Source organism: Pelodiscus sinensis, chromosome 3, assembly GCF_049634645.1.
Source record: "Pelodiscus sinensis isolate JC-2024 chromosome 3, ASM4963464v1, whole genome shotgun sequence".
In the NCBI taxonomy this organism is placed as follows: domain Eukaryota; kingdom Metazoa; phylum Chordata; order Testudines; family Trionychidae; genus Pelodiscus; species Pelodiscus sinensis.
In genome coordinates this window covers 2408370-2549575 of record NC_134713.1, presented here as the reverse complement: position 1 = coordinate 2549575, position 141206 = coordinate 2408370, and the positions used below count along the sequence as shown (strand labels likewise).

At 52.2% G+C, this 141206-nt stretch overlaps 3 protein-coding genes and 1 long non-coding RNA gene across 8 annotated transcripts in view; 3 read left to right on the top strand and 1 right to left on the bottom strand.

Annotated features, from left to right (window-relative positions):
- Positions 1-49045: 49045 nt before the first annotated feature.
- On the bottom strand, positions 49046-52574 carry LOC142827722 (uncharacterized). Its single transcript, XR_012902428.1, has 2 exons — positions 51824-52574; positions 49046-50971 (listed from the first exon to the last, which is right to left on the bottom strand). It is a non-coding gene; the product is annotated as an uncharacterized LOC142827722 (long non-coding RNA).
- On the top strand, positions 51602-102725 carry GATA4 (GATA binding protein 4). Of its 2 annotated transcripts, XM_075923237.1 has the most exons (8): positions 51602-51800; positions 53577-53765; positions 55138-55913; positions 85862-86028; positions 89091-89216; positions 92221-92308; positions 94624-94763; positions 97374-102725. In XM_075923237.1, the coding sequence occupies exons 3-8, from the start codon at positions 55430-55432 to the stop codon at positions 97554-97556; spliced, it is 1188 nt and encodes a 395-aa protein (XP_075779352.1). In that variant the 5' UTR covers positions 51602-51800; positions 53577-53765; positions 55138-55429; the 3' UTR covers positions 97557-102725. The 2 variants fall into 2 exon arrangements, with proteins under 2 accessions (XP_075779352.1, XP_075779351.1); XM_075923236.1 differs by lacking the exon at positions 53577-53765.
- A 9412-nt stretch (positions 102726-112137) lies between these two features.
- On the top strand, positions 112138-131267 carry FDFT1 (farnesyl-diphosphate farnesyltransferase 1). The gene is made up of 9 exons (XM_075923235.1): positions 112138-112331; positions 114158-114275; positions 114848-114945; positions 120931-121114; positions 122728-122856; positions 124311-124502; positions 126331-126507; positions 126750-126902; positions 130708-131267. Exons 2-9 carry the CDS (start codon positions 114174-114176, stop codon positions 130888-130890), a joined length of 1218 nt encoding a protein of 405 aa, XP_075779350.1. The 5' UTR covers positions 112138-112331; positions 114158-114173; the 3' UTR covers positions 130891-131267.
- A 9498-nt stretch (positions 131268-140765) lies between these two features.
- The window catches only part of NEIL2 (nei like DNA glycosylase 2), a 5025-nt gene continuing 4584 nt past the window's right edge, over positions 140766-141206 (top strand). Inside the window, exons 1-2 of one of the 4 annotated variants that reach the window (XM_025181102.2) lie at positions 140766-140887; positions 141097-141168. The gene's annotated coding sequence lies outside the window, so the exon portion shown is untranslated. Of the gene's footprint in view, positions 141169-141206 lie in introns of all 4 variants that reach the window. The other 3 variants (XM_025181101.2, XM_075923234.1, XM_006115825.4) reach the window with 3 other exon arrangements.

Sequence of the window (141206 nt, the reverse complement as noted above, 5' to 3'; positions counted from 1 at the left end):
TTTCCAGGGAAAGGGGGGGGCCCACCTCGTCACACCTAGGTTTAGCAGTTTGATCACGGAGGGATCTCTCAGTGTTCAAACCACTGAGAGATCCCTCTACCCAGCCAACCGCTAGCCCGCACTTGGAAGTCCTGGAGCAGTATCACCAACTCTGCCTCCCCAAGATCTAGAAGGGAAGACAGGCGCACGAATGTCAGTGTTCAGGAAGAGGCAAAGGCCACCAGTATCAAGACAATGATCACCCGTCAGCAACTTCACTGGACTGGTCCCGTTGTTCGGAGGCCAGCCCATCGCCTCTCAAAACAGGCTCTGTTTTCTCAGCTGAGTGAAGGGCACCATCATGCAGGAGGGCAACAGAAACATTATAAGGACTTGCATTTTGCATTTGCCCGCTGACAAGCAGAGGAGGAGAAGAGGTTCAGGAGGAAGGGGAGACTGGCTTCTAACCATGGTCAGCAGCCTCCTGCTACACCTGGAAACATCTGTCCTCACTGTAATAGAACTTATGATTCAAGGCTCGGCCTTATCAGCCACCTGAGGGCCCGAAACTCCCACGAAAGATGATCCTACTCAGCAACGAGTGATTGCCATCATGGCAAGGAGGAGGGAGAAAAATTGTTCTCCTTGGCCTCTGATGGTAATACAAGAAGCAATGGGCTTAAACTGCAGCAAGGGAGGTTAGGTTGAATATTAGGAAAAACTTCCTGCCTGTCAGGGTGGTTAAACACTGGAATAAATTGCCAAGGGAGGTTGTGGAATCTCCATCCCTGGAGATATTTCAGAGCAGGTTAGACAGACACCTGTCAGGGATGATCTAAACACTGCTTGGTCCTGCAGGCAGGGGACTGGACTTGACCTCTCCCTTCCAGTTTGAGTGTTCTAGGATTCTATCATTCTATGAAATGATTCCCGGGGGGTACGTCTACACTACAGCGCTAGTTCGAACTAACTTAGTTCGAATTAGTTAATTCGAACTAAGCTAGTTCGAACTAACGCGTCTAGAACTAAAAACTAGTTCGAACTAGCGTTTTGCTAGTTCGAACTAGTAAGTCCACATTGAGTGGACTCTGAACAGGGCTTAAGGATGGCCGGAAGCAGTGCCGGCAGGGCATAAAAGGAGGACTTAGAGCATGGAGATGCTGTCTCAGGCTAGCCGAGGGCTGCGCTTAAAGGGTCCCGACCCCCACCCCGGACACACAGTTCTAAGGGGTGCCCCGCTTCCAAAGAAGTTCTGGCTTGGAGTGCCCTGAGTGCCCACACTGGGCACATCACACCACTCGGCCATCAGCCCGGCTGCACTTGCCGCAGGCTGCCATCTGGGGAGAGGGAGTAATTGGGGGGCTGCAGGAGAGCTTCCACCCCCAGAAGCCCGCAGAGCCAGCCCAGTCCTCCCCATCGGGGGCTCGTACCCCATTCCTCCCTCACCTCCTTCCACTTACCCTTCCCTAGCCCCCCTTCTTATTGATGTACAAAATAAAGATAACGTTTCTTCCAACATTGACTCTGTCTTTATTGAAAAAAACTGGGGGACACTGGGAAAAGGAGGTGGGAGAGGGGAAGAGAAAGGCTGGGAGAGGGGAGGGCAACTAACATGATCAGGGGTTGGGAACAGGTCCCAGATGAAGAAAGGCTACAGAGACTGGGGCTGTTCAGCTTAGAAAAGAGGAGACGGAGGGGGGACAGGATAGAGGTCTCTAAAAGCAGGGGTTGGGTGGAGAGGGTGCATTCAGAAAAGTTCTTCCTGAGTTCCCATAAAGAAGGACTAGAGGACACCAAAGGAAAGGAATGGGTAGCAGGCTTGAAACTAGTAAGAGAAAGTTGTTGTTCTTGACAAAGCAAATAGTTAACCTGTGGAACTCCTTGCTGCAGGAGGCTGTGAAGGCTACAACTAGAACAGAGTTTAAAGGGAAGTGAGATCAAGTCATGGAGGTTGGGTCCATGGAGTCCTATTAGCCAGAGGGTAGGAGTGGTGTCCCTGCCCAAAGTTTGTGGAAGGCTGGAGAGGGATGGCACGAGACAAATGGCTTGGTCATTGTCTTCGGTCCATCCCCTCCAGGGTCCCTAGGGTTGGCCGCTGTCGACAGACAGGCTACTGGGCTAGATGGACCTTTGGTCTGACCCAGTACGGCCATTGTCAGCTCAGGGCTCAGTGTCGGGGGTCTCAGTGGACCCCCTTGATTTTCATGCACACCTGGTCCTGGGTGGCCAGGCTGGCAGCTCTCCTGCCCTAGACGGCCACCTTCCTGTGCCTAGTGCGGAGATCGTGGACGAGGTCCACGATGTCCGCACTAGCCCAGGAAGGTGCCCGCCTCTTGCGGTCCAGGACAAGCTCCCGGGAGCCGCCAGCCTGGTCCCGGCAAGAGGGGGTGGGCTGGGGGGCATCGGGTGGGTGGCTCTGTGCCGTGCCAGGTGCAGGGTCTGCTAGCTGGGTGCTGGCAGGCTTGCACCTGGCACGGGCACCGTAGCCAGCCCGTGCCCCTTTAAGGGGTCCGGGGCCGGGAGGGGGGCATAGAGTTTCCCTGGTGTTGGCCAGAGTGGCCACCAGGGAAACCTGGGGAGGGCTAGCCTCCCACTAGTTCGAACTAAAGGGCTACACAGCCCTTAGTTCGAACTAGCTAGTTCGAACTAGGCGTTAGTCCTCGTAAAATGAGGTTTACCTAGTTCGAACTAAGCGCTCCGCTAGTTCGATTCAAATTCGAACTAGCGGAGCGCTAGTGTAGCACCTATTAAAGTTAGTTCGAACTAACGTCCGTTAGTTCGAACTAACTTTGTAGTGTAGACATACCCTAAGATTAGTAGCAGAACCAGAAATAGGGCACGCTGCCTTGATGTGCTTATCCATAGAGAGGGTTAAGATGTTGTACTAGCTGATGCATCTATTTAGAAATGTGCAAATGTTTCCATGAATAAAAGCAAAGGGTGGGCACTGTTATCCATGGAGGGAGATTATGTATGGTTTGCAAGCAGCGAGATGACCACTGGCTTGATCCAAGTGTCCACAAATTCTGGAATCCCTGTGAATTTAAAAAACAGGCATTCATGTGAACACTTCTACTGAAAGCACACCAACCCTTATTAGCCTCCAGTGCGGGTTATGGTTTTGCTTGCTTAATTGGGGAATTGTTTGTTTGTGTGTGTGTACATGTCCTTGTGAATTTTGTGATGGTCAAAGATTCTGGCTCAACATTCCCACAGACTAAAGCCTTACGTTTGACCTCAAAATATTTAGTACAGCAGTAACACAACCTTCCCACCTTGATCTACCAAGCGCTTTAGCAAGTCTTTCCACTACCAAAGCACAGGCTATGTCTACACTGCGCTGGTTTTGCGCAAGAAATATGCAAACGAGGCTCAGCGTGGAATATTGCCACGCCTCATTTGCATAATTAATGGCTTTTGCGCAAAAAGGAGTCATCTACATGGCTCCTTCTTGCGCAAAAACCCCCTCTTGCGCAAGAGCCATTCTTCCTGAAAAAAATGCGGAAGAACGGCTCTTGCGCAAGAGAGGGTTTTTGTGCAAGAATGAGCTGTGTAGACGACTCCTTTCTGCGCAGAAGACTCTTGCGCAAAAAGTGGCCGCTCGTTAATTATGCAAATGAGGCTCAGCGGTATTCCACACTTAGCCTCATGTGCACATTTCCTGCGAAAAACCAGCGCAGTGTAGACATAGTGAGGTGTCCCAATATGTTTTAGAACAGTTTTCTTCTAAGATCTACATGTCTTTACGCTTTGGTAGTAGAAAGAGTTGCTAAGGTGCTGTTTCCCTAAAGAAATGTGTCGCAAGTGTTTAAAATGGAAGCTTTCGCTGGTATTGGGGGATCCCTGTCAGGACTGATAAATCAGATAAGCTCTACCCAGAAATTGTCGCCCAAGTGCACCCTGAATAGCACTTTATCTTTGTTAGTTTCACCATTATAAGAATAGAGGCATGGGAGGTGTGTGAAGGTAGGTCTAGGAGCCCCGCCCCTAGCCACACCCCTGCCCCTAGCCACGCCCCCCAGCAGTACAGGGACGTGGGGCGACATGCAGCCTTGGCCCCCCGCCCCCAGCATCATGGGGCAGGCAGGTGGTGCACAGTCCCAGCCCCAGAGCACAAGGAGAACAGGCACTGGGAGTAGTAACCTTCTGCCCCCAATACACCTACAGTAGGAGTTCTGGGGGCGGAGTGTGGGCAGGACATGCCTGGTGGTTTGGAAAGGCAATGCCTCCCCCTGCCTCGCGTACCTGCTGCCCATGAATAGAGGTCATCAGACAAAACTGAATTGTGAATATTTGTCTTACAGTAGGACAGAGACTAGCCCAAGACCAGAGCCTTGTGCAAGGTGCTGTACATAAAAATAGGAAAAGACAGTTCATGCCTACCAGTGTTTCCAGTCCGAATAGATGAGGCAGAGGGTTTCATAGAGTAGGATGTGTAAGAAATTAACTGGCCAAAAGTCATACACAATATAACTCAGTTCACTTGAGCCCTTGTTCATTGCTTGAATAAGGCCATCCTTCTGGTTTGGATTTGCATTTCCAACACCCCTAGGCTACGTCTAGACTGGCATGATTTTCCGCAAATGCTTTTAACAGAAAATTTTTCCGTTAAAAGCATTTGCGGAAAAGAGCATCTAGATTGGCACGGACGCTTTTCTGCAGAAGTGCTTTTTGCGGAAAAGCGTCCGTGCCAATCTATACGTGCTTTTGCACAAAAAAGCCCCGATCGCCATTTTCACGATCGGAGCTTTTATGCGCAAAACAAATATGAGCTGTCTACACTGGCCCTTTTGCACAAAAGGACTTTTGCCCGAATGGGAGCAGCATAGTATTTCCGCAAGAAGCACTGATTTTTTACATGAGATCGTCAGTGTTCTTGTGGAAATTCAAGCGGCCAGTGTAGACAGCTGGCAAGTTTTTCCGTGAAAGCAGCTGCTTTTGCGGAAAAACTTGCCAGTCTAGACTCAGCCCTAAAGTGTAGGCTTTTGTTTCAGATAGATCTGGTTGCAAGACATTTTCCTGGAACTATTTTTCTTTGGAACATGCAACTCTGCCCAAATCAAAACAGTTTGCAAAATCATGTTGATTTTGCTGAAATTTCATTTGGGGGAGGGGAGATACGTTCTGATCATACAAAAGATCCCGTCGTGCCATTTTTGCAATGACATATTTCAGTTTCTCCGCTTGGAACGGCTTTTCATCTCAAAAACATTAAACAATTGTAGAGCCTGATTACAGCTTGAAATAAAGTCGACATCAAAATGAAACATTTGAGTTTGGGCCAAATGACGCCTTTTGAACAATTCAAAGCGAAAAGGTGTTCTGGATTTCCCTGGGTGGAGTATTTCAAAACTGGAAGATTTCATTCCAATTTGAAACAAAGCCAGATTTCAGAATCTCCAGTTTTGGGATGGGGAACCTTTTTTGGGTGGGAGGCCACTGACCCACAGAAAAATCAGTCGGGGCCACACACAAGAGAGAAACAAAAAAAAACCCACACCACACCAGTATGGGCTCCCCAATGTTGGGGGAACCCTGAGTCTCGGGGGCCAGATCCAGGCAAGCCAGGGGCTGTATCGGTCCCCCCAGCCCTAAGTTCCCCACCCTTGCTCAAAACTGTTGGTGAAACAGAACTGCCAGCTTGGACAGCTCTATTTCAGGCTTGCCTTTACTGTACAACTAAGTGATTTAGGTAAATATCTGTACACTTGGACCACATCCAGACTCTGGACACACACCAATACATTACTGGTCCAGACGGAATGCGACTCCAAGGGTATGTCTAGACTACATGCCTCTACCGACAGAGGCATGTAAATTAGATATACCGACATTAGTCAATGAAGCAGGGATTTCAATATCCCCCACTTCATTAAAATAAAAATGGCCGCAGCATTGTGCCAGCTCAGCTGATAGTCAGCACAACACGGCAGTCAAGACGCGAATCAGTCGACCAGGAAAGTCTTTGTCGACCGATCCCTTATGCCTCGTGAAATGAGGTTTACAGGATCAGTCGACAAAGGCTTTCATTGCCGACCGATCCCCATCTTGACTGCCGGTTCGTGCCGACAAACAGCTGAGCCAGCACAACACGGCAGCCATTTTTATTCTAATGAAGCGGGGAATATTTAAATCCCCGCTTCATTGACTATGTCGGTATGTCTAATTTACATGCCTCTGTCGGTAGAGGCATGTAGTCTAGACACACCCCAAGTATCATTTGTCTGTTTCCCTGCATGTACTGAAAAGAAGGAGTCCTTTGCTTTTTCAGTGTGGCTGCCTGATCTTTGTCGGCCCTTCCACCTTGAAAACATAATGTCCTGATGCTGTGAATAAAGAGGACCATCAGTGTTCCCTGTAAGCTGGACCGTCAGGAGAGATTCAAATGCTGCCCAGCTGATTAGAAGAACATCCACAGTGAGGTGTTTTGTTTTCACTGGTGGTGCACATCCACACATGCCTCTGTGCACATGGAAATTTATTCTGTGCATGGATGGAAAAGATTAGAAGTAACCAGAAGCTCATGTGCTTACATGCTGGCTTCCTCCTTGAGAAATCACCTGGCTTCCAACACGGAGCAGGAGACTCCTGAGACCAAGAAAACGCCGGGTTTGTAAACGCCTCATGCTGCACGGTTGCCCATGAGTTAGCCAGGGGCTTGTGAAGTTCTGGCAAAGCTCCAAGTGTGTTTACTTGTAATCTAGGGCCAGAGGACTCCCACGTGTGATATTTCCAAGTGTGCACAACTAGGCAGCCACGAAAAACAATACGTGATCATAAGACCAGGGTCAAATAGGAAAGCTGTCGGGTTCGGGCTTCGAAGAGCGTCAACAAGTCACGATTCTCAGAAATCTGGCTGCTTTCCTTAGGGTAGCGGGTTCCTCAGCAGATCATGTCAGGAGGGACATCTACGGGATGAGGGGTTGTGTGCACATCCGATGGCTTCGGCGCAGGAGGGTTACAATGTGACTTACATGACAAGGGAGATCTCGCAAGCTACAAAAAACAGCACCTCTTCTTTCCCTCAGAAAGGACCAGGGTGAATGTCTCATCCATCTAAACTCAGAATCAACAGGCTTTCTGTAGGTGAAGGATGAAATGCCCATTTTTATAATCCCTCTTCAGCACCAGCCTTATGTTCAAAAGCTCTCCTCCTATCTTTGCTACTGTGTGCACTTTGCTGCTTCCCAGGGCAGTACTAACAGAGCACCTCACAGCCGTACCCTGTAAGGCAGGCCAGTGTTATTAACTCCATTTTACAGATGGCCAGCTAAGCTACAGAGAGGCGAAGTGATTTGACCAAGGTTTCATGGGAAGCCTGTGGCAGAGCAGAGAGTCAAACACAGGGTCTACATCTAGACTGCAGGCTCCTTTCAGAAGAAGCTTTTCCAGAAGAGATCTTCTACACAGCAAAGAGAACCCCTACACAGCAAAAATGCAATGAAAAAGCGATGTGCTTTTTTGAAAGATAGTGTCCACACTGATTGGACGCTATCTCGCATTTAATTTGTGATTACTGTGGACGGAGTGGCCACCAGGGCACCTTTGCTTTTTCCTGGAGGCCTCTTCTTTCAAAAAAAACCTCCCTCTTCTGCATCCACGCGCCTTTTTCCGAAAAAGCGTTTTCAGAAAAAGGCTTCCTCCTCGTAGAAAGAGGGTTACCGCTATTGGGAAAAACCCCTCTGTTCTTTCGACTTTCTGTTGAAAGAATGCAAAAGCAGTATGCACGTAAGTATAGTTTTTCCGGGAAAATGTCTGTTTTTCCGGAAAAACTCTGCCGTGTAGGCAATACCCAGGGTCTCTCAAGTCCCTAACCACTAGCCCAGCCTTCCTTGCTCTGTTTTCTTGTATCTATCTGCAAAGCTGGAGAAACGACACTCACCTATCTCGATTAACTGAGTTGATGGGAAAATATTAGGCGTGTTCTGCGAAATGTTTCAAATGAAATGTCAAATTTTGTTTTGTTTCATCTGAACTTTTCCAGGGGATTTTCCAATCAGGGGATGGAACACAGACTGGAAAAAAATCAGTTTTCACAAACTTAAAAAAGGGGGGGAGGCTTGTTTTATGAAGGGGCTTGTTTTCCCTTTTCACCTGGAAAAAAAAGAGGAAACAGAAACAAAGGAGAGAAAACAAAAACTTTGGTGGGGTTTTTTTTTTTTTGGTCAAAGTCCCCCAAAATATTTCTGCCAAAAGGACCATTTTTATTTTGGTAAAAAAAAAATTAACTGGCAAAAAAAATTCGTGGATGGGAAAAACGCCAGTCAGCCCTGTTAATTCCTCCGTGCCTGCAGAAAGACAAGAGCTTCTTAAATGTAAGTAGCAATTCAAGAGCAATGTGTTATATTATTAGCAGCCTGTGTTTATAACCTTGGAGGGTTATTATTTCCCCTGCAGTCCATCCATACAACTGCTCGGCTGACCACACCGATATAAACACGGGCTTCATCATTCAGCAGAATGTAGCCTGGCTGCACTCCAGGTTTTGTTGCATTTTGGATTAAAAGGGGGGAAAATAAGGGATTCTCGAAATATAATTTTTCTGGCGTCAGTTCAGAACTTTGGGGTCACAGCAGAACCCTGAGTTCAAACAGTATTTAGCATGCGCCTGTTTATTCCCTGTGTCTGCCAAGGCTTTGACTCTGCACTGTTAAACACTAAATAAATACTTGTCGCACCAGCAATTTTTGTCTCCTTTGCCAAAAAATAAAACCAGAAGCCGCCTGTGCAAAGAGCAGGGGAAGAGAAGAGGAGGGTGGATCATTTTTCACGGCGCAATGGCACGTACAAGGCTGCTGAAGAGCACAGAGGAGATGAACCAAATTGGCTGCTGCAGCAGCCATTGATCGAGGAGACCCTCACGAGTTGCAAAATCGTTATTCTGGCTCCTCGTATTTGAGGGTCTCCTGTCCCGGCCTGGGGGAGTGATGAGGGTGGGGTGCCGTGAGGAACTCACTGCAGCTGCCAGGAAACCCCACCCCTTCCAGCTGAGGCCCCGCCCCTTCCACCTGGGACTCTGCCCCTTCCACACAAGGCCCCGCCCCTTTTGCAAACTCCTCCCCCTGTGGAGTCAACTATGGGCCCCACCCCAGCAAGTGGCATGACTCCATCCTTCCCGGGTGACCCTGGCCCCAGCCCTGTCGGGCAAACGTCGGAGAGCCTAACATTTTGCCTATGTTACCCACTGCCCATGATGATACTCATGGAGCGTGAGCCTGTGCACTGTTACGCTTTGGTGGCTCCTAGCCATGGCACCTCTAACACCATCCGAGCTCAAGGAAGTGTGGCCTGCAATAAAGTTAACGAAGGGGAGGGGAGGGACAGCCTGGGCTCGCAACTCATTGGCTGCCGGTGCCCTGGGACTGCGGCTGATGGTCTCACGGGCTGGCTGTCCTCACTTGTGTGAGACTTAGTTCTGTGGGAAGGGGCGGGGCCAATGTATATGTGAACAGCACCTCACGCACAGAGGTCCGGGCCCCTGACCGGGGTCACGAGGTGTCACCGTAATACAACTGAGTAATAATCACGAATCCTGCTTCAGAAGGGCTCATAGTGCCGATGTGACAAAAATAGGGGAGGCAAACTCGAGACTCCGCCCCTTCCGCCCTCAGGCCCCACCCCTTCCACCTGAGACCACGCCCCTTCCATCCCAGGCCCCTCCCCTTCTGCAACCTTCTCCCCATGTGGAGTCAAGCATGGGCCCCACCCTAGGTTACTGCTCCCAGACCCAGAAAGGGCCATGGCTCCACCCTTCCCAGAAGAGTTAGACACAATCCAGCTTGTTGAGCAGACCTGGCTCATGCCGGTGATTCTGCATCTGCAGTCGCTCGCTTATAAACTGTCTCCATTTGTCCCTAGCGGATTTGTATGTCTGCCTTTGGCTTAGAACGGAGTGGCAGATGATACTAACAAATGCATAGTACTGCACATTGAGAAACATAATCCCGACTCTGTGGCGAATAGGATGGGGAGAGATCTTGGAGTCACTGTGGGTAGTTCTCTGGAAACATCCACTCAATATGCAGCGGCCGTCAAAAAGGCAAACAGAACATTAGGAATCATTAAGAAAGGGATTGAGAGTAATATTTTATGGCTGCTACATAAATCCATGGCATGCTCACATCTGGAGGAGTGTGTGCATTATGGTCACCTCATCTCAAAAAAAAGAAGATATCTTGGAACTGGAAAAAGCTCAGAAAGTGCGGGGGAAGGAGGAGGGGTTTGAAACAGGCGCCATCAGAGGAGAGATTAACAAAACGGGGACTTTTCAGCTTGGAAAAGAGACAACGAAGGAGGGACAGGACAGAGGTCTCTACAATCATGCGGGGTGTGGAGAAAGTGAAATAAAGAAGAGTTACTGACTTCTTCCCGTAACACAAGAACTTGGGGTCACCACATGAAATGAACAGGCAGCAGGTTTAAAACAAAGCAAAGGGAACATTTCTTCACACAAGGAACAGTCCGCCTGCCGTTGAGTCCTTGCCAGAGGAGGTGGGGAAGGCCGAGACTTTCACGGGGTTCAAAAAAGAGCTAGATAAATTCATGACGCTTAGGTCCATCCATGGCTATTCGCAGGGCTCGACAAATGGCTGTTTCTACTCGCCCATGGTGAGTAGATTTCAGCCGGTCACTCCATTCGCCCCATTCACCGGCGCTGCGCGCGTGCGCAGTACCAGTCTGGCACATGCGCGGTGCAGGGCTGGTGAGTAGATCTCGCCGTGGTTTGTTGAGCCTTGGCTATTAGCCAGGATGGGTAGGAATGGTGTCATTAGTAGGGATGTAATATGTAGTCAATTACCCGATTAACCGATAAACCAAAGCTTATACATGCATCCTCCACACACACACACACACACACACACACACTAACCCCCACAACTTGCCAGTACATTTTTTAGCAGGCTGGCCAGCAGCCTGGCTCCGTCCTGGTTCACACCAGATCCGGGACCTACCCCCGCTGCGGCTCTGCATTTAAAGTGTATTAGGAGCCAGGTGGGCAGGGAGCTCAGCTCAGTTCCGGCTCGCACCAGGTCCGGGAGCTCAGACCTCATCCCCAGATATGGGCTGCTGCCACCCCTTGCTGCTGCCTCTGTATCAGAGGCAGCAGCACTGAGTGACAGGTAGCCAGTCCGTGAGGGGAGCTGGTTTCTAAACTGGCTCCCCTTATGGACCAGCTCCCGCCTGGCACCCAGTGCTGCTGCCTCTGATACAGAGGCAGCAGCGCAGAGTGGTAGAGGGCTCCTCAGGAGTGGGGCCGGAGTCCACTGGCTGCCAGCCCCACCCCTGGGGACTATGCAATAGTCAAGTAACTGATAAGAATTCATGAGGTTAATCAATTGTTCAATTAACGGATAGTTAGCATTCCTAGTCCCTAGCCTCTGTCATGGGCTGGGAATGGGCAACAGGGGAGGGATCACGTGATGTTTCCCTCTTCTGTTCCCTCCCTCTGGGGCACCTGGCATTGGCCACTGTGGTCATCTAGGACCCTGGGCTAGATGGACTCTTGGTCTGACCCACTATGGCCCTTTTTATGTTCTTATTCACAATTCCCTTTGACTCCTTTCAGGACTGAGCCCAAGTCTACACTGCAAGGTGTGGTCAACGTGGGCTATCTGGCATCAGCCTCACCGTAGAAGCGTCTTCGCAGCCACTTGGCTCCTCCCAACGTGAGTCCTCTCCCGGAGCAGCGTAGAGTCATGATCATGAGATCTATAAAATCATGACTGGTAGGGAAAACGTGAGTAAGGAAAAGTTCTTTACTTATTCCCACAATCAAAGAACTAGGGATCGCAAAATGAAATGAATAGGCAGGAGGTTTAAAACCAAGTTTTTCTTCACTCAGCGCACTGTCAACCTGTGGAACTCCTTGCCAGAGGAAGAGATGAAGGACAGGGTGATAGTGTGGTAGATTCATGGAGGTTAGGTCTATCAATGGCTATTATAGCCAGGATGGGTAGGAATGGTGTACTTAGCCTCTGTTTGTCTGGAAATGGGTGACAGGGGAGGGATCACATGAGGATTCCCTGTTGTGATCCCTCCCTCTGGGGCACCTGGCATTGGCCTCTGTTGGCAGGTAAGACCTTGAGCTGGATGGAGCTTTGGTCTGATCCAATCTGGCCGCTCTTATGTCCTTTCCAGTGTCACTAGGCTGATACAGCGCCAGTGTAGACACCAGGGCTACGTCTACACTGGCATGATTTTCCGGAAATGCTTTTAATGGAAAAGTTTTCCGTTAAAAGCATTTTCGGAAAAATCGCATCTAGATTGGCAGGACGCATTTCCGCAAAAGCATTTTTTGCGGAAAAGCCTCCGTGGCCAATCTAGACGCAGTTTTTCGCAAAAAAGCCCCGATCGCCATTTTCGCTATCGGGGCTTTTTTGCGGAAAACAGTACTGTGCTGTCTACACTGGCCCTCTGGCACAAATGAGCAGCAGAGTATTTCCGCAAGAACACACAATCTTACATGAGATCGTCAGTTGTTCTTGCAGAAATTCAAGCGGCCAGTGTAGACAGCTGGCAAGTTTTTTTGCAAAATCATATGATTTTGCAGAAAAACTTGCCAGTCTAGACACAGCCCAGGGTTGGTAGATCTAACAGACCTTCCCTGGCACTACTTCCCACCCACCGCTGGATAACTGGGCTGCAATGCCCCCGGCTTCCCCAAGAACCACACCCCTCCTTCACCACATCCCCCACCCCAAAAGGTCCCCACTGTTCTCTGTGTCCCTCCCGGGAGGGGAGGAATGAATCAGAGAGCTGAAGGAGGCTCTACCGGGCGCTGCTTCCCCCAGCAGCACAGCAGAAGCCAGGGCCTTCAGGGCGGGAAGAGCTGGCTCCCAGGGATGCTACCAGCTGGGCCCGGTACTCAGCAAGGCTGCCAGCTCAGGCCGGCCGGAGGGCCAGGTGGGTTGGCCCAGCCCTGGGGCCAGCCCAGCATGCTCCGGTGGCTGGGCCTGGGCCAGTACTCAGGAAGCAGAGAGCAGAGGCCCGGTGCTGCTGGGAGGGGGGAGGTAACAGGTCAGGGGTCCCCTGACAGCAGCTCACCCTGCTGTGACTGAGGTAGGTGAGCCGGGGCTCCTCCAGTCTATTGCTCCCCTCAGGGCTTCAGAGCTTGGGCATCCAGGGTGAGGCTTTGGGCAGTGAATGTGTCTCCCCAAAAGCGGGGAATTCACCGGCTGCTCATGGTGGAAAGCGACGGTTGCGGGCTTTGTGGGATGGCTGTCCGTACGGCGCTCCTGGCGACAACACGCCCCGCGCACCCATATGCCATTTCATGGCTGTAGCGGCCGTACGCCAGGGGAAGTCAGGATGGCTCAGACGGGAACGGGTCCCCTGGGTTGGTAAGTCTCATTCAGAGTTTTATTTACCTTCCTCAGAGGGTGCGGTCCCAATGTTACACCCAGCCTGAGCACAAAGTAAGGGTGCTATATACGTCATCTCCCCGGCCTTTCGCACCTCCCTGTTAATCAAAAGCTATATCAATAGGACACTTCGGCTATGTCTAGACTGCAAGCCTCTTTCGAAAAAGAGCGTCTAGACTACAACCAGTCCTTTCTAAAAAGGAAGCTAAAAAGTCCCAGTCGTTTTAATCTCTCCTCCTATGGGACCCATTCCAAACCCCTCCTCATTTTAGTTGCCCTTCTCTGAAGCTTTTAGCCTTGTGGTTCTATCTCTAGGTTGTCAAACTTCAAGTTTGACACAATCAACTCAGGATTAAACAAAGACTGTGAATGGCTCGCTCACTACAAAAGCAGCTTCTCCTCTCTTGGTATTCACACCTCCAGATCAGCTGCTAGAAGTGGGCCTCATCCTCCCTGATTGGATCCACCTCGTCATCTCCAGCCTGATCCTGGCCTGCATATTTATACCTGCCTCTGGAAATTTCCACTACATGCGTCTGACGAAGTGGGTCTTTGCCCACGAAAGCTTATGCTCCAACACTTCAGGTAGTCTATAAGGTGCCACAGGACTCCTCGCCACTATCTCTAGGTTGTAAAGAAACAGAATAAAATCGGACTCCGATTGTGCCATCAGTGCGCACATGTGTCCCCCTCTCCCCCGCCCCCGCTGTCCCAGCCTGTGGCACTATGGAACCCCACACAGGCCTACGGATTGGCCTGCGCAGATGCACTTGGACTAAAGCCCTGGTACGGATCAATCTATCGGGAAGATGGATTGGGTGCCCTAGGAGTTCTTTTCCATATCAGGAGTCTCTGGATATGTTTACACCAGTCTCAGACAGGGGGGAGAGAGAGGGAGGAAGGGAGGGAGTGGGGAGACCAAAATGGCAACAGAGACAAAAAGAAAAGAAAAAAGAAAAGAGGACAAAAATGCCACTGCCGCCACCCTATCAACTTGCCACCGGAGCACCGGGTGGCACCCTCCAGGCGGCTCTAAGGGCTGCAGGGGGAGGCGGTGTGGTGCACTCCAGGTGGTCCTAAGGGCTGCCTGCGCCTGACCCCGCCCCTTCCAACCAAGGCCACGCCCCTTCCAGGAAAACAGAACCAACCCCTCCACACCTTGCCTAGCGGCTTAACGTGGCTATCGGCCCCACTGATTTACACTGTAATAAAACACCACAGCTGGCCCGCATGGGCTGAATTGGGCTGACAGGGCTTCGACTGTAGGACTATAAAATTGCAGAGCAGACTTTCAGGCTCGGGTGAGCTCAGGCCTGCAAGGTAGCTGTACCCAATGAGTTTGTGACATTCACCAGTGTTACTTTGATAAATGGCTTGAAATATTAGCAATATGAACATTGCTTTTATAAACCGTCATATTTCATAAATTAGTAATACATAAATATTACTCTTATCAATTTGTGTCACAAACAAATTTCCAGAACTCCTCCTTTCGGGGCATTTTTCTACTTTCACTGAAAAACCCCACTGTAATTTTCTTTTTATAGATATATATAATCTCTAGAAATACAGACGCATAGAAAGACATTCACTTTTCAGACTATAATCTCTCTGGGTATGTCTACACTACAGCGCTAATTCGAACTAACTTAGTTCAAATAAGTTAATTCGAACTAAGCTAATTCGAATTAGCGCAGCTAGACTTAAAAACTAGTTCGAATTAGCGTTTTGCTAATTCGAACTAGCATGTCCACACAGAGTGGACCCTGAACCGAGGTTAAGGATGGCCAGAAGCAGTGCCGGCAGGGCATCAGAGGAGGACTTAGAGTGTGGAGTTGCTGTCTCAGGCTAGCCGAGGGCTGTGCTTAAAGAGACCCGACCCCCCACCCCGGACAGACAGTTCTCAGGGTTCCCCGCTTGCAAACCAGTCCTGGCTTGGAGTGCCCTGAGTGCCCACACGCGGAACATCACAGCACTCGGCCATCAGCCCGGCTGCACTTGCCGCAGGCTGCCATCCGGGGGGAGGGAGCAATCAGGGGGTTGCAGGAGAACTTCCACCCCGAGAAGCCCGCAGAGCCAGCCCAGTCCTCCCCATCGGGGGCGCGTACCCCATTCCTCCCTCACCTCCTTCCACTTACCCCTCCCTAGCCCCCCTTCCTGATGTACAAAATAAAGAAAATGTGTATTCAAAAATAGAATCTCTCTTTATTGAACAAAACTGGGGGAGACTGGGAAAAAGAGGTGGAAGAGGGGAAGAGAGAGGGTGGGAGAGGGGAGGCCAACTAAAATGATCAGGGGTTTGCAACAGGTCCCATATGAAGAGAGGCTAAAGAGACTGGGACTTTTCAGCTTAGAGAAGAGGAGACGGAGGGGGGATATGATAGAGGTCTATAAAAGCAAGAGTGGTATGGAGAGGGTGCATAAAGAAAAGTACTCCATTAGTTCCCATAATAGAAGGACTAGAGGACACCAAAGGAAAGGAATGGGTAGCAGGCTTCAAACTAGTAACAGAAAGTTGTTCTTCACAAAGCAAAGAGTCAACCTGTGGAACTCCTTGCTGCAGGAGGCTGTGAAGGCTAGAACTAGAACAGAGTTTAAAGAGAAGTTAGATCAAGTCATGGAGGTTGGGTCCATGGAGTGGTATTAGCCAGGGGGTAGAAATGGTGTCCCTGCCCAAAGTTTGTGGAAGGCTGGAGATGGACGGCACGAGACAAATGGCTTGGTCACTGTCTTTGGTCCATCCCCTCCAGGGTCCCTAGGGTTGGCTGCTGTCGGCAGACAGGCTACTGGAGTAGATGGACCTTTGGTCTGACCCAGTATGGCCATTCTAAGCTCAGGGCTCAGGGTTGGGGGTCTCAGTGGACCACCTTGATTTTCATGCACACCTGCTCCTGGGTGGCCAGGCTGGCAGCTCTCCTGCCCTAGACGGCCACTTTCCTGTGCCTAGTGCGGAGTTCGTGGACGAGGTCCACGATGTCTGCACTAGACCAGGTGGGTGCCTGTCTCTTGCGGTCCTGGCTAGGCTCCCGAGAGCCGCCAGCCTGGTCCCGGGAAGAGGCGGAGGGCTGGGGGGCATCGGGTGGCTGGCTCATGGCGTGCCAGGTGCAGGGTCTGCTGGCTGGGTGCTGGCAGGCTTGCACCTGGCATGGGCACCGTAGCTAGCCTGTGCCCCTTTAAGGGCTCCGGGGCCGGGAGGGGGGCATACGAGTTTCCCTGGTGGTGCCCAGAGTGGCCACCAGGAAAAGCTGGGGAGGGCTAGCCTCCCACTAATTCGAATTAAGGGGCTACACAGCCCTTAATTCAAACTAGTAAGTTCGAACTAGGCTTAGTCCTCGTGCAATGAGGTTTACCTAGTTCGAACTAAGCGCTCCGCTAGTTCGAATTAAATTCGAACTAGCGGAGCGCTAGTGTAGCACCTATGAAAGTTAATTCGAACTAACGTCCGTTAGTTCGAATTAACTTTGTAGTGTAGACATACCCTCTGGGTCAAGGACTCTCTCTTCCTCCGTGTTTCTATAGTGCCAAGCAAAGTGAGAACCTGAGCTCAGTTAGGGCCTCTTGAAGCTATCACAGTACACAGAATACGTAATAATAACGAGCTAGCTAGTTCACCCTGGACTGGCAATGGTGTTCAAGGACTTCAAGGTCAGCTGAGAAAGTTTTAATAAACTCCATTTAAAGGACAGTTCCAGCTGTGGGTGGTTATCTGAACCAAAGGGGAAAAAATTGCCTTGTCCCTAGTGAAATCCTCTTGGCTGGAATTATTTATTAGCGGCACTGACATTAACTAGGAATGCACTTGATAGGCAGGGAGGGTCCAAGGGGCTTTTTCTAGCTCTGAATGTCGCGCCTGTGTGAAAACGGAGCTCTACTTGCCCACTAAGTGCTCTCGGCTTGACTCTGTTTTATTAGCATCATCATCTCCTAATAAACGTGATAAGGGACTCTTATGAGCCCATGCAATGAAGCCCTGATGCTTCGTCTCGCATGCCGCTGTCTACAGCCGGCTTACCCAGCCCCAGAAGGACCTCACGAAGATTGCGCCTGTCCCCTGTAGTTTATTTTTAGGTCAGCATCGGAATTAAGACCGTGTTTGCTGCGCCTCTGTTCCTCAGCAGGCCTAGCCTAAACACGCCTCTTAAGAAAGAGCCTTTTTATTGCCAAGACAATGTGTGATAAGAAAAGCTCGCCTGTCTGCAAAAAAACCACGACTTCGGTGGGGTTCGAAAAGTGGTCCCAAGGGTTTGATTCCAGCCCAGCCTCAGCCCCGAATGAACATTAAGGAATTAGAGTTTCCTGATAAGGGACTTTCCTTTTTAGTTTTTATTCCATCGCAATAGTCACCGCTTGCAGATAAGGAGAACATGCCTTATGTTTAACTACCCTCTTTGCTCCTGGGTTGGAAGCTGAAAATGAACTGGCATCCATCGAATGCTTTTGTGATTTACATGAATACCTGATTCCTCCGATAAGGGGAAGTGTAAACCAACACAGTTGTGTTGTAATTGGGTGTTACCTGTTTAGATACTGGACTGTAATCTCAGGATCACTTCACAGGTCCTGCTGGACTTTACCTGCCCTCCCGAGGGGAAAGCACATTGCCTCCTGGTTCTGCTTTGGCCCAAAAGAATTGGAGCAAACTAAATAAAAGTGTGGAAGAAATATTTCTCTTAAAGCTGGAAGGAGGCCGTGGCAAAGAATTTCTCCAATGTTTGGAAAGAATCCTCATTTATTCCAATAAGCGTCTCTCATCCTGACCTAACTATATAGGAATACCTAGTACATTACCTACTACAATTTGTATCAATTTAATGCTTGTACAGGTTGAACCTCTCTAATTCGGCACTCTCTAAATCCAGCAACATCCGTGATCTGGCCTGATTTTGTGTTCAGTTCTGGGCACCATATTTCAAGGAAGATGTGGAGAAATTGGAAAAGGTCCAGAAAAGAGAAACAAAAATGATGGAAACATGATCTTTGAAGGAAGACTGTAAGAATTGGGCTTGTTTAGTTTGGAAAAGAGAAGACTGAGAGGGGACATGAGAGCAGTTTTCAAGTATCTAAAAGGGTGTTACAAGGAGGAGAGAGAAAATTGTTTTCTTTGGCCTCTGATGACAGGACAAGAAACAATGGGCTGAAATTGGAACAAGGGAGGTTTAGATTGGACATTAGGAAAAACTAACTAACAGGGTGGTGAAACACTGGAATAAATTGTCTGGGGAGGTTGTGGAAGCTCCATCCCTGGAGATATTTGAGAGCAGGTTAGAGAGACATCTATCAGGGATGTCTAAGTGGTTCCTAAACTTTTCGGCATCATGCCCCCCTTTTTGATTTTTGAGAAACCTTCACATCCCTCACCCCCCTTCAACCTGGCATTGGCCACTGTCAGGAGACAGGGTCCTGGGTGGCCTGAGCCAACGTGGGTGTTCCTATGTTCTTAATCGTTATTACTGTTGTTTGGTGTTACCGCAACACCTAAGACCCGCAGAATAGGTGAGGGCCTCCTCCTTGGTACATACATGTAGCAAGAGACAGCTCGTCCTCTGAAGAGTTTCTCCTTAAGGTGGGGCACGGGAGGTGGGGATGTTAAGCAGGTTGGTGACAGAGCAAGAAATTGAATCCCCGTTCTCCTTGTTCTGTGCTCTGTTCTGGCGGGGTTAGGGGCTTGCTTCTCCCGTGCTGCCGTTCATGTGTCGCTAGCCCCAGAAGAGCCATTCGCCATATTCCACTTCTTTGCAGGTGAACACGGGAGACCAAGGAGGCAAAAAAAAAAAAAAAAAAAAACAGCACTGGAAATGGAAAAAAATGAACAACCCTAACCCAGACGTCAGAGGGACCTTTGCACGCCCAGGGAGGGCAGGACCCGGCTGTCGATTGCTGGCGAAAGCGACTTTCATAGATAAGAAAAATACAGCTCTGAACCAGCTCGCTCTCCCGCGGCACGTCACTGACAACGCAGCAGGGTTCAGGGGCGTTAGAAGAGGGGCTCAGCAACCGTGCCACAAGATCCTTTCTGTCTCCATCACAAATGTTATCAGGGCCGGCCTGAGGGCCAGGTAATCTGTCCTAGCCAGAGGGTGAGAGGCAACTGGGCAACTGGGCATGGGCGTTGCTGGGGAAAGGGGGCGGAGGTGCTGGGCTGGGAGAGGCAGTATGGCAGGGCATGTTGGAAGCACGGGGCTGGGGTTGGAGGCATGGGCGGTGGGTACGCTAGGCAGGGGGAGGCGTTGCCTTCTCAAACCACCAGCCTGGCCCCGCCCACACTCCGCCCCCAGAACCCTCCTGTTGGCCTACTGGGGGCGGAGTGTTGCTGCCCCCAGGTGCCTGCTCTCCTTGTGCTTCAGGACTGGGGACGCTCGGGCCGTGTGCCGCCTGCCCTCCCCATGATGGGGGTGTGGCCTCAGCAGAAGGGGCGGGGCAGGGGCAGGTCATCTGTCCAAGCGGTGATGTCAAATGTCTCTTCAGTGCACGGCCCCGCATCCAGAGGCTAACCGCCAAGGCGTGGTCAGTACCGCCAGGGAACTCCCCGCTAGCTCTCCAACGCCGGCCCGGCCCCTCCAGCTGAGCGCAAGCGCCTCGGAGGAGTTCGGAGGGTCACACACAAGAGTCAGGGACATCGCGCCTCCTGTCACTCCTCCCCGTGGAGAGCCCCGCCGGTGACGAAGCCAGCCCCCGCCCCAGCTCCAGTGGGACCCCGTCCTTGAGACTCGGTGCTGGGGAGTTTCCCTGCAGTGTAGACGTACCCCAAGTGTCAGTCCAAGGTTGGGGGAGCCGGGTTTTTGGTACCCCCTCCTCTGGATCCAGGGGAGCCCACAGACACATTGGGCCCCTGAGTAAAGAGGGTGGCGCCACACGCCCAGAAGGGGCGGGGCCAGGGCAGCCAGCACTCAGCGCCACCTGGAATCCACCACGCTGCCCTGCCTCCCAGCCCTCAGAGCCGCCTGGAGCTTGCCATGCGGTGCTCCGGTGGTGATTTAAAGGGCCAGAGGTTCCAGACACCTTCCCCCTTGCCTCACCCTCCCAGTTGGCTGGCCTGTCTCCACCTCGTCTCCTGCCGCTGAGGGAAGCCCCTGTCTCCCCCACTCGCTTGCTGGGGCCTCAATTCACCTTGAAGCATGTGCACAAGTCTCTCTGTTCTGCAAGTGCTTCCGTCTGTCGCTTAAGCCTGGGCGGCGGCAGGTATCCCTGGCCAGGGAAGGCTGAGCCTCCCCAACAGCGGGTCATAGTCTGCCCACACTCCACCCCCCGGTTCCCTTCTGCTGGCCCGTCTTCCCCCATAACCGGGGCTGGGGCTGGAGCTAGGACAAGCCATCCTGGGACTGAGGGTTCATGGCTCTGGTCTGCCCACACTGGGGCTCCAGTCACGGGGTAGGGGAACCAGAAAAGAAGGGGCAGGACTGGGCTAGCGTCCCTGAAAGGATGGGTCACGTACCACCCATGTGCTTAAGTCCTGTTGAACTTTGCTGCGCTGGAGCCTCTCTCAAGAAGAGCTAATTGCTCTGTAGACCAGGAATGGGGAGCCAAAGGGCTGGATGTGACCCCTGGCTTGCCTGGATCCAGCTCCTGAGATTCAGGGCCACCCCCCCAGCATGGGGGAGCCCATGGGGCTAGAGACACAAAATCTACCAGCCTGGGCCCCCCAAGCTCTGGGGTGCGAGGGGAATATGGGGAGGGTCTTCTCCTTAGTTGGGGGTCACGTTGGTGGGGGTTTGGTTGGTTGGTTTTTTGCTTCTCACTTGTGTGCAGCCCCCGACGGATTTTACTGTGAGTCAGAGGCCTCCACCCCAGAAAGGTTCCCCGCCCCTCTCTGGACTCTTACATGGAGCCCCTCCACAGGGCGTCTGGGCACATCCTGTATTGCCACCGCCAACGCTTCGTACACATGGTATCGACCGCAGGCAGGAGCGGCCTGAGGCCGGCTGCCGCAGCTGGCGCCCCAGGCAGAAGGCGCGATCGGCGCCCCCGCCTGCACGGCCGTCAATGGCCATGACATAATCATCGGGCGCCCCAGACCGAAAGTGCCCTAGGCGACCGCCGAGTCTGCCTATGCTCACGGGCCACCCCTGCCCGCAGGGGGGCAGCTTTCCTGTCCATACACCCCCAGGGCGGGCAGCTCTTCAGGTCAGAAGTCTCCTGGATGGGCACAAGTGCTGATCGCCGGGACAGGTCCCACGAGTGCCTCGGGGTGGGAGAAGCCGCCCTGCCTTTGCTTGGTTTTGTGGGTTTCCCTGGGCGGACAGGCTGCCCGGCGGCAGGCCCTGGGCGGGTGACGAGACATACGTGGGAGCCGGGGGGGGGGGGGTGTACGAACTACAGGATGGCTGAGGTTCCAGAGCATCCCTCCTGGCTTAGTCTAATGCTCTGGCCAGAGAGTTTCTTCCCCCCAAAGCGCAATCCTGGCTGATTTAATGAACCACTTTCCTCTTATCTGATTTGCCTGTTATCTCCTTCCAAGGGGAAGGTTGGGAGCAAGCCAGGGCAGCTCCGCTTCCCACCGGCCGCCCCCTTCAGGGGCCAGCAGGCAGGCGGATCGCTGGTCCGGGAGCCCAGTTGCTTTTCCTGGGACCATACGGGGGGGATCAAGGGAAGATCCACGATCTTCTGCCGACGGCTCTTTGTCCCAGCACTCGACCCAGAGATGCTCATCAGATCCCTCCTGGCTTCCTGCGTTTCCCTCTCCCCCAGGCTACCTCCTCGGGGTGGGTGATGTCTGAGCCGCACAAGGACCGCCGTAGGTTCAGATTACAGCTGGTTATTAACTTCCGGGGCCAACCATCTGCCGGGAATCAGCAGAACCCCACTGCCTGAGGTCGGCCTCCGTCCAAGGATACAGGCGGAAGATTTGGGGCCCTGACTTTGGCGGGAGTTTTCCCTGGGGCGAGGTGAGCGCCGCCTGTCTCTGGACGTGGTGTTTCCAGAGCGCGACTGCTCGTGGCCTGGGGCGGGGGTTAGAGTTACCACCCATTGAATTTTCACCCGTAGAGAGGGTTGTCAGACGGTTTCAGAAAAAATACCCAACAACAAAACGCCAGGAAAAAATTTGTTGAGCAAAAAAAAAAAATGTTGTTAAGCAAACTCGCCTCCCTGCGCCGGGTCAGACAGCTCCCTGGTAAGCACTGCTTCCGTACTGAGCCGGACAGCCCGGGATTTTTGCCTCCTGGCCGGGAAAAAATCAGAAAGTTCTGGACATTTTAGGTGTCTGGTGTTTTCTGAATTTTTTTACCGGACAGGAGGCAAAAATACCAGACTGTCCGGTCCAGTGCCAGACACCTGGCAACGCTAGCCGCAGAGTCTGTGTATCCAGAGGCCATTTGACAAGCCCCGATGCCTGGGCCCTTTTTTTAGTCTAGGGCAGTGGTGGGGAAGCTACAGCCTGGGAGCCGAAACTGGCCCTAGCTTGCCTGGATCTGGCCCTTGGGCTTGCGGCTTCCTCCCCAGAATTGAGGAGCTGCCAGACCTGTGACAATCCCACCCCACTCGACTCACCCGCCATCTGGCTCCTGCACCCTCCCCACCCTCCCAGGCCCACCAACTCCCCACGCCCGCTTCCCGGCAGCCCCCTCCCACACAGAACCCCTTTGGCCCCACCCCAGAGCCTAGGGGGGGCCCACAAAATCTACGAGCTCTGGGCCCCCCTAGGCTCCGCGACGCGAGGGGAATGTGGGGACGTGCTTCTCAGTCGGGGGTCACATCAGTGAGATCTTTGGGGGGGGGGTTGCTTCTCCCTTTTGTGCACCCCCCCGAGAGATTTTTCTGTGGGTCAGCGGCTCCCCACCCCCAAAAGGCTCCCACCCCTGCTCTAGGGCAACCTTAAGTGGAAGGAAAGCAGCAGTGTGGGGCAGTCTGTGGCGTGCAGAGGCAGGGCCTGGCGGGAGAGGCGGAGAAGGGGATGGGCTCTTGAGGGAAGGGCAGAGCAGGCGGAGGGCTGAGGGGAAGGAGATGGGGCCAGGGTGGAGCTCTGAGGGAAGAGGCGGGGCAGAGGTGGGACAAAAACTGGGCCTCAGGGGTCCCATTACCAGCTATTAGAAACGTGGCAACACTAGGAATGGTTCTGCAACAACCTGTCCTCAGTTTCCCTTTCCCCCTCAATCAATCACCCAACCTAGACCTCCCCCTCTGCAACGTGAGTCCATCGCTCCTTGTTCTGCCACCTGCCCCCACTTTTCGTCAAGTCTCTTTAGCCAGGGCCCTGGTGAGCGGCGGGCCCGGTCTACCGGCCGGGAATCACTTCTCCCCAACAGCGAGGGAGAGGTCAGCAGGCAGCCCTGCCCCTCTGCTCACATGGCCCTCTTGCCCCTGGCCCCCAGCGCGTCCCACCGGGCCAGGTCGCCTACAGCACCCGCCATGGCTTTTTCGCCCTCTTTCCCCTTCCCGCCTGCTCGTTACAGAGTCCGGCGGCCCTTAGTCAGGCTCCGTCACCGGGCTGCTAATGAGGCGCAAGGAGGCAGGACCAGTGTCCCCTCCGTGGCTCTTCCAACTATGAGTTCGTTCCACATCGTTACGGAGCCAGCGTGGTCTTGGAAACCAAGGGGCAGCCTAGGCAGCGGGTTATTCGGGCCCGTAGCGCCCGTGCTCCACCGATAGAGCACAGGGGCCCGGCTCCACCACTGCTCGGGCCTGAGCCTCAGCACCGGCCCTGCCCCACAGCCCCGAGCATTGCTGCGCCCTGGGCTGCTGCTCCCCGCCCCTTCTGTCAGCCGGGGCCAACCCCTCCCCCAATCCGGAGAAGCCCCAAGTGCTCCCCCACCTGCCCGGAGCTGCTTTTGATCTGCCCCAAACAGGTCCCGGGGCGGCTGGAGGGGCATTTGCAACTCGGCTGGGTCAGCCACCCTGGAACCTATTCCCCAGAGCGGGCAGAGCCCCCGGGCCCTTTTAAATCACTTTGGCCCCTGGGCAATTGCCCTTTCCCCTGCCCCCCATGGGGGAATCTACCCCTGGCCCCACGCCCGGGGAAGTCTGCTTGCACCCCACTCCCCATCCCCACTCCAGAGCCTGCACCTCAGTCAGAACCCTTCCCCCCATCACACCCCAATGCTCTGCCTTAGCCCGGAGCCCCTTCCACAACCCAAACACCTCAGCTCCAACCAGACCCCTCACCCCTCTGCCTTAGCCCGGAGCCCCTTCCACAACCCAAACACCTCAGCTCCAACCAGACCCCTCACCCCTCTGCCTTAGCCCGGAGCCCCTTCCACAACCCAAACACCTCAGCTCCAACCAGGCCCCTCACCCCCCTGCCTTAGCCCGGAGCCCCTTCCACATCCCAAACACCTCAGCTCCAACCAGGCCCCTCACCCCTCTGCCTTAGCCCGGAGCTCCTTCCCACACGCCAAACCCCCAGCCCACACCCCCAGCCAGAGCCTTCATCTCTCTCTCTCTCACACACACACACACACACACCCCCACATTGTGCATTTGTCTATTATTTCAAAATCTATACTGGCTTATAAGGCAGGTGCAGGGAGGGGGCCTTGGGCCCATTCTGGGTGCCACCAAAAATTGTACAAACCAGGCACCCAAGGGAGTCAGGAAACCCAGTTTCTCTTCTTGCCTCTGACCTGCTGGGTCACCACAAGGAAGCCCCCCCGTGACTCCCACACACCTCCCCTCCCCGTTGCTCTGCCTGGTCTCTGTCAACGGGTGGCCAGAGGCCGTCTCGCACGCTAGGTTTGCGCAGGCCCTGGCACGATGGGGCTGCAGGCTCTGTAGGAGACTCACAGGTGGTAAGCACGACCATGCCAAGCGCCCGTCTCGTCCAGGGTCCCATCTGTACCCATGGCAGGTGCTTCAGAAGGAGCCAACAGAGCAAGGTGGGACATCCCCTGTCGGGCACCCCAGTTTCCAGCACTGAAAGTTTCAAGGGGCGGGGAACCTTTTTGGGGGTGGGAGGGCCACTGACCCACAGAAACATCACTCGGGGGTCACACACAAGTGAAAGAAAAAACACGAAACAGACCCTCACTGAAGTGGCCCCCCACTGAGAAGGGGAAAGACTCTCCCCACATTCCCCTCACACACTAGAGCCGGGGGGGGGGGGGAGCTAGGCTAGTAGATACTGTGTGCTCCAGCTACGCGGGCAGATTGTAGGGGGTTAGACTGCCAGCATGCAGGAGACTGAGGGGGGATATGATAGAGGTCTATAAAATCATGAATGGTGTGGAGAGGGCAGATAAAGAAAAGTTATTTATTAGTTCCCTAAATAGAAGAACTAGAGGACACCAAATGAAATTAAAGGGTAGCAGGTTTAAAACAGCGTGTAGTCAACCTGTGGAACTCCTTGCCAGAGGAGGCTGTGAAGGCTAGGACTATAACAGAGTTTAAAGAGAAGCTGGATAATTTCATGGAGGTTAGGTCCATAAAAGGCTATTAGCCAGGGGATAAAATGGTGTCCCTGGCCTCTGTTTGTCAGAGGCTGGAGAGGGATGGCAGGAGACAAATCGCTTGATCATTGTCTTCGGTCCACCCTCTCTGGGGCACCTGGTGCTGGCAACTGTCGCCAGACAGGATACTGGGCTAGATGGATCTTTGGTCTGACCCAGTACGGCCGTTCTTATGTTCTTATGTGCGCTCCCCAACGCTGGGAGGGGGGGAGCCCCACGCCTTGGGGGACTGATCCAGGCAAGCCAGGGGCTGCATCCGGCCCCTGAGCCTTAGGTTCCCCACCCCTGATAGGGACACTCAAAACACTCAGTTCTCTCCCTGACAATCTTGACGAATAGCCATTGACGGACTATCCACCAGGAACTAATCTAACACTTTTTTAAAACCCAGATACACTTTAGACCTTCACCACATCCCCTGAGTTCCACAGTCTGACTGTGTATCGTGAAGAAGCTCTTCCTTATGCCTGACTGTGTGTTGTGTGAAGAAACTCTATGGGGCTGTGATCGAGGTCTATAAAATCATGACTCCAGTGGAAAAAGTGAATAAGGAAAAAAGTTATTTACGTCCCACAATATAAGAACTAGGGGGGGTCACCAAATGAAATGACCAGGCAGTAGGTTTGAAACAAAAAAAAGGAAGTTTTTCTTCACTCAGCGCACAGTCAACCTGTGGAACTCCTTGCCAGAGGATGTGGTGAAGACCATGACTTTAACAGGGTTCAAAAAAAGAGCTAGATAGATTCATGGCAGTTAGGTCCATCAATGGCTATTAGCCAGGATGGGGAGGAATGTTGTCCCTAGCCTCTGTCTGTCTGGAGGTGGGTGACAGGAGAGGGATCACATGATGTTTCCCTGCTCTGTTTTCTCCCTCTGGGGCACCTGGCATTGGCCACTGTGGGCAGACAAGACACTCGGCTGAATGGACCTTTGGTCTGACCCCGTCTGGCCGCTCTTATGTTCTGTTATAAACATGCTGCCTATTAATTTGATTCACTGACCCCGCCTACTTATATTATGCAAAGGAGTAAATAACATTTCCTCTTTCACTTTCCCCACACCCGTCATGATTTTATAGCTCTGTAGCACATTCCCCCTTAGTCATCTCTTTTGTAAACGAAACAATCGCAGTCTTTGTAAGGTCACCTTAAAAAGAAGCCATTCCATAACCCTGCTCGATTTTATTACCCTTCTCTCTCCTTTTTTTTCAATTCCAGAATATCTTTTTTCAGATAGGGTGACCAGACCTGCAGGCAGTATTCAAGGAACAGGCATAGCATGGATTTATTTACCGTGGTAGCAATATAATAATTTCTGTCATATTCTCTGTCCCTTTCCTAATGCTTCTTAGCATTTTCTGTTTGCTTTTTTGACTGCTGCAGCACTCTGAGCAGATGTTTTCAGGGAGCTAGCCATGAAGACGCCACGATCCTGGGCTTGAGTGGTAACAGGTAATTTAGACACCAGCATTGTGTGTTTAGTTCAGGGGTGGGCAATAATTTTTTGCCGGGGGCCACTTCAGAAATTTTTGAAGTGGCCCTGGGTTTCATGAGAAGGGGAGGGGCCTCAAGCAGAAAGGGCGGAGCCAGAATACTTCCCTGCTTCCCCACCCACAGACCTATAGGGTGCGAGGAGACTGGCAAGATTTTGCGCATAAGCGGCTGCTTTTGTGCAAAAACTTGCCAGCTGTCTGCACTGGCCGCTTGAATTTGCGCAAGAGCACTGACTTTGTAATGTACAAAATCAGTGCTTCTTGTGCAAATACTTTCATGCTCCCGCTCAGGAAAAAGCCCTTTTGCACAAGAATACTTGCACAAGAGGGCCAGTGTAGACAGCGAAGAACTGTTTTGCACAAAAAAGCCCCGATGGCTAAAACGGCGATTGGGGCTTTCTTGAGCAAAATCGTGTCTAGACTGACCACGGATGCTTTTGTGCAAAAGCATTTTTTGCGCAAAAGCATCTGTGCCGATCTAGACGCGCTTTTGCAGAAATACTTTTAACGGAAAAACTTTTCCGTTAAAAGTATTTCCGCAAAATCATGCCTGTCTAGACGCAGCCATGGGGTTTTACTGAGGTATCCTCTACAGCAGGACTGGGGAACCTTTTTTGGCTCAGGGGCTGCTGACCAAAATTGTTGACTCGAGTCCCACGACTTAAGTCGCCTAGGTGACTCGACTTGAGACTCGACTCGGGTTCACTGTTTGTGACTTGAGCCTCGACTTGAGACGTGCTAATTTTGTTAAATCGACTTGGTGAAAAAATTGTCCGAAAATGCCGATAGTGATGGCTTGTCCAAAAGTGACTTGACATTTTTTAAATTAAGACTTGAGCCTCGACTTGGGACTTGACTCGAAAGTGACGTTAGGGACTCGAGACCCGACTTGAGACTTGAACTGTAGAGACTTGAGACTCGACTTGGACTTGACAATGACGATGTGAAGACAACAGTGCTGCTGACCCACAGAAAAATCAGTCGGGGAGTCGCACACACGTGAGAAGCAAAAAATTAAACCCCCAACTCTCTCTGAGGTGGCCCCCAACTGAGAAGTAGAGAGACTCCCCACATTCCCCTCACACACCAGAGCCTTGGACAATGCTGGAGGGAGCCCTGAACCTCAGGGGCTGGATCCAGGCAAGCCGGGGGTCACATCGGCCCCCAAGCCTGAGGTTCTCCCCCTCCCCCCGCCCCACAGGAAATGGGATTTACGATTACATCACACAGTATCACGTGATTACATCACAGGCATAGGAGCTGTATGGATGGAATCTCCCGTTGCTATTGCATCATCCTGTAACTGCCACTACTGGTTTTTTTCCCCCCTAATTTAAACCACCATTACAGTCTGTTACATTGTAGCCTTATTTCTGAAACTGAGCATCGTGTTAAGCACGTCAAACGGTCCTGGTACTGTCACCGCCCTTGTTATGTCAAATGAAGCACATTGTCCCATTTCGGAATTTAAACTCCGCTCTGCCGTTTTTCTGCAATTCTCCAGTTTAGCGCTTCGCAAGGCGTCCCGAGGCACACATTTTTCATTTATTTTCATTTATTCTTATGCTTTGTGTTCATCAATTACTGACCCATGAGGAATATGTCTCTCTTATTATCCCACAGTAACCCACACACCAAGGGTACGTCTACACTGCACACTTATTTTGAAATAAGCTATTCCGGAATAGTTATTCCAAAATAGCTTCTTTCGAAATAGCACGTCTACACGGCAGGGGAGCCTCATAATGCGTCTGAGGCAGGCTTCCCTAATATAGATGTGCTATCTAGATTGGAAGCACGGGGGAAGAATAACTTAGAATGGCGCTGGTGAGGAGCTATTTCAAAATAGCATCAGTGGAGCATCTACACACGCCTGACTTCAAAATAGCTATTTTGGATTAGGCGTTATTCCTCGGAGAATGAGGCTTAAAGATTTTGGAATAAGCCATCTGTTATTTCGAAATTATCTCAAAATAATGGAGTGTCTGTGTAGATGCTGGCATTGTTATTTCGAAATAATGCTAGTTATCTGTCCCATGCAGTGGCACTTAGACAACCTACAGCGAGAGATAAGAAAAATGGAGGCCCATGGCCTGCAGTGAGTGACAGCTGGTGTTATAGCTCAGGGTGTAGAAATGCCTACACTAAACTCCAGAGGTTGCTGGTTCAAATCCATCCACTGCTGGTTATCCATGACAGGCTTACTTTGCCTTGAGAGCCTTATGCTGAGGAATCTTCCCAAAGATTTTTGAGGATATCCAAATTCACTATAACCCCTCGATTACCCATATCCACATGCTTCCTGACACCCTCAAAGAAGCCTAATATGGGTGAGACATGATTTCCTTCTTAGCATGACTATCAGAAATGGAATCATTAGTCACCACGGTAAATGCTCAGGTAAACCTAACCTTGTTTAATAACATGCTGGCCTCTAGTTACTGATGTTTCTTTAGTCAGATTTTATAGATGGCATTAGCTAACTTGTTTTAGCAGTCCATTTTATAGCACACACACAAGTTGCTGGTTATTAGCTCTACATTCCGCGATACACAGCTAGGTGAGCTGCGCAAAGCACTGGATTTGTGGGATTTCACGCTTTAATGGAATTTTTTTTGGTCTGTCATTGTTATGCTAGCAGAAGGGAAAACTCTGATTTCAAACTGGGGCAGACAGCGCTCACTACATCTTTTTTAGGCACACCTGTCTAGGGCAGAGGTGGGCAATAACTTTTGATGGGGGCAGGCACTCCAAGAATTTGGAACGCGGTCAAAAGCTGCACTCTTCCATATTAATGGAGGAGAGGTGGGGTCTGGGAATGAGGTTGAGCGCAGAAGGGAGCTTTCAGTAAGGGAGTGGGGTGCAGGAGCAGGTGTGGGGTCTGGGTGGGAGTTTGGATGAAGGAGGCAGCTGTGACCTGGGTTATGGGACTAGGGTGCAGAGGTTTGGGTTGTGAGCTTGGGCAAAAAGGGATTGTGACCTGGGGCAGGAGACTGGGGGGCAGGATGGGGGGCAGAGGGTCTGGGTTGTGACATGGAGCAGAGGATTGGGATGCAGGATCTGGGAGGGGATATGAGAGCAGGAGGGGGCAGAGGGTTTGGATTATGTGGGGGGGGGGCAGAGGGTTGGGGTGCCAGAGACAGGCTCTGGCTGGGAGACTTACCTTCTTGACTCCCAGCCAGCAGCTTTCTCAAGCAGACTCCCGGCCTGCCCTACCCCTGCACTGGCTGCAGGGGCTGTGTGGTTTTTGACCAACTACAAGCCTGAGTGGAGGAGGTGAGGGTGCTTCGCAAGCTGCCTGTTGACAACAGGCAGCTCCCAATTGTTGGAAACCAACCAATGGGATTGGGCTGGAGGCGGGAACAGCTCGTGAAGCCACTCCCCCCTCCCCTGGGCTCACAGCTGTTCAAACAGAGCAGCGCTCAGGGGGCAGGCATGGACCTGAGGGTCCCCGCTGTGTTCGTGGACCAGATCTGGTGGCTTGGGAAGCCAGATCTGGCCCAAGGAGGGTATTTTGCCCAAGCCTAGTCTAGAAGAAGGCATGTTATGTTATGAGGATGGATGATACATGTATACTGAAGAGGGTCTTCTATGGCCAGCTTGTTCATGGAAAGCACTTTTCTGGTCAATATAAGTGTTATAAAGCTATCTTCAAGGCCAACGGGAAGTCATGTGGCATATCTCCCATTGACCTGGAAATCAGAGCTCAGGAGAGATTGTTCTGGTGGCAAACTACCGTACATCCTCTCAAACGCTTCAAGAATCAACTCATTCAGACATTACAAGAAAAGCATACAACCTGAAACGAGCACACAAACATTCGCAGATGATGAATTTTTCTGTGACATCTGTAACCGGATTTTCCAGATGAGGATTGGCTTAGTCGCTCACGAGTGGTGCCGTAGAATAGGAGATCCATAGATCGACAGACTCAATCCATACATACATACATTATTATGGTAATACCTGTTACTTCCCCAAACTAAAGAATCTGTTTGATGGAGAAATTGATCTCACTGGACGTGTAAGTGTACATTTCATAGAATCATAGAATTCTCCTTATGCTTTTTTTCTTTTTGTGTTATATCCTCTAATAAATTCTGATATCTTTTTTATGGCTGAAAAATGGCACTCAAGACTTGTCTTTATTGGACAGTTTAATTATCATGGGATATTTAAAGCAGCAAAAACCCCAGAGTGCATATGCATTAACTCCAATATATAAGAATAGCTTATTTTGATTCAAGAAGTAAAATAAAACGTACGCAGGCACTTTTATCCCAGTCTAATTGCATCCATACGAGGGGCTAAATTGGTATAATTATAAAACCCATGTTTGAAAGGATAGATTTTTATTGATAACTGTTCTTAAACATCAATTTCACCCGACATGCCCAAACTGACGAAAAAGCAAAAATAAAAATTAGAAACATGCCGCTTGAAAACTTATTACAGGTTGACGTATGGATCTGTACTTGTGTGCAGCCCCCCGACTGATTTTTCTGTGGGTCCGAGGCCCCCGACCCAAAAAAGTTTCCCCACCCCTAACCTAGAACAATGCTATTTTTCAACGGACACAATTACTTTCAGTAGAGATTTCGTTAGCGTTTTGAGCTGATTTAAACAGACAACGCAAATCTGAATTTGGAAGCAGGCCCGTTTTAGCACATCTCTGTTACGATCCAGCATAGCTAGTAAATCGTTTGTCTTTAATGAGGTGAATTAAACTGCTGGTGGAAATGTCTCTCTTGTGTCCTGAATTAAAACAAAATCCAAATGACTTTTCCGGGTTTTCATTGGAATATTGTGCCTGGCCAAAGTGGGACAATAAATAGGTACAGAAGCATCAAGAATAGTGATAGAAATGTAGCCGTGTTAGTCTGGGGTAGCTGAAGCAAAATGCAGGACAATGTAGCACTTTAAAGACTAACAAGATGGTTTATTAGATGATGAGCTTTCGTGGGCCAGACCCACTTCCTCAGATCAAAAACAATTGCTTGTCTGAAAAAGGAATTTGAGGGGACGTCTGTTGCTTTCCAGATGGTCCAATACAAAAATATTACCTCGCCCACCTGGTATCTCTGAATATTCGGTACATATTTAAGCTGTCCTCCACAGCTTGATTCAGCAGTTACTGTAGGCACATACGTAGCCCTGTTAAAATCAAGGAGGGTCTTTCCAGTAACGTCAGCAGGTGTGTATCATGCGTGCCTTACTTTCTCCAACAAGAAATTAACGAATTACAATTAGGGGGCTGCTGATTTTCCCCCTTGTATTTGTTATACACCAGGCCTGCGGGGTTGGAGTGCTTTTCCCAATTCAATCACCTTCAAGACTGTGTGGGAGAGGGGAGGTGGTTTTAGAACACTTTGATGGGAACATTTACATGTGTGAATGCTGCAGGCTAATGACACAAATGCATGGATGGCTTGAAGTGCTTTGCATTTACCAGTGTCTGTTGGACTTCATTTCCATCTAAGGCCTGAGCTAGAGACTCCATCATGCAAGGGTGTGACAAATCCTCAGCATAGACAGAAAAAGCACAACAGGAGAAAGCCATCGCTCTCTGGGAGGCGAATTGCCTACACCGAGGGGGGAAGCCCATTGTAAGTGTAGACAAACTCTGAACTGCACTGGCATAAGTCAGGAGCAAATCAGTGGCGTGTTAGGCAGAAAAGTGTGGGGAGGGGAGGAAAGCACTTGTCTACAGTCATGAGGCCATCAGCGTTTTTCCTCACTCTCCAAGGTGCCGCAAGACCATTCGTTGTTTTTTTAACTTTATTCACAACTTTGTAATTCACAACTATTGTTGGCATGGGAGCACCTATTCTAGAGGGAGTGGACTTGTTGTATGGATCTTAGCTTGTTTGATCCCTTTGATTTAAGAACATAAGAATGATCAGACTAGGTCCGACCAAAGGTCCATCTAACCCAGTATCTTGTCTGCCCACAGTGGCCCATACCAGATGCCCCAGAGGGAGACAATACAACAGGTACTCCTCACGTGTTCCCTCTCCTGTCATCCATTTCCATATAAACAGAGGCTAGGGACACCAATCCTACCCATCCTTGCCAATAGTCATTGATGGACCTAACCTCCATGAATCTATCTAGCTCTTTTTTGAACCCTGTTAAAGTCCTAGTCTTCACCACATCCTCTGGCAAGGAGTTCCACAGGTTGGCTGTGTGATGTGTGAAGAAAAACTTCTGTTTGTTTGTTTGTTTAAAACCTGCTTCCTGTTCGTTTCATTTGGTAACCCGTAGTTCTTATATTGTGGGAACAAGTAAATAACTTTTCCTTATTCACTTTTTCCACACCTGTCATGATTTTATAGATCTCTATCCTATCCCCCCCCTTAGTCTCCTCTTTTCTAAGCTGAAAAGCCCTAGTCTTTTTAATCTCTCTTCATTTGGGCCCGTTCCAAACCCCTCCTCATTTCTGTTGCCCTTCTCTGAACCTTTTCCAATGCCAAGAGATCTTTTTTGAGATGAGATTGAGTTGGGGTTGGTCCTGATTTGGGCAGGGGCTGGACTTGTTACCTCCTGAGGTCTCTGCCAGCTCTGGGATTCGATGGTTCTGTCCCTCTTCCTCACTCCTGCCCTTTCCAGCCTTTTCTGTGGGAGGAGATGACAGTGCTGGGTTGTCACAGGGTGGAGGCAGTAACTACAGGTCAGCTTCCCTGTCCCCCTTGCACAGGGCGGTAGGTGCTCCAGGAAGTAGCTTTGAAGATTGGAGATGCGGGTGGAATGCTGAAGGTGCTTAGAGGAAGGTTGGACCCCACCCAAGCAAGGATCATAAAACCAGGCGGAACCACACCCTGGGGGAGTTTTCCCTTTAGTTTTGGATTAAAGTCACTAGTTTTATGGTCAGCACTGACTCCCAGGAGGAAAAATTGCAGCCAGGGTGTGGTCTTCCTACTGAGTCACTCCACCAGCTCCCGCCTGTCAACTCTGATTGGGGTTCTGGAGCTTGTGAAAAAGAAGAAGCTATTACGAAACTTGAAGCCATCCAGAAATGTCTCTATTGTGTATTTTTTTCCCCAATGGAACCAGTGTTTGATAGGTACTGGTATGGAAATTGGTCCAGCCCTACTGCTCTGCAGCCCATACACTTTGGCAATGAGGATCTGCAATTGAAAATGACCAGACCTGGTTATGAGCATAAATGAAGCAATCACTGTTTATATTGTCTGCACTGATAGAGGACCAGAAAAGATCATAAGCAAACAGCAAGAGCCATAGAGCTGGTTGGGATCTGCATTCCCTGTTTTATGGAGAAATCCACAGTGTCTTTAAAAAAAAAAAAAGAAAGAAAGAAAACAACCCCACCACAATCACAACAACAATTAAAACAATTTTGTAAAATTTCCTGCCAGATTAATTACCCCTAAAAAAATGATTTGGGGTCCACCAAACCATTTCACTTTGATAAAATGGAACCACTTTGCTCTGATTTGACTTTTGAAAACTTTTCTTGTACATACCAATGTATAGATTAGGTCATTTTGAAACAAAAAGCAAAACATTCCATCGAGTGCTCTCTTTTTGTTTTGGGGAGGGCTGGGATTTGTTGGGGGGGGGGGTTTAAACAAAAATCAAAAGCTTTCTGCTCTGCCACTACCTAGCAATCAGCATTCTCTAGGGCTATGTCTAGACTGCAAGCCTCTTTCGAAAGAGAGCGTCTAGACTGCACGCAGAACTTTCGAAAGAGCAAGCCGCTTTTTCGAAAGAAAGCATCCAGTGAGTCTGGATGCTCTCTCTCGAAGAAGCCCTATTTACATTCAAGAACGCCTTCTTTCGAAAGAAGCACTTTCGAAAGAAGGCGTTCTTCCTCGTGAAGTGAGGTTTACCGCCGTCGAAAGAAAAGCCGCGTTCTTTCGATTTAATTTCGAAAGAACGCGGCTGCAGTCTAGACGCAGGTGAAGTTTTTTCGGAAAAAGGCTACTTTTCCCGAAAAAACCCCTGAGTCTGGACACAGCCCAACAGAGAAACATTTGGTTGGAAAATGTCTGACAAGCTGGAGACAGCAATGAACAAAGTTCAGATCAAAAGAACAAAACGAAGCTCTGGAAGCAAACAACGGAAACGAACATCGACAATACAAGTATATTCATTTCTGATATGTATGTTTCGTAATAATCTAAGGGGTCAGCACACTTTTTCCAGCGCTTGCCATTTTATCACAAGTCTCATGCTAGTTCAGGGCTGGCCAACCCGTTAAAGGCAAAGAGCCACGATAGTTGGGGATAGAGCACAAAGGGCCGAGGGGAAAAAAGATGTCGAGCAAAAAGAAAAAAAGAAAAAAAAAGGACACTGCCTCTTTAAACAAAACTCCAGGTGGCTTTTTGGCCGGCTCCCATCAGCCAGCACCGTCTTGTCAGCGCCATTTTGCTTTTCTGTGCCGGACAGTGAGCCCAGGGAACTGGGAGTCAAGGGGCCGTTTTTAGGGGCACAGGGGCAGCTTCGTGAGCCACAATTTAAGGAGGGAAGAGCCGCATGCAGCTCACGAGCCGTGGGTTGGCCAGTCCTGTGCTGATTGGTGCTTCAGTTCCTCCGTGGATACCAGGAAGCAGCGCATGATTGACATGCAGGAGCATCACAGCGCAGAATGGCTCACAGCCCCGCCTTCGCCCTGTGTGGCTGCGGCAGCCCTTCTCCAAGTTCGGCTCCAGGTGTCTGCCTGGCATTGTCCTCGTGATCGGAGCATCCCTGGTCCCTCACAACGCCGGCATTGCGAGGCTGCTCCCGGCAGCGCCCTGTGTCCTAGACTGGTCCCTACCCCTGATAAATACCTTAGTCAATTTCATTATCTAATCTGTACAACAGCACCAACAACCCATTAGACCTCAGTGTTTTGCAGGAAGGGCCCTGCTGGCTAACCACTGATAGACGTATCTGTAAGCCCTGTGTATGGGGGGGCGGGGCCTCTCTGCATCAATTGCTTAATCTTTATTTGCCCTGTCTGAAATGCAAACCTCCCTCGCCCCTGCTCCTGGCCGACGAATGCAGCTGGGCTTTGCCACGCCCTGGTATTGCATTGGCCGGGACTGAGAGCCGCGCAGGGGAGGTTAACTAAGAGGAGACCGGCTTCCTGGCGTGAGATCCTTGCCCGGCTGAAGTCAGACGCAACATTCCCATGCTTGTCAGCGAGGCCTGGATTGTAACCCTGGTCCCTGGTCTTCACTTCGCCGCCGGGTGCGTCTACCCGGCAAAAGGGAACAACAGAAAAACACGTCTGTTTGTCTCAGAGCCCTGGGCTCAGGAGGCAGGGGACGAGGGGCCTAAAGAAAGCAGTGTGCATAGTCCTGTTCGGGCTCTGAAACCCAGCAAAGGGGTGAATCTGGAAGGCCAGACGTTCACACTGCTACTTTGACTTCCGTAACAGGCGCTCCCGGAAGTTAACCTGGAATCTGAGACTTGCTGCAGGCTTACTCTGGGACCAATACTGGGGGAGCTACCCACAATAGCAGGAGACTGGGGGGTTCCCTCTCATCCTGTGTCCCTAGATCATGGACTAAGCCCTCTGCCTCAGTTTCCCCATGTGTAAACAAGGGATAACAGTTCTCATGCAGCTCGGAGGAGTATTGTGAGTCTCGATTCATGGATACCATTTGCGAAGCACTTTGAAATCCCAGGGTCCATCCTGGAACCGATCCTATGCAACAAATTTACAAATGATCTGGAGATGGTGAAGAGCTTCAAAAGGATCTCACGTAACGAGGTGGTTGAGCAACAAAATGGCAAATGAATTTTCATGTGGCTAGTTGCAAAGTAATGGACACTGGGAAAAAAAATCCCAACTATACATACAAAATGATGGGGACTAAATGAGTGATTATGACTCAGAAGAGATCTTGGAGTCATTGTGGGTAGCTCTCTGAAAACAGCCCCTCCGTGTGCGGTCAAAAAAGCCAACAGAATGTTCAGAATCATTAAAAAGGCGATAGTGAACAAGACAGAGAATATCTTGTTACCTCTCTGTAAATCCAGGGTACGCCCACAGCTTGAATACCATGTGCAGATGTGGTTGCCTCATCTCAGAAAAGAATTCTTGGCATTCATGGACAGTCGATGAAGGCAGGGCAAGGGGAGACAAGCCCCACCCCTTCTGCCGAAGCCCCGCCCCCTACCTCCTATAGGGAGGCAGGGAAACAGCAGGCATGCGTGTACCCCAATCTCACTGACATGGTGCATGGGGCAGGCGGGGGGGGGGGGGTGCGCGGATCCAGCCTCCCTGGCCCCGGAGCACAAGGTGGGTGGGCGGTTGACGGCAGCAATACTCCACTCCCAGAATGCCGATAGTAGGTGTTCTGGGGGCGGAGTGTGGGCGGGGCCATGCCTGGCAGTTTGGGAAGACAGAGCCTTCCCCAGCCTACCAAACTGGCCAGCCATGTTGGCATTGGAAAAGGTTCAGAAAAAGGCAACAAAAATGATGACGGATTTAGGACAGGTGCCATATGAAGAGAGATTAATAAGAGTGAGACTTTTCAGCTTGGGGGGGAAAGAGACAGTTAAGGAGGGTTTAGGAGAGAGGTCTATAAAATCATGACAGGTCTGGAGAAAGTGAATAAGGAAAAGTTATTTACTTGTTCCCATAACATAAGAACCAGGGGTCACCAAATGAAATGAATAGGTAGCAGTTTTAAAACAGACCAAAGGAATTTTTTCTTCATGCAGTGCACAGTCAACCCGTGGAACTCCTTGCCAGAGGATGTTGTGAAGACCAGGAATTTAACAGAGTTTTAAAAAGAGCTGGAAACATTCATAGAGGTTAGGTCCATCAATGGCTAATAGCCAGGCTGGGTAGGAATGGTGTCCCTAGCCTCTGTTTGTCAGAAGCTAGGAATGGATGACAGGAGAGGGATCCCTGGATGATTCCCTGTTCTGTTCATTCCCTCTGGGACACCTGGCATTGGCTGCTGTGGGCAGACAGGACCCTGGGCTAGATGGACCTTTGGTCTGACCCAGTGTGGCTGCTCTTATGATCTTATAAGATCCCTGGATGACAAGTGCAATGCAAATGATCATTTCTGCTCCAGTCTAGCTATCTTAGAGCATGTCAGCTTTGCCCTGCAAACCACGGGTACTGGGACTCCACCTTCTGGACTCTGTTTCCAAGCTCAGACTCACAACACAGCGTGGAAACAGACACACACAGATAAATACTCACATATACATACGTGAAAGGAGACGAAAATAGGAGGTGAGCAGTGTTTGAAAAGAAAACACCAACTGGGAAAGGAGGAAGGAGCGGGAGGACAGACTGGAAAAGAAAGTAACAAGGAAAAACGGAAAACCGAAAATGGAAAAACATCCATCCGGTGTTTTAATTCATTTCCAATGTTAGCGAAACACGTGGAACGAATTAAAATGCTGTTGTGGAAACAATTGTTCGGAACACTGGGTCCAGCTGGACTTACCGTGGCTTCTGGGTGGTGGTGCTGGGGGCTAAGGCTGGCTCACCCTTACCCTGGCCCTGCACCACTCCCAAAAGCAGCCAGCAAACACTCCATCCTTAACCCGCTGCTCTGTGGAGATGGGGTACAGTGTGGAGGGAGGGCACCCTGACATCAGCACCCCCCTCCCTCTTCTACCCGGGCCCTGCACAGCGAGCAGTAGATGCTGATCTACTAGTAGGTGACCACAGTGGTGAGGAAACGTGGTGGTGAGGGTCAACAGAGCAGAAGCAGAAGTGCTGAAAACCGAAACCTACTGTCTGATCTCAGACTGGGAAGTAAATCCGGAGTGACGCCATTGGGGTCAATAGAATTACTTCCGTGTAAACCTAGAGAAAGGATAAGAAAAGGATAGAGAATAAGACAGGGAATATCTTATTGCCTCTTATAAAACCACGGGACACTCACATCTGGAATACTGCATACAGATGTGGTTGCCTCATCTCCAAAAAAAGATATTTGGGCCTTGGAAAAGGATCAGAGAAGGACAACAAAAATGAGGAGGGGTTTGGAATGGGTCCCATAGGCAGAGAGATTAAAAAGACTAGGACTTTTCAGCTTAGAAAAGAGGAAACTAAGGGGGGATGTGATAGAGGTCTATAAAATCATGACTGGTGTGGAAAAAATGAATAAGGAAAAGTTATTTACTTATTCCCACAATATAAGAACTGGAGAATCACCAAGTGAAATGAATAGGCAGCAGGTTCAAGACAACCAAAAGGAAGTTTTTCTTCACTCAGTGCACAGTCAACCTGTGGAACTCCTTGCCAGAGGATGTGGTGAAGATGAAAAAAAGAGCTAGATAGATTCATGGAGGTTAGGACCATCAATGGTTATTAGCCAGGATGGGTAGGAATGGAATCCTTAGCCTCTGTTTCTCTGAAGGTGGGTGACAGGAGAGAAGATTCCCAGTTCTGTTCCCTCCCTCTGATGCATCTGGTATTGGCCACTGTGGGCAGACAGGACACTGGACTAGATAGATCTTTGGCCTGACCCAGCATGGCCATTCTTATGTAAGGAGAGAAGAAATCTAGTCCATTATCCAGGGCCTGACTCTGATCTTGCTTACGCCAGCCTCTGTCCACTGACTTGAGCTGAGCTTCCTGCGATTGACGTCTGTGTGAGAGCAGAATCGGGCTCCTGTTTTCTCGGTCCCTGGAAGGAGTTTGCACAGCCGATGAGAGGGGGAGGAGAGGAATCTGTCCTGCAACACTATAAATAACCTCCACGTTTTGCTGGTAGCCTTGGATGTTTCAGAAACCAAATGATAACGGGTCGGGCTCTTGTCACATGCCCCCGCCTTTCCCCGCACCTGGAATAGACTGATAGCAGAAGACTGTGGCATGCCGCACCAAGGGCTTGTGGGTACGGTGACAGCGGGTGGCTCGCGAGGGCGTGAATTGACCACACTCCAGCATGCCACACGGCTAGGTACGTCAGCACTGCAATTGGACATCGGGGTCTAGATCTGATGCCTACATCTGATGGACAGAGACTGCAGTGTAGATTCTCACCTCAGCTTGATGCGATCGGAAGTGCCATGTAGCCATGCCTGGACAAAGGATGATGTCGTGACACACAGGGCATGGCTCCCTGAAAGACCCAACGCACTGGTTCATCTCGTCTCAGACCCTGACATCCTACCATGAAGGGGGCCAGATGCTTCAAAGAGACTAAACAAAACAGGGCACATTTCGAGTGATCCATCCCATCGTCAGCTTCTAGTTGTCGGTGGCTTAGGGACATTCAGATCATCCCTGGCCAGCTTGGCTACCAGCCAGTGATAAGAACATAAGATCGGCCGTACTGGGTCAGACCAAAGGTCCATCTAGCCCGGTAGCCTGTCTGCCGACAGTGGCCAGTACCAGGTCCCCCAGAGAGGGTGGACCAAAGACAATGATCAAGTGATTTGTCTCCTGCCATCCCTCTCCAGCCTCTGACAAACAGAGGCCAAGGACACCAATTCTATCCCCATGGAGGTTAGGTCCATAAAAGGCTATTAGCCAAGGGATAGAAATAGTGTCCTTGGCCTCTGTCTGTCAGAGGCTGGAGAGGGATGGAAGGAGACAAATCGCTTGATCACTGTCTTCGGTCCACCCTCTCTGGGGCACCTGGTGCTGGCCACTGTCGGCAGACAGGCTACTGGGCTAGATGGACCTTTGGTCTGACCCAGTACGGCCGTTCTTATGTTCTTATGTTCTTATGACACCTTAGTTAGAAAATACCCAACATTTCTATTTTCTCCAGAGTGAAATGAAAGGTATATATTTTCTCCAGTGGCTTGGCCATGTGAGGAGAATGTGTGATATCCGCCTTCCCAAAGAAATACTCTTTGGTGAACTAACAAGTGGAGCAAGGGCAAGAGGAAGGCCAAAGTTAAGATTCAAGGATACATGCAAAAACACTATGAAAAGGTTTAACGTCAATCCAAGCTCTTGGGAATCTATGTCATCAGATCGCAACACCTGGCGACAATTATTACAACAGGGCACGTCATTTTTCAATAGGACCTGTGCAAAAGAACTCCGCTTCAGAAGGAAAAATTCTCAGATTCATGAATACGGAAGTAGACTGGCATGAAGCTATTGTAATCGACTGTGCAAACCAATATTGGACGCAGAAGCCATGAAAGACGTTGCAGATCCAGGCACAAGTCCTAGATTGTCACTGCAGTGGCTTACCACCGTCTCGCGAGGCGAATGGGCCATATAATAGTTTCTCAATTTGGTTCCCGAACAGAAAGCTCAAATACTGGACTGTCCGGTTCAAAACTGGGCACCTGGCTACCCCACCCTGAATCTGTTTTGCTGATTTGTGTTGGCTGCCCCGGGGGCTGTAAATGGTGCTCAGTGCTCCGTGTAGACAGGCCAAGTCCACACGTGGAGGAGGCACTAGATAGCAAGGCCTGGCGTTAGGCAGAGCGCACCCTGAGGTGTAAGCTCCAGGCTGGGGACACTGCGGGGAATCCTAAAACCTGGGAGCTGCAGCAGTTCAGACCTCTAGGACCCAAGGGTGCCTGCAGCTGTGGGCAGGCCAGCTGTGCCAGAGCCAGAGGGAAGGGACTCTGGGGAAGCCCAGGGCAGACCAGTAAGAGCTCCATACCCAGTACCCGGCCGGGGGGAGGGTCCATGGAAGCCAGGCTGGCTGGGCAGGTCCCCTCCTTACGGCAGGGGGCGGAGGAGGAGCTGTGGGCTCTGAGCCTGGAGCCTGGAAGAGGCTGGCTCCTCTTTCCTCCCTGCCTGTGTCCCACGGCTGCGCCCAAGTCCTGCAGGGGGGTAGGAAGGGAGCGGGTCTGACCCAGTACCTGGAAGTCAGCGAGTGGAGACACTGCGCCCACAGCCCTTGCCCCCTCGGCCCCTCTGCACTCAGCTGTCAGTGCGCACCTCATTGATATGGGGCTGGCAGGTGGCGGGAGGGGGGCTCGGGCCTGGCCCGGTGCATTGGGGATGGCTGCACCCTGCAGGGAAGCAGGGAGGGGCCCCATGCCAGACCCCTCTGCCCGGGGGTCCCATGCTAGGCACAGGAGGACGGGGGTAGCAATGTTCAACACCAGGCTTGGGGGCCGCTGCTGGGCACCCAAACACCCCCAGCCTTGGCCTCTTTCTGCAGGGGGAGCCCTGCTTTCCTCCTGCAACTGCAGGGTAAAAGCAGACCCCCCCCCCACACACACACACATACTGATCATGGCGAAACCACATGTGTTCCGCCCCTCGATCCCGGCACCCCGGCGGGCATTCTAAACACGTGTGTGCCCAGGACAGGACATGTGCAAATACACTGAGCAATGAATCACATAGATTGCGTCTTTGTGATTCTAGGGGTGCCATGACGTAAGCCTGGAAGTGTGTGATCACTCATATGGGGGGGGTGTGTGCAGGGGTCTAACACGTGCCTAAATCCACCTTTTAACTGTAGCCCAGATACACACTGTATGTGTAATATACAGGTGTGTATGGACTCCATGAATCTGACAAGTGCTTTTTACCCTCCAAAGCTTCTGCCCAAATAAATCTATTGGACTTTACGGGGCCACAGGACTCCCCCTTATTTTACTTGCATGTATTCCAGCGATCATAGAATCACAGAACCCCACGGCAGGCGGAGACCTCAGGAGTCACCGAGTCCAGCCCCCTGCCCAAAGCAGGACCAACCCAACTCAATCATCCCAGCCAGGGCTTTCTCCAGCCGAGTCTTAAACACCCCTAGGGATGGAGATTCCACCCCCTGCCTAGGGAACCCATCCCAGGGCTTCCCCATCTGCCTAGGGAAATAGTTTTTCCTAATCTCCAACCTAGACCTTCCCCGCTGCAACTTGAGCCCATTGCTCCTTGTTCTGCCACCTGCCCCCACTGAGACCAGCCTCTCTCCATCCTCTTTGGATCCCCCTGCAGGGAGTTGCAGGCTGCTCTCAAATCCCCCCTCGCTCTTCTCTTCTGCAGACTAAACAAGCCCAAATCCCTCAGCCTCCCCTCAGAGATCATGTGTGCCCCAAATCATTTTGGTTGCCCTCCGCTGGACCCTCTCCAATGCATCCACATCCTTTCTGTAGTTGGGGCCCAGAACTGGATGCAAAACTCCAGATGTGGCCTCACCAGTGCAGAATAAAGGGGAGTAATCACTTCTCTAGATCTGCTAGCCATGCTCCTCCTAATGCACCCTAATATTCCATTAGCCTTCTTGGCTACAAGGGTGCCCTGTTGACTCATCTCCAGCTTCTCATCCACTGTAATCAGAAGGGCTTTTTTCTGCAGAACTGCTGCTTAGCCAGTCAGTCCCCAGCCTGTACCAATGCTTGGGATTCTTCCATCCCAAAGGCAGGACTCTACACTTGTCCTTGTTGAACTTCATCCGATTTCTTTTAGCTCAATCCTCCCATTTGTCCAGGATACCTTGTTTGATATCCAGGACACACGTGGAACCGCTCCCGTTAAAGCTGTGTGGTGTGAGGGTTGTGGTTTGCTTCCTTATATTTCACTAGGGCTATTGGCAGACTTCTGGCGGGAGTCTGTGAATGGTTTGAATTTACGAGCCTGTTACACATGCCGAGGACGTGTGGGTGTGGCCCAGTGGTCATCAATGGCTTTCCTCGAAATACAGGCCACGCAGTTTTGCTCGTATACTGAAATACACCAAATATTTGCAGTGTGGAAAAGCCCCCTGGTTTATTTCATGCCTTTCTGGTTGTAAACTCCTTGGAGTGATTACAAAATTGAGGGTGTTTGGGAGTCTCTTTGTTAAACAAACGTCAAAACACAGATTAAACCAGCTCGTCGTTTATGGGGGATAATTTGCCTTTTAAAATGGTTTGTGTGTGTGTCTGAGAAAGAGAGAGAGAGAGAGCAAGAGAGCATGCACCTAATCCCATGTTCTCTGTGCTAGGATCCAAACACCCTAGGCCAAAAATCTAAGGCAGGAAAAACAGCAGATGGGGAAACACTCACTCCCCAAGGAAGAGCAAACCAAGTTTTGGCAGTGGGGGTGGAATCCTTTACCCTACTGACCCTATCTATGACTGAGCCACGTGCATCACTATGTCGTGCTCGTGTGTGAACCCGGGGACCCCTCTACACACGTGGGACAGTGTGACAGTCCCCAGCCCCTTTTAGGGTTCCCTTTAGTCACTGCTCTGGTAATGAAGACCCCGGGAGTTGGAAGCCCCTGCTGTCTCCTCCCCAGGAGAACGCAAGTTTAGACAGACCCGGCCCAAAGTCAAATCCCCCGTCACCCCCGGGCTGCCCGGCAGAGTTCTGGGGCGACGCCGAGGGATTGGTAGGCAGCGTGCGGTTCCGCTACCCCTGCGAAAAGCAAACTCTAGTCTCGGACCACGCGACATCATCAATCTTGGGAAACACTGCACAGACGCAGGGCCCCCCCCCGTTGTTCCGCTCAGCAGCTGGGCAAATACACCACGGCAGTTAGCAGCACGGGCAGTGCTGGCCTGCCTGAGAGCAGGAGGCTCAAAGACACTGCACAATCGCACAAGGCCGGGCACTTTTATCCACTAAGCAATAACTCATCTCCCCCCTTAGAAGGTCACTCGCTAGCCGCACGTGCAGAATGCTGAAAGAGTTGAAATAAATTCAGAGATAGATTGTACATGGATATCCATGCGTCAATCCATGTTTTCTTTAGGTGGAAAATCCTTCCTTCCTTTCTTCCTCCATATACCCAAATCAGCCGCTTTTCCGGAAAAACTTGCCAGCTGTCTACACTGGCCGCTTGAATTTCTGCAAAAGCACTGACGATCTCATGTAAGTTTGTCAGTGTTCTTGCGGAAATACTATGCTGCTCCTGTTCGGGCAAAGTCCTTTTGTGCAAAACTTTTGCACAAAAGGGCCAGTGTAGACAGCTCAGATTTGTTTTCCACAAAAAAGCCCCGATCGCGAAAATGGCGACCGGGGCTTTTTTGCGGAAAAGTGCGTCTAGATTGGCACGGACGGTTTTCCGCAAAAAGTGGTTTTGCGGAAAAGTGTCCGTGCCAATCTAGACGCTCTGTTCCGAAAATGCTTTTAACGGAACACTTTTCCGTGAAAAGCATTTCTGGAAAATCATGCCAGTCTAGACGTAGCCTTTCTATGTATGTATGTATGTATGTATATACATATACACAGATTTACAGACTTCCATATGGACATCTATGTATCTGCCTATGAATATCTGTGTAACTGCTGATATAAAAATATATAGATTATCTATCTAGTTACCCACACACACTCATCTATCTATCCCCACACATCCTATCTATCTATCCATCCCCTCCACACCCTCTATCTATCTATCTATCTATCTATCTATCTATCTATCCCCACACACACCCTCTAGCTAGCTAGCTATCCCCACACACACCAACTATCTATCCATCTTTCTATCCCCAACCCTATCTATCTATCCCCCCACACCCACTCTATCTACCTAGCTATCCCCACACACCCCTCTATCTATCTATCGATCTCTCTATCTCCCCACACCCATCTATCTATCTATCTATCTATCTATCTATCTATCTATCGATCGATCGATCGATCGATCTATCCCCACACCCACTCCCACACCGCTCTCTAGTTACACACGAGTGTCCCGCGGGAGAACAGCTGGACTCCATGCTGGGCGGGCTAGTGTGCGGCAGCCAGCCGAACCCCTGCGAGCCTGGACCGTGGCTGCAGAAGCGGGGACCGCGGGCCCTGCCCCTCCTCCCCGTCTCGGTGCCTGCGGGAGCCGGTGTAGCAGCCTCCAGCCCCTACCCCCATGAGTGCGCCCTGCTCTGGTTCCCTCGGTGCTCCCGGGCCCGCCCTGTCGTACGTGGGTGCGTGGCGTGGGCAGAGACACGAGCAGCGGAAAGTCGCCCTCGTGCCTAGGCCACCAGGGGGCCTTTCCAGATCCCGGCCTGCCTGGCAAGTGAGGCCGTCCACCCCCGTGCGTGGGACCCTTTGCCCACCCGCCCTCATGGGAGTCGTGGGGTGAGAGGCGGATCTGGCGGGACCGCGACAAGCCCGTGGAAACGCACAGGAGGAAACCGGCGCCCCGAATCCAGCATCTTGGCCCTTGCTGAAGCCCTCTCGCCCGCCTGACCACCCCGCAAAACATCGGTGCCAAGACCCGCGAATCCGCGCTCAGCTCCTCTGCTGGCTGCGGAAGTCACTCGCTTTACAGAGGGCGCCCGAGGAGTTTCCCTTTTTTCCCCTCACTCCCCCACCCCAAAAAATATTTTAATACAGCAGAGCCTCCCAGCCCCCGTGGGAAGCGGTTTCCTCTAGATTCAGGGCTGCCAGTCCGGATTTAGCTCCCGCCGCGGTGCGCAGACATTCCCACGTGGGGAGAAAGTTCGGGCGAGGTGGGGCACACAATTAAACCCACAAGCTCGATCCGTCATTAGGGTGTGGCGCTCAGAAGCTCCCCAGCCGGAAAGCAGAGACGGGGATCCTGTCTATTGCCCTCTGAGAAAAGCCCCCTTTAACTGGGTTTTTCTTCCCACGGTTTTCTCTCTCTCATGGTGGGGGGAAGGGATTCCATATTTCCCAGTGAAATGCTGCGGTATGATACGGCGAGGCATGTATGTGTCACATATCACACACACATCGATAGCATAGATGGCTGGGCCACGCCAGAGAAAACCTATGCATGTTATGTTCATGTGTACACGTCAGGATACACGCTACAGGCATGTAGCGCACAGATGCCGATACACAATCTGGAAGATGCTTGTGGCTAGTTTGTATTGGGTGTGGAACTTCTTTATGACTTGATCTAAACGTCCAGAGCAGTGTTTCTCAACCTTTTTAAATAAAGTACCTTAAAAAAAAAGTAGAAGTACTCCCTTTAAAAAAAATAATCAAAATTATAAGTGCCCCCAAACACACACACACACAAAATTCGACCACTGCAACATACTTGTTTAAACTAATCATAGCCCGGGGTGATGTAATTTTTGGGTGTAAAAAGTACATAAATAATAAAGGGCTGTAAAACTTAAAACAAAAATTCAGTTTTCTCCAAATTTCAGTTGTGTTGACATACTCCCCCGAGCAGTACCTCTAAAAAAGGGTACTCATACAGCTGATTGAGAAACACGGATCTAGTGTGTGGTGCTTATCAATGAATGGGCGTGTCTACACAGGGGAGCTACTTCGAAATAACATGATCGTGTAGACACGCAGTTTAAATCATCTTTTTTCCATTCAGCCTGGGCGGAGAAGTGATGTTCAGTGTTCCCTGCACGCCTGAAGCTGGATCTCCAAGAGGCATTGCTGTGTTTATTCGGGGCTTCTTTGGGTCCTTTCCAAAACAAGAATGCAAAGGCAGTGACATATTTTCCCCCCTCACAACAGAACAGGAGCGGCAGACGTAGGAAATCTCTCGGCCATCAGCTTCGCTCTCAATTCAAATGGTCATTGAGACGCGGGAGCCGAGAGAAATGGAGAACAGTCTTTTCGGTGTCGCTCCGCTACACAGATCGCTGCTAACGACTCGCATTTGGCCTCGCTTGACAGCAACCTGAAAGGCAACACTAGAGCTGTATGCGCTAAAATACTAACTCTCTCCAAGATCACCCATAGCAAACAGCCCGCCCGAGCGGCGTGGATGGATTCCTCTTACTGGTCAGTTTCAGCGTCTCCAGGCTGTAAAGTGGGCGCTATGGGATAAGGACTTCTTCGATCGAGGGTTCGACCCCAGCGCCCGCCGACTTCAGTTTTGTTCCTCTTCCTGAAAACTCCCGAGCCCGCGAAAGTCCTGAAACAAGCCGTGAGATAAACTGAAGGCAGTCAAGTCCTTGAAATTTCCCCTGCTCCTGGCAACCGCGGCAAACGCGTGTGTTTAAAAAAGAAAGCATTGGTAGTACACAGAATCTCAATCAACCTTAATAGCGCGGGTCCCATTCAGAGAAAGAAAATGATCGAGTTACCGAGAGCTGGGGGAAAATACATCCAAAAGGCAAATAAGTCTTTAGAAATCGCTCACCTCTGGACACACAGCTGCTTAGAGAAATACACACATGTACACATTGTCGCTGTGTGTGTGTAGGTACAGAACATAGTATAAATATTGTATAGATCTGTGGATATTTATTTAGATTTTATATATACACGCACATATAAACCCTGTCAGTCTGTAACTTTAAAAAAACAAGTAGTCCCATAGCACCTTATCCGAGACTATATATATGTTTATATTTGTGTGTGTGTATATATATATAAAATAGGTAGATAGATATTTTTATATATAAAAATAATGAGCTGTTCTGGGCAAAATCTACTTCCTCAGATGAATGGTGAGTGTAGATATGCACATATATAGTAGGCATAGATACACCTACATATTCAAACGCATATGCATCTATAGTATTTATATATAATGCGTGTCTGTGTGCATAATTATATTCTATGCATGTCTGTATTATATATTACTATAGTATGGAATAATAGTATTATATATTAGATATATAAAACAGAGTTGAGTATAGATTATACAGCTCTAGATCTAGCTATCTATTACTATTATACAGTGCAGAGAAGAATAGAATATTATTATATGTTAGATATAGCTATTATTATTATTATTATATGTTAGATATAGATACTGATATAGATATATAGCTATAGCTATACAGATATAGACAAAAACAGATTAGAATGTAGATTATACAACTCCAGGTCTATAAACTATTAGGTACTTATTATGTGGAGTATAATTTCTTAAGTGTGTATTTATAAAATAGGAGGAAGATTGTGTATGCGAATGGATCACACACACACACACACACACACACACACACACACACACACACACTCTTAAGAAATTAAAACAAGACAGCGTTGCCGCAAACGGCAGAGCTAATAATTGCTTCCAATAGCAGCTGCCGGCGCAGTGCGACAGAGAAATGAATTTCACCGCAAAACTCTTTTTATTTTTCGACCAACGAACCCAGTCCCAAACTGCCCCCGAATAAGCTCCGAATCCGGAGTTTTCTCCTGATCCGTTTCATGAGTCTAGTTTTTTGTTTTCATGGGAAAGGTTACCGAAGCCTTCAGCGTGAGATTTCGAGTTTCAATCCGAAATGAGATCAGCTAAAATAACAATTTGTTAGCGCGTTTCTTTGTCATTTTCAATCCGGTTCGATGCAATCGATTGTTTTTCGTTTCTTGGATTTTTTTGAAAGTGAAATTATTGCGCAGCTTTCTTGTTTATTTTCCTTAGCGTTCAAACTAAAACATGACATCAAGGAAAGCCTAGAGCTAGGTCACAGGAGAAAGTTTAAAATCGGGGTGTGTGTGTTGTGTACAGGATGCGTGCGTGCTGTTCTGCAATTTAAGAAACACTTCCCTGGTTTTTCGATTCTTCTTGCGTGTTGTCCATCCTTTATACACGAAATTGGATACAAATAAAACAGAGTTGCCAATTAGTTTAGGCTCGCTATTTCTTGACACTCGAAAAAAAAAAAGACATGTATACTTTGCCCAAACTACAAAGCTAAATAAAAAGATCAGCCAAAGAGGGGGAGAAATCAGGTTGTCTTTGAAAGAAAGGAACAAAGAAAGGAGCAGCGGCGGAAAAGTCTGAAAATAGGCTTTGTTTTCAGCGGTGCTGTGATGAGAAGCGAAGCCAGCGGTCGCTAGTCAATTACCTAGTCAATTACCTACACCCAGGACTTCCAACAATTGAATAACTTCGCCCCACGTCAGAATGTCTTGGCTTTTCTCGTGCTTCTCCCATCTCCTGGAGGTTCTCACCCATCTCCTTGGCCGGTCTGTCTGTGGCCCCTTTCCCCGGCGGATCGCTGGCTAGCGAACACATTTTGCACGTGGGAAACCTCCGGGGGAGAAAACCAACCCCAAAGCTTTCCCTTGGCAGAGTCTCGTTTCGTATCGCCCGCTAGCCGGAGGCCCTAGTTGGGTCTGCGTTCGAATCCGGACCTGGCCCGATGCAGAACCCGCGTCCCTTTTCAAATAGCCCCGCGTCCATAGAAGGGAAGCCATCCCCCCCCCCCCCCCCATCTCTGGCTGCGGCTGTTATCCGAGATTCGAAGGCTCTTTGGTGGTAATCGAGGGTGATTTTCAGGCAGCAATAGTGCTGCATTATTGCCCTATTAACCTTTAGACCTGCCTGAAAAGCTGACAGGGAGCCACAGGCCCACACATGCTGGGCCAAGCCCATAAGAAGAACCTAAGACCCATCAGACCAAAGGTCCCCCCAGCCTGGTGTCCTGTCTTCTGACAGTGGCCAATGCCAGGTGCCCCAGAGGGAATGAACAGAACAGGGAATCATCACGTGATGCCTTCCCTGTCACCTATTTCCAGCCTCTAACAGAGGCCAGGGACACCATCAATGGACCTAACCTCCATGAATGTATCTAGTTCTTTCCTGAATGCTTTTAAAGTCCTGGTCTTCACAACCTCCTCCAGCAAGGAGTTCCACAGGTTGACTGTGCACTGGTGCAGGAAGAAAAACTTCCTTTGGTTTGTTTTAAACCTGCTACTGATTCATTTCATTTTGGTGACCTCACACAGCAGGGGATGGTGGCTGGGGACATGATGTGTTTGGGGGGGATGGAGGTTTTTTGGAGGGCAGTTAAGAGAGGATGGATTGAGCTAGTCTTCTCACTCTACAGCTCCCCCAAGCATCTTTCCATGTGGGAACATCGGCTGTAGTTTCTAGGAATATCGCCTTCTGGCCATACCGCCCTCTGACTTCATTTGTTCATTTACTGGGAGTGTCCCTTCTCTGACGACATAGGAGAAGACCATGGATGAGCATTTGGCTGCAGCGGCCTTTGAAGATGACCAATGCCATGGGGAAGTGGTATAACAAATCCTAGAACAAGCAAGGAAAGGAACAAATGAGGGCTGTTAGTCAGGCTGGGCAGGGGCGGTTTCCCTAGCCACTGTATGTCAGGGGCTGGGAATGGGCCACAGGCGAAGGGTCACTGCATGATTCCCTGTTCTGTTCCCTCCCTCTGGGGCACCTGGCCTTGGTCACTGGGGGCAGACAGGACACTGGGCTACATGGGCCTTTGTTCTAACCCCTCTGGCCGCTCTTACATTTGTGTGGCCAGGGGGATAGGCACACACAGGGCCCAGGAGGGATCGGTGGTTTCTTCTTCCTCTTTCCTAGACCCCTTCCCCAAATCCTGCGTCCCAGAGATCCTGGATCCCCTCCCCCAGCCTGCACCATGCTCCCCAGCGCAAACGGCCTCCGCAGGGACCCAGCACACTTCAGGCAGGGCCCGATCCTGAGTGCACGTGCCTGCCTGGAGATGGGATTTGGGGGAAGGGGGGTTGGTTCAGGGACTGGCTCCAGCCCTCCAGCCCCTACCCCGGCCCGGGAAGAGGCGGCTGGACTTTGGCTGCTCTGGGGGTTTTTGTTTTTTTTTTTTAACCAGGAATGAAGTCTGGCGCCGGCTGATGGTGCAAGAGATAACCCCACCCCGCCACGTGATGCGGGGAAACCAGTCACCACGTGGGAGGGGAGGAGAGAGTGGGGGGCAGAAAGGGGGGGAAGACAGCAGGGAAAGGCTGGCAGGGCAGCAGGGCTTCTGAGCCAGGAGGGGGAGGGGGAAAGACCCCCCTTCCCAGAGGATCCCGACCAGCGAGCCGGGAAAAGCCTCCACCAGACCCCCAGCCGGCGTGCCTAACCCCCAAAGGTGGGTACAGCTCTTCTCCTTACCTTTCCAGCCTGTTTCCCCCTTCAGCCTCCGCTCTGCCGCTTAACCGCCCCTACCGGCACCCAGCGACGCCGGGATCGCTTCGGATCCCCCCCTCAATCCGGAGTCAGTCCCGTTTTGCGTTTACACATGTCCCGAAAGCCGCTCGCCTTCTGGGGGTGCTTTCTCCTGCTCCTGGGCCAGAACATGGAAACTGACAGAATTTTAGCCGGGGGGATCACACTTGGATTTTCCCCCTCCTCGTCCCCTTTGTGTCTGACCTGGGGGAGAGGGCAGATATGGAGGCGGGGAGATAGGGGGAGGAGAGAAGAGGGGGCAAAGCGGACTGCGGTTTCTCGTTTTGACAAGTTCCCGTTCTTCCAGCTTCGCTCCCTTTTCCTGACAAGCTCCCAAATTTCCTCCGCGCTAAGCCTGACTCATCCTCCCTGTCTTGCCGGTTATCTGCTCTTATCTCGGGTTTATTTCGTTCGTGTCCAACGCCGGCTCCTTGTGAGGGACGAGGGTTCGTTTTGGGGGGCACTGGAGGCCTGGTTGTCAAATGTAAACCGAATCCAGGTTTACATTTCGCCAGGGGCAGCCAAAGGAGGCCGCAGAAACTGGCAGATTATTATTTTTTGGCTGCGCTTTGTAATCCCCAAGAGAGTCGGTCACTTTCTCCCTGGGTAAGCAAACCCCCCAGCTCTTCCGAGGCGTGCGCCTCTCTCCCTTGGCTTGAATCGCACCCCGAAATAAGTGACACGCTCAGCCAGTGAAGGTAAAATTTAAATAATAAATAATAATAATAATAATAATTAATAATCAGTCCGCCTCGCATCGCTCAAGATCCAATGTTTTAATAGCTTTTCATCCCAAGCTAGCGCCCAGAAAGAAGAAACGGGCCAGCTTGGAGCGTCTGTCTCCAAAACCAATTCTGGCTCTTGGTTGAAAATGCGGCAGCTGATTAACAAACTTGTGAAAAATTATCTCAGCGTCCGGTTCTTTAGATGTAGTATAATTATTATTTTTTTAAAGGGGAGGACGAATTAATTCGTTTCCACGACTTTGCGGAGTGGCTTCCTTTCCCAAGTGGCTTTCCATGGACGGGTCGCCTCTCCCCCCCCCCCCAAAAAAAACAACCATTTTGCTCGTATCTTCCGTGGGAGAGGCCAAAGGGTGGGGGGTTTCCTCGGTGCGCAGTACAGGTGAAAAGAGGCTTCGGAATTTCTGAGACCTCGCTCTTTGGGGGGTCGTTCTCAGGGGTATAGGATCGGGGCTGGGATTTTGGGGAGGCGCTGGAACTCACTTTTTTTTTCACTCTCGTTTTGTCGCGAAGATCGCAGCCCGCCTCTCTCTCCAAACCCCAGCAGAACTGTTCTTCCGTGTTCAGGGGACTTCCCGGCGTCCCAACCCGCAGGGTTGCGCGGTGGGAAAACGGGGTTCGTTTGCTCGACGGCTGGCAGGCCTGGCGCAGCGCTGGAAATTCTCCACTTCCCAGCCCCAAAGCGGTTCCACTAGATTGTTTCTTCCTTTGCGGGCCGTACGACCTGACTTGAGGCTTCAAAGAAAAGGCATCGCGTGGCCCGAGCCAAAGGCTAGAACGCCCCGTGGGAAATCTCGGGCTTGTTTTTTCGTTTCAGATCTTTTTTTTTTTTTATTGCAGCCGCTGCCTTCCTGGGCAAACTTTTCCCCCAGGCGCGGGCGGTCAGCCCTGGCGGAGAATCGGGCCCTTTGCTCGCACGCCTTGCAAAAAAAAAAGCGTTTTCTTTCAATCTACAGCAGGTCTTGCCAAGTTATTATTCCGCGGCGCTTCCGATTAGCCCGGGTTTGGCAGAGCCTGCAAGGAAAATGGCTTCTCTTTAAACACGAGGAACCCGAACCGGATCCATCGCAGTTAGACGGGGCCCCGTCTTGCATATTCCGCAGCATCTCTCTCGCCCCCGGAGGCCTGCAAATTCCTGGGCGCGGGTGCGTCTTTGCTTATGTGCCCGAGTCCCTGTGGGTGCCTGCCTGTGTCCTGGGCTTGTGTTTATGTTGCTTATACAAGGCCCTGCGTGTGAGTGTCTGTGAACATGTCTCTTGGGTGCACGGGTCTGGGTCTGTGGGCTGGCATGTGTGTATTTCTGTTTATGTGTGTGTTCATGTATGACTCTGTGTCTGTATGCATGCATGGCTCTCTGGGTGTGTGTGTGCATGGATGGCTCTGTGTGTGTGCATGGCTCCGTGTCTCTGTGTGCATGGCTCTCTGTGTATGCGTGCATGGCTTTGTGTGTGTGCATGGCTCTCTGTGTGCGTGCATGCATGGCTCTGTGTGCGTGCATGCATGGCTCTCTGTGTGCATGCATGGCACTGTGTGTGTGTGTGCATGGCTCTGTGTGTCTGTATGCGTGCATGGCTTTGGGTGTGTGCATGGATGGCTCTGGGTGTGTGAAAGCATGGTTCTGGATATGTGCGTGCAGGGCTCTGGGTATGCACGGTTCTGTATGCCTTATATCTGTGTGTGCACGTGTCTTTTATCTTTGTGTGTGCCAGTGTCTCTTTCCTCAGAGTGTGTATATCTGTGTGTATCTCTGTGTTTAGTAAGAGAGAGGTAGCCCTGTTAGTTTTTCCTTTTGTTTTAGCAAGATCAGACTATGTAGCACTTTAAAGACTAACAAGATGGTTTAATGATGAGCTTTCCCACGAAAGCTCATCACCTATTAAACCAACTTGTTAGTCTTTAAAGTGCTACATAGTTTTTCCTTTTGTTTTCTCTGTGTATGTGAGTGCATGTCGCTGTGTGTCTTTGTGGGCAGCTATCAGTGTGCATGCCTTTCTGAGAGCATCTATGAATGTGAGTACGTGTGTGTGTTTCCCTGTGTCTCTGGGTGCATGTCTTTCTAAACTCTGTGTGTCTGGGTACAAAAGTCTCAGAGGGGTCGCCGTGTTAGCCTGTAACTTTAAAAAACAACCAGTTGTCCTGGGGCACCTTAGAGACTAACAGGACTAGAGACTCGCGAGCTTTCCTGGGTGAGACCCACTTCATCAGATCAGGCCATGGGTCTCTGTGCCGACTTGTCTCGCTCCCCTCCGAGTCGCGAGCCGCCCCCTCCTGTGTCTGCCTAATTTAATTTCTCCCTGGCCAGCCTCAGACTCCTGGTCGCCTGCCCTCAGCCGCGGCGCGATGGCAGATCAAACGCCACATTAGCACCACAATGGGCCCGGCCCTACCTGCCGGAGCCTGGGGGAGGCTCCGTCTCTCACCTCCCCTCCGTGACCCCCACCCCTCTCTAACCTCCTGATCTGCGCGGCGCCCGGGCCGCCCCCTCTCACCCCGCTCCCCGCTGTGCTCTCTCGCTAGGTGTGGGGCTGCGCCGGCCCGCAGCGGAGGGGCGGAGACTCCGAGGTGTCAGCGCCGGTGACCGGGCTGGAGCCGAAGGGGGCGAGGCGCTAGAACCCGGCTGGGACTGGCCACCCCGAACCCGACGGCGGACCGGAGTGAGGACCGGGGCTGGCCGCGCCGCAGGGAGGCGTGGGGCTCGCCGGACCGGAGTGAGGACTGGGCCGTGCTGCGCCCCAGAGCGGACGGGGCGCTCGCCGGACCGGAGTGAGGACTGCCGCCCTGGAGCCGGCTTGCTGAGCCGCCCGCTGCGATGTACCAGGGCCTGGCCATGAACCACGGGCCGCCGGCTTACGACGGGGCGGGCGGCTTCGTGCACGGCGCGGCGGCCGCCGCCTCCCCGGTCTACGTGCCCACCACGCGGGTCCCCTCCATGCTGCCCAGCCTGCCCTACCTGCAGAGCGGCGGCGCCTCGCAGCAGCCCAGCCCGGCCGCCAGCCACCCGCTCTGGAGCCAGCCCGGCGCGGCCGAGCCGGCCGCCTACAACCCGCCCGTCTCGCCCCGCTTCTCCTTCCCCCCCGGCGCCCCGCTGGCCGCCGCCGGCGCCTCCCGGGAGGCCGCCCCCTACAGCGGCCGGGAGCAGTACGGCCGCGCCTTCGGGGGCTCCTACTCCAGCCCCTATTCCGCCTACGTGAGCCCGGAGGTGGGCGCCGCCTGGAGCGCATCGCCCTTCGACAGCCCCGTGCTGCACAACCTGTCCGGCCGGGGCGCCGCCGGAGCCGCCAGGCACAACCTCGGTAAGTGCCCCCGCTGCGGGGAGAGAGACGGGGCGGCCGGGGGAGCTGGGGCTGCTGGGGAAGGAACCAGGCTCCAGACCAGCGCGGCGGGGCCCAAGGGCTGGTGGCTAAGGATTAGTCCCGCTTCTGGCAAGGGGCGCACCTGGAGCGAGTCCCCCCCCCACCCTCAACGTGAGTGGGGTGGGCTGTGGGTGCAAGGCAGGAGCAGCGTGAGAACAGTGGCATGGGGCAAAAAGCGGCTGGTGAGAAGGAGCAGCTGTAAGGAAAGTGAAGGGGGGGGGGAATTGAGGCAGGGGAAGAGAAGTTGGGGCAGGCCTGTGTGCTGTTCATGAGTGCTCCTCTGGCTTCCAGTGGCTTCTTTCTCTGCATGCTGCTGGGGACTTGCTGCCTGTCAAACCCAGACCACTTATTTGGGTCCTAATCCAGATTTAGGAACTCCCTTGAGGCCCCCGCATTTGAAAATCTTGGGTGACCCCTGGCCCCTTCTATTTCGGACCCTCCAGGCGGACTTAACACAAAGTTGCACACGTTTGGAAAACATGGGCCGAAGAGGTGAAGAAGGCGGCCTCTGTCATTTTATTTTAGGGAGATAGCGGGGACCAGGAGAGGGGAAGGAAAAGTAAGGAGGCTGGCTTATCATTTCGAAATCCTGTTTGCTCGCCATGTTCTCTCTGCTGCTTTAGCGCGGTGGTTAGAAATAAAACAGCACTTGGAAAATGATTTGAATTCACACACAATGTTCTTGTGGACAGTTGCCCACTGTTGAACACCGTTCTTCCTTGTAGTCCCATGTGAATTTGCACAACCCTCTGGCATGTTTTTCTACAAACTTTTCATCAATAAAAGTTGTTCAGGGACTGGGCATTTCACACTCTCCGAGCTCTGTGTGGCCCACACAAAGGCATTTACACATTTCCATCTGTGATTTGAAAGGCAGCATTTGTTATCAGACCCTGTTGTTAGAATCTGCGGTCCATGAGGTCGGACTTAGTTTGATAATCTTTTCCCCTGCTCCTAAAAACCCCTTTTCTGCCCAGTGCCCACAAGTAGCGAGAGAATAATACTTTTAAATCCCACCACGAAATGAAACCAAGGGAATTCGTGAGGCCTCTCTAAAAGATTCCATTCTCTGCATTTTTCAGCCCATCTTTTTCTATCCGGCTGGCTTTCCGGGCCCAATCCTTGCTATGTAATCCCAAGAGACAATGATCAGGAGTAGTTCCAGTGACTACAAAGTTGCCATCCCTAGGAGTAAACGCTGCCCTTGTGCGGTCTGGCGGTTACAAGCTTTGAGTCCAATCTCTTAGGGCGTGCGGTGGAATTTGTCTTTGGATCTTTGAACAATTCCAGTTACCTTGTGCAGTCCACCAGCCAAACAAGGATATTTTACCTTCATGGCTACAGGAAAGGGTATAATTTAAAGTTCAAGATGAAGGCCTCAACTCAGCAAATGGATTTGTGCCACTAGACCACCTTTTCTAAGTTACGCCAAGGTGCCGTTTACATGGGATCTGCGTGAGCGGATCCGATTACAGGATTGGGGCTGAAATGAGTAAAAAAAAAAAAAAAGCTTAGATTTTAAAAGGAAAGATTACTTCGTACAAGCGACTTTTGGTGTTTAAAAAATTGTAAAAAATCAGCATGGGAGCTGAGGTTGAAAATATTTAAATTTTAAAGTGCATTATATAAGAGTGTGCTGTTCAACCATGATTGCTTTAAATATACCCTCTCCCACCCTCCAATCCAGGCATTTAGGGCAGTGGCTCTCAATCTTTCCAGATTACTGGAATCCTTTTAGGAATTTGATTTGATTTGCATATGCCCAATTTCACCTCCCCTAAAAACAATGTGCTTACAATAGCAGAGGGAAACATACTAAAGTATTGCAGCTAGCTTTCTCACTTTTACCATGTACTTATACAATAAATCCATTGGAATATAAATATTGTGCTTACATTTCAGTGCCTAGTAGCTAGAGCAGTATAAAAAGTCACAGTATGAAATTTTAATTTGGACTAACTGTAGTTTGAGTAGGAGGCTGGACTCCATGACTCCTAAGGTCTCTTCCAACCCTATGATTCTATGATTCTATGTTAGTGCTTTTTAGGTAGTATGTTGTCCAGTGTTTCTCAACCTTTTTTTATAAAGTACCCCTTAAAAAATTATAAGTACCCCCAGTGCCTACAGTTTTCAGACACACAAAATGTTTTTCTATCATTGCCACACATTTGTTTAAACAACTTAATTGTAGCCGGGCGGGTGATGAAATTTTTGGGTGTAAAAAGTACAAAAATTAAATAAAGCGCTGTAAAACTTACAACAAAAATTCAAGTTTTCTCCGAATTTCAGTTGCGTTGACGGACCCCCCCAGACTTCTCTGGTGTCACTCGTTAAGAAACACTGATCTAGATTAAGTTGATGTACCCCCTGGAAAACCGCTGGTACCCCAGGCGAAGGACAGTTAACTTAGGGCACAAACCTCTATCTTTATTCAAGATGAGTTCCCACTGGCTTCCATGAGAGTTTTGCCCTCAGGACTATTAGCCCTTCATATTTAAGTGATAACAAAGATTTCCAGCTGGGTGGCTTTTCTAACCTCAGGGGATACTTTGCAGCAACTGTAGGTGTTGGTATGAATGTGGAATAGTTGTAGGGTGGCAGTTAAGAAGCAAAGGGAACATTACAAGAGGGGAACAGCTCTGGTTAGCACATGGGTTCCCAAACTGGGGGAGGGGGAAGGGGGGTGAAGAAATTCCAGGGGTGGCGTGAGGCAACCCAGCCCCCTGTCAATTCCCCCTCACCCCATTTTGTGCTGCTATTTTTGTTTTTTGGCCCTAGTCAGTTCCTTTTTTTTTTTTTTTTTTTTTGCTCTACAAGTTTCCAAAACTTGGCGGGGGGCATGAGTGTTTCTCAAAAATCAAAAAGGGGGCGTGATGCCGAAAAGTTTGGGAATCACTGGGTTAGAAAGTCCAGGTAAAAGAAATGAAAATATTGCAGGAAATCAGAGTGATAGGCATATAAGGAGGGGAATGAAAACCGTACTTTCTGTAGAGTGAGTGGAGATAAAAACCATGTTGAGTTGTCAAATAAATACAAGAGTGAGGTACGGACAATTTAGTTCAATAATAGACTTTAGCGAGTTTGGTCTCTGTTTTTAAAATGCCTGGCACAACGGAGCCTGTGGATTTGTAGGCACTGGCCTCTTTCTTTCTCTCTTTCTCTCTTTCTCTCTCTCTCTCTCTCTCTTCATGTAAAAGAGGAACACAAGCACTCTAGACTGAACCCTGCAGTTGAGTCTTGCCCATCCTTTCCATGAGAGCCAATTTTGTGGGGATAGCAGCTGACTGGGGTTTCTTTGCGTTATGCTACAGCGTGAGACGCAAAGGAAAGAGCCTGTGTTTGTCGAGTTGGCTTTTGAAGCCGAACTGTAGGAAGGTGGATGTGAGAACGAGTGGCAGGCTGGGTAAAATTACTGGCTTAGGATCCTGGTTGTGGCTCAGGCGTGTTTGAAAATGTTTCCCCGCCTGCCCCCCAACATGCCTAATTCGCGCTCTTGCAGGATATTGACCCCTCGGTGAGCTTTCTCAGAGTCTGACGATCAGGCCCGTCCAGCGTGGCCATGAACTTGATGCAAGCCTGTGGTTTGATGAGGCTTTAAGGAATTCCTGATTGAATGGTGCTTGAAAAGAACCTATTTTTACATCTGCTTTTGCCGCCCTCTCAAAGCCAAAAACCGGCTCCTGCGGTTGGGCTCCCCCACCGCAGACTCTGACATTAGCACAGCCTCGAAACCAACAGCCTCAGACTTTTGGAATAGGGTTGTGGATTGGAGGAATCCACATGATACCAGAGCCAGGCTTCTGGATCCACAGAGGGAAAGGAAGAAAGGAGGCCTGGAAGGTCTCAGATCTATGCAATGTTTGTTTAAGACTATGGACAATGCACCCTTATGGAAACAGTTGTTGGCGTCTCAGTGACACTGGTGTGCTTTGAAATGGGCCCATGGAACGATCCTTGGGTTCCGGGGATTTTGCAGGAGGGAGCATGTGTGTTCTGTGCAGAAGTCTGGGAAGGAAGGGGGTTGTTTGAGCGGGCCGCTTTTCAGCAGGGAAGCATCTGGAAAGATCAAAGCCCCACACAGAGACACAGCATTGGAGGCAAATGTCTTCTCTGCTGTTGGGAGATTTTGAGCCAGATCCTCAGCATTTCAGCCAGCGGGAGGCTAAGATATTTGCCCTGTTGCATCCCCTGGGTGGTTTCTGGGTGACTCATCAGCATTGGTTACAATCCTTTGCCACCGAACAGTAGTACAGTCATGTTCCCCACTTCCCTTGAGCGCTGAGTACTCCAGCTCTGCGCGCTGAAATGGGCTTCTTAACGTCACCGAAAAAAATGTATTTGGAATGTGTCCTCTCGATCTGACAAGGTATCTCTTTGGGCCTAATACCCCTGTATGTGCGGTGATCCCACTCTGCTGGCTTTTGCTACAGCGCGCCCACTACCTTTCACCTCTGTGTGTCTGTAATATACAGAATCCAACCCGCATTTTCCCAGATTAGAGGTGAGTCCTGTACCCTTCACGCATGTCCACACCCCTTGCGGACGAGCGGCCGGTGATGCCGCTTGCGTGTGAGTAAATGATTATGTGCTTCAGGGCCGCAAACCAAACCCCGTGGCTCCAGCAGGCCTTCTGTGGGTGACTTCTCTCCCTGGAGGAGTTGCACGGTTGTAAAACTGGCGCCACAGCGCCGTAGACTGCGCCTAATCAAGAACAGAATCAGGCCAAGGAGGAGCCGGATTGGGCCCGGCTAGAGAAATATTCTTTCATCCCAAAAACAGAGCGTTCTTTTACAAACTTAAAGTCAATAATAAATGTGGGTTTTATTACGAGATCAAAATGTTACCTGGAAGAGTGAAATCATAACTTATCCTACATTGCACTAGAAGTGGCAATCAGCTGTTTGTGTAAACCAATCCAACCTTAGTGCATCTAATACTTTAGTTTAAAAGAGAAAACTCTAGAGACCGGTCTTTGGATTGATTACTTGAGTTACAGTAATATTGAGAGGCCTTGACAGATGCTCGTGGGGCATGAATCTGGCCGTATTTTGATAAGGGGTTGCCTCTTTTCGGGACAAGAGGATAAAATCCAATGAATGAGCGACTGGGAACTGCAGGCCGTTTATCAAAGGGAACCAGGCCAGATTTTGTATTCCTGGCGTACTCCCAATGTGGGGAATCCTGGTTCTGTTGAAATCAAGGGGACTGCCACGGGGTGAGGATTTGGCCCGAAGTCAATAGGAATTTTTGGTCCAAGCAGGATCAGATCTTAGACTCGGGATCCGTTCCGTGGTTAGGGATGGCTGCTCCAAAAATACTCGGCTGTGTGAAGTTGTCCCCTCACAAACCTTAGATGCGGCTAGGTTGATATTCATCTCCCGACACGTTGGGCGCACCTTCAGTAGGACAGAGGACATGTTCTTAGTAAACTTGGGGCCAAGGAGTTGCGCTCTCTAAGTCATGTGGGTGAGCACTTGCGGTACAAATGCAACTCACGAGAGTAAAGTTACGTCTGCACTACAGATCCTGTACCGGCGTAGGCCCCTAGTGTAGACACAGCGGCTGTGTCTACACTGGCAAGTTATTCCGGAAAATCAGCCGCTTTTCCGGAAAAACTTGCCAGCTGTCTACACTGGCCGTTTGAATTTCCGGAAAAGCACTGACGATTTAATGTAAAATCATCAGTGCTTTTCTGGAAAAACTATGCTGCTCCCGTTCGGGCAAAAGTCTTTTTCCAGAAAACTGTTCCGGAAAAGGGCCAGTGTAGACAGCAGAGATTTGTTTTGCGCAAAAAAGCCCCAATTGCGAAAATGACGATCGGGGCTTTTTTGCGGAAAAGCGCGTCTAGATTGGCTACGGACGCTTTTCCAGGAAAAGTGTTTTTCCGGAAAAGCATCCTGCCAATCTAGACGCGCTTTTCCGAAAATACTTTTAACGGAAAACTTTTCCGTTAAAAGCATTTCTGGAAAATCATGCCAGTGTAGACGTAGCCAGCGTGTACCAACAGAAGGAGGTTTTTTGCCTTACTGGGCACACCCTCTGCTCGAAAGACGTTAGCGATGCCAACCGAAGCGCTCTATCGTTGGCATTGCTGAATCTATATGGGAGTTTTTGCTATTGTAGCTGTGTAAGTAGGGCAGTGGTTCTCACTCTGGGTGCATGTATCCCTTGGGGGAACACAGAGATCTTCCTGGGATTACAGCAGTTCATCTGGATATTTTTGTAGTTTTACAAGAGGCCACATAAAAAGCCCTTCCAAAGTCAGTACAAGCTAACATTTCATACAGACAAGGACTTGTTTATATTGCTCTATCTGCTGTACACTGAAATGTAAGGACAATATTTATATTCCAATTGATTTATTGGATAATTATGTAGCACAAATGTAAAAGCGAGCAATTTGTCAGCTAGAGCGTGCTCTGACACATTTGGGTTTTTAAGCACAGTTTTGCCAGCCAGTGTTTTTTCAGTGAGGTGAAATTTTGGGGTACCCAAGACGAATCAAACTCCTGCAAGGGGTACACTCGTCTGGAAAAGTTGAGAGTCACTACGCTATGGGAGGGGAGGTTTTCAGTTTAAAGTGTCGACCAGGCCTACGTAACAGACGGCTCCATAATTTGGCCGTTGGAACAGAGAATGTTCTTTTCTAGTGATGGCTAACATGGTTTAAAGATCGATCGCTGTCAAAAGGCAAGACCCATTTTGAAGCGGACAGCCGTTCAGATGTCCGTGACAGTTTAAAAACAAAATCGCTCGCTGTAAGAATAAGAAGACTGTAATTATGGGAGTAGTCACTGCTCTGGGTCCCAATTAGCCACCCCGTTGTGCGAGGTCTAGGAACACCAGTGAGGTTTCACACTGAAGAAATTAAATAAAGTAACAAATGATTAAAACTGAAGTAATTAAATAAAATCCCGAACCGGCTCCAATGTAAGCGATTGGATCTGCTTGCAGAGAGCCCTGTATCAGATCACAGAATTGAGGACTCCAGAGAGAAATAATTCTGCAGTCTTCTTGCAAGCAGAATAACCGTCGACTCCCAGAAGAGTTTTGCCTGCGTACAACTGCGCAATAGCTCATTTCATGAAATGTCACTGATTTTAATCCTAAAGTTCCCTGCAATCCACACAGATCTCGTGTCCCCGGCCCTAGCATTGCTGCCAGGCTTAGGGTGAGAAAAGTGGCATTATTGCTTTGAGGCTAGAAAGCATTAGTGGCACCGAAGGAAAGGACCTCACAGCGCTGTGTGCGTCCTACAGGAATAATTCATTTGCATCCCTCGTTTTGGAACTTTGGGTATTTTACGTCCAACGTTTGGAAGGTTGAGGGGCTCGAGTGAGGACTGAGCTTGTTCTATCTCTTATCCTGTTGAAAAACAAAATTAAGGATCCGTGTTCCTCGTGTGCACAGTGAAACAGGCTGGCGATTCAGGGGCAAATTGGGTCGCTGGACTGGTCAGTTTCATTGCTACAAGCGTAGGAGGGCAGTTTCGCCTTGGAAATCCTTTGTGGGGAATGGAGGCTTGCCTTTGGCCTGCTTAAAGAACAAAGAAAATGTTTTGATGGATATATATATTTTTTTAAAGGGCTCACAATGTTCCACTTAAATGCTGGAATCTGAAGACATTAATACAAAACTATGCATCCCAAATTGTGGATGCTTTTCAAAAGTCGTGACAAATATTTCATCATAGGTTGTGCCTGGTCTTTTCTGGGTAGAAAATCTACTTTTTGGAACGAAGCTATCTGACAGTGAGCCATTGAAGCATTCAGTAGATTATTCCAGGCATAGTGAAACTGATTCTGGGAGCGAATCGTTATCACGTGCTAAGTCAGGGTGGCTGTTGGGATCTATAAATTTGTCTACTCTCAAATGATAAATTAAAAATACTGATCTGGGATCACATTTCGTGAGGGTTTATTATTTAAAAAAAAAAGAGGTGTGTTAAAAACGGTTCTCAGAAATAGGTTCGAATGCTATTAAATGAAATTCCTGACGTTGTTGCTGTTAGAAAGAACCCTGCGACTTCCAGGAAAATTTTGAAGCCCCTGGGTCTAGTAACAAAAGCAAAATTTTCTATTATATACAGATGAGTAGCTTTTTAGGGACCCGTTTAATTATCTGTAACTTATGGAAGGAGGATCTGGCCTTTAAAGGAGACATTTCTGAAACAGAACTGATTTACTGAACTCTTGGCAGTTTCTTTGTATCTTATATTCTGAAACAAGAAATTTGTTCTGTTGTTATTATTCCTTACAATACAATACGGCTGTGTTGGAATTCCTCACATGGAAAACTCATCTACCAGGGATTTTAATGGGTGCACACAGATATTTTCAAAGCTGGGTTTTTACCTATCCATGACAATTTCGGTTTCCTGCCAGTTCTTTGTTTTTAAAGTGCTCGTTTAGGTAGCGTCTGAGGGCCATGAAGACGTACGTTGCAATTGCACGGAGGTTTCAAAAGATGTTTGACTCGGTGGCGTAGTTCTGCATGGATCTGCACTCAAAAATCTCAGCCGAGATTGGTGTTAAAGACAAACAAGCCAGCTTCATTCTGAGATGAAACAGTTCCCCCCTGTAATCTAAATGGGGTTTGGTATGGACTAGAAGAGAAGCAGGTTTAGGGCCATATAAAATGGTAGACAGAGGGGGAACTAGGATTCAGAAGCAAATCATCCTCTGCTAAATGAATGAGAGACCTAAAATTCCCTTGAGTTACTTGAGTGTCGGCACACAAATCCGAGACAAAAGTCAACGGAACTTTAGTTTCTTTCTAACAAGGGGCCGTCGGGTGTGTCGGTCGCTGCAGAGAGGGGTTTGGTGTTTTGATCTTATTTGTGGCATTTAACCAAAATTCTCTCAGGATGTTCTCCTCCCCCCTCCCTCTTGTGGATCTGGATAGCTTTTTGTGTGTGGGGGGGTGGAAATAAATCTGTTTGCTAGAAAATCTTTCACAGAAAGGACAAGTTAAGGGTTCCCCTTTTACAAAGGAAGATAGCAATGGCCAGACAGGGTTAGACCTGGGTCCAATATCCTGTCTCCACCAGGGGCTGGCACCAGATGTTTGGGCGGATGCTACAACTCGTAACCCCCAGTAATTAGAGATTGATGTAACCCCGGAAGTACTTTAGAGTTGATCTCAGAACAGCTCACAAGAAGCAATCAGTTGCTCTCTTATCTCCTTCCTCGCCTCTTTCCATTTGCCTCCGATGCATCTTATTATTCGTTATTGTTGGGGCTTGTCGAACCGCAGTGAGCCCTGCTCGCCAGCTGCGCTGTCCGGCGATCTGTGCACGCACAGATCGCCCGAACCCGGCTCTTCCGGGTTGCAATCTACTCGCCATGGGCAAGTAGATTGCATTATTTGTCGAGCCCTATTATTGTTATTAGTGGGAATTAGTATGTATTCTGCAGTCGCCTCTAGGAGCTTTGTCGTGGATCAGGCCTCGCTGGGGTTTGGTGCTGCACAGAAACAGACCAAAAAGTGGTCCCTGTCTCAGAGAGTTTCTACTCTAAGATGAGACACTAGATGGATACAGCCCAACCGACTGGGGTGCACAAGGGAACAATGAGACAATATTGTTATCTTACATCAGTCAGCTTTCCTTCTGCCGCTCCTGCCTTGGAACACAGCCTGGCTGCGTCTAGACTGGCAAGCTGTCTATATTGGCCGCTTGAATTTCTGCAAGAACACTGATGATCTCATGTAAGATTGGCAGTGTTCTTGCGGAAATGCTATGCTGCTCCCGTTTGGGCAAAAGCCCTCTTGCGCAAATGCTTTTGCACAAGAGGGCCAGTGTAGACAACGCGGTATTGTTTGGCGCAAAAAAGCCCCGATCGTGAAAATGGCGATCGGGGCTTTCTTGCGCAAAACCATGTCTAGATTGGCACGGACGCTTTTCCGCAAAACGTGCTTTTGCGGAAAAGCGTCCGTGCCAATCTAGATGCTCTTTTCCGCAAATGCTTTTAACAGAAAAACGTTTCCGTTATAAGCATTTGCAGAAAATCATGCCAGTCTAGACGTAGCCCTTGTGTCTATCTCCAGCGCATCCTCGCTCTATGTATTTTCAAATATCATGAGAAATGCATCCTGCTCCGGGCGGCCTCTCTGCTTCCCGCCCAAGGCTGGTCAGGTCTTGGGAGATTTGATCTTATTTCTGAAAGCCCCAGCACTTGGAGTCATGTTATTATGTGAGAATTGTCAGGCATTCATTGGGGAAAAATTAGCATGTGTTTAGCCCTGCTGGCAGCAGAGGGAAGCTAGAAAAATATGAGCCCTAAACTCTTTGAAACTCAAGAGGCAAACTAAAGAGAACTCAACATTTGCTTTTTCGTTATTGTTATCATGATCATCATTGATAATGATATAATAATAATTTAATCTCATTATTTTAAGCCAATCTTGTGATTTTTAAGCCAATCATGATTTCAATATAATCTTGTGATTTTAAGCCAATTTCCTGATTTTTTAAGCCAATCTCGTGATTTTTTTAAGGCTCATGCTGTTTGAACACTCAGGGCTGGCAAGTCTGAAGGTGGGATGAAATCAGCCCTACCCTGTGAATCCAGGGGCGTGGCTGGTGCGAAATGTGTCCCTGCGATGCAAGAAACCAGCTCTGCGCCCCACTGTTTCACGGGAGGCGCTCGAGGGATTGTGGCGGTGGTGGGGCTGCGCCGTGACCGCGCGCACGAGAGGGTCGCAGCTGAATGTGCATGAGCCTCCCCATGCCCTGTGGCAGGAGCTGCAGGCTGCATTCCTGTGCCCCGCTTGGGGCTGCGAGATTCCCCCAGCAAACCCACGCACGGAGCAGAGCCGTTCTCAGGGGCTGGGCGGGTCTTGCCTGAACACTGGCCGGGGTGCTTTGAAAGATACGGGACTGATCTTCAGATGCTCTTCGCTGGCCCTACTGCATGCATTTCAGGGGACCCTCCCATGCGTATTGTGTAGGAGGCTGCAGTGGACCGAGGCTGCTCCACACAGTCGCATGGCCCATCTGCTGGCAGGAGTGCATGGGACTGGGATGTAGCCAACAGGGCTGCTGAGTCACTCAGGTTTGGCCCGGCTGCCTCTGCAGCTGCCTGGTTTGCCTGTGGCTCGAGAGTGGGCAAGAGGCCCCCGCTATCCCTCTGCAGGTACCAGCGATCCCAGATCCCGTTGCCTGCGGATCCCCTTTTCGGCCAATGGGAACCTCACGAAGCGGGGTGGACCAGGGCATCGCTTCTCACAGCTCCTATTGGCTGGGAACGGTGATCCCGCAGCCAATGGGAGCTGCAGTCACCAGTACCTGCGGAGAGGCAGGTAAATAGACCACTGGTGGGCGGCCCACCAGGCGGTTCGGCTCCAGCATGTGACTCCCTTCCCCACCCTCCAGACCTCTGGTGTAGAGGGGCTGTTACTGGCCACAGGGAGTGGCATGAGCTGCGGATCCCACGCCGCTTTATTGACCCCCGTGCGGCAGCTAGAACAGCTCCTGTCAATGGGGCTCGGGGGAGGTGGATAATGAGGGGAGCCGCACGGATGGACGGCGATGCAGGATCTGGCCCGAAAGCTTTGTGCGAGTCACTGCCTCCCACTCCGCAAGCGTCAGCTCCCCCTTCTGAGCTCCCAAAATCTGGGATCGGCGCTCTCCCTCCGTCCTGCCCGGCCCTTTGCATTTGTGAGCCGTGCAGTCAAACTGTCACCTCCGTTCCGGGCTAATCGATAGCGCCCGGGGAGCAGGTTAATTATAATCGCAGAATAAACGCCGCCGTCTCAAAGGTCGCCCGACGTTAGCAGTGTTTCAAAACCAGAGAGGACAATGCCAAGAGAGTTTCATTGATCCCTCCAGGGCAGGTGTGGGAGTTTGAACCTGTCCACAATCCGATCTGATTCAAGACTACTCGATCGGGTTCCTTATCTCGAGCTATTTCCTATCTTATAATGTCTGTTATTTTAGATAAAAGTCCAATCAATTGGGCTAGAAAAACTGCAAGTTACATTTTCCTCTGATAAGTTTTGGTACCTGCAGGTTTATCGGCTGGGTGCTTGTCAAGGCTTGAATTGACCTGTTCAGATATTTAATCAGTTACGGGGAAAATCTTTCTCTTTCTGTCTCTACCCCACCCTCGCCAGAGCAGTGGAATGACCCAATGTTCAGAAAAACAAATAAAGCCGGAAAAGAGAATTATTGGAGGTTATCCAGTAAACCAGGAGCAGGGGGCAAATAGCACAAACTGGGACTCCTTGGGGTGATGAAAAGAATTAGCGAAAACAACACTATAAATAGGCAAGAATTGCACTTGAGTTATCCTGGGCTACGTTTTCTGATTTCCTTCCTGTAAAGATATTCCCCAGTGGAACAGAAGCCAGAATCAGTAAGTGCATAATGATCCTGCAGGCGTGATTGGAGGGGTGGTTGTGGGGGTGGGGGGAGAGGAAGGACAGGTTCATCCCTCAGGTCACTAGGACGTTGTATGTGAGTGAGGGTTTGTCATCTGAGTAAGGCTGCAGAGTGGAACCCTTCCTCAGAGAGAAACCACCAAGGGATCGAAGGCCCAAACGTGTGTCTCCCAAAACACCACAATAGGCCAGAGCCATGCCTGTGGTTTTAAGATCTTTGCAGAAAAACTTCCCTAGCAGGGGCTGGAAGCCAAAGAGCAAGGGGGTGTCTATACAGTCCCTTTCCCTCGAAATAAGCCACGCCATTGGCTCCGCTTATTTCAAGGTCATTTCAAAATGGCTGATTTTGAAATTTGGCATGGTCTATGCAGCGCCAGATTTCGAAATCAAGCGCTGTTCAGACGCCGGATTAGTGCACGGGTGTAAAGACGCAGAACTGCTATTTGGAGTTACTTTGGGTATCCCGAAATAGCCCTTCAGTCTGTCCGTAGCCGAGGAGGGCCACTTGGGTGAAACTTGTGAATCCCTCTCTCCCCCGGGCAAGCTGCATTGTTCAAGCAGAGGGGGAGACAAGAAAGGAAAGAAATTGCACAAGGGTGAAAAGAGAATTCTGTTTCCAGCAATGCATGGCTCTCCAGTGGCAGAGGCTAATCAGTTTCAGTGTCAGGACTAAGGATGTTAAGGACGAGTTGACTGTCCGATCAGCAAATGTTTATCAGATAGTCGAGTTGACTGGTCGCTTCCTCCTCCCCCCCTTTGCTGCCTCTATCAGATAGAGGCAGCAATAGCGGGGAAGAGGGAGTACTTCAAAGCAGTAGTGCCGCACAGAGCCCGGGGTACGGGTTCCATGCAGATCTGCCACATTTCAAAGGAACAGCGCTGTACAGCTGATCCCGGGCTCCATGCGGCGCTGCCCCTTTGAAATGCCGCTGCAGCGTTTCAAAGGGGCAGCACCGCCCTATTGACTAAATGAATAGTAGATGCAGAAACGCATTGACTATTCGATTAGTGAATTACACGATACTTAACATCCTTAGTCAGGACAATATGACCTGTCTCACCATAGTGGCGTTTTGGTCATAGAATAATGTAGAAAGAACCCAGCGGTCGTAATTGTCACTCTTTCTGCCAGAGGAGGTGGCGAAGATCAGGATTTTAACAGGGTTCAAAAAAGAGCTAGGGAGATTCATGGAGGTTAGGTCCATCAATGGCTATTAGGCAGGATGGGCGGGGATGGTTTTCCGAGCCTCTGTTTGCCAGAGGCTAGAAATGGGTGACAAGGGAAGGATCACATGATGTTTCCCTGCTCTGTTCACTCCTTCTGGAGCACCTGGCATTGGCCGCTGTGAGCAGACAGTCTGGGCCACATGGACCTTTGGTCTGACCCCGTCTGGCTGCTCATGTTCTTATCGTACCGTCCATCCACAGATTTCCAAGCGCTGTTTTACCCACACGGCCCATTTGCTTTACTTTCCGCACTGTAAATAGGCCCATTAAACCCAGCGCTGGCCAAGGACAAACCAATGGCAAAACTCCGACTGACTTCCTGTGGGCTACGGTTTCACCCGCAGGAACTGGCCTGTGCAGAAATTTAAGCACGTGCTTACGTTTTTGCCGGCTCGAGGCCAACTATTAAAAAGCCCTGAAATGTTTGAGGGTGGAGCCGCTGATTTGGGCCTGGATCTGGCTTGTGTAAACTCACGTGTGCCGTTCCCATGACATGCTGATTGGGATGGGTGAGATACGCCAGCCGGCTGCGTAGTCACTGGAGCCCGAATCGGCTTTCCCTGGGGGTGCCTGGAGATCGGGGTACTGCGTGGAGGCTGGGGAGCATGTGCCTAAAGGGGAAGCAGATCATAGGGTTACTTGGTTAACAATAGCCAAAGGACTCTGTATGTGCCCCTGAGCTGTATTCTGGAGGGAAAGGTGGAAAGAGTAGGAAGAGTAGGGGAAAGAACATAAGAACGGCCATACTGGGTCAGACCAAAGGTCCATCCAGACCAGTATCCTGTCTGCCCACAGTGGCCAATGCCAGATGTCCCAGAGAGAGGGAACACAATAGGTAATCCTCATGTGGTCCCTCTCCTGCCACCCACCTCCAAATAGACAGAGGCTAGGGACACCAATCCTACCCATCCTGGCTAATAGCCATTGATGGACCTAACCTCCATGAATCTATCTAGCTCTTTTTTGAGCCCTGTTAAAGTTCTAGCCTTCACCACATCCTCTGGCAAGGAGTTCCACAAGTTGACTGAGCGCGGAGTGAAGAAAAACTTCCTTTGATTTGTTTTAAACCTGCTGCCTATTCATTTCATTTGGTGACCCCTAGTTCTTATAGCGTAGGAACAAGTCAATAACTTTTCCTTATTCACTTTTTCCATACCAGGCATGATTTTATAGACCTCTATCCTATCCCCCCTTATCTCCTCTTTTCTAAGCTGAAAAGTCCCAGTCTTTTTAATCTCCTCATTATTTTTGTTGCCCTTCTCTGATCCTTTTCCAATGCCAAGAGATCTTTTTTGAGATGGGACTACCACATCTGTACCCAGTATTCAAGATGTGTGCGCACCTGATTTTATACAGAGGCAATAAAATATTCTCTGTCTTATTCTCCATCCCTTTTTTAATGATTCCAAACATGCTCTTTGCTTTTTTGCCTGCCGCTGCACACGGAGGGGCTGTTTTCAGAGAACTATCCACAGTGACTCCCAAGATCTCCCTTTTGAGTAGTTGTAGCTAAAGCATGATGTGATAGGGGCACGCTGGGCCTGGTTCTCAGTTATTCTAGGCCCTTGTCAGAAGACACCATGCAATGGGTGAAAACGGCCTCGTGACAATCTTAGCCATGTAGATAGCCTGTCCTGCTCCCAGCCTCGAGTCAGCATGCTCCGACTAGCATCCAGATCCCTGTCCATGCTCAACTGGCGAGCTCGAGCCTGTTCCGGAGCCGCAATGTCCACACGGCGACTTTTTAGTGCACCGGCTCCAGCCCTGCTCGTACGAGTCTGTTCCTCCAGGCTGGCAGGGATGTAGAGAGTTACAGCAAGCATGGGGCTGCTCAGACTTACCCTGGGGCCAGGGCAGGCCCCCACACGTCCCAGAATCTCAGGAGCGCAGAGGTCACTTTAAAGCTGCCTTCCCCTCTTCCCTCGTCCCTGCCCAAGAGCAGGACTTGAGTAATTGAGCCTCAGGCAAGGTGGAATGGGAAGTGCCCTCAGCCATACCCGATCACAGTGCAAATGGGGTTAACCATACTACGCTGGGAGTTCGCAGCAAGGCCCTGCCTTGGCTTTCCCCAGCCCCTCTGCTCCATTAGCCCCACAAGTCCTTGCCATCCCTCCCTCCCCTCCCTTCTGTTATTTACGCACCCTTCTCTGGCCCCAAATGGCCAACAGGGTGTTAACAGATCCTCCTCCACCCCAGCCGGGAGAGCTACATGAAGCTAAGCCGGCTCATCCCCTCACAGGTTGGCCACAGCCCTTTCCAGGAACACGGCAGGGTATGTCCAGGGAAGGCTGGGGCAGGTAGAAAACCCTCTGGTGGTGCCCGCGTAGAGAGAAAGTTGGTGCCTCTGAGTGGCACAGATTGCTAGTGTGGATCAGGGGAAAGTTATTGAGCAAAAAAAAAAAAAGTCACCTGCCCCTTTAAGGGCAGCCATTTTGAAATTTGCTGTTCTCTGTGGCACACCTCTGACTGCCTTGTGGCATGTTGCGGCACGCCGTGCAACACTGTGCAAGTAACACTGCTATAAAGTGTTCCTTAGGGCATATGACTAGGGCTGTAAATGTGGAGAAGACTGTTCCTTGGACCCGTGGCACCATGTTGTCCCCTGATGGCAATCAGCAGAGCTCCACTCTTCGCAGTGGATTTATTTCGTTTTGCGCCAGCTGAGACTCTGGCCCTTTGCTGCCTTCCGTTTCCTGTCCGGGCAGATCAAGCTGTGAGGTGCAGGCCCAGATCCAGACATGGCCAAAGCTCAGAAGGGTTTAGATCCGGGATTACAGCACAGGGCCTGTTTCACATGCGACTTGGAAACCTTCCGTAGCCCTGAGCTCGTAGGGGGTGGAACCAGTGAGCGTGTCCCACAATGGTGCAAGCATTTCCGCACGACTATAACTCACCAACAATAGTCTCGTGGCAGAGGCTGTTAGGATTACTCGCACATGGAAAATTGCTCAGGTGCCTACACTAGAAAACAGCACAGCTGTGTTGGCTAGAAACATGCCAAAACGAACCCCTCACTGTCAGCAAAAAGTCGCAGTGTAGATGCAGTGATAGTATCAAAAATAACCCTTTTTTGATAGTATCAAAAACAACAAGGTCTGGTGGCAGCTTAAATACTAACAATTGTATTACGGTAAAAGCTTTCTGGAGTGGCAACTCACTTCATCAGGTGCATGGTCTGAACGAAAAACAGGTAGTAGGTAGACAGAGATGTACTCAGTCTGATAGAAGAAGAACCGACATGTTTGCTGTAACTTTTTGAAACGTGTGATATTAAGGGAAATGGTGAGTTTTTAAAAAAATGTCTAAGGAGATCTAAGGTTAAACTTAGATCATAGTCTGAATAGTTTATAAACAAATAGGTAGATTCTTTTTCTATCAGATGGAATAAATCACATGCCAGAGTCTGGCTGCCACACGAGTGAGTTAAATGAAAAAAAAAACCCACGTATTTTCAGGACCGGGTTCAAACAGTTTAAAAAAAAAAGTGCTGTAACAAGGCTTTTTACATGAGATTAACCCTCCTCCCCCCCCCCACACACACACAATCGACAAGGATTCTAACAGACAAGGGATCCCATTCTGCAACTGCATCTGCTCCCTCGGACCCCAAGCAGGTGAACTTCCATTTGAGAAGACAGATTTAAGGAGAACGTTCATGTTTGCTGGCAATTTTTAAAAAAAGAGAGGGGAAAGTGGGAGGGGGCAAAAAATGCATGTGATACATTTATAATTGGTTGAACCACTCTAGTGTGGCACCCTTGGGATTTGACCAGTGTTAAAGCAGAGAATTTGCCAGACCATGGGAGATCAATATTGTCTAGCAGCATTACTGGCGCTTCCACAGCTGACTGGGTTCTTAGAAGACATTCTGGGGTAAATTTGAGCTAGATAAGAGCACAGCACACTGAGAGCCAGGACTGGTGGCTGCAAACAACTTCATGGGACTGCAGGAAACGTGGCTCCACCCACGATACACCCACCGACATTGGGCTAACGCAAATCATGCCGGACCACGGAGGTTGCCGGACCCGAGAGTGCCGGATTAGAGAGGTTCAATTTGTATGCCACTGCTATTCTGAGAACAGTACCCAGACCTGGGGACCACATGTGTTCCATTTATGCTGACAAAAGCATGGCGCCCGGGTGTGAAGTGTCAAAGTGCTATCAACTACTTTAAATACCGGGAAACAAACAATGGCAAAAAATGCTACTTCCTTGAGTTTATCTTATTATGGCCTTAGGGGCAATTTTTCAGGTGGAAATGTGATTTTTTTTTTCAAGTGAACGGCAGCCGTTAAAAATAAGACATCCTTGAAACATTTCTGTTGGTCGTATGTCTTGCTGAATCATCTTTTCTGGGTTGCCTGTGGCCCTTTATGTGTTAAAGAAAATAAAACATGAACAGAAGACATCAGAGGAAGAAGAGTGGGAAGAGAGTCTGGCCTGGTTCTGTTGCCCTCGTTCCTGCGTCCAACACACACAAAATCTACTCGCGTGTGGTGTTTCCCAGCTCACAGCTGTGCTGCCGCATTGCTCAGTCAAGTCTGCTCAGTAACATTACAGAAAGAAAGAAACATGTACCACGAACAGAAGATAGGCCCCCTGCTTTGTCATCGGTGAATTATCCAGCATTGCAAGAGTTCCTGGCTTCCCTGCCTACCCTCTGGTGTACTCCTTAGATCAGCTCTATAACAGTAGGGAGAGGAAAAGGGCTTCCAGTTGCTTGTGATTTTCATCCGGAGTCCTGTGCTGTTGGGTGTTTTTTCTTAAAACCCGAGCTCCTGGAGTCATGTGATTACAGGGGCGTCTCAGCTCTTTGTTCAAGAAATGAAAGGAGTATGTGGTTGCGGTGGGGACAAAAGCTTGCAAGCACGAACCCAAAGGCGCAGACATGAAAAGGCCAGCTATAAAGAACTTGAGATCTATTACAGCTTGGACCTCTCTAATCCAGAACTCTCTTGTCCAGAAACATCCGTCCGGAATAATTTGAATGAGCCAGACATCCACACTTTTCATGGGCGTGGCCAAGTTTCCCGCAGTCCTACAAAGTTTATTTACAGCTCCCCAGTGCTGGCTTTCAGTGATCTGTGGCATTATTTAGCTTTAATTAATCCCTAAATGTTCTCTTCCAAGCCCTGTCAGCCGTGGAAGCATTGGTAACGCTGCTGGAAAACACTGACCCCCCCCCCCCCCCATGGTCCAGAAAATTCTCTCGTTCGGAACCGGTCAGGTCCCGAGGGTGCTGGACTAGAGAGATTCAACCTGTAATTTTAAAAAATGATTTTTTTTAAACTAATCATGATTGGCAGGGTAATTTTTTAATGCAACTCCGGCTGCCTGGATACTCTGCACCCAATCCAGATCTTATCTGCTAGGAATCTTTAGCCTTTCTCCTTTCCCATTCAGAGTCGTCTGGGCCTGCCTTTGAATGCCCTCGTGCACTCGTGTGAAGCGAGACTCCTCTAAGAATCCACCTGGAACTCGTGTATACACGAGAGTGCCACGTGCTCCTCCCTTATCATAACAAAGGGCTTGAGGCAAGGCAGTTCCCCTGGCAAGAGGGCTGCTCTCACGCTCTGTTTAGAGCTGGGAAGTGCCCGGCGGGGTCTGAAGGATGGACTCCCCTTTGTGGAGGTGCTTTGCTGAATGGGCAAGGCCCGGGAAGTGTGGATATTGAATTTCCCTCCCTCTGTAAACACAACGCCGGGGCGGTATTAATGGAAACCCATTTCCACGGGGCAAATCAAAGAGGGGTGAAGATAACCGGCAGAAGAGGAGGGAAGGAGCTGTCAGAGTTAAATAAACGGCCTCAAGTGGGTCTCATCGGAAATCAAAGAGCCAGGCTCTTTGCCCCCCGCTGGAGGTGAGCCCGTAGAAAGAGGCTTCACTGTCTGTTGCGGCGTTTGCGCTGATGGGCCGTGCCTCTCTTTTTTGGGGACAGGTTGCACCTCTCCAAAGTGGGACTCCCTGCTCCAGCAGGATCCTGGCTGTTCCAAGATGGGAGTCCTGCTGTGGGCGGGGAGCCGTGAGGGCTGGCAGGGCAGTGGGCCTCCGGGAGCCCGGTGCACGGCCCCGCAAGGCTGCTCAGGGATGGAGAGAAGGCTGGGAGCCCGGCATGTAGTCCAGCGGGGCTGACCGGCAGGGTGAGGGGGCCAGTGGCCAGGCCAAGGTTGGGGGGAGGCAGTGACAGGTGGACCCCCCGCCCCCCCCCCCCAGTCCGGCAAAATCCCTCATCCGGGACTATCCGAACAACTCATCGTCTTCAGCACACTCACAGAAGTGCCACTGGGGGGAAACAAAACACGGGACTATGTAGCACTTTAAAGACTAACGAGATGGTGCTACATAGTCCTGTCTTTTGTTTCAGCTACACCAGACTTAACACGGCTACATTTCTATCACTGGGGGGAAACTGAGTCACGGAGGGGCTGAGTCACACAGGAAGTGCCCACGGCCACACAGGAAGTGTGGGATGGGACACAGCACTGGGATCAGTCCTAGGCGAGCGCAACCCTTCTTCTGCCTCTTCAGCTCAAGCAGGGGAAGCTCATGAATCAGACTCCCAGAACCTCAGGGTGAGCAGAGACCTCAGGAGGCATCGGGTCCAGCCCCCCGTCCAAGGCAGGACCAGCCCAGCTCAGTCATCCCAGCCAGGGCTTGGTCAAGCCGGGACTGAAACACCCCTAGGGATGGAGATTCCACCCCTCCCAAGGGAACCCAGCCCAGCGCTTTTTCATGGCCAAAATCCTTCCCTGGCAATTCCGTCCCGGGGGGAGGGGCTGTGCTTGGCTCGGGGCAGGGTGTCAGTCTCCACCGCAGGACTTCCCCGGCAGGAAGGGCCATAACGAGATCCCATTATGAACCCATCGATCTCCGCTGTCCGGGAAAGGGAAATTGTTGCCGGAGTGGGACAGGAGCAACCCTTCCTCTTGGCTGCCATTGTTCTGGCTCCTTGGGGGAGCTGTTCAGGCCGTGTGCAGCGTGAATAAATGTTTCCTTGCCAGGCGGCTCGTACAAGCCGGGGGGAAGGATAAATGTCAAAAGAGCTCATAATGCCTGGATTTAAAGCCATGCGATCTCTTCCTCCGGCACTTCCACAGGGAGCCGCCAGAGGCTGAGCTGACTTAGTTTTCGTTATTAAAGAAAAGGCAAACCAAGGCTGCTGGAAAAACCGGCCCAGCTCCCCGGGGCTCTGTGTCCCACGTATCTGGCAATCCCCGTATTCCGGGAGGCCTGCGGTCACTGCGCGAAGGGCTCCTAGTGTCGCAAACAGGCTTGTCGAGGGCCGATCTGTCACGCTAGTGGCTGCATCCTCCCAAGCCCCCGCCCTAAATTAAAGCAGAGCATGTTGGTCAACATTTTCAGTGGAAGCTGTCAACTTTTCACCGAACCACTTGGAAACCGTCTCCCCCCCACTCTCCAAATGAACAGAGTCAACCCAACATTGATAGCAACTGGAAGATGTAGTGTTTTCTGATGAGTAGTTGAATTCTGTGGAGAGTGGACACTTTTTGCCACCATTTTAAGAGAAGCCAAAACCCAGTGCTCTGCTGGAAATGTTTTGTGATTGCTCGCGTTGAGCAATGGTAGACAGCTACTCTAGACAAGGTTGGCCTTGAGCTTTGAGCCAGGTTACCCCTCCTGGAACGTGATGGGGGATGCGGATTCCAATGCTCTCAATTTCATGTTTTATGAAGGAGAGAGAGACTGAGAAACGAAGCAGACCGTAAGGAATGAACAACTCCAGTGGGAGGGAAGAAAGGTGGAAAAAGGTGGAGAAATTGGAGAGGGTCCAGAGAAGAGCAACAAGAATGATTAAAGGTCTAGAGAACATGACCTATGAGGGAAGGCTGAAAGAATTGGATTTTTTTAGTTTGGAAAAGAGAATATTGAGGGGGGGACATGAGAGCAGTTTTCAGGTATCTAAAAGGGTGTCATAAGGAGGAGGGAGAAAACTTGTTCATCTTGGCCTCTGAGGACAGGACAAGAAGCAATGAGCTTAAACTGCAGCAAGGGAGGTTTAGGTTGGACATTAGGAAAAAGTTCCTAACTGTCAGGGTGGTGAAACACTGGAATAAATTGCCCAGGGTCAATGGAATCCACATCTCTGGAGATATTTAAGAGCAGGTTAGATAAATGTCTATCAGGGATGGTCCAGACAGTATTTGGTCCTGCCATGAGGGCAGAGGACTGGACTCGATGACCTCTCGAGGTCCCTTCCAGTCTTAGTATTCTATGATTCTATGAAAAACCAGCAGAGCATGGGCGGAGTGAGAAATGAATATAGAGATGATGGGGAGGAGGAAGGGGGTGAATCTGATGAAAAGAAGCTTCACAACACGCGTCTGTCAGCATACCGCAGGCCGGTAGTAATGATACATACTTCACAGTACCATGATACATACGTCACAGTAATGCTAAAAGGAGAAAGTTATCGCTTTCCCACAGAAAATTCCAAGAAAATTATTTTAAAATATTTTGTCAAAGATTTTAGCATAAAATTTTGACTTTTTCTCGGAAAATCAGACCCCTAAAAATTTGGTTTTCAGCCATCTTTTCCCCTCTTTTCAGGGGAAACAAACAAGGAAAGTTCTCAGACATAATCTGTTTGACTTTTGGTCAACCACTTTCTATTGTTTAGCTTTCTGATTTAAAATGTTGCTTTCCAAGAAAGCAAACGCGTCACGCCCCTACTTCCATTTTGAGGAAACGTGTGAGTTACAATTTGAGGCCAGCCCTGTTTTACTGGCTTGGCTTTAGTATTGGTTTTGGAGCGTGTTGAAAATTTGGTTCCTCAAACATTCTTTAAAAGAAAAAAGGCCTTGTAACATAAGAAAAAATGGTGTGTACTTTTTTTTACATTTCTTTTGAAAATGTGGGGAGGTTCATTGAAACCATCCCAAAAATCAGAGGAAATTTTTTTATCTTGTTCATTGACTTTTTGATTTTGTTGAGATTTTCCGCGGGTGAATATTTTTCCCCAACCCAGTAAAGCGATGGTTATTATTGATCTGTGGTTCGGTTGAGACTCCACTAATTGTAAGGAATACTGGCAATTTGGTGTACAGGCAGTCCCCGACTTACGCGGATCCGACTTACGTCGGATCCGCACTTACGAACGGGGCGGGGCGAGAAAGCCCCGTTCGTAAGCTGCTCCGGTGCCCCTGGTCTGCTGGAGACCGTCTCCAGCAGACCAGGGGCACCGGGCGGGTTTCCGTGCTTCTGAGGCTTTGCCAGAGCAAAGCCTCAGAGGCGCGGGGAACCGCCGCTGCTGCCGCTTCAATCTGGGTGCCTGTGGTCTGCTGGGGACCGTCCCCAGCAGACCACAGGCTCCCGGACTGAAGCCGCAGCTGCGGGGGGGTCCCGCGCCTCTGAGGCTTTGCTCTGGCAAAGCCTCAGAGGCTCTGCTCCCCGTGTCCCTGGTCTGCTGGGGAGGGGGGGGGCAGCTAGTGTGTCCCCCCCCCCCCCCCCCAGCAGACCAGACTTTTGTTTTGGACTCTGGGGCAGAGCAGCTGGGGCGCTGCCGATTGGTCCTGCAGCGCCCGCTCTGGGCACTACTGGACCAACCGGCAGCACCCCAGCTGCTCTGCCCCAGGTCCTGATTCAGCCGCTGCTGGTCAGTTTCAGCAGCGGCTGAATCAGGACGCCTGGGGCAGAGCAGATGGGGTGCTGCTAGGTTGGTCCAGTAGCACCCAGGAGCGGCGCTACTGGAGCAACCCAGCAGCACCCCAGCTGCTCTGCCCCAGGCGTCCCCAAGTCAGCTTCTGCTGAAACTGACCAGCGCTGACTACAGGAAGCCCGAGGCAGAGTTGCTCTGCCCCGGGCTTCCTGGAATCAGCCGCTGATCAGTTTCAGCAGCAGCTGACTTGGGGACGCCTGGGGTTCTTAAGTTGATTCTGTATGTAAGTCAGAACTGGCGGTCAGTTTCAGCAGTGTCTGAATCTGGACGCCAGTTCCGACTTACATACAGATTCAACTTAAGAACAAACCTACAGTCCCTATCTTGTACGTAACCCGGGGACTGCCTGTATTCCAGAATCACGAGCCAGGCCCAGAATATGAGACCACCATAAAAATAATATTTAAAAAAATGTTTCTTTTTCTTTGTCTTCAATTTTCCAAGCTTTTAGGTGCATTCACTTCACATTTTCAATCTTTTCTGCCCAAGCACGCAGGTTAGAATCATTCCCATTTCCCCCCAAATGAACCCTGCGGCTTTTGTCTAATCGCCCATCTCCAGAGCTTAGGACTGGAAGAAAAACACCAAATATCCCACGATAAAATAAAATTCTGAAATCCGTAATGCGTTTAAAGCATCCAAGCCCTACTGAAATCCCTGGAAAGGCTCCTGTTGGTTTTAATGGGTTTTGCATCAGATCTTTATGCTAGAATCCCATTTGCTCCTGATGTCACACAGCTACCGAGATCCTGCCTTGAGGGCGGGGGGCTGGACTCGATGACCTCTCGAGGTCCCTTCCAGTCCTATGATTCTATGATCTGCAGTGAAAGTAGTCCGGACACCATCCAGTCTGCTGTGGACATGGAGCGAGAAACAGGTTTCCCTGCTCAAAACTGTTAACCTGTTTCTCTCTGGTTTGCCAGGGGAGAGATCTTCACACCGCTATAGCCATGCCCATATCACATGGAAGGGTTCCTAGGATCTTGGGTTTGTTTAGTCTGCAGAAGAGAAGAGCGAGGGGGGATGTGAGAGCAGCCTGCAACTCCCTGCAGGGGGGGTCCAAGGAGGCTGGAGAGAGGCTGGTCTCAGTGGGGCAGGTGGCAGAATAAGGAGCAATGGGCTCAAGTTGCAGTGGGGGACGTCTAGGGTGGAGATTAGGAAAAACTACTTCACTAGGAGGGTGGTGAAGCGCTGGGCTGGGTTCCCTAGGGAGAGGGTGGAATCTCCATCCCTAGAGGTGTTTAAGTCCCGGCTGGACCAAGCCCTGGCTGGGATGATGGAGTTGGGGCTGATCCTGCCTTGGGCAGGGGGCTGGACTTGATGCCTCCTGAGGTCTCTTCCAGCCCTGATCGTCTCTGAGTCTCTGATCTGCTCTGCAGTGCTAACCAGGCCCCTTCTGCAGCGGCTTCTGTTTGGCTTGGCCTAGCCTGAACAGCTTCCAAAAATGTGCTCTTATCAACACTGGCCTGGACGTTATGTGTATTCTGTCCCCGTCCTCCAGTACACAGCATGTCCCGTGTTGCCGCGTGAGAAAGCCCAGATGACTGGAACCGCCCCGGGGTGGCTGAGATGCGTAACAAACTGATCTGCACTGGTTGTTGCTTTCCCTCCCCCCCCGCCCCCCGCTTTTGTTGTTGTTATCACTCTCGCCGGCTCAAGGAACAAAACGTTGCTGCTGCAGCCCACTGTGTTTAGACTGAGCGCCAGGCAGGCTGGATCCTTCGGTGATCATCGGCGAAGCGAATCTGCAGGGAAGATTTTGTAACGACCTTCCCCCCCCCCCCCCCGCCCCATTGGTTGCCAGCTGGGGCAGCCCCAGCGCAGTTGGGAACAGGATCATCTGTTCGCTGAAGGTCTCCACAGACTGGCAGCAGTCGTAGGCTGTTATCCTCGCGCTGGGCGAGCCTCAGCGATGCTTTGCAGGGGGGGCAGTTTGGGTCGTTGTATCCCAGGGAGGCACACGCCAGATGGGCCCCTTGTTCCAGGTCAAAGGGATTGGCGCTGAGTTGGTTCCCGGTGTGAATGGAATTTTGCGCCTCTTATTTCACTAGCAGGGCGGGGAAGCCCTGGAATGGGTTGCCCAGGGTGGGGGTGGAATCCCCTTCCTTATAGGTTTGCTAGGGGGTGGTGCCGAACCCCCTGTCTCTGGGGGTAGGCAGCCCCAGTTCTTCCTCTGGCCATGGGGAGGGCTGGGATGAGGCATGGCAGCCCCGCTTCCCAGCCACTGGGCAGGGCCGAAGCCTCCTCATCCCTCCACAACCTGTACTTCAATATGCCTCCGTTCCTGCACTCACCATCCTCCCTAACCCCTCCCCACCCCACACTGGCCACCCGCCTGCCTCTATTGCTGTATCCCCCTCGCCCCAGCATCCTCCCTCACTGCACCGCCCCCCCCCATACACCCTATCCCCCTTCCTCCCTCCCATCACACACCCTGCCACGAATTCATGTGGCTGGGCGCCCCTCCTCCCAGAAGCACCACCTGTCCAGGCAGCCCAGCCCAGCCACCACAGCAGAGCCACAGCACCCCCCCCCCCAGCCCAGCCTCCCCGCATGGGCTTGTTGGAGCAGCCTTGCTCCGTGGCGAGCCAGGGAAGCGGCCGGGGTGCAAGACCTGCCCAGCTTGTGACAGGCCCGGGACAGCGCCTGAGCCAGGGGCCTGCCCCAGGTCACCGGCACACGCCGGAGCCACTCGCTATGGGGAGACCTGCAGCGCTGAGGCCGGGCGCACTGAGCAAAGCCGCACGGCAGGCGTGTGAGCTGGGGAGACGGGGCGGGACCCAGAGCCAGGCGGACAAAGCCACTGCGCCCCGCTTTTCACGGAGCCGTCACGTGGTCAGGCCCCTGGGGATGCAGAGTGACGTGACGACCCCATAGGAAATATAGAGAGAGGAGAGCGACGGTGAGGCTTGAGACCGCCCTGGCTGCGAGGAAGGACGGGTTTGCACCGTTTCTTGTCATTTGCACACATGCTCCTCTACTTCCCCTCTCTGCCTGATCTAAGGACGGGCGACAAGATGTCCCCATATTACCGGAACCTAGATATGCAACTATGGGCCAAACTTCCCCCAGAAAAAATTGTCTTGAGTTTTCACACTTGCTATCTGGTCACCCTATCCAAGGTTGGCAAGTAGGGGCACGTGTAGCCCTTGGAGTTACACCGCTGTCTCGTAGGGGCCTCATCAATTCATCTAGCTAGCCGCCGAGTTTACCAGCTGGCTCCATCGAGCGCACTAGCGAAATCAGTGCAAGTGACAATTGCACACGGACTTGTGGCTACCGCACGCCGACATGCGAAGCACAATACATGCCAGCTGGTTTATTCCGTAGCTACGCGGTGGAAAGGAGACGGTACGTGAGACAGGCCTGGGACGCTTTTGTGGCTTTACGCCTGCGTCTGCCGGCGAGCCGGTTTCCAGTGAGGGGAAACGTGGGGCTACGCAAGGCAAACCAGACTCCGGGAAGGGGGACGGTAGCGGGTTGAGCGCCTCTCTTTTGCGCCCCCCTTGAATTCAACTCTGGAGAGCTCCCACCACCCCTTGGGGACTGAATGGGGACTTCGGGCACTGAAAGCGCGAGGCTCTAAGGCGCTCAGACAGAGGCTGCTTCCCTGTGGATCCGGCCCTGAGTGGAACACAAAATGCACGTAGCCCGGCCCGGGAAGCAGCCTGTGCTGTGGAAATGGGGATGCGCCCCAGCTTTGACGCCGCTAGCAGAGTGGTGATTTTATGCCACGTCCAGCTTACTCTCGCAGGGCTGGCTTGGGGCTGCAGGGCGCGAGGAAGAGTTTCTCGTGCGTCTCCAAAGTCCCAATTTTGTCCAGGTGGGTACTTCTGGGTGGTGGATTGGTGGGCGCTGGGTCTTCTGGGGGATCAGGGGAGCAGTGGGTGGAGGGGAGGCAAGGCAGCTCCCTGCCTGTCCTGGCACCGCAGACTGCGCTGCGCCCCAGAAGCGGCCAACAACAGGCCCAACTCCTAGGTGCGCGTGGGGCAGAGCGAACGTGGCTCCGTGCCCTGCCCCTACCCCGAGCACTAGCTCCGCACTCCTACTGGCTGGGGACCTGCTGCGGGCTGCTTCTGGGGGCAGCATGGTCTGCGGGGACAGGAGAGGCAGGAAGCTGCCTTAGCCCCACCACTGCACCCCTGACTGGGAGCTGCTCAAGGTCTGCCCCTCCTGCTCCAGCCCTGCCCCCCCTCCAAAGCTGGCACCCCCTCCTGCACCCCAAAGCCCCACCCTGGAGCCCCCACGCCAGTCACATTCTGCTGGGGCGTGACATCGACAATTCTCTTCTACCAGGTGGTGAGAAAAACGGTTGGAGAACGGCTGGGCTAAGCATAGATCCATGTGGCCCTCTAGTGGCTCTCCCAGTCACTCTAGCAGCCTGCTAGTTGCCTGCTCCGGCAGAAATTTTTTTTGCTCCTAGCGGCAGTGGAGGCCTGGTTTTCTGCGCTGGGCGTCACAAGGGGTATGTCTACACTTTCACCCTCTTTCGAGAGAGCGATGCCCATGAAGCCAGGATTTAAATATCCCGCGCTTCATTTGCATATTCGCATTACGGTGCTATTTCAAAATAGCGCTATTTCGAAATAGCAGATACTGTTAAGACGCGGTTATTTCGAGAGAAAACCTTTCTCTCGAAATAACTGGTAAACCTCATTGTATAAGGAATAAGGGTTATTTCGAGAGAAGGGTGTTCTCTCGAAATAACCGCGTCTTAATAGCGTGTTATTTTGATATTTGAGAGAAGGGGTTTTCTCTCGAAATAACCACGTCTTAACAGCATCTGTTATTTCGAAATAGCGCCATAATGCGACTATGCAAATGAAGCACGGGATATTTACATCCCGGCTTCTTTTGCAATTTCGAATGTCTTCATTTGCATCCCTCTCTCGAAAGAGGGTGCAAGTGTAGACATACCCAAGGTGAGTTCCTGTTGCTGACTCTGGCATCAGTGAACAGACGGGGTTCCCAGTGCGGGCGGAGCGTGCGGAGACGGAGGCAGGCATGGGCCAGGGGGCGAAGCGCTCGTCTTCCTGACTGACCTGTCAAATCGAGAACTTGGCCCCAGCAGTGGGCAACTTCTGGTTCCGCGAGCCGTCCAGTCCGGCCTCCGTGGGCCGGGCCACATTGACGTCTGTGGGCGTTAGGCGTGGGCCTACATTAACAGGGTGGGTTTGGTGAGAAGAGACGGCTGCAGCATGCGCCCCTCTAGGTGGCTTCACAGCCGGTCTCGCTCCAGTATGGTGGTTTTCAATCTGTGGTCCATATGCACCTGGGCAGGGGTTCCACAGACAGCGTCTTAAAATTTCCAAAGGGGTCTGCACCACAAATTGAATTGTTTAGGGGTCTGCAAATGGGAAAAGATTTAAAACCACCGGGCTAGTATCGTAAACAGCTTGTCATCATTAATACAGATTTATCCTCACCACCCCCTGCGGCACAGGGAAGTACTAGCCTCTTTTTGTAGAAGAGGCACAGAGTAGAGCAATGTTTCGGTACAAGTACCCTTAGAGGTACCCGAGAGAAGTCTGCGGGGGTCTGTCAACACAACAGAAATTTGGTGAAAACTGTACTTTTGTTTTCAAGTTTTACAGCGCTTTATTATTTTTGTACTTTTTACACCCCAAAATGTTGTCACCTGCCCGGCTGCAATGAAGTTGTTTACACAAATGTGTTACAATGGTAGAAAAAAATGTTGTGTGTCTAAAAACTGTAGGTATTGGGGGTACTTATAATTTTTTTTTTTTTTTTTGCAAAAGGGGTACTTTATCAAAAAAGGTTGAGAAACACTGGAGTAGAGTAAATTGGAGTAGAGGGGTTTGGAGTGGGTCGCATCTGAGGAGAGATTAAAGAGACTAGGACTTTTCAGCTTGGACTAGAGGAGACTAAGGGGGTTAGGAGAGAGGTCTATAAAATCATGAGTGGTGTGGAGAAAGTGAATACGGAAAAGTTATTTACTTGTTCCCATAATATAAGCACTAGAGGCCACCAAATGAAATTAATGGGCAGCAGGTTTAAAACAAATAAAAGGAAGTTCTTCACATAGCGCACCATCAACCTGTGGAACTCCTTGCCTGAGGAGGCTGTGAAGGTTAGGACTATAATAGGATTTAAAACAGAACTAGATAAATTCATGGAGGTTAAGTCCATTAATGGCTATTAGCCAGGATGGGTAAGGAATGGTGTCTGTATGTCAGAGGGTGGAGATGGATGGCAGGAGAGAGATCGCTTGATCGTTATCTGTTTGGTTCATTTCCTCTGGGGCACCTGGCATTGGCCACTGTCAGCAGACAGGATACTGGGCTAGATGGACCTTTGGTCTGACCCAGTATGGCTGTTCTTATGTTCTATGTACAAGTAGAGCTCAAGACTTCTGACTCCCAAACTAGGGGCCTAACCAATAGGCCACCCTGCCTTTAGTAAAAGCCTGCCTTTTGTAAGGAAAGCCTCCCCCCCCCCCCCAGTTTTCCTGCTCTCCTCAGAGAACAAGGACTTGCTTGAGTACTTAGGGCTCAGAGCGGAGGGTTTAAAAAAGAAATGGTTCTATTTAACTCAATCTTTCCACTCTGCCTTTGTTTTTCCTTCACCGTCCCGCCGGCAGAGTTCTTCGATGACTACTCGGAAGGGCGAGAATGTGTCAACTGCGGAGCCATGTCCACCCCGCTCTGGAGGAGAGACGGCACGGGCCACTACCTGTGCAACGCCTGCGGGCTCTACCACAAGATGAACGGCATCAACCGGCCCCTGATCAAGCCCCAGCGGCGGCTGGTAAGGAAAGACTCGGTGCCGCCTACGTCCTGAACTCCCGAACAGGAAACGCTGGGCCGGGGCGCGCCGTGCAGTGACAAGGCTTAACGCCCTGGGCCAGCGCTTCACTGCCTCGCCTTGCTTTCCCCAGCAGCCTCCTGAGCCCTTCTCTGTGCCACAAAATGGCGTCCTGGAACACCCTGAGATGCCTTCTCTTTGGCTGCATCGGTGCACAGGACTGTGGGACACACAGGAGACCCCAGCAAGCTTACCAGGCCAGCCCTTGGCTTTGCAGGCTCCTACCCACAATAACGTCTCCAGGGCTCTCTCTCCGACCCCCAGCTCCCTTTCCACCGCCAGCCCGGTCCCCTCCCCGTTCTCCTCCATGACTACCCACATCTCCCTCGGGCTCTGGTGACCCCAGGGAGGTAAACAGGGCGGCCATGATGCCCGGGGCAGAAAAGGCCAGGCAAGGAAATGGCTGCCTGACAGGCAAACCTGACAGGAGCAGTAGATACTGCTCTGTGGGTGAGGCACTGGGCTGTTAAAAACGAAGCGACAGAGAGCAGGGCCGGGGCGGGTTTCACTGAACTCTACACACTGACTGGGATGGCCATTTTGTCTGTCACGCCAGGGATGGAACCGGGCACCTCCAGGGTTAAATACACATCTAATGACAGCGTGCGTTAAAGCTCCCTAAGGGTACATCTACGCGGCGGCGCTGTTTCGGGATACTTCCGGGATCCCGAACTAGCCCTTGTGCGTCTTTCGAACACGCACGGTATTTTGAAATCGCTTTTGAAACTGCAGGCGCGCGCTTCCGACGCCTCCGTAAGCCTCGTTCCACGAGGATGAGGGAATGTTTCGGAAGAGCGGTTGGTTTCGAAAGGTGGCACGGTGCAGACAGCCGCAAATGACGAAATAAGCTGTTTCAAAACACACAACCCACACTGCTTAGCACAAATTGCGTAGCTTGTTTGGAGCTATGGGGGCAATGTAGACACCGTAAGTGGGTTTGTGATAGACGCTTACCTACTGTGGAGCAGGCCTGGCGAGGGACCGGTAGCGCATACTGAGAGATCTTACATGATCTCAGCAACCTTTCCAGAACGAGTCTTCCCCGGATTTGAAATTTGGTGGGGTTTTTTTTTGAAGAAAAATCTGATCGACAAGCTCCCATATGGAAAGCTCTACTTTGATCCTTTATTTGGTGCCACAAGAGGGTCAGGCGCTGCACAGCAGATCGTACAGACATTGGGAGGGGGAGTCTCTGGCTTTGGTATCAGAGGGGGAGCTGTGTTAATCTGGATCTGCAAACGCGACAAGGAGTCCTGTGGCACCTTATCTGCATCTGACGAAGTGGGTCTTTGCCCATGAAAGCTTATGCTCCAATACATCTGTTAGTCTATAAGGTGCCACAGGACTCCTCGTCGCTTTGGCGTTAGTGGCAGCAGAATCGTGTTGTTTGGCTCCTGTTGGAAGACAATCACTGCCCTTTCCCAAGCATTACAGAGAAAATGTAGTTGAGTCGGTCCAGCAGGAGACGCTGTCTCAGGTTTTGCTAGAGACTCTAAGTGGCAGAATGCATCGGCATCGGGGGATTAAAAACAGAATCCAAATCCATCCATTTGGCTCTTCTGAGCAGCTGGTACCATGAGCTGGCAGCAGCTGGACAGCAGGCCAGGGAGGAAGGAAAGTTGAGCTTTCAGAGGAAGTTATTATAAGGAACAGAGTAATGCTAACCAGACATCTCAACCCAACCCCTTCAAACCAAGGGCGGGCAAATACCAGCCCGCCAGGGTCCCCACCGCTGTATTTACCTGCACGGCCACAGGTACCGGCGATTGCAGCTCCCATTGGCTGCGGATCGCTGTTGCCAGCCAATGGGAGCAGTGGGAAGCGGTGTCCCAAGCCACGCCACTTTCCGCTGCTCCAGCTGGCCAGGTGACGCTGGCTAAGTGCCGCCTTGTAGTTGCCCACCCCGGCGGTAAACACAGCTGTGGATGGCCCCAGGCCAAGCAGCCAGGTTAAACCCCCTTTCATGGGAAGGGCTGGAGTGGGAAGGTCCGGATCTTTATTTCCCAACTGGCCCCTGTTTCCGTGCTGGGACCAATCGAAAACCTGGATCCGCCCCGCCACCGACCTTTGTAGCTCAGCACCGGATAGTTTGGGCCCAGTTGCAGGCTCAGCCACCGTCCGGGCCCGTCTCACTGGACGCTGCGAGCAGATCGGGTGGGCGTCTTCGGCTTGGACCTGCATCAGCTCTGAGAGGGCGTGCATGTGGGTGGGAGGAGCCAGGAGTGCGGGGGTCTCTGCCCATGGAGCTGGTGACCTATTGCTGTCCAGCTGGAGGAGAAAACGGCTTGGTGGGCTCACTCGAGCCCATGGCAGGGACCTAACGTGCCTGAGGGTCATGGCTCCAGGCCCCTCCAATGCTCGTCCGGGGCCCAGATCTTCTCTGGCCCCAGGGCCCAGAATGCGTCCCTCCCAACGCCATCAAATGTTTATCCCTGCGTCTTCCCCCGGACAGCTCAGCCCCTGCCTCTCTCTTCCTGCAGGGGGGAATGAGCCATGCCCGCCTGGTACCTGGCGTAGCTTCCTTCCCGCTCTGTGCCATTCTCAGCTGGCTGCCATGTTGAGTGGGCAGGGCTGGAGCAAAGCCCTCCGCCCCCGCACCCCCCTGGTCTCCACTCTCTGCTCATCTGCTTCCCCCTGCCCTGCCCGGGAAGGGTCTGGGGATGTGGGTCTCCAATGCAGGGAAAGCCCTCTATTCAGCCACCCCCTCTTTCTGACCACTTGGGCGTGACCTTGGGCAAGTCCCTTGACCCCGCTGTGCCTTGGTTGATCCAGCTGTAAAATGGGCACAGCCCCGTTGACCGTCCTGCCCGGGGGTGCTGTGGCGCTGAATCTGCGCCATTGAAAAGCGTGCTGCGCTCCTTCGGCGCCAGGTGTGCTCTCCCTCACCCAGGACAGCCGCCTGCCCCTGCCGCGGGGCCCACGAGTCGGGGCCACCTGGAACGCGCCTGCGAATGGCAGCGCCGGCGCCTTGTTGACGTTGCTGTTGCTTTTGTCTCTTGCTGCAGTCCGCCTCCCGCCGCGTGGGGCTCTCCTGCGCCAACTGCCACACGACCACGACCACGCTGTGGCGCAGGAACGCCGAGGGAGAACCCGTCTGTAACGCTTGCGGACTGTACATGAAACTCCACGGGGTAATGCCAGTGAGACCCAGGGAGGAGAGACCATGTGCCGCAGGGGGGGGGAGGGAGGGGGCGTTCCACTCCTGCAGTGGTGAGTGTGGAACGAAACCTCGTGGAAAATAGAATAGACGCCCGCCTGCCCTTTGCGCTTGACATGGGCCGTTTACGCTTACACGGCGTGCAGCAGGGAGGTTGTGCTGCGCCCCCACTGATCTCACATCCACCCGTTGACTTTGTGGGCGGGGGTGCGGCCTTGTGCTTCGCTGACGCGCTGCTGCAGGGACGGGTGCGTCCGTGGGTCGGACACAACACATGGTTGTGCCTTGGCACGGACTCACAACTCCTTTGCACTATCCAGACCAGACCCGGCCAGTCTATGGACCGGATTCCTTACCGCACATCTGATCATGCACCTCCCACCGATATTAACGACCCTGGCTTGTGTGTAGGATCGTCTTTGCGGGCTCAGTATGTGCAGGCCAGGATCAGAATGGTCTTGTTACTCCCTCACAGCTGGAACGGGGCGGAGTTCTGGTACCTGTGGCTGGGAGTCCACACCGGACAAATTCAAGTTAGAAATAAAGCACCATTGTTAACACTGTGGGTTGCTAACAGGGATGTAAGCAGCTAGTCGACTATCCGAGACACAAATGCTTATCGGATAGTCGTCTCGACTAGTTGCTTCCCACCTTCCCCTGCCCCCCCCGTTACACTGAGGATAACTAAGGCCTAAATTTGCATCTGATTATTATTAATTAAGCCTCAGTGGAAGTTGCAGATACCACCAAACCTCATCTATCATAGGTGTTTGCTGTCCCAAGAATGCCGCAGTAAATAAAAACTTTGCTCACTTTAAAAGGGCCAAACCATATATTGTAAAAGTTTTAAAAGCACAACAAGGAAAAGCAGGTAAACACTTTTTATCCCAACCCCAAGAAGGAAAGAAGATAGAAAAGTACCCCACAAACACTAGGTTACACAAAATACAATAATTACACAGTCCAGTAGTTGACAGTGGGTGAGAAGCTCCTGTCTCTCAAACCTTTGGCTGATTGAAAGCCTCTGGTGAAAGACAAAGAGGAGATCCCTCGCAGCGGTGACCCTCTGCGGTGCTCTCGACCTCAAGCCTTGGGCTCCTTCCGAGCCCTCAGCGAGGAACAGAGAGGCGATCCCTCGGAGACCCTGGGGACGGGTGTGGTGCAGGCAGGTAGTGATGATCCTCGTCTGGGCCCTTCCGCTCCTAGGCGCAGGAATCACCGGTGGAGACTTGCCTGGCGCTGATCTTCAGGTGGCTTCTGCTCTTCAGCAGGAACCGATGATAGACAGCTACCTATCCCTAATACCTGGAAACAAAACGTGACTAGCTAGACTCGACGCTCCCATCACGGACAAGTACCCGGCCGCCTAACGGACACACTCGATGACGAGATCTAGCTAACCCTAACTAACTACAGACTAACATAAACAGACAGGAGACAAGCAGGAACAATGGTGGCAGGAACGAACACAGACAACTGCTAGCCAGGCCTTCAAAGCACCCTTCTCATAAATATTCATGATCTTTATCTTTAAAATCATTGGAGCCTGTACAGGAAAACAAGGGTCCCTGATTGGGTGCTTTGATAAACAAGTTGTAACAGCCTGGATCAGTGTGCTGCATGCAGCAGCACAGTGTGACATGTGCAGCTACTTGCCTGCCCTGTGCAACACTCCTAGAAACTTCTATATTAACATTCCTAACAGCTACTACATATTCATAACTAAACATGAATATTAATGATTGCTTATACATATTAATGAGGTGTCAAAAATGAGCAGGCTACACCCCCCCACTTGCTGCCTCTATCAGAAAGAGGCAGCAATAGGGGGAGCAGGAGCTGGTGTTGGAGGGATCCGGCTAAAAGCCAGGTCCCCCAGCACCGTCTTCGGGGGGGGGGGTCACAGAGGGGAATTGTTGGCGCTCTCTCCTTTGAAATGTAGCGAAAGCCATCAGGGCTCTTGTTATATGTCAGAGGCGGAGGTGCCTGTATCGACAAATCGAATAGTCGATCTAGATTGCATCGACTATTCGATTTGTTGATTCATCTAAATTTTAACAGCGTTAGTGGCTAACCGATGGCACAACCTAGCAAGGGACGTGGTGGATTCTCCATCTCTTGAAAAGTCTTCACAGGAAGATCGGATTAAACCTTAGGTTAAACTGGTTAACCGATTAATCGGGATCCCGCTCACCCTCCCCCCTTGCACAGGGCTGCTGCCGCCAGCCCCTTCCCCCACCCCCATGCAGGGCAGTCCCCCGTGTGGAGGGGCGGGGTGACTTCTTCTCCCACCCCCTCCCTCGGTGCTAATCCAGTTCCTAATCCCCACGGGGTTGTTCCTGCGTACCAGTTACCTATCCACATCCCTAGACTGGATGCCTTTCCAGAAGGTGTGCTGTAGGCCTGCTTTGCACTTAAAACTGATAGCTGGGTTGGTCAGGGTGTGAATTCACCCCTTTCCTTCCCCCCTCTAGCAACATAGCTATGCTAACAACACTCCCCCCATTAGAGAAAAGTCCTGTCCTCCACGCTTAGCTTCAGTCAGGGATGCCCTGCTCCCACACTGGTGGAAAAACACCGGCCGGCATCCGCTGCATCTGTACGAGGCACTGCTGTGTCCACATTGGCTCTGCTGGGCAGGCACCACCCCGTTACCGTGATAACATTCCCTGGGCCGAGTTACACAGCAGGTCTGACTGGCAGATCCGAGAAACCCGTCTGGCATTAAAACGTGCGGCTCCAAGTCTCGGGTGCCAAGGGCACTGTTATTTCCAAAACATATCAGCGCCAGGTCTGGAACCAAACTCGGCAGCCGGAGCTGGTCTCTAGAGGGAATCCAGTCGCTGCCGGTCAGTGACTGTGGGTTTTGAGTTAAAACGGCTGGTTCCCTCCGATCTAGGAGGCAGAGATGTAAGACCAGGACGCTGGGCTGTATTGTGTGCACCCTGAAAACAGAGTGCTTTGCCTTGGATTCCTAGGTCCCCAGGCCTTTAGCGATGAGAAAAGAGGGGATTCAGACGAGGAAACGCAAGCCAAAGAACCTTAACAAAACCAAGACCCCAGCAGGTGAGTGTTACAGGAGGCAGATGTGGGGTGGGTGGGGGGGGAGGAGGGCCATAGGATTAGAAACTCACCCCTTAGAACTGAATTAGGAATTGTGCCCTCCGAATCGGACATCCCCGGATTTAGCAAACAGGCACCTCCAGCTTCCCCAGGGCTAGAGCTGCCATCAGCTGAGAGGTGGGATGGGTCCCAGCGGCTTAATGGGTATAGCACACAGGTGGGCAATCATTTTTAAAAGGGGGCCACTTCATACATTTCTGAATTGGCCCCGGGCTACCCTGGAAGGGGCGGGGCCTCAGACAGAAGGGGTGGGGCCAAGAGACTTCTCATGCTTCGCCCCCCACCCTGATTGGCCTGGGGGTAGGAGAATACTGGAGATCTCCCGCCCCCCCCCCCCCCCCCCCCCCGAGAGAATTGCTCTTTTTTTTTTTTTTTTTTTTTTAAACAGCTGGCACTTCGTCTAGGTGCCACAGCGGGAGAAGACCTCATGCTCTCCTCCCGCTCCCAGGTCAGTCAGGGCCTGGGGTGGTGGAGTGCGTGAAGTCTCTCACCTTGGCGAGGGGGAGACTTCATGTCCCCAGGTCTCGATTGGCGTGGGGCAGGGGAGCTGCAGGGAGGGGCCAGATCCACCATCTTGACAGGCTGGATCCAGCCCATGGAGCCCCCTTTGCCCACCTCTGATAGAGCATCACCCTCCAGAGCCCAGGATTATAGAGCGCTGTACGGTGGCTGACCTGTGTGAAATCAGAGAATCCTAGAACACTAGCACTGGAATCAGAATCACAGAACTGGAAGGGACCTCGAGAGGTCATCGAGTCCAGCCCCCCGCCCTCAAGGCAGGACCAAGCTCCGTCTACACCATCCCTGACCGGTGTCTGTCCAACCTGCTCTGAAATATCTCCAGGGATGGAGATTCCACAACCCCCCTGGGCAACTTATCCCAGTGTTTCACCACCCTGACAGGGAGTTTTTCCTAACGTCCAACCTAAACCTCCCTTGCTGCAGTTTCAGCCCATTGCTTCTTGTCCTGTCCTCAGAGGCCAAGGAGAACAATTTCCCACCCTCCTCCCTGCGACACCCTTTTAGATACCTGAAAACCTCTCTCATGTCCCCCCTCAATCTTCTCTTTTCCAAACTAAATAAACCCACATCCTTCAGTCTCCCCTCATTGCTCATGTTCTCGAGACCTTTCATCATTTTTGTTGCTCTTCTCTGGACCTTCTCCAATGTCTCCCCATCTTTCCTGAAATGTGGTGCCCAGAACTGGACACAATCCTCCAATTGAGGACTAACCAGCGCAGAGCAGAGTGGAAGAATGACTCCTCGTGTCTGGCTCACCACACGCCTGTTCATGCCGCCCAGAATCAGGTTCACTTTTTTGGCAACAGCGTCCCACTGTTGACTCAGATTTAGCGTGTGGTCTGCTCTGACCCCAAGTGCTCTCAGTCCTGTTCTTAGTGGACCGGCATCCCCACCCTAACTGGTGCTAATCACACCTGTAATTCCTGGGGACCTGCCTTCCAGGCTCCCAACGGGGCAAAGAAGCCCGTACCCCTCAAAGAATCACTCGGAGATTTTACACCACCCCTGTTTATGCTGGCTCAGGGCTTCGGGAGATTAGCTGAAGCAAAAAATTTTAGCATAAGGCAGGCTGCCCATCTTTATCAAAATCTGAAATGTTTCCATCCTGCTGTGCCGGGGATAAAAGTGCGTGGAACAAGAAGTCGGGGGGACACAGTTACCAAATCTTCCAGCATCCTTTTCTTCTTCCCTCCAAATCTAGGGTATGTCTACACTTGCACCCTCTTTCGAGAGAGGGATGCAAATGTGGCTGAGCGAAATTGCAAATGAAGTGCAGATTTAAATTTCCCGTGCTTCATTTGCATAATTGCGTCCGGGCGCTATTTCGAAATAGCGCTATTTCAAAAAAAGTAACGCTGTCTAGACGCGGTTATTTCGAAAGCAATTAGGTTTAAGGGTAATTTCAAAAGAAGGGTTTTCTTTCGAAATAACTGCGTCTAGACAGCGTTTCTTTTTTCAAAATAGCGCAATTTTCGAAATAGCGCCCGGACGCGATTATGCAAATGAAGCGTGGGAAATTCAAATCCGCGCTTCGTTTGCAAGTTCGCTCAGCTGCATTTGCATCCCTCTCTCGACAGAGGAATGCAGTGTAGACATACCCCTAGTGAAGATCTTCGAGGGTCTTTTCGTGGCAGCAAAATCCTGCCTGCAAACAGGTGGCTCCTTCTCCCAACCCTGATGTTTTTTGGAAAAGCCCCTCTGTTGAGAAGCCTGGTTTAACTCCTGCTTTCTCCTAGGACCATCAAGTAGCGACAGCCTTACCCCCACCAGCAGCTCCACCAGCAACACCGCCGCCCCCGCCCCCGAGGAAATGCGCCCCATCAAGACGGAACCGGGGCTTTCATCTCATTATGGGCACCCAAGCCCCATTGCTCAGGTAAGGAAGGAGGAAGACGCATGTGAGAGAGGTGACAAAGGCGTAAACGTGAATACCGGTGACTTGAGGAGAAAAGAGGCCGGCTCTGAAGGCAAACGGCAGCCATTTTGCTCGGTGCAGGGTTCCCCTTTGGCACGGGGGTTGCGTTTCACTTGTACGGGGAAATGTTTTCACACCCTATCCCTCCAGCTCTTTAATTATCCAAGAGAGATTGGCTGATTTATTGGCTGACATTTGAAGTTCCTTATGCCCCTGGCTATCGGACAGGGCAGCGGGGTGGCGCTGTCTGTGAAAACTGAAAACCCACACCGCTCGAGAGTTTGAGCGAGCCAGGGGTAGATTTTGAACAAATCCGCTGCATCCCCCTGAAAGGGGGTGTGTGATTTTGGGCTGTTTATTCTAAATTTGCAACGGTAAGGACATTATTACATTGGGAAATGCACCAGAGTGCTGAAAGCTAACTCACACACTGGACTGTCATTCCGAAATACAAGTTCCCACATGGAGACTTACGCCAAAATAATTATTCTGGGATCAGTTATTTGCATCAATATCCAAGTGCGGCCAAGCTGTGCCGTTTGCTTTTGACCTGAAACCTGGCAAAATTGGCAGTTTTGGCTTATTTCTTCCTATGAATTTGTGGGCTCGCATAAGCCTGGAACTCAGCACCGTGGGTGCAAGTCCACAGAAAAGAAAACTGAATCACTGGAGAATCAAAATTACCATATTCACACAGCTGCTTTGTGAGAGACTTATATGTTTATTTGCAGTATATTATTCAGCCACTAGATGTCTCTGTGCACCTTACAATGTTCCATGCAGGGTGACAGCCCTGGTAAACAAGACAGACAAACCTGGAGCGGGATCTGTGTGGGAGATTGTTTATTTGTAGTTGTTGCTGTTTCTTTTAATAAGTGTTTCTTGGTTAAGGAGATACTTGATTACGTATACCAGTACAAGACTAATATTCGAGACTGAGTTAGCTTATACAGCCGGTCCCCGAGTTGCGAACCGTTGACTTATGACCATTCTCAGTTACGACCGAAGCTGTCGTAAATGGCAGACCCCGAGTTACGAACACGAATCACGCGGTCGCGTGTAACTCTATGGGGTCCGACTTATGAACAAACCGAGTTACGACCAATTGCTTGGTCCGTAACCGGTTCTTAAGTCGGAGAAAGGCTGTATCCTGTTAAACTCAGCAAAAGAATGCCAATATTTAAATATAAAGTTTGGTGTAATATTTAAGCGCCGTGACTGTAAAACCAGTACTAAGTATTTGCTGGATTGAGCCAGTGTTTGCAATATTGAGCCCAAAGCAATGTAACACTTGACTCCATTGTGTATGAGCAAGCTCAATTAATCAAAAGGGGCATTGGTGATAAAATGTTATGTCGAAGGGTGTGGGAGGGTAGATGGTCACCTGTAGTGGTTAGAAAAGAACTAAATGCACTAGACACAATAGGAATGAAAACGTGTAGCCTTTTAAACAGGTATTCGATAAGCATGAGTGTATCGGTTACCCAAACGTTTTCACGCGGCTCCCCAGAAGCAGGGTGGCAGATGGGAGCCGGTACTCACAGGAAGCCAATGTTTCCTGGTGCTCACAGGCTCCCCGGGGAGTTCCCCTGTGCTGCTGCCTCTGTATAAGGGGCAGCAGCTGGCTCTCCGGGAGCAGAATGGCAGCAGGTACATGCTGGGAGCTGGCTTAAAAACTGGCTCCCCGTACACACTGGCTCCCAGGGAGCTGGCTGCCACACCGCATGTAATCGTGTAAACCAGTGTTTCTTAACCAGTGGTACGAGTACCCTTAGGGGTACTCAAGAGAAGTCTGGGGCGGGGACATAAACACAACTGAAATTTGAAGAAAACTGAATTTGTTTTCAGTTTTACAGCACTTTATTATTTTTGTCCTTTTTACAACCAAAAATGTCATCGCCCGCCTGGCTACGATTAAGTTGTTTAAACAAATGTGTTGCAATGGTAGAAAAAAAATGAGTGTGTCTGAAAACTGTAGGTACTGGGGGTACTTAACATTTTTTTAAAGGGGTACTTTGAGAAACACTGGTGTAAATGCTAATTTTTCAGCAGTTAGAGGCGTAGCTGATTGCACGCATTTTAAGATCCCTAATGTTGTTAATGGAGTGGGTTCAGAGGGGAAGGGCGATACTTTTCCTTTGAAGCATCACCCATCAGACATTGAAGTGGGGCACAAGATGAAAGGAACTGATGGTTTGGGTCAGTATTGCAAATCCCGTAAGAACGGCCAGACGGGGTCAGACCAAAGGTCCATCTTGCTCACGGTCCAGTCTGCCCACAGCTGCCAATGCCAGGTACCCCAAAAAGGAGGGAACCGAACAGGGAATCATCACGTGATCTCTCCCCCGTCGCCCATTCCCAGACACACAGAGGCGAGGGACACCATTCCTACCCATGCTGGTTAATAGCCATTGATCGGTCTGCCCTTCATGAATTTATTGAGCTCTTTTGTGAACCCTTTTAAAGTCCTGGTCTTTCCATGTCTCTGCATGGAACATTAGACCCGTGTAAAGTGAAATGCTTTCTCCTGGCCACGGTGGAAAACCCTTTGCGCTTTTACATGTTTTCTAGGCCTTCTCCGTCACCGCGATGTCTGGGCATGGATCTTCTCTGCACCCGGCTATTTCGGCCTTGAAGCTTTCCCCCCAGGGCTACCAGTCAGCCATGAGCCAGTCTCCACAGGCCAGCTCCAAACAGGACTCCTGGAACAGCCTGGTCTTAGCCGAAAGCCACGGTGACATCATAACGGCATAACCTCTTCCTCCTCGCGCGGACCGCAGGCCTAGAAGACACCGCGTAGTAAGTGAGCAGAGCTCTTTGCTCTTTTCCCGCTCTCCTCGAGGGAGGCGTGATGTGACGCAGGGAGGACTATTCCGTACGGCATTGTAAAGAGGACTTCCCGGAGGTGCGGAAGAGCTAACGCTAAACAAGCCAAGACGGCCCCGTCTCAGAATAACCGTGGCTGATTTGACTCTTCTTGAAAGAAGCCAGGTTGTAACCGCCTTCTGTGAAACAGCCAGAAACTAAGACAGGACTCCGGCGTTTCTGAAACTTCTGGCTTTGACATCTTGGACAGCGATGGCACCTGGGACATTTTTGTCGTCCTTACCATCCACTCGTTTCCCGACCAAGTCAGCCCTGGAGGAAATGCCATCACCGTGGTAGCACCTACAGGCAGAGATCGGTTGACCTTCCGTGCTACAGGGCTGGGTCCACTTCATCAGACACACGTTGACAGCTTTTGTGGTTTTTAATACCGTGGGAAGTTGAAGGAGAAAGAAGAACACCGCTTGCACATCGGCCGATCCCTCCAGAGCTTCGTTTCCATGTTACCAAGGAGCCAGAGACCTGAACCCTTGTACTTTGCTGACAGGAACGACTTTATTTTTATCTTTCCAGGTCGCGGGACTGTGTTTTCAAAAGGCTGAGGCTGGAGAAGGTCTCAGATCCAAGGTTTCCATGAAAGTCTGGGCATGGGGGTGGGGTGGAAGAGACCCAGAGAGCTTATGAAACACATGGAAGGGAAAATTGGATTCTCCCCTTTGAGATAGCGAGGAGCGTGACTTGAGGATTTCTCTAGGCCAAGGGTAAGGAACCTTTCTTGGGTCTGGGGCTGCACACGAGAAAAATCAGTCGGGGGCTGCACACAAGTGAGAAGCAAACAAACTCTCTTGCTTACGTGGCCCCCAACTGAGATGCAGAAGGACCCTCCCCACATTCCCCTCACACACCAGACCTGTGGGGGGGCCCAGGCTAGTAGATTTTGTGTGTTCCAGCCCTGTGGTGGGGCAGCGGGGGGAGGGAGGAGGCTGGAGCACCAGCTGGGGCTCCCCAATGCTGAGGGGGGGGCCCTGAACCTCAAAGTCTGGATCCAGGCAAACCAGGGGTCCGTTCCTCACCACTGCTCTAGCGGATAGGACCCCTGTGACTGCTGCTGTGACGTCACGCTGCCGTTGCGTACGTCCCCGTGACCCATCACAGGGAATTACTTTACATTCTTCTGGGGTTTTCCATTGCCACTGATACATCTGATTTTCCTTGTTCCCAAAGTAGCGGATCAACCGGCTGTACCTGCCTTTTGCCCCCAAGGCAGACCCGTGCCCCTCCCTCGTGTCCTCCCAAAATCAATTAGCAATTCAGCTTTCCTAATTGGGATGTCAGCAGTGAACTAGTTAACGGGTAAACATCAGCCGTACTGCGGGGTGCTTACTGGTTAACCAGCGGCCGAGCTCCCCCCCCCCCCCCCCCCCCCGCACGATTCCATGTAAGCAGTTAACCAGTTCAACGTAACGTTTAACCGGTGACCTGATTTACATGGGATTTGACATCCCTCTTTCCTAAAGGCCGCACTGTGGACAGAAAGAAGCGGCTTTCCTCGTTGGGCGTGTCAGCTGTCTGACTGGACCTCAGAGGCAGGGGAAATCACATTGTCCGCCACACACGAGCACACAGCTGGGATGTCCGTGGAACAAGCTTCATTCCATTTACTTTTTAAATATTAAGAAACTAGCTCCCCACAAGGCCCAAAAGAGCCGCTGCCCCAAAGCCTTCAGATGGGTTCCTTCATCTTCTTCACGTCCCCCTGAACTTCCGGCGCCTGTTTCTCGTCTCGTCTGCTCAGCCTTTCTCTCCTTGCTAGGGTCTGAACTGGACTATGTAAAGTACTAAAAAAATATATTGTACCTCCCAGATCCATGTACGAAAGGGTCCACTGTGTGAGAGTTCTACGCTAGGAAATCATTTCAAAGTAACTGATTTCGATATAATAACTCCCGAAATAGCACGTCCACGCTACAGGGAAGCCTCGAAACGAATCTGAGGCAGGCTCCCTTCATGCCGACGCGCCACCTCAACTGAGCCCCAGGAATCCCCCGGGAGTAGTTACTTTGAATGAGGCGGGGGAGCCGTTATTTCGAAATAGCAGCAGCGGCGCGTCCACACGCCCGCTGTTTTGAAATAAGCGCTATTCCGCGTGGAAAGTGGGAGTCCAGATCTCGAAATACACAGTCCCTTATTTCGAAATCGGGGGGTTGGTTGTGTGGACGCGCCGCTTGTTATTTTGGAATAAAGGGGGTATTTCGAAATAACTTCCCCGTGTAGATCAGGGTGTAGAGACTAACAAGGATAAATGGTATGATGAGCGTCTGTGGGCAAACCCCACCGCATGATACTATAGAGACCAGTTCGACGTGATACTATATCGTCTCTCTATGGGTCTTCCAGTGGGTTAATGGATAAGGTGTCAGCCTCTAGGCGGTGGGCTTGTGGGGTCAAACCCCCCACTGGCTCACCCAAAGAGGAGGCTGTCCTGCTGTGAAGACGGGACTGGACTCAGTGACCTGTCAAGGTCCCTTCCAGGTCTATGATTGGATATTTTGGTTAGTTTCTAAGGTGCCCCAGGATTACTCGCATTGAAAGTTACAGACTAACATGGCTTCAAATCTGAGATGCTTCTAAACAGATTGGGGGGGGGGGGAGATGTTACCATGGCAACATTCCCCATCTCCCTCCAACCCTGCAAAAGCCGCTCTGTAGGTCTGATGTCAACCTGGATGAGTGAGCCATGGGCAGACAACCCATGACCTGACTGGTCCTTTCCCTCTCTGACATCTAAGATTCTCCTATCTCTGTCTCCAACCGCTCACCTTGCAAGGACCAGGGCAAGGCTGGTCTTATTAACATCTTCCTTAACGATCTGGAGGAGTCAGTGCATGAGGGATTCACAACACCCGCAGATGATCCTACACGATCGACAGCTCCTGCTGAATTGTGCATGCTAGCGAGGACAGAAAAACAATTCCAGCGGGTATGGGGCCGGACCCAGTGCCCACTGAAACACATGGAGTTCTGTTGACTTCAGCCAGCTCTGGAGGAGGCCTTTAGCGGGGTTAACAATATGGCCAGAAACGAACAGAGCATTCAGGCTGTAAAAACACAAGCTTGTACACCAGGGGGAAAAAAACCCCGCAAGCCCATGTGATTTTTGAGATGAACACAAAGATGGCGGGCGGTCCGTCAGGCCTGGGGAGATATTCTAAACTGGGCTCTTCTGGAAAAGCAATGCATAAGGGGTTTCTTTGCCCCAGGAGACATAGCCACCCCTGAAGCTGGGAGCTTCGAGGCCGTGAGGGCGCTAGCTTTAGTCGAAACGTGAATTGCTTTAACTATTCTTCGTGGTACCTGGTTTCTTTCCCCACTGAACACCGCAGAAGTACAGGATGTGTCTAGACTACAGGGTTTTGTCGACAAAAGTGGACTTTTGTCGACAAAACTATACCTGCATCTACAGTGCCGCTGAGTTCTGTCGACATAACGTCGACAACTCAGCAGTTTTGTCGATGGCTGTAAACCTCATTCTACGAGGAATAACGCCTTTTGTCGAAAGAGATCTGTTGACAGAAGGTGTTATTGCGTCTACACTGTCCTTTGCGTCTACGCTGTCATGTCGACAAAGCAGCTTGCTTTGTTGACAGAATTGGATGTACACTAGACGCTCTTTGTTGACAGAAGTTTGTCGACAGTATCAGTCGACAAAACTCTGTCGACAATAGCCTGTAGTCTAGACATACCCACAGACTCACAGGCAGTCCCTGTCCCAAAGAGCTTACCATCTAAATAGATGTTAGACATTAGCTAGAGACAACGCTAATTACGATTATTTCGTATTCTTATTACTGTAGTTCCTAGGAGCCCCAGTCCTGGGCAAAGACCTAGCTGTGCAAGGTGCTGTACAAATACAGAATAGGCAATTAACATTAATTCAAATGCGAGGCTTTTCAGCAGTGCATCAGCTGCCTGACCCATTTGCAATTCTGAGGACCACGTACAGAGCCTTCCGTGGGTTGGGGGCAGCTTAGGAGGGGGTGATGCTGAGAAAGGAGACGATACTTACTGGCTTCTGAATCCTAGAAGGGGGGAGACCTAGGGAACTTCCCAGAAGGTATTCTGAAGCTACAAGGTCGGAGCACAACAGCTTGTGGGGGTGGGGTTGGTACAACCCTCTATAAAGCAAGGGTCTATTGAGAAATGGGAGGGTTGTATTGTAGCCACACCCCTTTTTAGCATGCGGGAGGGGCTTGGATCCAAGGTTTGAGGAAGTTTTTGTTTGTTTCACTTCTGCCCCATTTCTAATAAAACAAGACACGTGGCTTCCTGGAAGCTTATAAAGACAAGATTATTTATTGTATTGCAGTCTGACCAAAGGTCCCGTTGTGTGAAGTGCCGCAAACAGGCACGGCATTCTGTCTGGCCCTGTACTTCAGATTGAAGGCCCCCATCTTGAAAATACATCCGCATGTCCTTGAACCTCAGTGAGGTGTCTCACACGAGGAGATGTACATGTGTGCTTAAATGTTGGCAGGAGGCGGGTCTAAGCTGCAAATGCCAGTCAAATCAGACCTCTGCTCTCCGTGTGTTGGGGACACATGGAGAAGCTATCCACGGAGGGTGGGCGAGAAAGGGCGTTTCCCTGAACTAATTGTCTTTCCTCTTTGTGAAGGTGCAATATCTGTAATCACTGATCCAGTTTTGATCAGAAAAGATCTGTATTTAGATCGCAGTCTTACTGGCTGATTGGAGCGTCTCTGACCAGGAAGCGCTTAGAAACGCGGAAGGGGCATTGTAACGCTGATCAACCCTTCTTAATGTAACTCAAGCTGTGACGATGTCTTGGGGTTTGTTTGTTTTCTTTTGTAAAGTTTGATTCTTCCCAAAGTCGTTGGGAAGGTCCCATGAAAACAGAGGCTTTTTGTAAAGGGAGGGGGAGGGGGTTGGAATGAACGAGCTGTAATTATTTAAAGATATAAAAAAATATATATTATGAATTAGTATGGCTGCCAATCCACATAACTTCTACACCTTTTGAACTAATGGAAATAAAATAATGGTAATAAAAATAATAATAATAAAGCTTCTTTCTTAGGGGACTTTGCCCGCTGAGTTCTTGAGATGAATTAATTGGCAGTAAATACCATGTTTTAGCGCATGTAACCTGCGGGTTATACAAAGTTTTACAAACCCCGCAACTCACAAGTTTATTTTTACTTGCCTGGACGCGAGTGCGGGTCCCCTCCTGCAGGCTGGCCAGCAATTACTAGGTACCTTAAAGTAGCGTATATAACCCGCGGGCTAAACACGTGCGTGGGTTATCTTGGACGTTTTTTACACATTTAGGAAAAACCGTGGGTTATGCACGGGTGCGGATTATATACAGGTGCGGGTTATATACGCTAATTTACGGTAAGTGTACAATGGATCTTTGGGAGATAACTTCTTCATCTTGGCCTCTGAGGATAGATCAAGAAGCAATGGGCTTAAACTTCAGCAAGGGAGGTTTAGGTTGGACATTAGGAAAAAGTTCCTAGCTGTCAGGGTGATCAAACACTGGAATAAATTGCCCAGGGAGGTTGTGGAATCCCCATCTCTGGAGATATTTAAGAGTAGGTTCGATAAATGTCTATCAGGGATGGTCTAGACAGTATTTGGTCCTGTCATGAGGGCAGGGGACTGGATTCAATGACCTCTCGAGGTCCCTTCCAGTCCTAGTGTTCTATGATTCTATGATCTAGAGCCGTGGTGCCCAGCCACTAGCCACATGTAGCAATTTGGCCGGTTGAGTGTGGCTAGTGCACTATAGCTGTAGCCACTGAAGTCTATTTCCTTTGTAAAGCACAGTAAGCAGGCCCACCCAATGGGGGGGTGGGGCAAAGTCTTTAAATGGAGCCCTGGGCACTTTTAAATCACCGCTGGAGTGCTGCCCTGTGCGTTCTAGACAGCACTAAGGGCTGGGGAGAGAGCACCACCCTCCAGGCAGCACTGAGGGCTGGTGTGGTCTGCTCTGGGTGGTGCTCGGGCTGGCTGCCCTGACCATGTCCCTTCTGTTTGAGGCCCCGCCCCTTGCACACAAGGCCCCGCCCCTTGCACACAAGGCCCCGCCCCTTGCACACAAGGCCCCGCCCCTTGCACACAAGGCCCCGCCCCCATACACCTTGCCCAGGGGCCCACAGAGGCTGTTGGGGCCCCTGACTGTAAGGCAATGAGACGCTCTGGACCAGAGCCAGGCAGAGGGTTCCCTGGGCCGTTCGCTTCCCACTCGTTTCTCCCTGGTTTTGTGTTGCTCTCTTTGGGAGCCCAGCTGACGGAAACCACAACGAAAGCAGCTGCCTTGGCCCAGACGTGGCACTTCACGTCAAAGCCAACCTCCGCGCCCGGTGGAGAGGCACAGCTGTGCGGTGCACTCCCGATGGGCCCCCGATCGGGCCCCCGACGACGCTCAGCCGCAGGGTGGTTCCCATGCCGCCGCCCCATGAAGGAGGCTGCGAGTTTGCTTCCTTGCTGTCGCTGTTGAGGCAGTTGGCCTGATCCACCCCTTCCTCCGACTGTCTCGTGCCAGGAGACCGGGGCGAATCGACCGCATGACAGCTGTGACTGCTGCCTGGTTGGTGGGCTCAATGCAGCCCCGAAGGGTCCACATGCCAAAAAACGCCACGCCACCCAGCCACCAAATTCCCAGATCTGACCAGGCCTGAACTCGGGAGTCCACGTGGAAGGCCAGACGGGACCACCAATCCGCTAGACTGTCTCGTGGCTTTCACAGGCCAGCCTCCCCACCCAGCAGCCAAAGCGAGACCCAAACAACAGGGCCTGCAGCAGGCGAGGCTATCGGGTGCCCCAAGAAGAGGACAGGCTGAGCTACCGGGAGATAATTAAGGGTGTGTCTAGACTACACCTCTCTGTCGACAGAGAGATGTAGATTAGGCACATCGAAATTGCTAAGGAAGCAGGGATTTAACTATCCTGTGCTTCATTAGCATAAACATGGCCGCTGCTTTTTTTCGGAACGGAGCTTTTTCAGAAAAAAACGGCAGTCTAGACGCGGATCTGTTGAAAATAACCCCTTTTTCGACAGATCCTGCAAACCTCATATTTTGAGGAATACAGGATCTGTCGAAAAAGGTTTCTTTTTGACAGTTCCGCATCTAGACGGCCGTTTGTTTGGGGGTTTTTTTTCGAAAAAGCTCTGTTTCGAAAAAAAGCGGCGGCCATGTTTATGCTAATGAAGCGGGGGATTCCTTAGCAATTTCGATGTGCTTGATTTGCATCCCTCTGTCGACAGAGGGATGCAGTCCAGACGTAGCACCTTAATAATTCCAGCTAGTGACCCTGCGCCTGTCTGCAGAGCAAGGGGAAGAGCCAGCAAAGGGGAAATTTCTTCTCAGCCCCACAGTGGGGGATCAGTTAGACCCTGAGCATGGGGACGAGGACCAGCCAGCCACGTGCCTGAGGGAGCATGCTCAGTGCCTCTCCCTGCCCCGCAGTGTCCCATCTCCAGCTGGGGCCGTGGGGGAGGGGCTAATCCAGGGGTGGGCAAAAGCCACTCAGCAGGCCGCCTCTGGCCCACGTAGGGTTTGGATCCGGCCCGCGAGGCAGTTCCAGGCCCCGCCCCCTAGCGCCTTCCCCGTGCCTGTCAGGCAACAGCCCCAGGGAAGACACAAACCCTTTAAGTAGCAGCAATTGAAAGGGCTCAGGTATCCCCAGCTCCCAGGCAACCTGCTAGCCGCAAAGCCGGGAGCAGCGAGCCCTTTAAAGAGCAGGAATTGAAAGAAACCGCAGCTCCCGCCTCCGGCTAACGTGATGCCTGGGAGCTGCAGGGGAGACGCAAACCCTTTCAATGCCTGCTATTAAAAGGCTCCTCCCCTTTCCCCCGAGGCCCGCCCCTTCCATTCAAGGCTCCGCCCCTTCCGGGGTATAGAATCTCAGAATCATAGGACTGGAAGGGACCTCGAGAGGTCATCGAGTCCAGCCCCCCGCCCTCAAGGCAGGACCAAGCTCCGTCTACACCATCCCTGACAGATGTCTATGTAACCTGTTCTTAAATATCTCCGGAGAGGGAGATTCCACCACCTCCCTTGGCAATTTATTCCAATATTTGACCACCCTGACAGTTAGGAATTTTTTCCTAATGTCCAATCTAAACCTCCCCTGCTGCACTTTAAGCCCATTACTCCTTGTCCTGACCTCAGAAACCAAGAGGAACAAATTTTCTCCTTCCTCCTTGTGACACCCTGCAACCACTTCGAAAATGTTTGAAGTGGCCCCCGCTCCAAAAGTATTGCCCACCCCTGAGCTAATCCCTTCCTGACCATTGCAGGTGGCCAACTGAAACCCTGAAGCATGAGCATTTAGGAACGTGAAACATACCCCAGACGCGAGCCCCCGGGCAGCCGAGTCCAGCCCCTTACCAGCACGAGCAACCTGGACATGCAGGCGCACAGCTGAATTTCTCCAGCTCCATCTTATAGCTAATCACGTTGTTTGCTGGCCACAATTCCTCCTGGGAGGCTGTGCCAGGACCGCCCCGCCTTGGATGGTTAGACGTCGTCGTCTCGTTTCCAGCCTGAATCTGGTCATGGCAGTGTATCCCCATTTGTCCTTGTGCCAACAGCGTCCCTTGGCTTCAAGAGCTCTTCTCCCTGCCTGCTGTGTGCCCCGCAACGTTTTTACAGAGAGCGGACGTCAAGAGCGTGTAAATAGCTCTCCCCTCTGCTCACTCGGCCTTCCTTTTGCTGGACTTCACAAGCCAAATTTTTCCAGCCTCCTCCCAACAGACGGACCCTCCACTCCCTGCTCGTCCTCGGAGCCCTTCTCTGCACCGGTTCCTGGTTCCATTCATCTTCTTTGCTTCTGATCCAAATGGCGCGGCTGGCTTCAGTTTTATAACCGGCTGAGCCAAAACCGCCCTGCGGGAGCCCCCCTCAAATGTGGCAGAGCCCCCAGCCCCTGCAGTGTGAGGACTGCCTCTAGAGCAGAGACGCCCTAAACCGGCGGGGTTCAAACTTTTTTTTCGCATGGCCCAGTGGAAGAAAATGGTCGATGCTGCCACCCAGCAGAATGTGACTGGGGTGGGAGCTCCGGGGTGGGGCTGAGGAAGGGAGCTTTGGGGCGTGGGAGGGGGCTCTGGCTTTTGGGGGGGTCAGGGCTGGGGCAGGAGGGACGTAACTTGAGCAGCTCCCAGTCAGCGGTGCGGCAGGAGGGCTAAGGCAGCTTTCTGATGGCGCTGCACCCCAGAAGCAGCCGGGAGCAGGCTCCCAGCCAGTAGGAGTGCGGAGCTAGTGCAAGGGGCAGTGTGCGGAGCTCTGTGTGCTCCCCCACACGCACCTAGGATCCGGGCCTGCTGTGGCTACTTCTGGGGTGCAGCGCGGTCTGCAGTGCCAGGACAGGCAGGGAGCTGCCTTAGCCCCCCGACTGCTCACCTGCTCCCCCTGCAGCACCGAGCCCCAGCGCCCGACATTCCACGGCCCAGTCCTGGGTCACACCGGGTCCTTGTTTGAAACCAGCTGCACTAAACTGGGTGAGGAAGGTGCCTGGGATACCCGCAAACGGTTCACTGCTGCCCCCTCCTGGCAGAAAAAAAATCGATCGATGTTTGTATCAAGCTCTAACCCCTGTAATGTCTTCACTGCTGCTTAAAGACTCCACTTCTAAGCCTGGAAGGTCTAGGTCAATGGTCCCCAACCTTTTGGGGCTGCTGGGCACCCAGGGCAGGGGCCGCCCGGCACCCAGGGCAGGGGCCGCCCATGTGCCACACGCCCGGAACCGGCACCGCACATGCGCCACGCGCCTGGAACCGGCACCGCACATGCGCCACACGCCTGGAACCAGCACCCCGCATGCGCCACACACCTGGAACCGGCACCGCGCATGCGCCACACGCCTGGAACCAGCACCCCGCATGCACCACACGCACGGAACCGGCACCGCGCATGCGCCACACGCCTGGAACCGGCACCCCACATGTGCCACACGCCCAGAACCAGCACCGCGCATGCGCCACACGCCTGGAACCAGCACCCCGCATGCGCCACATGCACGGAACCGGCACCACGCATGCGCCACACACCTGGAACTGGCACCGCGCATGCGCCACACGCCTGGAACCAGCACCCCGCATGCGCCACATGCACGGAACCGGCACCGCGCATGCGCCACACACCCGGAACCAGCACCCCGCATGCGCCACACGCCCGGGGCCGGCACCGCGCATGCGCCACACGCCCGGAACCAGCACCCCGCATGCGCCACACGCCCGGAACCGGCACCGCGCATGCGCCACACGCCCAGAACCAGCACCGCGCATGCGCCACACGCCCGGAACCAGCACCCCGCATGCGCCACACGCCCGGAACCGGCACCGCGCATGCGCCACACGCCTGGAACCAGCACCCCGCATGCGCCACACGCCCGGAACCGGCACCGCGCATGCGCCACACGCCCGGAACCGGCACCGCGCATGCGCCACACGCCCGGAACCAGCACCGCGCATGCGCCACACGCCCGGAACTGGCACCCCGCATGCGCCACACACCTGGAACCAGCACCCCGCATGCGCCACACACCTGGAACCGGCACCGCGCATGCGCCACACGCCTGGAACCAGCACCCCGCATGCACCACACGCACGGAACCGGCACCGCGCATGCGCCACACGCCTGGAACCGGCACCCCGCATGCGCCACACGCCCGGAACCAGCACCGCGCATGCGCCACACGCCTGGAACCAGCACCCCGCATGCGCCACATGCCCGGGGCCGGCACCGCGCATGCGCCACACGCCCGGAACCGGCACCGCGCATGCGCCACACGCCCGGAACCGGCACCCCGCATGCGCCACACGCCCGGAACCAGCACCCCGCATGCGCCACACGCCCGGAACCAGCACCGTGCATGCGCCACACTCCCGGAACCGGCACCCCGCATGCGCCACACGCCCGGAACCAGCACCGCGCATGCGCCACACGCCCGGAACCAGCACCCCGCATGCGCCACACGCCTGGAACCGGCACCGCGCATGCGCCACACGCCCGGAACCGGCACCGCGCATGCGCCACACGCCCGGAACCGGCACCGCGCATGCGCCACACGCCCGGAACCAGCACCGCGCATGCACCACACGCCCGGAACCAGCACCGCGCATGCGCCACACGCCCGGAACCGGCACCGCGCATGCGCCACACGCCCGGAACCAGCACCGCGTATGCGCCACACGCCCGGAACCGGCACCGCGCATGCGCCACACGCCCGGAACCGGCACCGCGCATGCACCACACGCCCGGAACCGGCACCGCGCATGCGCCACACGCCCGGAACTGGCACCGCGCATGCGCCACACGCCTGGGGGCGGGACCATCCCAGATCATTCCGTGGACACACATAAATGCCCCGGCGGGCACCTTGGCGCCCGCAGGCACCGCGTGGGGACCACTGCACTAGGTAGTTGTCAGCAACCCTTGTTTCGCAGCAGATGCAAAAACAAATGAAAACTATTTCCATCGCTACTCGCAGCATGTACAGATGGCGAAAGCAGGAGAAAGGCGGCATGAAAACTTTAGAGCATTTGTTGTAAGGTCCCATTCCCCCACCTCTGCCCATTGGCAGCCACTGGGCAGCGAACACCAGTTTCCCCAGGGATGGAGCAGGCTCTGGTGTTAGGAAGACGGGATCAGGGATGTCCTGAAGGTAGGGAGGTGGGTTAGGATCCGGAGTGGCCTAGGGGCCATTAACACAGGGTGGTGGGCTTGAATCTTGCGTGCGCGCACACACACAAACACACACACACCCGCCAGCACCAGCCTCCCTAGGGGTGGAGCAAGCAATGACATTAGGAAGGCAGGATAAGGGACGTCCAGGAGGTGAGGTGGACACTTGTGAGAGAAGCACAGGGTGGTGCATTCAAGTCCCCCCACCCTGGATGTGTGATGTGAAAAATCTCTTAACAATTCTAAAGCTTTAACTTTTTGAATGTCCGCGTCCGCTGTCTTTAGCCTCACCTGGCTTTGCTCCCCACCCCACCCCCTTGAATTGGTGCAATTGTGAAAAATGTAAATCGAGACAACGAAAAGGCTTTACACCCCGTCCTTCTCGGCCGTGGCAACAATTTCCATCGAGCGACATAAACACTTTAAAAAAATGCTTAGAAATCAGTAACATGCTCCATCAATATTACCTAAGAAATAAAAATGCCATTTGGCCACGCCTGCTAGAATGAGGCAGGGGAGCAAAGCCAGAGGAGATGGGCAAACCAGGGGAGTGGTCTCGCGCGACCAGGCAGCCGTGCAGCGTTGAGCCGGGAAGCTGAGCACGGGGGTAGCTATTTTGCTGGAAGCAGGAGGAGAGCCGTAGAATAAAGTCTATCGGGTTTCAGTGCCCTGTGCTCTCTGCTCCGTTTTGCTCAGATTTTAGTCCCTTTAACAAAGGCCTGATCCAACAAAAGTGTGCCTAGATCTCTAGCCAATCAAAATATGTCCAGGGTTGTCAGGTGTCTGGTTTCCGCCCGGACTGTCCGTTATTCGGTAAAAAAAATAGAAAAAAACGGATATGTGAAATGTTCGGTATTTCCTGTTTCCCTTGGATGGAAGCCTGGCAGGGACAATTTTCCCCTGCTGTGTCGGGGGGAGGAGGGGGTGAGGAGCAACAACAACTTTGGTCTCCCCCAGAAGCGTACCGGCAATCAAAATAGGCCCGGGAAATAGGTTGAGAACGGCCCTCCCCATGACGTCACCCCTACGTGCCCCTCAAGCCCCACCCCCCGCATCATGTCCGGCACGCGGCGGGTCGGGCTCTGCGTGCCGCATACAGTGCGGACACAGAGCCACTCAGAGTAAGCGGCAACAGCGTGCGGACACAACGGCCCACCGGACGACGGCCCACCGGGAAATTCCCGGTATCCTGCCAGGTCAGTCCGCCCCTGGTCTGCTCCTTTTTTTTTCTCAACAGAATTTTTTCCTGTTTTTTTGGGAGAGTGGGGGGGTTGGTATTTTTTGTTAAACCATCAGGCAACCCTCAGGTTGTTTTTTCTTTAAAGAGACACTGCCAAAGGAACATACACATTTCAAGCTGGCCACCGCATTTCAAGAAAGATGCGGAGAAACTGGAGAGGGGCCAGAGAAGAGCAACAAGAATGATGTCCTCTGAGGACAGGACAAGAAGCAATGGGCTTAAACTGCAGCAAGAGAGGTTTAGGTTGGACATTAGGAAAAAGTTCCTGCCTGTCAGGGTGGTGAAACACTGGAATAAATTGCCCAGGGAGGTTGTGGAATCCCCATCTCTGGAGATATTTCAGAGCAGGTTAGATAAATGTCTGTCAGGGATGGTCTAGACAGTATTTGGTCCTGCCATGAGGGCGGGGGGCTGGACTTGATGACCTCTCGAGGTCCCTTCCAGTCCTAGTATTCTGTGATTCTGAGCTGAAGTGTGCCCCCAAGCATCACTAGAATGGAAAGAGATTCAAGAGAATAGGTTTTTTTCTCTCGTGTGTCTATGTATTTACTTGTGCGTTTGGCACAAAGCTTTAGCGAACAGGGACAGCCAGCTGGGGAGTTTAGCCAGGGACGTCTCTAAATAAAGGAGGAGCGATTGCGTGAGTCTGGAGGTAAGTGGCTGTCTGTAGTGTGTGCGTGTTTGTGTCGTAAGTAGTAGTATAGCTGCAGCACTACACAGGCAAGGCAGGAAGCTTTTGAGAATGCTGGGGATAACTTCCTGGTCCAAGCACTGAAGGAACTGACCAGGGGTCGTGTGCAGCTCACAAACTGGGAGGGAGATTGGGTGCAGGCTCCGGGCTGGCGTCTCGGTGCTGGATGCAGGCTCTGGGCTGGGGCGGAGGGGGGCGAGGGATGCAGAAGATGGTGAAAGCTGCAGGCTCTGGGCTGGGGCAGGGGTTGGGGTGTGATGTGTATGTGGGGCACCCCCCGCTGGCAGTGATTCCTAGGCAGTGGGGCAGGGGGTCTCTGTGCATTGCTGGACACAGACACTGCCCCTGTGGCTCCCATTGGTCATGGGGTGCTCAGGGTGGGGGCAGAAGCAGCCCCCACCCCAGGGACATGCCAGCAGCCACACGGAGCAAGTGGGCAGGAAGCCACTCCAGCCCTGCTGCATTGCCAGTGATGGCGGGAGAGGGGCATTTGAAATTGCCCTGGGGTGGCAGGCAGGCCAGAGGACACATGGTGGAGGGTGGGGGCGCAGCACGCAGGAACGGGGAAGAGCTCCAAATTTAATTGGAGCCGGACCCCTGGCCCAGGCGTATTCTGCAGCCCGGGCAGCATGGGTTCATACCACTCGCCCCTCTGCATCGCCCAGCGTCAGTTAACCGCTGGAACAGCACGAAGCAGGGACCAGGCACTTGTGACCCACCCGGACTCTGCTACCAAAAGCCTCCAGCCCCGAGCAATGGGGCGCACAACCGCTGAGCGTGCAGCACCCGCAGGGACCCATCTCCAAGAGCCTCCGTCCCGGCCCAGGGAAGAACCCCGGGGGATCCGCTGGGTGGGGCCGCGTTGGCAGGTGGCAGTTGGGGTCAGGCAGTTGGTCCGGCAGCAGGATCGGGGCCGGGCAGAGCGGAGAGGGAGCCCGCCGGGGGATACAAGCCGGGACAGCGGCGGTGCAGGCCCAGGGCCCGGGCTGTCCCTGCGATCCAGCTGGACACTGGGCGGCTGAGGGCAGCTGCTCGGTGGGAGGCGGGAGCAGGCGTAGGGTTGGGTAGGACCGTGCCTCCATACACGGGCAGGGAAAGCCCCGGGGTGATGGGGCGGGCTGGGCTGGGGGGAGGGGGCGGCTGCCAGGCCGAGGAGGCGGGGGGCTGTATTGGGGTGGGGCCGCGAGGACGCAGGTAGGGTTGGGGGGGATCAGGATCTGGTGGGGTCAGGACAATGCGGGAAGGGCAGTGTTTGGCCGGGGGAACAATGGGGCAACTGGGGCACGGGTCAGTGTCTGAGGGGGCAGTGGGGGAGGGGCAGTGGGGCAGTTGTAATGTGTGGGGGTCAGTGTCTGACGGGGCAGTGGGGGAGGGGCAAGGGGGCAGTTGTAATGTGTGGGGGTCAGTATCTGACGGGGCAGTGGGGGAGGGGCAAGGGGGCAGTTGTAATGTGTGGGGGTCAGTGTCTGACGGGGCAGTGGGGGAGGGGCAGAGGGCAGTTGGGATGTGCAGGGATCAGTGTCTGAGGGGGCAGTGGGGGAGGGGCAGAGGGCAGTTGGGATGTGCAGGGGTCAGTGTCTGGGGGGCAGTGGGGGAGGGGCAGAGGGCAGTTGGGATGTGCAGGGATCAGTGTCTGAGGGGGCAGTGGGAGAGGGGCAGAGGGCAGTTGGGATGTGCAGGGATCAGTGTCTGAGGGGGCAGAGGGGGAGGGGCAGGGGGCAGTTGAGATGTGCAGGGGGCAGTGTCTGGGGGGCAGTGGGGGAGGGGCAGGGGGCAGTTGTAATGTGTGGGGGTCAGTGTCTGAGGGGGCAGTGAGGGAGGGGCAGTGGGGCAGTTGTAATGTGTGGGGATCAGTGTCTGAGGGGGCAGTGGGGGAGGGGCAGTGGGGCAGTTGTAATGTGTGGGGGTCAGTGTCTGAGGGGGCAGTGAGGGAGGGGCAGTGGGGCAGTTGGGATGTGCAGGGGGCAGTGTCTGAGGGGACAGTGGGGGAGGGGCAGTGGGGCAGTTGGGATGTGCAGGGGGCAGTGTCTGAGGGGACAGTGGGGGAGGGGCAGTGGGGCAGTTGGGATGTGCAGGGGGCAGTGTCTGAGGGGGCAGTGGGGGAGGGTCAAGGGGGCAGTTGGGATGTGCAGGGGGGAGTGTCTGAGGGGGCAGTGGGGGAGGAGCAGGGGGGCAGTTGAGATGTGCAGGGGGCAGTGTCTGGGGGGCAGTGGGGGAGGGGCAAGGGGGCAGTTGTAATGTGTGGGGGTCAGTGTCTGAGGGGGCAGTGAGGGAGGGGTAGTGGGGGAGTTGTAATGTGTGGGGGTCAGTGTCTGAGGGGGAAGTGGGGGAGGGGGAGGGGGCAGTTGGGATGTGCAGGGGTCAGTGTCTGAGGGGACAGTGGGGGAGGGGCAGGGGGCAGTTGAGATGTGCAGGGGTCAGTGTCTGGGGGGGCGGTGGGGGAGGGGCAAGGGGGCAGTTGTAATGTGCGGGGGTCAGTGTCTGAGGGGGCAGTGGGGCAGTTGGGATGTGCAGGGGTCAGTGTCTGAGGGGGCAGTGGGGCAGTTGGGATGTGCAGGGGTCCGTGTCTGGCAAGGGGTAGCATTTGTCAGGGGGACAATGGGGCAGTTGGGGTAAGGGCAGGGCGGGCAGTGGGGGCTGGGCAGTGTCTAGGGAAGGACACGCTGCCCCTGGCCTGGTTTTCCTCGGGCTGTCGGATGCCTTCTCCCCACAGGGCCCCTGGGGTGCCGCCTCTCACCCTGCTCCCCCCCAGCTCTCTCCCTTTGCGGGAGGAGGGCAGCCGATGCGTGTCAGGAGGGGGCTGGGGCCTGCCCCACGGCGCGCAGGGAGGGTGCTGTGGCCGGGCAGCAGGTCTAGGTAGAAATTCTGCGCGTGGCTCACTCGCCCCCAGGTGCCCTCGGCTGCCCATGGAGCGGATGGAAAAGTGGCTGGGCCGCCCGCGGGAAGCCTACAACCTGCTGCGCTTTAAGGTGGGCGGCGGCGCGCCCGGGATGCCCCGGCAGGACCAGGTGAGCTGAGCGGGGTGGGGTGCGGGCCGGGCGGCCACGGGGTGTCTCGGCTCTCAGAGCTCCGTTCTGGTCAGCCTAACAGCCGCCCTGGGAGGTACCAAAGCCCCACTAGCCCCATTGTACAGACGGGGACTGAGGGGCCGGTGGCGAAGTGACTTGCTCCCGTCACTCAGGAAGTCGGGCGTGAAGCTGGCCCTACAGTCCGGGTCTCCAAGTCCCAAGCGGCTGTGCCAACCACCGGAGCCCCCGCCTCTAAGGGCAGCGCTCTAGCGCCTGTTTTCTCGCTCACTCAGCCCCATGGGACAAGACAATTCCATTCCCAGCCCTCTGCCTGGCTACTTCATGACTTCCCTGGGGGCATCCCCAGAATCACCGCCACCCAGGCACAACTGGGTACCTGCCCCATCCCCGCCGCCATCGGGGACCCCTTGTTGGCTCAGGCCTCTGCTTCGGCTCGGGCGGTGGGGGAGCCAGCTGGCAGGCCCCGCCAGTTTTTGCACCAAGGCTCCCTGCCGGGGGCCGGCCTGATATCGTCCTGCTTCCAGCCCCCACCCCCTCTGCTCTGCCCGCAGGACGCGCTCAGCGACAGCCTCCGCGCCTGCTACCGCCACCTGAACCAGACCAGCCGCAGCTTCGCCCCTGTCATCCAGGCCCTGGACGGGGAGCTGCGGTGAGTGCCGAGGGCGGGGGGGGGGGGGTGCTGCGGTGAGTGCTGGTGCAGACACCAGAGCATTCATAGGCATAGGCTGTGCCGTGGGGTCACCCCCCCCCCCCCGCCCCTCATAGGAGAGGGCTAATTCTGCAAGGCTCGATTCCCAGCAGGTTGGACATGGGGAGCTCACCCGTGCAGCTGTGCTGGCCAGGACAGGGTTAATGTCAATGTCCCCAGCGCACGGGAGCACTTTGCTTAGCTGGCCAGTAGAGGGTTAATCAGACCTGCTACCACCGGCAGCAAGAATCCAGCAGACGCACCTGGCTGAGCAGGCCAGGAGGGGGTTAATCAAGTGATAGAGCAGGGACTGGAACTCAGATGAGAACATAGGAACGGCCAGACGGGGTCAGACCAAAGGTCCATCTGGCCCAGTGTCTTGTCTGCCCACAGTGGCCAATGCCAGGTGCCCCAGAGGGAGGGAACAGAACAGGGAATCAACACATGATCCCTCCCCTGTCACCCATTTCCAGACACACAGAGGCTAGGGACACCACCCCTACCCAGCCTGGCTAATAGCCATTGATGGACCTAACCTTCCATGAATGTATCTAGTTCTTTCTTGAACTCTGTTACAGTCCTAGTCTGCACAACCTCCTCTGGCAAGGAGTTCCACAGGTTGGCCGTGCGCTGCATGAAGAAAATCTCCCTTTTGTTTGTTTTAAACCTGCTACCTATTCATTTCATCTGGTGACCCCTAGTTCTTATGTAATGGGAGATCCCCTACAGTTCATCCGGGCATCCTAGCTCTTGGGCGGCCTGGCTTTGGAATGGCTGCCAAAGTACTGGGGGAGGGAGCAAGCCATTTGCAGCACTGCTAGGGGGTCTTTGATTGATGCACCTTCTGGGCAGGTTCTTAACTGATGCTCCAGTTCAAAGCGGGATCAATTCAGGGAAGTCAGATGAGGAGGTCAGAGTCGATGCTCACAAGGATCGGTTCTGGTCTGAATTACATCTGCCGTGGTTGCCACTAAGTGTTTCCAAAAGTATCCCCGTTTTATCCGGTGGTGACCCTTGGTATGAGTGTCACTGCTGAAAACATTAGCTATGGGGTGAGAATACATACTCCCTCCTGATGGAGGCTGTGAATGTCCTTCTCTTAGGCCTGACTGAAGGTGGCATATCTGACTGCTCCCAAACACTGGCCATGCTATAAATATGAACCCCAGTCTCATGGCTTGAGGCTATCTCTACTTTGTGTGTTCCCTCGCCAGTGTGCACAAGTGGAAATACCTTTGTTTAACAACCTAAGAACGGCCACATTGGGTCAGAACAATGGTCCATCTAGCCCAATGTCCTCTGATGAATTCTTTAAAGGGAATGAGCAACTACCAAGTGTTCCTACCTCTGTTGTCCACTCCCAAGTTTTGGCAGTTAAAGGTTTATGGACATCCAGAGCAGGGCTTGCACTCTGAACATCTTAGTTAATAGACACTGATGGACCTGTCCTCCAGAAACTGATCTAATTGTTTTCTAAATCTGTGTATAGTTTTGGCCTTCACAACATCCTCTGGCAAGGAGTTCCACAGGTTAACCGTGGAAGCAGTACTTCCTTCTGTTTGTTTTAAACCTGTTGCTTATTAATTTCATTGGGTGTTTCCCAATGCTTGCATTATAAGAAGGGGTAAGCAACTCTTCCTTATTTGTTTTCTCCACCCTATTCATGATTTTATAGACCTCTATAATCCTGCACCTTCGTTACCTCTTTCCTAAAATGAAGAATCCCAGCCTTTTTAATCTCTCCTCAGATGGAAGCGGTTCCACTAATCATTTTGTATGTATAGTTGGGATTATGTTTTGTGGAATGCATTACTTTGCTTTAATCAACACTTAATTTTTTCTGCCATTTTGTTCCTCATCCAATTGTGTAAGATCCCTTGGTAACTCTTCACAGTCTACTTTGAGCTTAGTGATAGAAATGTAGCCGTGTTAGTCTGGTGTAGCTGAAGCAAAATACAGGACTATGCAGCACTTTAAAGACTAACAAGATGGTTTATTAGATGATGAGCTTTCGTGGGCCAGGAAGTGGGTCTGGCCCACGAAAGCTCATCATCTAATAAACCATCTTGTTAGTCTTTAAAGTGCTACATAGTCCTTTACTTTGAGCTTAACAGTCTTGAATATTTTCGTATCCTTTGCAAATTTCAGCACCTTACTGTTTACCCCACTTTCCAGATTATTTATTAACATGTTGAACAACCCAGGTCCCAGTATAGACCCCTGGGGACACCGTTACTTGTTTCCTTTCTGAAACCTGATGGTTATTCCTACCCTTTGCTATCTTTCCAGTTACTGGTCCGTGTGCGGACCTTCCCTTTTATCCCATGACACCTTACTTTGCCTAAGAGCCTTTGGTGAGGGACCGTGTCAAAGGCTTTTTGAAAATCTAAATACACTATATCCATGCATCACCCTTGCCCACATCATAAAAAGTCTCTGAGAGGTCACCAGGTTAGTCTGTAACTGTACAAACAGCAAGTGGTCCTGTAGTGCCATAGGGTACGTCTACACAGCAGCGTTAAATAATAAAGAGCGCGTCTACATTGCAAGCCGTTATTTCGAAATCATGGTGAGCTGGAGGACTTCTTACTCCGATTCCGGTAACCTTCATTTCACGCGGAGTAAGGGAAGTCGAAGGAAGAGTGCTCGTCCTTCGACTTCCAGCTGTGGAGACAGCACCGAAAGCCGAGTTAAGCTATTTCGACTTCAGCTACGCGATTGATGTAGCTGAAATTGCGGGGCTTAATTCTAGTTTTGTCCTGCTGTGTAAAAGTGCCCTTAGAGACTAAGAAAAGTATTAGGTCATGAGCTTTTTTGGGCAAAACCCACTTCATCAGATAGGTAGGAGTGGAAATTATAGAATTCAGGGTATATCGAACAACAAAAGAAGGTACCTGTCAATTGTAATTTCCACTCTAGCTCATCTGATGAAGTGGATTTTACCCATAAAAGCTCATAACTTAAGATGCCATAGTAATGCTTATTGTCCACATGTTTTTTACCCTCTCAAGGAAATCGAATAGATTGGTGAAACTTCCTCCAACAAATTGTGTTCTTCTGTGTGTCTGATAACTATTCTTTACTATAGTTTCAACCAGTTTGCCTGCTACTGAAATTAGGCTTCCCAGCTAGTAATTGCCAGAAGCATCTCTGAAGTCTTTACAAAATTGGTGTTACTTTAGCTCCGGTCAACTGGTACCGAAGCTGATGGAAGTGATAGGTTACAGAACATAGTTAGTAGTTCTGCAATTTCACATGTGAGTTCTTCTGAAGCCTTGAGTGAAGAGCACGCCTGATCTGACCCCTAGTCCCCTTTAATATTAGGCAGCCAAGTTCACCCATCTTAGTATACCAGCACTTACAAAATGTGTCCCTTTTTAGTTGTTGGCCTTTATGGGTGTAATGGGATGCGACCGTTTTTCATTTGACTGTTTCTCTTCAGCTTCTACCTGTACTTTATCGGCTTGTATCCTATCCTCTTTACGAGACATGACAGCATCTCTCAAGGGTGCCTTCTGCTGGTTAGGTGTGTCTGAAGTCCTTAAACAGTCCTGGCCCTGAAATCCGGCCATATCCTCACAGCTTCCTCCCTCTTCTGTTTTTTGTCCTTTCTGGGTTCTCTCCAACTAAGTAGTGACCCTCTGGGGCGTTATGACAGTCCAATTGTAGGTCAAATCCCGCATGGTCCGTGGGGAGATCCAGGCCTGCACACTATTCCCTGTCCCATCCCAGGAACCGTAAGAATAGTAGCCACATGCCACTGTGTCCCTTGAGCGAAACTGCCTTCAATTCCCTGGAAAAACTTTAAAACACAACAAATAGTCTAGCAACACCTTAGAAACGAACAAAACCGGTAGATGGTCTCATGAGCTTTCGTGGGCACAGCCCACTTCTTCAGATGACTGGAGTGGTAGAAGTCCAGATCCAAGCACAAATAAGGAAAGGTCGGGAGGGGGGGTGAGGAGGGGGAAAGATTTAACCAACCAATGGATACTTATAGAGGTGCAAATCGTTCTTATCAGCCTCTTGTAACTTGAACAATCCAATTCACTATTTTTCTCTTTTTTTCCCCTTTCCCCACCCCCCACTTTCCCTTATTTATTCTTGGATCTAGACTTCTAATACTCCAGGCAGCTGAAGAAGTGGGTTGTACCCACAAAAGTTCATGATCCCAGTGTGACATAGTGGTTTGAGCAGTAGCCTACTGAGCCTAAGGTTGTAAGTTCAATTCTTGAGGATGCCATTTAGGAAGCTGGGGCAAAGTCTGTGAGGGATGGTGCTTGGTCCTGCTGTGAAGGCAGGGGACTGGACTTTAATGACCTTTCAGGGTCTGCTCTAGGAGATAGGCATCTCCATTCATGTCATTTACCCCCTGGAGCTTTTGATTCCATAGGCCACTTCCCTGTGGCCCCAGCCTTCACCGAAGCTTTGTCCCAGCAGGCAGACTGGAGCTTTTCCTCACTCGGAGCCCTGCCAGCGTAACCCGCATGCCTGCTGGGGGTGGGGCACGGTCCCATGGTGTGGCACTGAGCCCGCTGACAGAGAATGAGTTTGCTCTGCAGCCTGAGCCCAGCCTGGGTTCTGAGCTGTCCCTGGTGCTGCAGTTCCCTTTAGCCAGGCAGGAGCAGCATCTGGTGTCATAGAATCACAGAACCCCAGGGCGGGCAGAGACCTCAGGAGGCATCGAGTCCAGCCCCCTGCCCAAGGCAGGACCCACCCAACTCAATCATCCCAGCCAGGGCTCTGTCCAGCCGGGACTGAAACACCTCTAGGGATGGAGATTCCACCCCTCCCTAAGGAACCCAGCCCAGGGCTTCCCCACCATCCTAGGGAAATGGTTTGTCCTAATCTCCAACCTAGACCTCCCCCTCTGCAACGTGAGCCCATCGCTCCTTGTTCTGCCACCTGCCCCCACTGAGACCAGCCTCTCTCCATCCTCTTTGGACCCCCCTGCAGGGAGTTGCAGGCTGCTCTCAAATCCCCCCTCACTCTTCCCTTCTTCAGACTAAACAAGCCCAAACCCCTCAGCCTCTCCTCGTAGACCATGTGCTCCATCCTGAATCATTTTGGTTGCCCCCCGCTGGACCCTCTCCAACGCGCCCACATCCTTTCTGTAACGGGGAGCCCAGAACTGAATGCAAAACTCCAGATGTGGCCTCCCCAGTGCCGAATGCATATGGTCCTCCTGGGCCCTGACTGGCTGTTTCCCCTGCAGCAGCCGTGTTAGGCTGCTTGGATGATCCCTCTACTGCTTTTTTCCAGAGATGGGGGTGGCAGGACACTCAGGTGAGCGCTAAAAGGCCTCTGGGCCTAGCCCACCCTGGCACACGATGATACAAAGCAGTGCTCACCAATCAGTGGATCGGGATTTCCTGGCAGATGTTGGAGTATCCGACAGGTGACCCTGCCTGGTTTGGCTGGGAGGAGGCCAAGTGTCAGCACTTCAACTGCCCTGCTGCTCTTGCCCTCTGCTTTGGAGCCTGTGCGTGCTGTCTCTCCTTTTTCTTCTTCCAGAGAGTGAAATGTGGGTCTGTGCATTTCATCATTCTCATTCCTCTCTTCTGCCAACAGGCGATTCTTTTGTAATTCTTTTGTAAGTCAGTGAGTTCTAAAATGCCTCACCTGGAGTAACCATCCCTATGCTAATTATGTAGATATGGGCACCCACAATTCCACCAAAAACAACCTGGAGCCAGTCACTGCGGATGATGTGGCTAAAAGGACCAGAGTCTGGAGCACAAGTAATGTTCCGCTCAGCCTCCCTGGTGAAGGAACAGGCCCAGGCAGGGACTGCCAGATCATGGAAGTAAATGCACGGCTGCGCAGGAGGTATCCGCGAGAGGGCTTTGTCTTCTTTGACAATGACCCGCTCTTCCAGAAAAAAAGGATTTTTTGATCAATAGGGACTTCCGAGTAATAGGGAATCCTTTTCTTTCCCTCCCATAGCCACGCTGTGTGCATCTTCTACCTGGTTCTCCGAGCCCTGGACACCGTGGAGGATGATATGACCATCAGTTTAGAAACCAAGATCCCCATGTTGCACAATTTCCACTCCTACCTGTATCAGCCGGCCTGGAGATACACGGAGAGCCAGGAGAAGTACAAGCAAGTGCTTGAGGACTTCCCAACGGTGAGTCGCTCAATTCCAGGAAACGATCCCGCAACCCATATGGTGAGCAGCGTCCTTCAAACCTCCTTGCAACGTGGAACATAGGAATTGCCAGACGACTGAAGACATGGTCACAGGCAATGCCTGCTGGCGTGTCACTGGGTTTTATGGGAATAAGGAATGCAGAAAACAACTCCTTTGTAACTCTAAACTGCCCTGGAATTTCAGTCCTTCCTAGTTTTGACATGGAGGGCTGGGGTTTAAAGACCAGAGGCCCAAGATCATATCCACTCACATACCTACATTTACGTACATTTCACTGCAGTTGTGCGCCATTGTGGTGACTTTAAAGGTTGTCTTACTGGCACATGGGACTCCATTGAAAATTGGGGGGGCCTAAATGCTGATAAACTCTGCTTGTGCGCAAGTGAGAGCCACCCGCTGAAAACTTGGCTCTAAAAACCATATGATCCCTGAGTTTTGAAACAGGAGATCTGCTTCCTGCAGGGAAATGACAGACGTGTCGGATCTTGCCCTCTCTGCCACTAGACCTCCGGGGTGACAATCTGTCCCCCTGGCAGGAAAGGGGGATGACAACACCTCACTCTGTGATCTGCTGATGCCCAGTTTATGAAGGGAGTTGTTTTGATGGAGGCTTTAAGAGTAGGGGTCAGCAAGATCTGGCCCAGGGGCAGATCCGTCCCACCAAGCCTTTCAATCTGGCCCGCGGCCCACCCCTCTGGACCCACAGACAGGGAGCAGTTCCAGGGCTCAGCGTGTCTGGCTGCTCCATCTGCCTCTCTGCACTGGGGGGAAAGGGGAAACTTCATCTACTGAGAACCCCTCCTTCACCCAAACTCCCTCTCAGACCCCACACCCTCTCCTGTACCCCAATTCCCTACCCTGAGCTTCCTTCTGCACCCAACCTCCCTCCCAGATGACAGCTCCCCCACCATAGAAAAGCGTGGCCCTGGACCGCTTACCAAAATGTTGAAGTGCCCGCCTCTGCTGTAGAGAGCCTGTTACTTACAAGAGTCTGGAGCTAATTCTATTTTGTTTATCAAAGTGAAGGTTCCGACCAGAGCCAGTCTTAGGAGCGGGCGAGCCGGACGGTCGCCTGGGGCCGCCATTTTCAAGGGGCCTGTGACAGAAGAAAGCCTTTTTCAACAGATCCTGTAAACCTCCTTGCAGGAGGCATAAGGGATCGGTGGGAAAAGGCTTTCTGTCTCGACAGATCCCCCTCTAGACTGCTGCTTTTTGCCGACAAAGTGCTGAGTCGCCAAAACGCGGTGGCCATTTTTATGCAAATTAGGCGCGGGATATTTAAATCCTTGCCTCGTTTGCAATGTCGACCTGCCTAATCTGCATCCCTTTGCCGACAGAGGGATGCAGTCTAGACATACCCTCAGAGACGAACAGATTGATTTGAGAGTAAGCGTTCGTGGGAAAAGCCCACTTCCTCAGATGCTTTGGAGGAAATGGTTTGTACCCCTGAAAGCTGATGCCCAGATCTGTTAGTCTCTAAGGTGTCACCGGATTCCTCAGTGTTCCTGTCCGTCTCTTAGCCCACAAATGAATGCCAAATTCAGCTTCACTTCCACACTACGTCTATTTCCTTGTGGTGTCTGCTGCAGATCTCTCTGGAGTTCAGGAACCTGGCAAAGGTGTATCGGGATGTGATTGTAGACGTTTGTCAGAAGATGGGAGCTGGGATGGCAGAGTTCTTGCAAAAGAAGGTGGATTCCTTGCAAGATTGGGATAAGGTAAGTAAATCCGTAAGTGAGCAGCGAGAGAGCCACACCCACAGGCAGTGCTCCCTGTAAGTGGGCACTAGTCTCAGAGTCAAATGTGGCCCTGTGGATTAGCAGAGTGCCCACAGCTAGGTTTCTTGTTGGTGCATGTCTGCGCCATTCTACTGGTGGTGCACATCTGCACATACCTTGGTGCACATAACAAAATTTATTCCTCACGTGGATGGACAAGATTAGAGGGAACATTACCCATAATTCTTGCTGGAGGCCTGGCATTCTGCCCTGGCTGCACATAATAACTAGTTTCTTCTCCCCTGGGGTTGGTGATGCTTATCCAGTCGTACCTAGGAACCCCAGATGAGAAAAGGACAAGTGTTAAGTCCGAGTCTGGCTACTTGCACAGCCTCTTTCCAGAGGGACGTAAAGCATATTTTAGTGATGAAATCCCTGTGTACATTTCACCAGGCATTGACTAGCTTCTGTGTGTTGCTACTGATCTTTGTGAATGGCAATAATCGTAAGTGTCCTCTTGGACCAGGATGGGCCCCTGGAGCAGCTGCTCTCATATGGGTCTTTCCTCTGGAAGGTGGAAGCCCGAGGCCGTTAACGGCTGTGGATGACACATTTCCTCTTTTTTCTGAGCAAAGCAGAGCTCGGCAGAAGCACAGTGCTGGTGGAGGGAGGCTGCCTGTTACATACAGACTAGGGGAGATGTGCCAAAGAATGCTCAGTCCTTGTCACTCAAGACACGAGGAGTCATTCTTCCACTCTGCTTTGCGCTGATTAGGCCTCCGTTAGAGTTTTGTGACCAGTCCTGGGCACCACATTGCAGGAAAGAAGTGGAGAAATTGGGGAAGGTCCAGAGAAGAGCAACAAGAATGATGAAACATCTAGAGAACATGAGCTATGAAGGACGACTGAAGGAATTGAGTTTGTTTACTTTGGAAAGGAGAAGACTGAGGGGGGACATGAGAGCGGTTTTCAAGTATCTAAAAGGGTGTCACAAGGAGGAGGAAGAAAAATGATTCTCCGTGGCCTCTGATGACAGGACTAGAAGCAATGGGCTTAAATTGCAGCAAGGGAGGTTTAGGTTGGACATTAGGAAAAACTTCCTGCCTGTCAGGGTGGTTAAACACTGGAATAAATTGCCTGGGGCAGTTGTGGGATCTCCATCCCTGGAGATATTTCAGAGCAGGTTGGACAGACACCTGTCAGGGATGATCTAGACGGTGCTGGGTCCTGCCGTGAGGGCAGGGGACTGGACTCGATGACCTCTCGAGGTCCCTTCCGGTTCTAGGGTTCTATGATTCTATGAATTGAAAGATGAAATCAAATACCACTGCCACAGTTGTCGAAACAAGGAAAGGCATGTCCGGCACATTCTCTATGGGTGTACGTTTGAGGCAGCCATTGGGACTAGGGGAGAGAGATCATTCAACATTTTTCTCCTTTTCCAAACCTCGCAGTATTGTCACTATGTCGTCGGGCTGGCGAGTATTGGCCTGTCCCATCTGTTCTGTGTGCTGGAGTTAGAAGACCCCGTCATAGGAGAGAACACCGAGCTTGCAAATTCCATGGGTATCTTCATTGAGAAAACCATCATCATCCGTGATTATCTGGAGGACCAGCTGGCCGGAAGAGAGTTCTGGCCCAGAGAGGTAACGGAAACATGCCCCTTTTGAGATGAGAACTTCTGCCTGAGATGGCACATTAGAAGGGCTGACGTGGGGATGCAGCCGGCTCATCTGAAAGGGGCAGGACTGGGATCGCTTAGACGCAGTTTCATCCTAACTAGTTAGAAGATTTCTGCCATAGGCTTTTCTTGCCATTCCCAGTCTGATATAGAAGCCTTAGGGGTGTTTTCAGAAAAAATGTGTCCACGTCTGCCGTTAGGCTAAACTCTTCTGCCATTGAGTTCTAACCACGCTCTAGCTGAGCCGGCCGACTTAGCAGTGTGAGGCCTCACAGGGCCTTCGCTCTGTTGCTAATAATGACACCTTTGCAGACCTGTCACTGACATGGCAAATTCCTGGTTCGCAGCCACACATCTCATGAATGTGCCCATTAAAGCAAAACTCAGAGGAGAACCTGGGGTGGTTTTCTGTCTCACTGATCATGACCCAAAGCTGTGATCTAGGTGATCATGGTTATTAGCCTGGTTCTGGTGTCTGATCAGCAGAGCCTCTGGAGAAACTCTGTTGTTAGCGGACACCCTGGAGGCGTCGGTGGTGTTCTATACACCAGCCCCGTTGGCAGGACACAACCTCACTGCTGCAGGAAGCGTGGAAGTGTGTTGCTCAGTGGCCTGGGGGTTCCCTTTCAGAGCGCCCATGTGGGTTCAGGACATCTCTGCAGAGTGGGATCCACGTGCCTTTGTCTTGTGTCTGTCTAGAAATTCACCACTTTGGTAGGACTCTCTTCTAGAAGTGAATCTCTCTCTCCCAATGTGGCTCATTGAGAAGGACCCTGTAATGGGGCTGAATGAAACCGACGACCAGTGTAAACTTGAGCGTTTTAAGGGCCCTTCTGATTGCAACAAGGTCTGCTTATGAGAATGAGGCAGCAGTCAGAAATAAGAGTTTTATTTAAATAAAAACAATGAGGAGGACTGTGCCACCTTGAAGACACTAGAGTTCTAGGTTGGATCAGGGCCAGACTAAGGGGTGGGCTAGCCGAGCAGCTGTGCAGGGCGCCAACCTACGGGGGGCACCCAGCTCCCGGTGGGCTGCAGCGGCCGCCCGGGGCAGGGGCCGTGTTAACCCCCACAGCACTGACCAGCAGCGTCCTTCTCCCTGCGGCCACAGGGCCCTGCATGGCCAGGTGCAGCCCTCTCTGGGCTGCACGCCATCAGCAGTGGCCGGGCTGACTGGGCAGCGCAAGTGCCGTGTGTCCACCCACACACCCTGGGGGTGGGCCCGTGCATGCGCCGTGCACCTGGAGGCGGGCCGGGCGCCCTAGGGGGCAGCGCCGCACACCAGGGGCCCAGGGTGCCAAAATGGCTTGGATATGGGTTGGATATTAGGAAAAACTATTTCCCTAGAAGGGTGGTGAAGCCCTGGGCTGGGTTCCCTAGGGACGGGGTGGAATCTCCATCCCTAGAGGTGTTTAAGTCTTGGTTTGACAAAGCCCTGGCCGGGTCGATTGAGTTGGGATTGGTCCTGCCTTGGGCAGGGGGCTGGACGTGATGACTCCTGAGGTCTCTTCCAGCTCTACGATTCTCTGATTTGGCCATAAGCTTCCCTGGGCTGGAGCCCACTTCATCAGATGCACCAGAAGTTAGACATGAGCTCCAGACCACAAAAGCTTAGGCCCAAATACATCTGCTAGTCTTTAAGGTGCCATAGGACGCCTCATTGTTTTTGCTGGAAGAGACTCACAGGGCGACCCTGTGGAGGTTTGTGTGGCTAGTTTGATACAGGCCCCCTTTGAAAATGTCTGGAAAGTGCTAACTGCCGGGCGGGGTTACTCCGCACTGTCGCCGTCCAGGTCTGGAGCCGGTACGCCAAGAAGCTCTCGGATCTCGCCAGGCCGGAGAACACAGACATGGCCGTCCAGTGCCTGAACGAACTGATCACAAACGCTCTGCACCACGTCCCCGATGTCCTCACCTACTTATCGAGACTGAAGAACCAAAGCGTCTTCAACTTCTGTGCTGTCCCGCAGGTGGGTTAACGTTGGCGGCTGTTTTACCCAGGATCTTCTAACTGCTCCAGCCTCTCCCGTGGTTTCTTTTGCAGCCTACACAGAGTGGTCAGTATTAGCACGCTTTGGTAGCTGTGCACACATAGCCTGGAGCTCAATCAATAGCTCAATCAATGGGCCATCAGTTTCAAATGGGGCCAGGAGCCCATTCCGCATGCACTGCTTACAGCAGAGTACAAGTTTGTTTTCTCCTTTCTCCCTAGGTGATGGCCGTGGCCACGCTGGCTGCCTGTTACAATAACAAGCAGGTGTTCAGAGGGGTGGTGAAGATTCGGAAAGGACAAGCGGTCACGTTAATGATGAATGCCACAAACATCAAGGCGGTCAAGGGCATAATGTACCAGTATGTGCAAGAGGTGGGTTGGGTGGCTTGCTTTGAGTGACGAGCTGTATCCGTTTCCTCTTTGCTCTATGCACGGCAGCCCTTTGTTTTGGCAGCTTCGTAACTTTCATTTTGCTTTGGCCAAAGCTGCTGACCATCTAGAAACAAGGGCAGCGTGAAACAGCTTGGCGGAGTCAAGTTTGGAATGCGGCTGTTTTCCTGTTTGCTTTAGATTCTCGGTCCTCGCTCATGACAGGCTCTGATGTCATTCAGATCCTATACAAATGGTGTCATGATGCAACACCCATATTATACACCTGCACGCAATTACATAAGAACAGCCTGACTACTTAACCCAAAAGGTCCATTTAGCCTGGAACACTCCCTGTGACAGAGGCCAGTGCTGGGCGCCCCAGAGGGAGTGAGCAGTACAGGGAATCATCAAGTGATCCCTCTCCTGTCACCCATTCCCAGCCCCTGACAAACAGAAGCTAGGGACACCACTCCTACCCATCCTGGCTATTAGACAGGGATCACCAAATGAAACGAATAGGGAGCAGGTTTAAAACAAACAAAAGGAAGTTTTTCTTCATGCAGCACAGAATAAACCTGTGGAACTCCTTGCCACAGGGTGCTGTGAAGACCAGGATTTTATCAGGGTTCAAGAAAGAGCTAGATAATTTCATGGAGGTGAGGTCCATCAATGGCTACTAGCCAGGATGGGTAGGAATGGTGTCCCTAGCCTCTGTTTGTCAGGGGCTGAGAATGGGTGACAGGAGAGGGATCACTTGATGATTCCCTGTTCTGTTCCCTCCCTCTGGGGCATCTGGCCTTGGTCACTGTTTGAAGACGAGATACGGGCTAGATGGACCTTTGGTCTGACCTGGTCTGGCCATTCTTATGTAGTCCGTGATGGATCTTTCCTCCAAGAATGTATCTAGCTCTTTTTGGAACCTGTGTAATGGGTTCATCCTCTTGTGAGCACCCCCTTCGGCCGAGGGCATGTATCTACATACTCCAACTCCTTCTCCTTCACTCTGGGATTGGATGGTGTCCCAGGTGCCCCTTCCTCTGGATTGCCTAGGATCAGGTTTCTTTCTTCCCCTCCATTAGCTACTGGAGGATTAGGGGGGGAAAGGGGAAGAGACCCAGGCCTGTCCACGTCTCTGGTCCCACCCAGGGACCCTGTAAATAGCAGTTGTCTGCTGATTGCCAGTCCTTAAAATTTCACTGCTATTCTCCCTCCTGGGGCCACTTCCCCATGGGTCTGCACCGTCCTTTCCCTCACCTCACGGCTTTGTCTCAAAAGTTCCAGCAACACCCAGGGTCCTGCAGCTCTTCCTACCCGCCACGCCCAGTCTTCAAAAACCAGCCCTGGGCTTCAGCCGGGTCTGCAGTAAGCTCCTCACACTGAGCTGTCCAAAGTACTGCCACTTTCCCAGTCAGCCTGTCCTTCCCTCTGCAGGCCTTGAGCTCCCTAGAGCAACTGCCTGGCTCTAGCCCAGCAGCTTCTTTATACTGGCTTGCTGGGCCCTGATTGGCTCCTCTGCTGTAGCCACTCTAGCCTGCTTGGAGGACTTCCCTCCTGCTGTTTTCCAGGGGCAGGGTGTGGTAAGGCCACAAGATTCCAGCAGTAGGCTTTGGGGCCGAGTCCATCCTGTCGTAATTGTGTAATATGGGTGTTGCATGATGGTAATACAGTAGAGTTTCCTAGTGAGACAACAGGGAATTTCCATTTCATTGTGCCTGTCTGGAATGTGTGTGTTTCCAGAGCATCATGGAAAACAAAAGGCCTTTAATTGCTATGACTGTGCAAATTGGCCTATATACAGGCCAGAATTTTGGTGGTTTGACTCACCTACTACTAAAACTGTCGTCTCCCAGCGGTACCGTCCCTTGCGTAGGCACCGCCGCAGTCAGTAGGAGCTCTTTGAAGGGTGCTGGATGCTGTACAAAAATTAAGACGTGGTTCTCATCTGTAAGGAGCTGCTGAGCAGCTGCCAGCCCCAATGGCACGAATTACGGTTTGAAAATCAGGCCAGGCAAATTTGGACTGAACAAAACCGTTCCTGCAGGAAGATTGCTCGGGGGCAAAGCAACCCATGCACCGTGTGCTGGAACAGAATCTGGACACCGTGTATGAAGCAAGCCGGAGAGTTTTTTACACACAGCGCTGGTGGAGTGTCACTTCGCTTGTTAAGCTTGGTGAACACTGCCAGACAATAGGTTACAATGAATTATATAAGATGCCGATGGGCGAATGAAGTGATGGGGGGAGAGGGGGAAAATCCCAGACCCCCTGGATAGATGCTAATCATGAGGCAAAATGAAAGCAATAATCTAAAGGTTACATAGTGTTTTCCGCCCATAGCTTACAGAATACCTTATACAGTAGACTTCCGATAATCCGGAACCTCTGGGACCTACTTGAAAGTAGGAATAAGAGATCCTCCGGAAAAGGGCTTTATTCCGGAGGATCGCGCCAGTCTAGACGCTTTTTTTCCGGCTTTTCCCCAAGCCGGAAAAAAAGCGGCGGACATGTTTATTTAAATCCGTGGGGGATATTTAAATCCCCTGCGGATTTCCCTATGCTGACTTACCTGCTTTGCATCCCTTTTCCGGAATTTGGGGCCAGTCTAGACGTAGCCTTATTGTCCATTGGTTTTTCCTAGGTTGATGGGGACCCTCAGATAACTGGAATTTTTAGATAACCGGAATGCCCTAATGCCCGAGCATGCTGGTTAACACAGATTTTACTGTATAAAGAATAACAAGGAGGAAAGAGAAAAATTGTTCTCAACCTCTGAGGACAGGTCAAGAAGAAATGGGCTTAAATTGCGTGCGGTATGGGAGGTTTAAGTTGGACATTAGGAAAAACTTCCTGCCTCTACCTGTCAGGGTGGTTAAACACTGGAATAAGTTGCCTGGGAGGTTGTGGAATCTCCATCCCTGGAGATATTTAAGAGCAGGTTGGACAGACACCTGTCAGGGATGGTCTAGATGGTGCTTGGTCCTGCCGTGAGGGCAGGGGGCTGGACTTGACCTGTCGAGGCCCCTTCCATGTCTAGTGTTCTATGAATAACTCCTTATTAACAGGAGTATTGTGAGCAAGACACGAGAAGTCACTCTTCCGCTCTACTCTGTGCTAATTAGGCCTCGGCTGACGTATTGTGTCCAGTTCTGAGCACCACATTTCAAGAAAGATGTGGAGAAATTGGAGAAAGTCCAGAGAAGAGCAATACAAATGATGAAAGGTCTAGAGAACATGAGCTCTGAGGGAAGACTGAAATAATTGGCTTTGTTTAGTCTGGAAAAGAGAAGGCTGAGAGGGGACATGAGAGTAGCTGTCAAATTCCTAAAAGGCTGTTATGAGGAAGGAAGAGAAAAATTGTTCCCCTTGGCCTCTGAGGACAGGACAAGAAGCAATAGGCGGAAATTGCAGCCAGGGAGGTTTAGGTTGGACATTAGGAAAAACTTCCCAACTGTCAGAGTGGTTAAACACTGGAATAAATTGCCTGGGGAGATTGTGGATTCTCCATCACTGGAGATGTTTCAGAGCAGGCTAGACAAGCATCTGTCAGGGATGGTCTAGATGGTGCCTGGTCCTGCTGTGAGGGCTGGGGACTGGACTTGATGACCTGTGGTGATTCCTCCCAGTTCTATGATTCTATGCTGAGAATCCCAGTGAAGCTTTCTAACTGGGGAATTTACCATTGGCCTGTTTGAATATACATGGCCCAGCGCCTGTGAGGGAGGTCCCATATCATGTTTGAGGGGATACTAGACGGTGTGGTGTTTCCATGGTTACGGCCTGACCTTGGGTGGGTTTTTCTTTCCAGATCTATCGGAAGGTCCCCAGCTCTGACCCGTCTGCCAACAAGACCCAGCAAATCATCGTGTCCATCCGGACAATGTGTTTGCCCAATGGCACGGCGGTATCCCGTAATCATTACTTCCCCATCTGCCTCTCGTGCGCCATGCTCCTGGCAGGGCTGAGCTGGCAGTACCTGCGGGCCGTGTAAGACGTGTTGGAGGAGGACGTCCAGGCCAGCAAGAACTGAGGGTTGGTTGGGAGAGGGAAGGCAGTGGGTGGGTTACAGCGGGAACGGATTCGTGTTTCTTCCCTATTGGGTCTGCAGCCCTGCGGAGTTCCAGACCGGTGTGGGGCCTTGCAGCTGGGGACAGAAGGCAAACCGAAGGTGCCGCTTGCCTTGCAGCTGTTGGGTGTGTCATCACAGCTAGTTCGTAGCCGGCCGCCTGACTTGGGCACGTTGGTTTCGGATGAACAGGCTCCAGATGTGACAGTTGGAGTCGCCCCTTTCCTCTTTGTGCGAAACAGCGTCCCCCTGGACTCTAGCTGGCATGTTTTTCCAATAGAAATTCAAACGGTCTCCCTGCATTTTGGTTGCCTCCGTTGATTTTTTGACCCTCCTTTCCCAGTACAAGGCTCCGTGAGTTCAGCATTTGTGGTCTTCCTCTCGCCTCCTCCTGGTGCCTTGTCCTCCTACCCCCGTGTCTTCATTACTCTGCAGACGAAACCGTCCCACTCTGGCCCACGGGCGGAGAAGCTCACCTATCCTGAGCCGGAGCTATGCTGGGGAATCTCTCTTCTGACCCCCATCTGACTAGGTGGTGGCTTTCCATTCCAGGGGTGCGTGGGGGCGTGCTGGGCCTCCCATCCTTGCGCTAAAGATCGCAGGCTGGGGGACGAAGTTGTGCCCCAGAGCTGTCACGAGGCAGGAAAGCTGAGCTATTTAAGTCACATGGCCATCATGCCACATCTGCCACTTTTAAAGCCCCCCCCACCCCCACCCACACAAAGGATCTTCACCAAGAAAATGCAACACCTGGGAAGCTTATTCCTCACGTGACGTGCCCATAACTGGTCACTTCAGTTCCTTCCCTGGATTTAAGAGCAGGAGTACAGCAAATGAGCATTGCACGGCTAGGGCACAACTAGCCACCTTCCAATCTCTTTGAGTCGGGCCCAGCTATCTGATCTGAAGTGACATTGGGTGAGAATGACCTGAAGAAAGCAGCACCAGCGGTGTCAAACTACTGCCGCTCCTCTGTGCTTTCACACCTACTAGCATCGGGGTTAAGAACAGGGTCACGTGCCCCTGGAGCGGAACGCCATGGCTTCCTAGAAACAATTCCCAACCAGAGGGGATTTCTCCACCTGCCTGGCTCCTTTTCCCGTTACGCCACTGCCCTGTTTTCCTTCCCTCCGTATCCGTTCCTTCTAGCTTCCCGCCATGTGTCAGTTTTACCGTCTACCTTGTGCTAAATATGAGCCAAGAGAATATGCTACGGCAAAACCAAATGTAACCCACACATCTAATGTGCTTCACTGTCCCATGCAGTGGCACCTAGACCAAGCAACAGCTAAGATCAAGAGACCTCCACAGCAGTGTTTCTTAAACTTGTTAAGTCTAAGGAACACACCAAACAATATTTTCTTTTATGAGGAACACCAAAGATTATTTTGTTGACAAAAAAAAAAAAAAAAAGTAACCTGCCCCTTTAAGGGCAGCCATTTTGAACTCTGTTGTGCTCTGCGGCACACCTCCGGCTGCCGCGGCACACCGGTGTGCCGCAGAACACAGTTTAAGAAACACCACTCTACAGCAGGGGTTGGGAGTCAGCTGTCTTTTAGCTCAGAAGGTAGAGGCTCCTATAGTAAGCTCCAGAGGTCCCCGGTTCAAATCCACTTGGTGGTGATTACACAACACCCATCATTCTGGGATATAGTAGCAGGGTTGCAGGCAAGACATAAGCAGTAATTCTTCCTTTGACTGATTCGGCCTCACCTGGAGTATTGTGTCCTGTTTCGGGTGCCACCTTTCAGGAAAGATAGAGACAAACTGGAGAAAGTCCACAGAACTGGTCCTGCTTTGGGCAGGGGGCTGGACTCGATGACTCCTGAAGTCTCTTCCAGCCCTAGGATTGGGGAGGGGGGAGGAGTGAGCTACCTTTTCGAGGAGGGGAGCAGAATAGCACACTGTAGCTTTGGGCTGGCTGGGGAGGGGAGAAGAGTGAGCTAAGAGAGGTGACTGCTTTGCAGTTGCCTGTACTCTTCTCGCTCCTGGCTACTAAGGGAAGGGCCTGGGGCAGCGCTCCCTGTCAGCAGGGCGCGTGTGCGGCTGCCCAGGAGAGATGCCGATGCAGCCCAGCAGATTGGCAGACCGCCCACAGCTAGGTTCGTGTTTCTATTTGTGGTGCACATGACACCTAACTTGGCGCACATACAAATTATTCCGCACATGGGTGGAAGAAATCTGCACGTGGATGGAAAAGAGTAGGGGGAACGTTGGGCAGGAGACAGCATCATGGGATGGTAGGAAAGTTAGGGGCGGTTGCTGCTTCTCCACTGCCCCCCCGCATGTGGCGCCCTTGTGCAGGAGCTGGAGAGAGGCGAATGGAGTTTGTCGGCATGGCAGCACATCTGTGTGAGGAGAGAGGCGTCCTGTACCGCACGTGGACCCAGCTCTCTGCCCCCACGAGGCTGGCCAGGCGCCACATGCCTCATCCCTCGCCCTTGGGGCTGCCAGCCCGGGCTGCCTGGGGCCAGGCAAACTGGACCTCCCCCCTCACCCCCCCGGCCAGGTACACTAGGGCTTGGGCTTTGGCTTCCCCTCACTGGCTGCGGCTGGACTCCAGCTCCCCCCCGCCCGGCACTGGGCCAACTTCTCCCTGACCCCAACTCTGCCCCCTTCCCCGCTCGCTCCTCGGCAGGCCAGTCGAGGGCTCTGCTGCCCCAGCCCAGGGACTGGGAACCCCCAGCAGCGTGGCCAGTTACTGGCAGCATGGCAGGCCAGGCCACCCCGCCCCGGAGTGGAGCCCCTCCCCGGACCCGGCCTGCCTGCGCTGCTCCGTCTCTGGAGCCAAGAGGAGGGAAACACCCACCCGGGTGGGGAAGGGCGGGTCTCACAGTGGCTGTGGGGGCTCATTGGCTCTCACACATCACACACACTCACACATTTGTGTGTGTCACCAATGGGGAGGGGGATCTGAGGGTTCCCGGTTGTGCCCCCTTAACACACGGGTCAGTGGAGCCACCCGGGGGAGGGGCCCCCCCTCAGTGGAGCAAAGGGGCACCTGTTGAAGAATACTGCATAGGAGTGTGTGACAATGCATCGGGGAGCCCCCGACCCTGCACCCCCCGTCCACAGCCAGAGGTGACTCTGAGTCAGGCAGTAGAGTAGGAGGCTTTTCCTGGGTCTCAGAGACACAGCACAGCACAGGCTGGCTGCACCCATAGCAGGGGGAGGGATAGCTCACTGGTTTGAGCATTGGCCTGCTGAACCCAGGGTTGTGAGTTCAATCCTTGAGGGGGCCAGATAGAGAGCTAGGGAAAATCTATCAGGGATGGTGCTTGGTCTTGATGTGGTGGCAGGAGACCGAACTTGATGATGTCTGAAGGTCCCTTCCAGCTCTATGAGATATATAGGAGCCAGGGCAAATAGCCTTAGTTCTCCCGGGGGGAAGGGTTCACAACGCTCTACTGGACTTAGTCTGCTTTCTCCATGCCTGCCCACCTCCCAGGCCCTCTCCCCCCTGCAACCTGGTGGCCATCTCTGCCTTCCTTCCTTTGTCTCTGGGGAAGAGCCTTGTACCTTGTTGGCTGGTCCTATAGGTGTGTGGGCCACTACAGGAGTCAATGGGAATCACACAGCCAGGAGGGAACACTGGGTTACAAAGCAGACAGCACCCCTACTACATCACATCAGGGCCTCCTTAGGCCAGCCTCCACTGCTAAAAATAGCAGTCAGCAGAGACACACAGCCAACCTCTTTCCATGTGTGCAGAATAAATTTTGTCCTGTGCACTGACAAAAATGTAGATGTGGACCATCCATAGAAACATCCTGCCGGCTGTGGGTAATCAGCTGGGCAGCACTTGAATCTCTCCTGGGCAGCTGCCCAAGTGCTCAGCTTCCAGCAGGGATGGAGACCCTCAGGCCCAGGGGCTGGATGGGGCCCCTGCCTTGCCTGGATCTGGCCCCAAAGGTTCAGGGCTCCCCCCAGCATTGAGGAGCCTGCACTGTGCTCCATCCCTCTGTGGGACTGGATCACACAAAACCCACTAGTCCGGGTCCCCCCGGCTCTGATGTGCAAGGGGAATGGTGGGGGAGGGTCTTTCTCCTTCTCTGTTGGGGGCCACCTCATTGACGGTTTGGGGGTTTTTCTGCTTCTCACTTGTGTGCAGCCCCCGACTGATTTTTCTGAGGATCAGCAGCCCCCAGCCCCAAAGGCCTAGCCATCACTACTGGGAACCGAGCGCCTGGCCCAGCAGGCGTTACACCAGGGGTGGGGAACCTTTTGTGGGGCGGGGGCCACTGACCCACAGAAAAATCAGTCGGGGGCCAGGGGCTGGAGCGCCAGCGCAGGCTCCCCAATACTGCGGAGGCCCTAAGCTTGGGGGGCCAGATCCAGGCAACCCAGGGGCCACATCCGGCCCCCGGGCCTTAGGTTCCCCACCGCTGAGTTACACACAGAGTCCCAGTGTATGTATATATGTAGCCCACACACCTGCTAGTTGGCACTAGCGGCTACACCTGTGCACAACAAGCCCCTGAACAAGGGAGGCAGTGCAGTCACACCCTTTCTCAGCCAAGACCTGGGCTCTGCACCGCTCTCAGAAGCAAGCTCTTATCCCAGCCACCTGACACCTCCTGGTCCAGTGCCAACCGCCTGGCCCCACGCTGTTCAGCCTGTCTGGTGACAATCCAGTGGTACCGCCCAGACAGGTCCGTGACACAGCACCTCCCGCCTCCTCTGCTGCCTCAGGAGCAGATTTCACCTTGGGCAGCCATGCAAAGTACCGAGGGAAACTGAGGCAGGCGTAGGCATCATCGAATTACTGGAAATTCCTACTTGGTGATGCCACTTTCGCCATTTAGTTCATTGGACCATTTATGAGGGGGATTAGTGCTGTGGCTAAGTACAACTAATCCGTGGGTGGTGCATAGGCTGATGTAGGACGGGACCCAAGGAACAGGAGCTGGATAAGTATTTCCGAGTGATGAATTAGGTGTGAAAGCAAAGTCAGGCGGTAATGCAAGACCTACAGGCTGAGGCATGTAAGTTTGCAGCAGACCGCCTGGGCAGGAGTGCCAGTTACAGGATGACTGTAAAGAACGTGTCCACGGAGTGTTTGCCACAGTGCACCTGGCTAGCCCCCTGCGTGGAACCTCATGCTGTCACAGCGGGTTGCTGCGGGGACTCGTCTACCCACATGCTAATGAGAATCAGGGAACGAAGGAGGCCAGCCTGTGAAAAGTGAGAGACCCACAGCGTATGGGAGTGGAAGTACAGACAGAGCTGTCCCAGCCATAGGATGGCTTGGGGCGCCCGCCCCAGGTCCCGCACTTTGGGGCAGTCCCGCGGCCGCTGCCCAACTATTCTCTGTAGAGGATGGTCCCCCTTATTGAGGGTCACTTGTAGGGCTCAGAGCAGCCTGGGGGATTACTGGCAGGGCCTGGAGCTGGCAGCAGGGCTCAACCATCCCTGGCGTTAGGGACCCGGCCATCTCGCCTTTGGCGAGGGGAAACACCTCGCTGGGGGTAAGCCGGGAGTGGCAGCTGTTTCTCTGTCGCTCGGTGGCTGTCTTTCAGGGATAACGCGCCCATTTCCCCGGCCTGGCTCGGGGGTGCCGCTCAGGGGATGGGCGGTGGGAAATACAAGGGAACCGCAGCTGAGTGATGTGAATGTTTGTGATTTTCAAAGAGGAAAGCGCGGCCTGGCCCCACGAGGAGTGGGGTGGGGTGGGGGGGAAGTGGCAGGGAGGAGAGGGGGAGTAGGAGCCTCACAGAGGGGAGGAGGGATCGCCACACCCCCATGAGGCGCGGTGAGGGAGGGGGGCGTGTAGGGCAGGCGGAAGGCGGGAATCCTCAGGCCCCGTAGCAGGGTGTGTAATGCCCAGACCTTGTAGCTCAGGAGGGGAGGGGAACCTTTCCAGTAGAAAGTGGTCTCATGGGTGGTGGGTGAAGCCCTACCTGGGGAAGGCAAGACCAAGGCCCACCTCTTCTGCCTGAGGCCCCGCCCCTGGAGCCAAGCCCCACCCACCTCCAGCCGGATCCTCCCTGTCCACGTGGTGAGGCCGTAGTCCCAACCCCAGCAACCAGGGAGCAGGGCTGCTGTGCCACAGCCCCAGCCTTCCTGGGTGGCTGGGGCATATAGACAATTTTGGGAAGGTTGTGCCTTCCCTTGTCTACATCACCAGCCACCCATAGGTGGCGAGGGTTGCCAGATGCTTAAAAAAAAATTGCTTGAGCAAAAAAAAAAAGGGGGGCACAAAAGAAAGGCACCGTGCCTTTAAATCCCCACGCTAACTGCTCCCCCCTCCTTGCCCCCGCCAGTCGTAGCAGAGGGGAAATGTCCCAAGCGGTCTTCCATCCGAGAAAAACATAAAATACCAGGCCACTACTGGACACCTGGCAACCCTAGCTGTAGCCTCTGAAAACTCTTAGGCTGTGTCTAGACTGGCCAGTTTTTCCAGACAATCATCCGCTTTTCCAGAAAAACTTGCCAGCTGTCTACACTGGCTGCTTGAATTTCCGCAAAAGCACTGACTTCCTACTGTCTGAAATCAGTGCTTCTTGCGAAAATACTATGCTGCTCCCGTTCAGGCAAAAGTCCCTTTTGCTCAAAGCTTTTGCGCAGAAGGGCCAGTGTAGACAGCTCAGATTTGTTTTCCGCCCAAAAGCCCCGATCGCAAAAATGGCGATCGGGGCTTTTTTGTGGAAAAGCGCGTCTAGATTGGCACGGACCCTTTTCCGCAGAAAGTGCTTTTGCGGAAAAGTGTCCGTGCCAATCTAGACGCTCTGTTCCGAAAATGCTTTAACGGAAAACTTTTCCGGAAAATCATGCCAGTCTAGACGCAGCCTTAAAGAGGCTGAGGGCATCAGAACCCCTCTGGAGGAATAAGTCTTACTGTCTTTTCACAGGCCCCCTGTGCTCACAGACCCAGCCTGCAGAACTGGGTTGTCGTCCCTATTTCCAGAATTTAATCGCCGGTGGAGACGTTAGCTGCTGTGTTCTTCCATGCAGGTTATTCTATTGACTTGCTAGGGCTCTCTGTGGTGCCCGGTGATTGTTCCGGCTCCAACGCCCATGCTGCGGACTCTCTTTATTCAGCGCAGGGTTTCTGACGGTCCTAGGCATCCAGACACACAGGTTCCATTCCCTGCTCCTTCCCAGACTTCCTGGACAAGGCCGAAGCTGCTCCAGCTGCCGCTGTGGAACAGCCCCTGAGCTTCTGCAATCCCAGATCATGAGACTTCCTGACTCTCGGGCTAAGATGCTTGGAGGCACGGTTCCCAATCCGCGGGGGAGGCTGGGTGTGAATCGGAAGCGAGGTCCCGGCATGGGAAGTGGCCTGGACTAGGCCTCTCAAGGTCCCTTCCAGTCCTATAAGTGTGGGGAACCAATGACCTACGAGAGGGACAGAAGAGAGGGGAGACAGTGATGGAGGCCCCAACCCTAGCCAGGCCGGAAGCCAGAGCCGAGCAGTGGAAAGATCTGCCCAGGGAACCCAAGCAGTTGTGGGGAGCCCCGGGCGCCTGGACCCTCCACTAGTCCTGCAAGGTGGGGCAGGGGGCTGCATTTCAGCACCGGCCCCTTCCCACAGCACGACAGGTTCCTTGAGCTACCATCACCCAACTCCAGCGTCCGGGCGGGCCAGGGGGCGTGGCCTCAGGGGGAAGAGGGAGGGGCAGGTCTCTGTGGTGGGCGGGGCTAAGAACATAAGAACGGCCAAGCCAATAGATGATGCTCCTGTATATGCCCCATGTTTGCATTTAGAAAAGGTGGCCGCCAGGCAGAGATAAAGGACAAAAGAGGGAGGGAGGATGGGGCTGGAAGTACAGGCAGTCCCCGGGTTACGTACAAGATAGGGACTGTAGGTTTGTTCTTAAGTTGAATCTGTATGTAAGTCAGAACTGGCGTCCAGATTCAGCCGCTGCTGAAACTGACTGCCAGTTCCGACTTACATACAGAATCAACTTAAGAACCCCAAGCGTCCCCAAGTCAGCTGCTGCTGAAACTGATCAGCAGCTGATTCCAGGAAGCCTGGGGCAGAGCAACTCTGCCTCGGGCTTCCTGTAGTCAGCGCTGGTCAGTTTCAGCAGCAGCTGACTTGGGGACGCCTGGGGCAGAGCAGCTGGGGTGCTGCCGGGTTGGTCCAGTAGCGCCCAGAGCGGCGCTGCGGGACCAACCGGCAGCGCCCCAGCTGCTCTGCCACAGGCGTCCGGAGAAAAGCCTAGTCTGCTGGGGGGGGGGGCGTACTAGCTGCACCCCCCCCACCCCAGCAGACCAGGAAGACGCGGGCGGCGGACTGAGATGCACCGCGGTCCCGCCTCCTGGGTCCTCCGCGGCTTTGCTCCCAGTCTCCCTGGTCTGCTGGTCCTGGTTTGCTCCCAGTCTCCCTGGGCTGTCCCGCTGCCGGCTTCCCCGAGGCTTTGCAAAGCCGCGGGGGGGCTCGGGCAGCGAGGCAGCCCAGGCGCGCCTGGGCTGCCCCGCTGGCCGAGCCCCTCCGCGGCTTTGCTCCGCGTCTTCCTGGTCTGCAGACCAGGGAGACGTGGAGAAAGCCCCGGAGTACACGGGCGGCAGGTCCGTGAGGTCCCACAGTCCGTGTCCTCCGGGGCGAGCCCCGTTCGTAACTGCGGATCCGATGTAAGTCGGATCCACGTAAGTCGGGGACTGCCTGTACCTCGGAGTGAGGAGGGGAAGTGGCTTGAGCTACATTGGGGGGGGGGACAGGGACAGCCCCTTCCTCACCTGCACACTGGCTAGCAGAGCTCCCAGCTGGGCCGGGAAGTGCCCCTTTAAAGGCAGGGGGACTGGGTGTGCTTCTGGTTGTTCTGGGAGGCGTTGTTCCTTTGGGAGGCACAAGGGTTTCCGGAACTCCTCTGGGGCAGTCAAATTCAGTGGTGTAGTGGGTGGAGGGAAATTGTCCCTGGGCACCATGCTGGGGGGGGGGGGGGGGGAGGAGAGCGCGCCAATTTAGTCCCCCTCTACTCCCTGTCATCCCTCGGCTCGCCTGCTCCTCCTCCTCCCGCCGGCGGTGGCTGGAGTCTCCTCCCCGCCTCTGCGCCCCCAGCCCAACCCTCCTCCATCTCTGCTGGGGGGTTAGAGCGTGCGGGGGCCCGGCCTCAAACTGGAGGGGGCGGGGGAAGATGCAGTACAAGCTCCCCCCTCCTCCCAGGGTCAGGCTGCAAATTTTACCTTTGCCCATGGGTGCATAACATCCTCGCTACGCTCTGGTCAAATTTCACAGGCTGCTCCCTCCCCCCGGGCATGGGCCAATGCAGCCAAGGCATAGCCACAACTTGGACGCAGAGTTGGCAGCCTCCTTAAAAGCCCCGCTCTGTGGAGAGAGGTGATTGCGTTGGACTCTCTTCCGGGCTTTGTTCATTGCTCTGTGTTTGCACGTCCTCCTAGTGCCCCTCCGCCCTGCCCCACTACACACCATCCCTGATAACTCGTGGGTGCAGAGACCAGCCTTGCTTGTAAAATAAGCACACAAGGTCGGTTCTAGCCCTCCCCAGTGCACAGGAGAAACCCACAACAACTTGAAAACAAGAACTCGTGAGGCTCTTGTCTAGAAGACAAAAGCCTCCCACCCCTTTTTATAATCTCAGGATTTTTAAGCCCATCCCATGGTTTTGGGAGCCCTCTGGGCCTTCTGGGTTTTGAGCCCAGGGAGGGGGCATTGCTGTGTTTTTCTCCCATTGACTTCAGTGGCAGTGGGATCACGATTTACGCCTCCCCGCTTTATCCCCTCCCCACCATCAGAACCTAAGCAGGGCCCCATTAGTCACTCTGGGCTCAACTGCTCTGCAGAACTGGGGTTAGGTATTCGATTGAGTGGGTCTGAGGAATGGAGACTTCTCTTTGCAGGCTTGCAGAGAGGGGGTGGTGGGAGATGGGGGGCAGATCTGGGGTGGGGTTGGGCGTGGGGCACAGCAGAGCCTGGGAGTAGCAGGGTTTTGCCCTAACTTTGCAGCGAGTGCCACTGGTGGGTTTTCTCAGGTGCTTGCTATCACCACATTTACAACAGTTCCAAAGAAAGTGCCTAGGTGCTTACGGCCTCTCGCTGCCTGGCCAGTCATGCAGCCCTGCTGCCAGTTGACAAAGGCCCAAATGCGGGACGTGGTTCAGGGTGGCAAAGGCCCAACCTTAGGGTCATGCAGGAAATGCCCAGTATCATGCGATTTCTTCCTACAGGCGAATCCCCAGCGTTCCCTGTAAGCCGTGCGCCTCGGAGGCCACCCAGGAGAGATTCTGGGTGTCTGGCTGGTGAGTCTTGCCCATGTGCTCAGGGTTTAGCTGGTCGC

What these genes read in the sequence shown, in the direction of transcription:
- FDFT1 (XM_075923235.1), top strand. Translation starts at nt 114,174, where the DNA reads ATGGAGCGGATGGAAAAGTGGCTGGGCCGCCCGCGGGAAGCCTACAAC. An exon ending in GCCCTGGACGGGGAGCTGCG is followed by an intron (nt 114,946 to 120,930) that starts GTGAGTGCCGAG and finishes TCCCTCCCATAG; the next exon opens with CCACGCTGTGTGCATCTTCT. An exon ending in GAGAGTTCTGGCCCAGAGAG is followed by an intron (nt 124,503 to 126,330) that starts GTAACGGAAACA and finishes GTCGCCGTCCAG; the next exon opens with GTCTGGAGCCGGTACGCCAA.
- GATA4 (XM_075923236.1), top strand. Translation starts at nt 55,430, where the DNA reads ATGTACCAGGGCCTGGCCATGAACCACGGGCCGCCGGCTTACGACGGG. An exon ending in CAAAACCAAGACCCCAGCAG is followed by an intron (nt 92,309 to 94,623) that starts GTGAGTGTTACA and finishes GCTTTCTCCTAG; the next exon opens with GACCATCAAGTAGCGACAGC. An exon ending in ACCCAAGCCCCATTGCTCAG is followed by an intron (nt 94,764 to 97,373) that starts GTAAGGAAGGAG and finishes CATGTTTTCTAG; the next exon opens with GCCTTCTCCGTCACCGCGAT.